This window comes from Pungitius pungitius, chromosome 13, assembly GCF_949316345.1.
Source record: "Pungitius pungitius chromosome 13, fPunPun2.1, whole genome shotgun sequence".
In the NCBI taxonomy this organism is placed as follows: domain Eukaryota; kingdom Metazoa; phylum Chordata; class Actinopteri; order Perciformes; family Gasterosteidae; genus Pungitius; species Pungitius pungitius.
In genome coordinates this window covers 392,804-525,000 of record NC_084912.1, presented here as the reverse complement: position 1 = coordinate 525,000, position 132,197 = coordinate 392,804, and the positions used below count along the sequence as shown (strand labels likewise).

Genomic DNA, 132,197 nt, shown 5'->3' with positions numbered 1-132,197 from the left:
AGTTCATACAGCTGTGTGTACATGAATAGTGTATTTATTTCACTGTACATAATCAACACTATATTCACCAATACATCACATCCATCAAAACATATTATCTGAATATCTTACTCATTAAAACATACTTTTCTTAATGTGTTTTTTAAGGTTTTCGCTGATTGTTCTGAGGTCCCCGAAACATTTGACGCATTTTACTGAAGATGAGGCTCCTCCTCTTCTACTCGTTTCTGTCTTTTCCTCGCCCCCTCCCTCCCTCCGCCCCCCCCCCCCCCTCGTCCATTAGCAGGACGAAGACGAGAAGAGGACAGTCGACCGAGGCAGACGGAGCAGGAAGCAGCACAAAGCATCATGGACGCTCTGAAGAAGGGACTCTACAAGGCGAAGGACGGCGTGGTGTCCGCCGCCGAGAAGACGAAGGCTGGCGTGGGGGAGGCCGCTTCCAAGACCAAGGACGGGGTCTTCTACGTCGGTGAGAGGGTGGATGCATGGATGGATGAAAAGGGAAATACAACATCAAACTGCATTTACGAGATGGAGGGAAGAAAAAAGGGATGAATGAAGGGATGAAGGGAGCGAGTGAGAGAATGAACTAGCAGTTAAATGGGGAGGGATGGATGGGTGGAGGAGTGGTTGGATGGAGGGATGGGTGGAGGAGTGGTTGGATGGAGGGATGGTTGGATGGAGGGATGAATTGGGTTGATGGATGGTTGGGTGGAGGAGTTATTGGGCGGAGGGCGGAATGGGTGAAGCGATGGATGGGTGTAGGAGTGATTGGGTGGAGGACCTACTCATCTGAAGCCCTTCAGAACATAGGCTATGATTACGAGGGTTGAGCGCCACCTTGAGGCCAAACAGGAAGAGACGACATAAACCGCCATTACTGCCACAGTGTATAAATACTCTAATGGAGTAAAATTACTAATAACACAGTGTATAAATACTCTACTGGAGTTAAATTACTAATACCACAGTGTATAAATACTGTAATGGAGTAGAATTACTAATACCACAGTGTATAAATACTCTAATGGAGTAAAATTACTAATACCACAGTGTATAAATACTCTAATGGAGTAAAATTACTAATACCACAGTGTATAAATACTCTAATGGAGTAAAATTACTAATACCACAGTGTATAAATACTCTAATGGAGTAAAATTACTAATACCACAGTGTATAAATACTGTAATGGAGTAGAATTACTAATACCACAGTGTATAAATACTCTAATGGAGTAAAATTACTAATACCACAGTGTATAAATACTCTAATGGAGTAAAATTACTAATACCACAGTGTATAATTACTCTAATGGAGTAAAATTACTAATACCACAGTGTATAAATACTCTAATGGAGTAAAATTACTAATACCACAGTGTATAAATACTCTAATGGAGTAAAATTACTAATACCACAGTGTATAAATACTCTAATGGAGTAAAAGTACTGATACCACAGTGTATAAATACTCTAATGGAGTAAAAGTACTGATACCACAGTGTATAAAGGACAAAACACATAATGAGTAATGTATAATGAGTCACCATTGGTAACATTCCATATTGCAGCCCATTACATCATAATAAATGTGCATTGATCATAACTTCTGATCCACAGTCCATTAGAGGAGATAAAACCTGCAGGCTCATCAAAGATGCTTCATCTGCGCTTCCTGTTACCGAGTGAAGCAGAACATCTGAGTGTTTGTGTGCTTCACTCAGACAAAGAGTCTGTTCAGTGCCATCCGTCACATACCGAGTCCTTCTGACTGAAGTCCACCAGATAATCAGAAAAACAAAGACACGTGTGTCCTGACCGGCACAATAGGACCAGTAGGACCAGTAGGACCAGTAGTATAAAGAAGGACATCATCATAAAGCAGAGTGGCAGCTGGGTGAATTATTCTGGGCTTGGTGGGGGTCTGCAGAGGAAACCAGATCAGATCCAGAGTCTGATTGGCTAAAACTTAACGTCGACCAAAGCTTTTTTAAATGATCTGTTTCTGTGTTTATACAAATAAAAACTATTTACAGTGAATGTGAAGCTGACGTCTGCTGATCATTCCCAGTACAATGATGCACTCTGTGGTCTCCATGATGTGTCCTCAGAACCCATGAGGAGCAAGTGAGCAAATATAGAAAGAGAGTATTGGTGACACCAGACTCCATCTACATCATAAGATCAACGTTCAACATGATCTTCTCTTTCCCAGGAAACAAGACGATGGAGGGAGTGGTGACCGGGGTCAACACAGGTGAGCTAGCGTCTTCACGCTAACTAGCTTCCAGACCAGCAGGGGACATGTGACATGTCTCACTTTCACAGAGGGGAGAGTCCATTCTTCTCTGGAGACCCACCTGAGAGGTGCCACACCGTTTAAATTATGCTTTTGTTTTGTAGGACGACTTTAATTATTTAGTTTAGTAGGAAGATGAACTAAAAGAGACAAAGATCCTTGAAGCAGTAGCTGAATAAGAAGATAATAAATCACCTTCAAAGAAACTGGAAGGTTAGGAACAGGATAAGCTGTTTCACAATAAAAGAATCCTGATGTTAAGGATTTATTTTTTAGGATTAAAAAAGTTAAACAGAAAGTTAGTCTGAGTTACTGCGGATCTAATCACAGTTTAGACCTCTTCTATCAACAATCACTGATCAATAATCAAAACATTTGAACAGGAATCTGTCACGTGACCCCTGGGCAGGGTTTGAACCTCACAGTTCATTTTGGATTTGATTGATAACTTGTTGTTTTCCCGTCATCAGTCGCTCAGAAGTCCAATGAGCAGGTCGACGCTGTTGCCGACACGGCGGTTGCCGGGGCCAACGAGGTCGCCCAGGCCGCGGTGGAAGGGGTGGAGAACGCCGCGGTGTCAAGCGGATTCGTCAGCGCAGTGAGTGATGTCACATCACATGACCCCAAATTAGACTGTGGGAAATGTGGGCTTCTATTTCTGTAAACAAATGATCTATTAATGTTTTTCTATATATTTCAAATGTGGTATAATCCAGAGATCAATACAGATAGAATTAGTCATTTTCTCATAGACCAGAGGAGTCGCCCCCTGGTGGCCACTAGAGGGAAGGCAGCTTTGACACAAACAGTAACAGGAAGTGAAAAAATGCTGACTCATGTCTGGTTCATAGGACTCATTCCTGCAGTTCTACATCTACATTGTATAAGAATCTTACAGTGATTATTATTTCAGATTAGTTTTAATGACTCTCATTTTCTGTCTTTAATGAATCTCTGATTGTTGGCTGAGATCAGGAGGAGGCGGGGCCAGTGGCTAAGGAGGTGCCTGATTGGTTGTGGGGGGCTTGAGGGACTGATGGCATGGCACGATTGGTTCTGCCTTGAATGCTTTTCAGAACTCACTTATAAAAGTTTCTTCATCCAGAGGAAGTGATGTTGTGTGTTATTTAATCGTGTGCAAGAGCTTAGGCAGCGTACGGATGGATTTGTAAGTAGGTGAAGATTGGTGGCGGTCATGTGACCTCCGCTTCGTCTCACCTGCAGGACGCCCTCCCAAAATCAGCAGCAGGTGGAGAACCGACTGAACGGGCTGCACAGTAGGTGAGAAAATATTCAGCCATTTTGGGTGTCTGTCTTTTGTTGCAACCAGTGAACAGGAAGTGACCACATCTGTACTGAGGACGACGAGACGCTGTGTACGTCTCTAGTCAATCCGCGAGTAGCCCCGCCCTATAGCATCCTCTGCTTTACGGTCAATCAGAGACCTGTCAATGACGATGCAATGACGAGTCAAAATGGCCGCTGTGGGAGGAGTCCATACTGGTTAACTTTTCCAGGTTTTTATGTTCCTTCTTCTGCCTCCTTTGATTCTCTTTGTGTTTTCTCCCTCTCAGAATCTCGTTCTCACCAACCTGCTGGCACTTCCTGTTTCTTCCTGTCCAATGAGCAACGAGAGATGAGGAACCCCACCTGCTGCACCACGACCTCTGACCTCTGTCTGCATCCACCAATAGACACATTCCACTTCTGTTGCCCTGGTTACCCCGCCACAGCATCCAACGCATACACTCAAAATCACTAATGGCTTTGTTTGGGCCGCACCGTCGATTGGTTGGTTTACAATGACATCACGCCCCCTGCAGAGGCTCCGCCCCATCCTACTGTAAACGACCAAGCTGAGCCCGCCCCCTTTTGAATGCATGTTGCTTTACTGACTCACACTTAAGATCCTAGAAAAATACAAATGAATCCTTAACACACACACACACACCTGTAGTCTGTTTTTCTGATTCTTTCCTTCACAAAACACAAATGAAATTAAAGCTGCGAGCGGCGTTGGACGGGTCCTCGCTACTCCTTGCACGTCGGGGCACTGGCCGCACGGTTAGAATTTGTAGAGGGCGCCCTAGTGTGGTCTTGTTTTAATTTCTAGAGGGCGCTATAGTGACATTTCTTCATACCCAAACGTGAGACCCAAAAAATATCAAATTTTGTAACAGTCCAGATATCCATGCCAAATTTAACAAGCTTTTGAATATGATAAAGGCCACAAAAAGGCCCACGGTTTGTGAGAATAATAATAATAATTCCTTGAAATACAATAGGTTCCTCTACGACTAGTCGTAGCGAGGACCCTAATAAAGATGTGTTTGAAATCCACCTTTGTGTCTTCATCATTGTTAAAACTAAAATCCATATAATGCACAAACTAAAATAATAATGATTGATACTGGACCACAGTAAAAGTACAATAAATATTACTTAATGATGTTAAGTACAATAAGCAATACCAGTGTAGTGGACCACAGTGAAAGAACACTGGACCCAAACCTATGAGGTCTGGTACTGATGGTTCTGGAGGTCCTGTAGGTTCTGGTAGCTCTGGTGGTTCTGAGTAGTTCTTTCAGTTTCTCATAGTGATGAAATTTGTTTGTAAATAGAATAAAATATAAATGATGTAAAGACGAACCTCCTCCATCAGGTGGAGCACTGAACTAAATATCTAACAACAAAGTCCTCCTATAATATATACACTACTAATACATACTACTACTACAATAGTAGTACTAATATATACTACTAGATAATTATGACTCAAGGTAAAAGCAGGATTGTAAGTTATTATCATTTTATTATAACCATGAATTAATCCAAAGATACATTTTGGTCGAATAATCAATAGATCTTTTGCTTTATAAGAAAAATGAAAATACTTTTCATTGTTAACAAAGTATCACTCATCATATTAGTTACACCTCAATTTTAGTGGGGTTAGTAAGAATAATAATATGACATTATTACTTTTTTCAAACTTTTTCACATGCTTAAATACATTGACTTCATAATAATAATAATAATTATACATTTTATTCATGCAGCGCTGTTTTGGATGTGTTGTAGTTTCAGGATATTCTTGCCAGTGATTTCAATCAAAGCTTACAGTCTTAAAGGCATGGAAAGCTTTTCTGCATCTGACAGGGTCAAAGTGGGACAGAGTTTGGAGATGTTTTTGTGATGTTTAGCTGGAGAAAGGTTGTTGCTCATTCGTCCCGAAGACAAGCGATAGGACATGGCAGCAGAGGGGCTCGGGGAGGTCTTGACGTAGATCTGTATGTCATCGGCATAACAGTGAAACAACATTCCATGTTTGCTGATGACACAGCCATGGGGGGGCATGTAAGTGATGAAGAGGATGGGTCCGATGACCGACCCTTGAGGAACACCACAGGAGACGAGGAGCAGTCTGGACTTACATCTTCCCAGTAAGAAGGGTATATTCTTGTAGTGAAGGAAGGTGCTTGTATTTTTACTGAGCACATATAAATACACACGCAGCACAGCATATTCACATATTTCCACAGATGTTGCAGCGTGTCTGATATGTAATTGTGTGATTGGTTTCGTGTTTTTGGAAGAAGAAACAAACGTGTTTCATGGGAGCAGCTCAACTATTTGGATCATGTTTTTTATTATTATTATTATTGTTGGGCTGCAGGGAGTTTCGTCTGAGTCACTCAGGAATCTCTTTGAAGGGCACTCGACGCCCAACTCCCCTCCCCCCCTCCCCCCTGGGGCCAATGGATCAAACAAGTCACACCTGTCCTTGTCAAGGGAAGGAGTGAAGAAGAGTTCATGAGGAGTTAGGACCAGACGACCTTGGTGTTTAGAGAATCCAGCTGTAGACGATTTACATTCACGTTTTTTTAATTTATTTGTTTAATCTCCCAGCATCCTTTGCTTCAGTCATCCAACCTTCCGTCGCTGATCAGCCTTGTTTTCTATCTCAGTTTGTCCAACCAGTTTGTTTGCACGGGTCACGTGAGCTCAGACACGCCCTCAGGGGGGCGTGGCCTATCAAACACTCAGCACACTGATTTCTTTGATTAAACTGTTTTAGTTAAATGAGAATATAAGCTTTAAATGTTTTCAATAAAATTTGGAAAACAAAATTTGGAAAACATTTTGGATTCCCCACAAATGAATGCAACTATTACTTTAATTATTAATACTATTATTATTAGAATTTCCATTAAAGTTGTGATTAGAATGATCATTTTTGTTATTATTATTACTGAGTAAATACATGACATGTCATTTAGCTGAAGCTTTTATCCAAAGCCACATTGCATTATAACCCATGGCTTACATTCTGCCTGGGGAGCAGGTAGGGGTCAGGTGACTTGCTCAGGGACACTTCGACGTGGCACATGGGGCAGCTGTTATGCAAACATAACGTTTTAAAGCAAAGGCAGTTTCTTTAAATGTGAATAATTAATCAAGAATTAATAATTAAAAAAAGACAGTCAAAAATTAGCAACCACTCTGTACTTATATCTTAACATATGTGGTGATATATACGTATATTTATATATATGAATGAATGTATATAGTATATATAAACATACAACATATAGAGAAAACCACAGAATAAAACGTATTAAATATAGATATTTGTATATATGTTTATAAATACACATACATTAGCCTTCATGAATTCATGCTTAAGTGTGACGTCACTATTTTGGACACGCCTCCTTACGGCAGGTTTTCACCTGTCAGATCATCTCGTAGCTCCGCATCCTTTGTTTTTCTGGAGAGCTGGCGGCTTGTGAAGCTCTAACAGATGAATAACTCAATAATCAATCTGCTTGTCAAACAATGAAGAGGCGATATTTTGTACGAGGTGATGAACATGACTCATGAACAGGTTGAACCTCACTCTTTGTCTCAAGGCCTCTATGTGAACATGAATACAGGTGAGGACAGGAGGACAGTCTCACACCTCTTTAAATTCTTCTTTAGGGAGGTAACGCACACACACCCACACGCACATGAAGAAGCATAAATCCTCTCTCGTACTCGTGAGACCGGTCCCCCCTTCAGCCTCACCTGATTCTTCAACAGGGCGAGTCCAAGAAGGGGCGTCCATCTTCGGGGACGACAGTCTCCACAAGCTCCGCCCACGGCCTTCAGCCCCGCCCACCTCCATGCTTATATACAGTAAACACACAGCTGGGGGAGCAGTAACTATCAGCAGGAACCATGGACAAAATGATCTCTAAGATGGCCGGACAGAAAGTGGGTGAGTGTCACCGTTTCCTCATTATTGATCAAACATGTTGCTTTTTAAATCTGAATTTCCCAAAGACAACAAATAATAATAATTATTATTTTTATAGAAAGTCCGACTGACGTTATGCGGGTTAAGAGAAGCTAAAACACATTGTACAGAATACCTGGATTATTATGAGGAGCAATTATAGATTTCGATAGACAGATGGATCGATGGATAGATAAATGGATGGATCGATAGATATATGGATAGATTAGAATGATTAGAATGATGATTCCAGTGTTTACGTTTAGCTGCGTGAGGTGACTTGGTTGCCATGGAGAAATACTCTCAGCCTCCCTCCAAACTTAAGAAGGCCGAACAAGAAGTTCCGTTGTGTCTTGGTATTGATCAGTTTGTTTCTCCGGTGTTGTATAAAACACAGCATCAGTCAGCTGACTCAGGAGCCCTGGGGGGGTAATTTACTATTTAGTCACCCTCAAATATTTGGTGATCCCCACCCATCTGCTTCAGGCGGTGGAGCCAAAGCTGCAGCTATTGTGTATCTGCAGGAGAACTGAACTGCTGCTTGTGTCCTCAGAGGAGTTGGTGGAGGGCACCATGAGCAAGGCCATGGGTAAAAAGGAAGGGCAGAAGGAGGAGAAGAAAGGAGGGCTGGACCAGGTGATGTCGATGGTCGGAGGAAGTGGAGGAAAGGGAGGAAGCGGCGGAGGCGGCGGAGGCGGCGGAGGCGGCGGAGGCGGCGGAGACGGCTTTGGCCTCGATGACGCCCTCTCGATGGTCAGCGGAGACAACAAGAAGGAAGACAAGAGCAAGGGGGCAGGTGAGTCCTTCAGTCCGCTGGGACCTATTTGTGATCGGGTCTGAGCTCAGTTCTGGTGAAGCCGATCAGTCAATTCCTCTGTTTTCACCTTCCCAGAATGCATTGTGGGAAGACCTGCCCTCTGCTGGAAATATAACGAATGATTTGCATTTGGGAAAATGATTCGTCACGAGGAATTAGGTTCCCCTCACATCCGTCCATGCGTTGATATTATCAAAGGGAATGTAATGACAAAACAGGCGAGACAGGAGGACATCAGGAGGGACAGGGTCCACTGGACTGGTCTCCAGTGACATAAAGACACACAACCATCACTCTCACATTCACACACCTACGGGGGCTTGAACCCATGCTTGAACTAATGTGTATTTCTCCCCTAAAATAAACTATTAAAAAAATGTATTACATATTGAGTATTTATGCATAAATGACACATTGTGTCCAAACTTTTGACTGGTACTGTATTTATTTATCTGTTTATATATATATATATATTTAAATACTTATTTCTATATCTGCACATGTATATACATATATTTTGTCAGTACGAGCGGGTCGTAGGCAAAGAGGGAGGACTCAGATGCAGAGTATTGATGAAAAATAAAAAGACTTTAATAGTCAAAACTCAAAATCAAGATCACTCCAACCAAAAAAGGGCAGGAAGGAGGAGAAAACAAACAAGACAAAAAACCAGGGACCTGGACTGGAAACCACCAACAGAATTACTTGACATGAACCGTCGACATGTAATGACGCCACACAAGACAAAAGACTCACAAGGCTTAAATACACAAGGTGCAGGTGATTGAACACAGGTGGAAACAATCAGGCACGGCAGACAATCACAGGGGAAGACAGGACAGGAAGTGAAGTTAAGTTACCCAGGAACACAAGAGACATGAAACTACAAAATAAAACAAGACCTCAAACCATGACATATTTATATTTTTGTATACAATGTGTAAATCGATAACGTTGTGCTCCATCGTCGTTTAGATGCTTCAGTCTGGATCTTAACACTACGTTGCTCTTCGTGTTTTATTAACATTCTCTTATCTTTCTCCCACTTTGTCCCTCAGGGGCCAATGCGGTGATGGGGGCCCTCGGCGGCTTCTTTAAATAGAGACCCAGACCATCGGACCTTCTCCACCTACACACCGGTGGAGAGTCACTCTCTCAATATTCACTATGATTTGAACATGAAAACATTTAAAGGACAATAAAAACTTTTGGACTACATGTTTCGTACAAGCTGCAGAGCAGACGGAGACGTTTGTGATTTCTTTACTGGTTTTACACCTTGAGAATGTACCAAAATTGACCTGTTGAAACTTTACTAAAGTGTGTTACTGCATGGAGAAAATCACGTCTCTAGTCATCCGGAGACAAGGGGCCCTTTGATTGATTCAATTAAACTAAATGAAACACAGCAGAAGGAAACATTATTAATAGTAGATCAATTTTAAGCTGCCTTTCAGCACAAATTAGTTGTAGCCACCAAATGTTGTGTATCGCTTTTCAGTAGCCAAGAGAGAAGTGTAAATAGTGATAAATAATACACTATAGTTGCTATGCAACAGACAAACAGCATTGGGAACATCATTCTGTGTAGTGACCAGCAGGGGGCGACTCCTCTGCTCCCATAGACGTCTATGAGGAAATGACTCTTCTAACATCATGACGTTTGTTAGAACCAAACATTGATTTGTGCATCGTCTCCTTACTCGACCTCTTTCTCATTATTCACATTGCTCGTTTTATAAAAGTTGCCAAAAAATAACAAAAATGCCCGGTACCTCAGTGTTGGAAGTGTCTTCTCCAGCTGGGATATTAATCCTTTCATTAAGATTTGGTGCCCAGTAGCTTTGAGCGGGTTCTTGTCCACTCGCTGACAAGCCAACGTCACACAGGGTTTGCACCAAGATGTTGCCCAGGACACACCTCGCATTCTGTGGAGATACAACATATTAGTATCATTATTTCTAATGAAGTGACCTTCCTGGAAGAGCCTCTGGATGGTGGCCTGGTGGCAGGCTGTTGTGGATCCTGTGCTCGTGGTTTTCGGACGTGAAGGTCCTGTCCTCCATCAAACTGCAGCACCGACTCCACGATGGATCGCTGATGCGTCCGTTCAGGCCTGCAGCAGGAAGCTGCTCTGCAGTATTCCCTCAGATCTTCTGTGGTGACGGTCTTCAGGTTTAATGGAGGTTTCACCGGCCAACATTTCATCAACCCTGATTTCTTTCTCGTCTATCATGAGTGATCCTCCGTGGTTAACCACTCATCAAAAGTCATTCCCCCAGAACATCAAAGTTTACACAAAACATGCTAACTGAAGCTTCAACTGACAAATAACAGTTGCACAAAATCTCCCTGCTATTTTGAGTGCATTCTGAACACTGATCACTGCGCTATGGTTCCACACAGAGTACCCTCAACCAATCAGAAGGCCTGTTTTCATCTACCCGTATTATAACATATATACATATATATATATATAGGAAATAGTAATTTGAGTTATGAATCATTGGCTGACTTTTAGGATGATGAGTTCTTCATCTCTCCTTTTTCTCAAATCATCTTCCTTGTTTTTCTGTGTTTAAACCCGCTGTGATTGGTTAGCTGGTAAAATAATGAGCTGACATTTCCTTCATCAGCTTTAAATGTTACATCAGGTTAAGATTTGATCAGGTGTGGAATATAAACACATGAAGTCCTGTGAGTAGGAATGCTGTGTTTAAAGTTGTGACAACGCAGCCATCTGATTGGTGACAGGTGTTTTACAGGTGCATTCTGGGATCAGGTGATTGTGTTTAACGTAGATCACTTGGTGTAAACTCTGCGTCACTTATTGGTCTCAATGGTTGTGACTCATGAAGCTATTCTACTAATCATTTCATGTTTTTAAGTTCTAAACTCTTTGTTTGTTTTGTGTTTGAAAGCAAAGGAACTAAAGCTAAAGTCCGATAAATAAAGTGAGGTAGAAAGACTCAATAAAGAATAAATGTACTTACATTCCACTCAGATGACTCACTGAAACATACTCAGATACTTCAGCCAAAGTCAAATAGTACTTTAGATTGAAAATAAAAGTAATGCTACTTGTTATTATGAATCATTGTGTTCGTCACAGCAGAAAATAGAAACAGTGTGTAAACGCCCTTTGTTTGTCTCCTTCATTCTGAAGACACGTGTCCCCGGAGGACGCTTCATTCTGACTCTAGCTCCGGGGAAAGCAGAGCGGGAGGAACCGGCCGGTCCCGTCCGACAACACGTAACCCACGGTGACGAGAGAGGGAGGGACACCTGAGAGGGGCGTCGGCTTCAGTCTCACCTGCACCTACAAGTGGACTCTATGAGGACGCTCATCGACAGAACGACACTCAGAGACAGAGAGACGGACAGAATGGCCTCTACATGGATTGCAGAGAAAATGGGTGAGTAGAGATGTGGGGCCGTGGGGGGGTAAGACATGGTGCGATTCGGATGGGATATTACAAGAGGGAGTTTTAGTGGAACATCTCAGAGATATTGTCCTTTTATGACTCACTTATTAAGGATCCATGACGACACACCTCTTCAGACTAAACCTCCACTAACACACTAACACACTGTAGACCTTAAACTGGACTTATAATGGCTCTTATCTATAACAAGTGATGATGAAGATGATGATAATGATGATGATGATGAAGATGATGATGATGATGATGATGATGCAAACTAGATTAATGGTTAGGGGGGCTCTCTGGATGTTGGGGTTGAAACAGCTGCTTCAAAGAAGCTCGAGTTTTGTCAGTGACATGACCTTCTCATCGGTGATTAGGAGGACACATTCTGGAAAGATGCGTGACCACCAGGGGGCGACTCCTTTGGTCCTGTAGAAGTCTATGAGAAAATGACTCTTCAAACCATCTAGTAAGTGATGGTCCATGTAGGTCAAACAGACCAAGCAGGTTGTCCCTTGGTTGAAGATCAATCTGTCAGTAAAAGTAACTGTAGGCAAACAATCTGGTTTAACTTTACCCAGTTAGGAGAAACCGCTCGATGGAGCTTCAGGTAGTCTCATCCTCTGAGATAAACCCCACCCCTCTGGTGCTCCAGCTGGGATGAATCAAACACTCCTGGTTTGACTCTGACTCTGTGGTGGCGTTTGTCCTGCAGGAGACATGGTAGAGGATGCAGTGAAGAAGGCTCTCGGAAAGGAGGACAAGGACAAGGAAAAAGACAAAGGAGGGATAATCTCCAAGATCTTTAATAGAGACGACGACAAGAAGAAGAAGAAGAGCGAGGACAAAGACAAGAAGGAAGGCTTCTTCTCAAAGATGTTCGACAGAGACGCCGGTGAGGACAAGAAGAAGGAGAGTAAATCTGGGTTCTCTGGTCTCTTCAGTGAGATGGAGGGAGCTACGTCTGCAGGAGGCCACGACGGAGACAACATGGGCGGAGGAATGACACCTCAAACCGTACAAATAAATGATGGAGGTACGTGATGTTCACAGCTGCCTGATCAATAATCAGAGTGTGACAGCTGTTTCATCGAATCTAATGAAATCAATGAAATTGAAAAAAAGAATAGCTTGTTTCATGACTTTTTGTTTTAAAAATCTGACCAGGAAACGTAAACTAATTCCACCAATCATCATCTTCCTGTTTATGTTTCAGATTTGTTAAATGATCTGATGGAAGTGGCCGAAGAAACGTCAAGAGAGAATTGAAGACATCCTGACCTCTGAAAACATATAAACATATAGATACATATATTTCTACATATAGTTATGTATATTTCACATTTATTGCTTATTATTTCTCTTAAAGAACCTCTTCCTGCTTCAGAGTCCGGAGGCAGAGAAACGTAAGATGAAGTTTGTGAATAACGTGAAAGGGACGGTTCAACATGACGCAATCTATTAAATCAGATTTAATGTCACAGAGGATTCAACGGACATTGTGTCTGTGGTTTGGTGTCTCCAGAGGATATCCAGGAATAATAGAGATTAGCCTTAGCTTAGCATAAAAGCAGGTGGAAGTGGCTAGCCTGGGTGTGTTCATGTGTGAAGGTTTCTAGTAAAGAACTAAACTGTTCCTTAAGTTACCAATGCTAGGTGAGCTAACAGCTACACACTGTTAGCATCACTCAGGATATTTATTGATTGGTTAACTTTGTCTTCATGAGACTACGGCTCATGTTGGATCTATTAGCTGGTCAATGTCTTATGATACTGTGAGCATCATATTTTGTTGCATTTTGTGTGTGTGTTTTATGTTAATGAGGCAAAAACATTTGAAATATAACAGTAAAGGATGAATATGTTCTGAGTAATACCTGCGTTTTTAGGAACGTCAGCTTAAGCAGTAAATTGATGGTCTGGGGGTAAATTAACTTAAATGAAATTGTACGTCTTTTTACCTGTGTAGATATAAAATAAAGAATTTATAAAACAATGTCCTTAAAACGGAGTGATTGCACAAGTGCTGGATGAACAGATGTTTCATCTTTTGGATTATGTTCATGTTTATTACTACTGACACATGGATGCAGCAGGAAAAGTTTCATTTATCAGAAGAGAGAATGAAAGTCTTTATTCCTCTTTGAAGAATAGCCACTGATAGAAACAAAATGCATTTTATAAAACACAAACATACATTTGTTTGCAGATGAGCGCCTTTTATATTTATATGACATTTTTCCAATGTTTTTTTATGATGTGTAATCGTTACTTGAAAAAGGTTGTTTATACATCTTTTATTGGGCAGTAAATACAAAAGGAGACAGGAGACAAGGACAAAGCGAGAGGCCTCAAGTGAGGAACGTTCACACGGCTCGCTGGTTTGAGCTAACGTAAGATGGGTGATAACGTCAACTTTTAACCCAACAACCTTCCTCAATCAGCCAATGAAGACGACCTTCACCGCTAGTAAAGCTAGTTAGCTAACGTTAGCTGCTTAGCTTCATCAGTCGGCCGAAGGTCGAGCAGCGTAAACTCCCGACTGAGGGGGACGCTGTTTTCGTCGCACAGGCAGTCGCTCCGGACGGTGAGGACGAAGGTTTTCCTCGGGAGGGAGAGGAGGATCCGGATTCTCTCCGCTGCCACCTGGACGTTCTTCACCTCGGAGCCTGGAGCTGAGATACAAGTAGGAGATACTTTGTGAACTCTATAACCTTTGCTTTACTGACCACTCACAAGCCCCCTGGAAACATCTCGGCAGGAGTCCCACCTGAGATCCTGCTGAGTTTATCGGGCGGGGCCTCCAGGATCTCCTGAAGAGGAACCGGAGGAACCTGAACGCACACCTGGCGGCTGCCCCGGCCACTCACAGTCAACACACCCGGCCTGCAACACACACACATAAAACTATTTTAAGGTCTACTTTAAAAAGGTTGAGCCCCGCCCACTCACAAAGATTGAACTGCTCAAATAATTACTGAAGGTCCTTAAGACAAGTAATTGATGTTTCATCACATTCATGATGATGTCATTTTTAGGGCCCAAGCACCGGTGTAGCCAGGCCGAGAAGACCCTCATAAAAATATGATTCATCATTTTTAATTCAACTTTTAGGGGCTTTATCATTCATCAACTCCCAAAATCTGGCATGCATTTCAGGCTCTTGTAGGAATGAAGAAATGTCTTCATTGCGCTCTTTAGAGTTAATTCTGCATATCTTGACATAACTTTCTTTTTGAAAAACATTTGTTGACATATTATTTTACATTTTTCCAAAATATGTTTTAAACCTACATTTTTTGTATTTGGACTTTTTTTAACAATTTTTGGACCTTACATATTTTTATTATTTTTAAAAACATTCAACGTAAACATTTTTGACATTTTTTTCATCAGAACCTGAGAGTCCGTTATTATTGATATATTGATATATTGGTATTGATAAAGGGGCCGTGCTGTGGGGATGATTTGGTGACTGAGGTGTGTGGAGGTGATTGTGAATGGTTGTTTGTCTCTGTGCAGCCCTGCGATTGGCTGGCAGCTGATCCATGGTGTACCTGTCTCTCGCCCCAAGTTTGACTCCAAATGTCACATAAAAAAAAGAATCCATAAAATCTTTTTAATGCGTTTTTTTTTAGGATTTTAGGCTTTTTTTAATTTGGATTATTCTTCAAAACTTTTTTGACCTACTATTTTTGTATGTTTTGAATTCATGGGTAATAGTTTTCACCTAACGTATAATCATTTTTGACATCTTTTTTTTCCTGCATGAAATTTTTTTGACCTAGCATATTTGTACCTTTTTTCAAAACGCTTTTCAACCACATGTATTTGGACGTTTTAAAAAAAACGTTAGACCTGATATTATTTGAGCTAATATTTTGTTACCTTTTTTATTTAGTTTGTTTTAACATATTTTGACTATATTTTCAAAACTTTTTCTGACATAAAATATTTAAACTTTTTTTCATGACATTTTTAGTCCTAATATTTTAGCAGTAGTACCTGTAGTAGTACCTGAAGTAGCTGTAGAAGTATAGGAGTAGTACCTGAAGTATTAGCAGTAGTATCTGTAGTAGTACCTGAAGTAGCTGTAGAAGTATTGCAGTAGTACGTGAAGTATTAGCAGTAGTACCTGAAGTAGTACCAGAAGTAGCTGTAGAAGTATAGCAGTAGTACTTGTAATAGTACCTGAAGTATTAGCAGTAGTACCTGTAGTAGCGGCGTACAGTGGTGTTGGGCAGGCAGCGGTAACACGGCCTGTAAATACCGTTGGCGTCGGTATCAAGTTCTGTGGAGCAGCGACCGCAGCCGGTGTAGGTGATGTCACCGCTCAGCGCCGCTAGGATACCATCGAGCGGCGTGGAGCTGTCCAGGACCGGCTGAGGTGCATTCTGGGAAGGCGGAGAGTCTTGGAAGTGGAAAGCATAGACCTGGACCCTGAGCTCCGCGTCACCTGATGGGAGGACACCGTAAGAACTTCCTCCCGATGTCATGACTCAGCCTCAATTAACCATAAGGGGTCGGAGAATTAAAGTTTGGTTCTTATACTTTTTAGCATATGTGTGCTCTAACTTTCTTCAGGTGTACCTTCAGGGTACAAATATATGTCCTTTTTAATCTTGATATGTGTGTGGTGATTGTTCATTTTTAATCTCACTGTGCTGCAAATTTTTACTACCTATACTGTTTAATACCATGACATTTTATTCAGGCCTTCTTAATGCCCCATCCTTTTTTTCTAACATCACCAAAGGTTTGATATTTGTGGTTTTATAGAGTAAAAGGCAGAAAGCTTCCGTTTAACGGGTCTCAAAGCTTCAGATTTAAACAAATGGTGAATTCATTACCACATTTTCATCAGCTGTTCAACTCACCGCTGTATTTCTGAGACAGCAGCGTGTCAAGGTCCAGTTCCAGGCTGCCACCGTTTGGGAAGGGTGGCGGTCTGATGAAGTCCAGCACCCGGCGGTCGGTGGGATCCAGAGGCCGGGCCGAGCTCCAGGAGGTGGAATGCAGCTCCGCCAGGTTGGAGGTCGAGCTCTCCCTGACTAAGAGGAACCGAAAGTCCCAGACAGCCGCTGGACCACACCGAGGATTTTATCAGGGGATTTTGGTGAATTAGTGTCTTCACACGTATGCGTTGGTGTTTTTTGTACCTCGGTCTCGGGTGAAGCGAGGCAGCCAGTCCACAGCTGCTCCCCACAGCAGTAGCTCCCCCTGCTGGCCGAGCGGCTGCTCCACGGTCAAAACGGCGTGCAGCTGAACCGCTGACCTGAAGCGAGAATCCGCCTCACTCCTCCAAGCTAACAAGCGTCCAATTCATTAACACCAGTCACCAAAAAGGTCAAAACTTCAGCTTATTCAGGCTAAGTGTATAAAGGTATTTTATCTGTAAAGCCCTTCTCTTTGTTTATAGATCACTCCGACATTTGTGCAGCTCTTATTCTGTCTCGATTTCCTCTGAAGTTTTTCCCATAACAGGTAAAAAGTGTGTTTTCTTCCCGATCTGATAGAATCAAAACAATGTCTGCAGCGTGTCATTAGAAACAGAACACTGCATTACCCATTGTCAAAAGGACATCCCGAGTTTCTCCACAATAGTAGACAGAGGACGTTGTATGCCAATAAAGTTTTTTATTCACATCCTTCCCAAGCCGTAACGTGCAGGTGCTCACAGGTGCAACCGCTCCCACCAGGCGTAGCCCACCAACTCCCGATTACTCCACTAGGTGAGACATTTATACACCTGGGTCCCACCAATTCTAGGGCCCTAATCACATGGGGATAATAATGACCATTAACATGGGATACTTGTGCAGACCCGGTCTTACTAGATTGCCTACCCCATTTCCCTCTGTTAACAGCTCTTATCATAACACCGTACACATCCACCAATAATTCTAACGATGATTATGGAGCAAACCTCACTAACCCCACACAATTTACCCCCTCCTTTGCCACCACACTTGGTTTCTCCCACTACCCACAATGCAACAGCACAGGAATAAAGCACTGAGAAACAACCCTGTCAATCTTTTATTTGAAGTCAAGATGGCCGCCCCATGTCTGCTGACGTCAGGTGAGAAGGGGTAACCAGGGGTCACAGAGAACAGAGGGTGGCTCTGTGACACTTCTTCCTCCTTCTGCAGACGACCACTGTCGTCCCAAGTGTCAACGCTCCACCCCTCCACGAGCTGGGGTCACCAACCCATTTTAGTTATTTTCCTCCTCTGGGATCCGCGACAAAAAATCAGCCACCTTGTTCCTGGCTCCCGGGCAGTATTGCACAGTAAACTGGTAGGGCTGGAGAGAGAGAGACCATCTTGTTATCCGGGCATTAGAGTCTTTCATGCGGTCCAACCACTGTAGAGCCCGATGGTCGGTTTCTAACACAAAGGGTCTTCCCAACAGGTAGTACCGTAGTGAATCCGTGGCCCATTTGATGGCCAAGCACTCCTGTTCCACTGTCGAATAACGGGTTTCCCGAGGGAAGAGTTTACGACTCAGGAATGCCACCGGTCTGCGGTCTCCGTCCACTTCCTGTAGTAACACCGCCCCCAGTCCGACTCCAGAGGCATCCGTCTGCAGAATGAATGGCCTCTGGAAATCTGGGCTAAGCAAAACGGAATCTCCACATACTGCCTCTCGTAAGTCCTGGAAAGCTCGCTCACCCTGCTCCGTCCAGACCACCTTGTTGGGCGCGGTGGCTTTTGTGAGATCTGTAAGCACAGAGGCCCTGCCAGAAAAATTAGGTATAAACCTCCGATACCATCCCAACAAGCCCAGAAAAGATCTCACCTGTTTCTTAGTTGTCGGAGGTTGGTAACTTCGAATGGCCTCTATCTTCTCCTGCTGCGGCCGAATGACTCCTCCTCCAATCACAAATCCCAAGTAGCTGATCTCTCTCTTGGCAATTGTACCCTTCTTTGGGTTGATGGTAAGACCGGCTGCCTTAATTCTTCCCAAGACTTGCCGCAAATGTTGACAGTGTTCTTCCCAGGTCTCACTGAAGATGACCACATCGTCCAGATATGCGGCCGCAAACTCCCTGGTGCCCTGCAGGATCTGGTCCATCAAACGTTGGAAAGTCGCTGGTGCCCCCTGCAGTCCAAATGGCATAACCCTGAATTGAAATAGCCCAAATGGGGTTCTAACCGCTGTCAGTTCCTTGGCTCTGGCAGTTAAAGGGACCTGCCAGTACCCCTTGCATAAGTCTATGGTGGATAGATATTTGGCTCTGCCCAGTCTTTCCACTAATTCATCGATTCTTGGCATTGGATAAGGGTCTACCTTAGACACGCTGTTCAGATGTCTGAAGTCAATGCAAAATCTAAGGGTACCATCCTTTTTGGGGACTAGAACAATGGGGCTACACCACTCACTAAGGGATGGTTCGATCACCCCCATGGAGAGCATAATATCCAGTTCATCCTTCAGCACTGGCACCAGGCGTTCAGGGATCCGATAACTCTTCTGGCGGGCGGGAGTTATCTCCCTAAGGATTACATCATGTAGCACCAAGTTAGTACACCCCGGTTTCTCCTGAAACAGCCTGGGATCCAGCAGTTGCTTTATCTGGCTTCTTTGAGGTGGCTCTAGATGGGATATATCAACAGTTTGTGGGGTGGAGCTGGTGGGGAAGTACTGCTCTGTTGGTTCTTCTTCCTCACCGACCACTCGAACAAACAGTTGTACGGCCCCGGTCTCCTTCCTGGGGTGGAACTCTTTCAACAAATTAATATGGAAGTTTTGAGTTTTCTTACCCCGCTCTGGCATGGAGATTGCGTAGGTCACTCTACCCGTTCTCCGCAGCACCTCATAGGGTCCATGCCATTTAGCTAGCAACTTGTTCTCTGTGGTGGGTAGCAGCAGCAGCACTTTTTGGCCAGGCTCCAACGATCTCTCCTTTGCCCTTTTATCGTACCAAACCTTTTGGGTTTGCTGGGCTTTGTTGAGGTGTTCCTGGGCCAGTGATGTCATCTCTTCCAGCCGCGCCCTCATTTGGACCACGTAGTGGACCACACTGCACTTTCCATCTTTGGGTCCCTCCCACCGCTCTTTAAGCAGGTCCAAAGGTCCTCTCACCTGCCGGCCATATAATAGTTCAAATGGGGAGAAACCCGTGGAAGCTTGCGGCACCTCTCGATAAGCAAACAACAGATACGGTAACCATTGGTCCCAGTCGGACCCTGACTTGGAAACGAACTTGCGCAGCATGCTTTTGAGAGTTTGGTTGAATCGTTCAACCAAACCGTCCGTCTGGGGGTGGTAAGGGGTGGTCCTAATTGCCCTTATTCCCAACAGCTGGTACACCTGTTTTAACAGCACCGACATAAAGTTCGTACCCTGATCTGTTAAGATTTCACGAGGAATTCCCACTCTGGAGAACAGCTGTACCAGACAGTTAGCTACTTGTCTAGCTTTGATGGTTCTAAGGGGAAAGGCTTCTGGGTATTTGGTGGCATAATCACAGATTACTAAAATATACCGATTCCCATTCTTACTTTTCTCCAGGGGCCCTACTATATCCATTCCCAGGCGACTAAAGGGTGTGTCAATGACCGGCAATGGTAACAAATGTGCCGGGGCCACTCTCCTTCCCGATGTCATCTGACACTCTGTACAAGTATGAACAAACTCTGTTATATCCGTATATATTTTGGGCCAACTGAACCGACTTCCAACCCTTGCTAACGTCTTGGCCTTGCCCAAATGTCCTGCCCAAGGCACCGAGTGGCCTAAAGTAATCACGGTATGGCGCATTGCTTCCGGCACTGCCAATGCTTCAACCGCACCTTTCACCTGATAGAGTATGCCTTTTTCCAAAATGTATTTTTCCTCCATCAAAGCCGATCCACCCTCTTTCCTAACCCCATCTACCACAGACACCTTCTGGAACCAGTCCTGCAAAGTCGGATCATTTCTCTGCATTTCACCTATGTCCTCCGGGATTGTCATATTAACAGCGCAGTCGGGCAAAGGCAGTTCCTCACCTCCCGCTTTCATACTACCCTCAAACTTACACTTCCGCCTTTCTTTTTTTGATTTGCGTTTTTTCTCAACTGGCACATCAAAGTCAACATCTGCAAAAGGCATCTCCTGCAGGTCAGCTATCGCCCTCTGGGCTCGGGTTACTGCATAACAGGGCTGAACTTTGGGAACCAAATCACAAAGAATGGGAAGATCTTGCCCTAGTACTACCTCATGTGGTAACTGGGCCGCCACAGCCACCTCCATCAAAAAAGTCTGGCCCTGCACGGTTATGTACATCTCTGCAGTCGGATACTCCCTCACTTCCCCATGCACACAGCAAACTTTAATGGCCTTCTGGGTACTATATTTATGCACAGGAACCAAGCTGTCACGTACTAACGTCTGAGTGCTACCCGTATCCACTAAGGCTTTAGCCGACTGACCATTCACCAGTACTGGTGTCAATATGTCTGTGGTGCCTGTCTGCCTAGCCTCAGGTGATACAGTGTGTGGCTCGTAAGGGCGACGAACATGACAGACAGCCGAGTGCTTAAGGTTCCTGGATGGACAACTGGGCTTTGTATGTCCTATCTCCCCACAATAGTAACATCTAACTTCCTGCTTCTTAGTTCTATCCCCTTGCTTACCAAAAACACTCCCTATACCTTGGGCATGACCCCCTTCCCCCCCAGACTTACTTGACCACCTTTGACTTCGACCTCCAAAGCTGTGCTGGGTCTCCCGGCGGGCAGCCAGGTATGTATCTGCGAGCTTGGCTGCTTCTTCTGCTGTGGCTGGAGCACGCTCCTTAATCCACACTGCCATGTCAGAGTTTATCATTCGCATGAATTGCTCCAAGATAATAATTTCAGACATCTGCTGAATACTACACGTCTCTGGCTTCACCCATTTTGAGAAGAGATCTTTCAATCGTACATAAAGCTCACGGGGGTTCTCGTCTGGCCGAATCTCTACTGAGCGGAACCTTTGCCGGTAAATCTCTGCATTAATCTCATATTTTATAAGTATGGCCTCCTTCACTTTATCATAGTCCTCAGCATCATTCCCATCCATGGCTACATAGGCCCCACGTGCCTTTCCCGTCAGCAGGGGAACCAGTCTTATCGGCCAATTAGCTTGGGGCCACCGGCATGCCGTAGCCATTCTTTCAAAGGTTGTTAAGAACTGCTCAATGTCGTCCTCTCTGGTCAAGGGGTTTAACCTTGGCTCGATAGTTCCAAACGACGTACCTTCTTCTGTTGGCACTGGGCTTGCAGCGGTAGACACGGCCTGACTTGCCCTTTGGTCCCCTCCGGCCTGGATTTCTCCCACTTGGTGCAGGATTTGCTGGAATTGGTGCTGCATATTTTGCCAACGCTGGTCTTGTTTAGCCATTACTTGCTCCATTCGATCGTCACGGGCAACTTGGGACTGTAGGAGGACTTTAACCAGGCCCGCCAGTTCTGAGACAATTCCCTCTGTTGGGCCCACAGCAGGCGGAGTTACGGCGTCACCCCTACCAACAGCAGCTGGTTCTTGTAACTCCGTAGAGCTGGCCGGCTCCTGCTCCATTCCCCCCTGCTCCTCTGTGCCCGCACCTCGGTCTTGCCTGGTCTTGGGTGGCATAATGATCCCACTTCTGACACCATTTGTCAAAAGGACATCCCGAGTTTCTCCACAATAGTAGACAGAGGACGTTGTATGCCAATAAAGTTTTTTATTCACATCCTTCCCAAGCCGTAACGTGCAGGTGCTCACAGGTGCAACCGCTCCCACCAGGCGTAGCCCACCAACTCCCGATTACTCCACTAGGTGAGACATTTATACACCTGGGTCCCACCAATTCTAGGGCCCTAATCACATGGGGATAATAATGACCATTAACATGGGATACTTGTGCAGACCCGGTCTTACTAGATTGCCTACCCCATTTCCCTCTGTTAACAGCTCTTATCATAACACCGTACACATCCACCAATAATTCTAACGATGATTATGGAGCAAACCTCACTAACCCCACACAATTTACCCCCTCCTTTGCCACCACACTTGGTTTCTCCCACTACCCACAATGCAACAGCACAGGAATAAAGCACTGAGAAACAACCCTGTCAATCTTTTATTTGAAGTCAAGATGGCCGCCCCATGTCTGCTGACGTCAGGTGAGAAGGGGTAACCAGGGGTCACAGAGAACAGAGGGTGGCTCTGTGACACCCATAATTCCACTGTGAAATCGACTAGTGTACCTGTGACCCGCTCACCTGTGCCGATTTCTGTGTGCGTGACCCGCAGCAGAGCGTGGACCAGGGTGTTGACCCTCAGTGACCTCAGGCAGGCGTGGGGGAGGCGGCTCAGGTCCTGAGGTGGGCAGAGGTTCAGAGACACCAGCAGGGGGCGCCGCTCCCGAAGAAAAACACACAGTGACCTCAGAGAGTCAGCGTCGACATGCCGAGGAGCTGCAGAGAGAGACAGAGACACAGAGATTGGGGCGGGTGGGGTTGATTGTGGTTGATTGGGTTGGCGTGGGGTTGATTGGGTTCACTCAGGCCTCAGTTGGGGTCCGTTATACCTGTCGGCGAGGCCGAGGCGGTGACCCGTCCCAGGTTGAGCAGTTTGCTGGTGAAGGTGGACTGCAGCACCGTCTCTCCCCTCCACCTGTCTTCATTCACCTGTAGACCTGAAAGGAGACCAGGGGGGAAGGGATGGCTTTGGTCAACTGATGGAGTCAAAGCCGCCTATATGTGGGGCTCTTGAACTTATAGAATGAAGAAACACTTATGTCAAACTGCATGAACACTGATTTTTTACAAATTGTAAACACATCCCTAAACTCCAAAAATAAGGCTAATTTGGTCTTTGCAACAATGACAAAGATTAGGCGAATGTTAAACCTCCCACAGACAGGTCTGACTCTCAGATGGACAGGAGGACGGACGGATGGACTTACAGGAGGACAGACAGGTCTGACTCTCAGATGAACAGGAGGACGGACAGATAGACTTACAGGAGGACAGACAGGTCTGACTCTCAGATGGACAGGAGGACGGACAGATAGACTTACAGGAGGACAGACAGGTCTGACTCTCAGATGGACAGGAGGACGGACAGATGGACTTACAGGAGGACAGACAGGTCTGACTCTCAGATGGACAGGAGGACGGACAGATGGACTTACAGGAGGACAGACAGGTCTGACTCTCAGATGGACAGGAGGACGGACAGATGGACTTACAGGAGGACAGACAGGTCTGACTCTCAGATGGACAGGAGGACGGACAGATGGACTTACAGGAGGACAGACAGGTCTGACTCTCAGATGGACAGGAGGACGGACAGATGGACTTACAGGAGGACAGACAGGTCTGACTCTCAGATGGACAGGAGGACGGACAGATGGACTTACAGGAGGACAGACAGGTCTGACTCTTAGATGGACAGGAGGACGGACAGATGGACTTACAGGAGGACAGACAGGTCTGACTCTTAGATGGACAGGAGGACGGACGGATGGACTTACAGGAGGACGGACAGGTCTGACTCTCAGATGGACAGGAGGACGGACGGATGGACTTACAGGAGGACAGACAGGTCTGACTCTTAGATGGACAGGAGGACGGACAGATGGACTTACAGGAGGACAGACAGGTCTGACTCTTAGATGGACAGGAGGACGGACGGATGGACTTACAGGAGGACGGACAGGTCTGACTCTCAGATGGACAGGAGGACGGACAGATGGACTTACGAGATTCTCAGATGCTTCAGATTAAGACTGAAGACTTCTGTTTGTTGCCTTTAATTGAACTTTTCACGGTTGCCTGCTACCCTCCGTACATCCCCCAGCGACACCGACCAACTCCAGCTTTACCATGTGAAGCTTTGAGACATCATCAACATTTATGTACCTGTGATGAGCAGAACGTCTCCAGGACTGACGGTCAACGCCCAGAACGCCGCCCGGCGCCACAGCACCACTTTCATCTCCACGCCAGATTGGTCCGTCACCACAATGGACGCCAGAGGGACGGAGGTTCCCCTAGCCGCCCCGGACTTCACCTTTAGTCCAACAAATCAAACGTGTTACCTCCAGCGGATGTGGTGCAAATCATTTAGTTAGAAGAACACAAGGAGGCTTTCAAATTTTTACTCCAGTCGAAATTCTAGCCTCTTATTTTAGCATCAAGTTTTAGGCTAGTTGTGTGTTTGCGTTTGTTCTTCCACTGATTAATAACTCAACACCCAGTCTTCCCCAGAACATGAATCCGCCAAAACCCTTTCATCTAGGGCCACCAGCAGGCCAACTTGTGGAATGTCCCCAATACCTGGAGAAGTAAAGACCTTCATCAGCCTTAGCTGGACTTTGAGTTTTCTGCTAAAGATGTTAGCATGCTACTACGTAAAACCAGCTTGTGAACATTACACCTGCTTCACATCAGCATGTTAGCAGCAAGGATTGTGAAGCATAGCAGTTGTTATTGCTCCATAAACTATTTTTACAGGGGACATATCCTAAACCTCCACTTTGATAGGTCGTCTACACATTTCTACCAACCGCCAAAACAACCTGCGCGGTTTTGATTCCTGGTGAATTATTGGGTGAAACAGACTGTTTTCTCAACATGGGCCCATTTAACGGTCAACTTGCACAGATTGGTCGATTCAGACAGAAAGTGAATACAGGGATATTCACACAGACTATAAGAGAAAAATGCTTCATAACATCACAGCATGAGTTTAAGGTGGAAGCCACAAGTACGAGTCCTAAAACAAGCATGATAGGTCTCCTTTAAAGTCTAAGATAAAAATATATCTGATCTCACCTTCACCTCCTTCAGGTGACAGGGGTGAACCACCGCCACCAGAACCGAGAGCCGGAACCCCTGTTTGTCACATCGGACCAGAAGTGTGGTGGGACCTTGGAGCCCCGCAGGGGGGTTGGTGGGCTCTTTGGTCCTGAGGTTTTCTAAGAGTCTCGCCTTCTTGACACCAGGAGGTTTGGGAGGAGAGCCTCGGGGGGTCCTGGACTCCTGCGGCTCGGCCTCTTGGGAGCAGAGCACTCCGTCCGCGGTGGCCTCGACCACCACGCCCCCTTCCTCCGCCCTCGGGAGCGTGGGGCCGGGTTGGCTAAGGAGCCTGGCGGGGGCTTCGGGTGATGGCGTTGCGGGGCCAAAGAGCTCCGGGGTGCCGGAGGAGACGGACGGAGGTGTTTGGGTGTCCTTAGAGGGGGTTTGAGGAGGCAGGGTCTTCTCCGGGCTGGTGGTGGTCGATTGGCTTCCTCTCAGGATTAGTGCCTGACTCAGCGTCCACGTGGTGAGGTACTGGGTGCGGGCGGACAGGGAAGCGGCGCCAGGCAACGGCCGCTGTTTAGAGCCGCATGGAGGTTCTGGTTTTACTGGTTCTGGTTGAGCTGCAGGAAAACAGCTGTCAAGATACCCAAGAACCGAAGCCGAGCACTGGTCTTCCTGTCCGGCGTCTGGTTCTTCTTCTCTCAGGAATCCTTCTGCAGGTCTGAGATCGCCTTCAACAGCGCTAAGCTTTGCCTCCGCGGTCCGTTCTGCGGGCTGGATTAGACACCTCGACGTGCATCGCTCGGTGTCTTTGTTCTCTCGGTTGCTTGGTTCCTCCAGAAGACCATCTCCAGCTTCCTCTGAAGCACATATATTATATGTATTTTATAGTTATCAATGTAGGTCTCATGTTTGCCCCAAGTATTCCAAACAATGTCCTGTTCTGTCCAACCAAAAATAGTCTTAATCCAGACTCCTTATTTGATCCAATGAAAAAAAAGGTTTACATTTTATTTAATTTATTTAATTGTTTTTTTTACTGACTCCATGCATAAAAACCTATTCAATTGCGCAAAGACTTAGGAAATGTGGCACTTGTGACTATTAAAAGAAATCACTGCAAATGGTTATGGAAATTGAAGTAAAGAAAAACACCATAAAATCAGTGTGAATAAAATGCAATTAGCAACACAGAAGAGTACAGACAGTTTAAAATACGAATAACAACACTGTAAGTAAATGGAACATATTTCCCGTTGGCTCCCTGAACCTCTCACCTGCCGCTGGACTCAGACGGCCGTCCCGCCAGGTGAGCTCCAGGTGTCTCCACTCATCAGGGCGACGCTCCTCCCCCTGCCCCCCACCTGCGGACGCTGAGGAGGGAGCCGGAGCCCCCAGGAAGACGTGAACCGTCCTCCGCTCGCACATGCTGAGGAGCACAAGAACCAAAATTCAATAGTGGCTAAATAATGGATTATTGTGTTTTAACAGGCTCTTTAAAAGTGTTTGTATTTTTATTCATTCAGAAAATAGCGCTGTAGTACCATCTTTATTTATTTACGTCTAACTTCCCCAATTATTGATTATATTTATTTAAATTACATTCCATGTCATTTAGGTAACGTTTTTATCCAAAGCGACTTACAATAAGTGCATTTCACTTGTACATGAACGACTACATTAAATATGATTATTTGGAAACCCCCAAAGTACGCGCTTTTATTTTGAATGCTGAAACCGGATATTCAGAGTGTATAAATGACATCTACTTTCTCGTTAGCTTAAACAACCATAAAACTACCGTAAATGTCAAATAAGAAAAAAAGCAAACGCGTCAGAGATGTAACATTCTCTTTCCATATCTGTTGTGTTCAATTCGCTTCACTTCCTGTGTCTCGTAATCGCGAGAAACGCGACTTTAACGGGTTTAAAGTGGCACGTTCCGCTAACGTGACGTCATGACAGTGGAACTAGTTTGAAGAAGTCTCGTCGTGTCGGTTCTCGCTCGGGCTGAACTACGGCGGGAGGGAGGAGCCGCTTCCGCACCGCACGCGCTACAAGTGCTCGTTTTCACCCCCGAGAGCCTCCAGCGGTCCCCGGCACTCACCTCGGTAAACTCCGGTAAAAGCGACTGAAATGTACCGGTACTTCGGAGGGCGGCTCTCCCGGGCAGCGGGCAGCGTCCTGGCTTCGGGTGTCTCCGCCGCCGACTCGGCTCTCCCCGCGTCCGCCTCCCTGCTGCGGCACCGCGGCTACAGCCAGGCCGCGGATCGGGACGACGACCCGAACTTCTTCGCCATGGTGGAGGGCTTCTTCGACCGCGGCGCCGCCATGGTGGAGGACCAGCTGGTGGAGGGCCTGAGGAACCGGGAGAGCCCGGAGCAGAAGAGGAAGCGGGTCCGCGGGATCCTGCGCATCATCAAGCCGTGTAACCACGTCCTGAGCGTCTGCTTCCCCATCAAGAAGGACAACGGCGAGTGGGAGGTGATCGAGGGCTACCGGGCCCAGCACAGCCAGCACCGGACACCCTGCAAGGGAGGTGAGCCCGGTACCGAGGCGCAGGACGCGCAGCGACCATCACACGACATGCCGAGAAATAAAGACAAAATATACGTTTGTAAAATTTAATAAAACGCCCTCAAATGATCAGAAAATACAGATTTTAAAAATAGTGACTTATTCATTGTAAGTAACCGGTAGAATAGTTAAATTAACACATTGTTGGAGATACTTTAATGAGCTACTAATTTATATTTGTACGCCATACTGGAGAGTTTAATGAAATAAATAACAAACTTCACAGGACCTATTAGAACAATGGGCAACAAATCTGTCTATTTGATCAAATATAATGATCTAATCTAGTCCTCCGTTTCAAGGAGGAGGTTCAACAAACTCTGAGTCAAACCCTAAACTCTGAGTTTTGGGTTCAGAACAGCTGTTTAAATTTGGTTCAATCAACTCTGAGTAGTTTGAGATGAGCTGAAGGCAGCATGAATGGAGCCATGAGACAACGGGTTACCATGGCAACCACCACAAACAATACGTCACCCCTGTTGAGGTGTAAATATTAATGCCAGTGTACGGAGTTTGAACCGTGATCAGAACCAAAGCAACACGCTGCTGCAGCAAAAGACAGAAACAAGGCTTAATATTTAATGTACCTTCTCATCATAAAACACACATGTGACTGATTCACTGTTAGAACACACTACACACAGGCTGAAAACACACACCATGCTCATATTTAACCACTAGAACACTAACCGGTCCAATGGTACTGGACCTATGATGTGTTTTATTCCTCTTTAATGGTTCTCACTGGTTTGTGTCCAGGGAACAAAGACGTTTCCTCACAGCTCTGCAAACAGCAGCTTTACTGATATTCTCCATCATGTTGTAAAGGAAACGTGATACGACACAAAGAATGTGCTGTGATGTGAGAGCACGTCCACGATGGGGGACGTTAGTCATGTGAGGACACGGAGGTTTGGACATATTTGATGGACTGAAGAAAAACGATACCGTTCAAAGTATTTATCTGGAAATGATAATAAATCTGATCAGGGCTCAATATTCTCTCCAACGTTTAACACCCTGTGAAGTAAAACCTCATCAACAGGATCGTCCAGAAAAGGACGTCCATGTTCCAGAAGACACTTTAGTCTTTAACGTAACAGGATCTTATTTTGTTCATATGTGGAAACTGATGATGAATGAATGAGGAAATGAAAGTGCGCTGTGTCATTGGCTGGCTGCTCTCAGGGGGAGGAGCCTGTGAACCCCACCTGCTCCCGAGCAGGTGGGGTTCACAGGCTCCGTTACCATAGCGACTGACCCTGAGCTTCCTGGAAGAGACAAGCAGTTTCCCTCGTCTCAGGGTGAACAAACTGAGTTTACACTAAACGGACTCCTGATCCCAAACTTCAGGCCACGCCCCCTTCTACATCTCCAATGAAAAGAACGCACTAAACCAGTGTCTCAGGTGCTCTGAACCTGTTGAAACGTCATCATGAGGCTCATTGAGCTCCTCCACGTGAGGAGAACATGATCCATTCAGTACAGGTTTAAAGTCCAGGGAAAACTAGATCTTAAGTTAATTGAAAGAACATTATTTATATTTGCAGTCACATATGTTCTTAGTTACGGGTCAAGAAATAATTACTCATGTTTAATAGTTTCAGTCATCAGGGAGTTCATGAATCTGTTCATTTAAACGCTGTTATGTTACTTTGTCTGAATTATGTGTTTTAACATTCTCAGACTTTTGTTCAAACATGTTCTGCTGACAGCAAGCTTGTTGACCTCATTTCTCGGTACAGCTTCTGGTCTACGTAGAATAATTCATGTTATATAATGTAATAAAATGGTTAATATGGTACAACGTGGTATCAGTACTAGAAGTAGAAGATCCTCTCTTCTGTCCTCCTGAGGACGGTGGATGCTGTTTCTTCTTTCAGGGAAGAACAACCACAAATATTTAAACTAGTTTGCAAAAATATATTCAGTCTTTGTTCTTGTCCCTTTTTTCTATTCACAGAAATTCAATTTGCTTGATTTAATGATTCTACTTTTTAAGATTAATTAAGAGCCAAACTCACTTTAGATTTTAACTGGTTTAAAAATGAATAGTGGTTGGTATAACCAGGCTGTAAATGTACAGCTAAAGGTTCTGTTTAGTCCCGGTGGAGCAGCTGGACTGGAGGTCCTGGTCTTCAGTTCTGAACCTGTGTTCCAGGGATCCGGTACAGCAGCGACGTGTCTGTGGACGAGGTGAAAGCTTTGGCCTCGCTCATGACCTACAAGTGTGCTGTAGTCGGTGAGTAGACACACAGGACCTCTTTATTTCTACAAAGGTAACAGGTAGCAAGGGAGCACATCTCGAGGAGGGGGGGGGGGGGCTCATTAGCATTTAAAGGAACAAGCGTGTAAAAAGGGTTTTAAATGAAACTTGTGGTATTTTGACCAAAGTACATTACAAGCATTTCATTAAGACCTGAAGGAACCAGATCAACTCATGATGGGTAACAAAGCAGGAATGTCCCATTAAGCAGGCCGGTCCTCCCAAAGGCACATGGATAAGTTGACACACACACACACATTGTATTTAAAGTCAGAACTGGGTCATCAACAAGGTTTTATAGGTCAATGAATGTTACTTTTGATGAATAACGGTAAACATCCAATACAAATAGTCCTAATCCAGACTCAATAATATAAATGTTTAAAAATGAGCTGGTTGCTTTTTTCTTGTATTATTAAAGCTGCTGTTACAATAAAGTGATGTGTTCCAGATGTTCCGTTTGGTGGAGCCAAAGCTGGAGTGAAGATCAACCCGAGGAACTACTCTGTAAGTTTGACAAATGCTGGGAGTCATTGGGAGGAGGGAAAGACCACAGAAGAAGAAGTCACGCTAACATGACACAACGTTTAGTGTTATTTAGATATTTAAATGTGTTTTTAGGACAACGAGCTGGAGAAAATAACCCGGAGGTTCACCATCGAGCTCGCCAAGAAGGGCTTCATCGGTCAGTCCTGATTCATCTTATGAAATGGATTCGTGTTAAAAATAACGGGTCAAACCTCCGATGTTACCGTAGAATAATAAACTTGTGTCCTCAGGACCCGGCATCGACGTTCCTGCTCCCGACATGAGCACCGGGGAGAGGGAGATGTCCTGGATCGCAGACACCTACGCCACCACGCTGGGCCACAACGTGAGTCTCTGGGGACGCCGCTCACACCAGGAGACCAGGAGGACGCTTCTGACCGCGTCGTTTTTCTCCCACTGTCCCTCCAGGATATCAACGCCTACGCCTGCGTCACCGGGAAGCCCATCAGCCAGGGGGGGATCCACGGCCGCATCTCCGCCACCGGCCGGGGGGTTTTCCACGGCATCGAGAACTTCATCAACGAGGCGGCTTACATGAGCCAGCTGGGTCTGAGCCCCGGCTTCCAGGACAAGACCTTCATCATCCAGGTACCAGCCGCCGGACGCCATCAAGCGCTCACCCATCACTTATTGTCTCTATGCCCCCCCCCCCCCCCCCCCTGGTCCGACCCAGAGTCCACCCAGAGTCCACCCCCCCCCCAGGTCCTGGATTGATTCACAATGGGTGAATAGGTTTGTATTATAATCCTCTCGGTTCATTCGGACACAAACCGACAAACATTCATCCGCCACTGAAAATAGTCCCGAACAAAGTCCCTCTTTCTTCTGTTTGAGGAGCCGGACCGGTGGAACCGGTAAGAACCAGTCGGGGCCAGGTTGTTGTTTACTAAAAGGTCTCCTCCTCTGACTGAAGGGCGTTGTGGTTCAGTCAGGGGGGGCGAGGGGGGGGGCGGGGACTCGCGTTAAATGAGTCATTAAGTCAAACAGGATTAGCATTACACATTTAAAAATGACTCATTCTTTTATTGTGCTGGTTTTCAAGTGGTCTTGAGAAAGACGCCTTTTTAAATCTTTAATCCCACCGTTAAAACACCCACAATGCAACAGGAAAATCAAGAGCTGTGTGAGAAGGTGGACCTTAGCGCCCAGGCTGTGTTTGCTAGCAGCTCTGTGAGGCTGTACCTGAGCTAAATGCTAACGTCAGCTGACTTGTACAATGTTCATTGTCCTAGCTTAGCGTGTTAGCATGCTTATGCTAATTATTTTATTCTATTTAATGAGTTAATTCTATTTATGTATTTGGCCACAAACGACTGACAGACTGCAACAATGGAAACAACAGTTTATGGTGCGTTTACGGTGTGAATAGTAATGTTCTGTGTCTGCAGGGTTTGGGTAACGTGGGTCTTCACTCCATGCGCTACCTTCACCGCTCGGGGGCAAAGTGCGTCGGCATCGGGGAGATGGACGGAAACATCTGGAACCCCAACGGCATCGACCCCAAAGAGCTGGAGGACTACAAACTGGTCAGTACTTTGACCAATAAGACTTCAGTAGCACAAAGGAACAGAGCTCCACCTGCTGGTTATTGGTGATACTACAGCAAAGACCCGTTTTACCTTCTGGATGTAATCCGTTATAATATAGATATAATCATTAGTGAGGTCACAATCAGGTTCCTCCTCCAGGAGCACGGGACCATCGTCGGGTTCCCCAACGCAGCTCCGTACGAAGGACGCATCCTGGAGGCGGACTGTGACATCCTGATCCCAGCGGCCAGCGAGAAGCAGCTGACCAAGAGCAACGCCCACCAGATCAAGGCCAAGGTAGCGATCAATAGCCACCACCTGATCACCTGATCAGTCTGATGACAGATGGGATCTTTCTGGGTCCTGTCTTTCTTGTAGAATCAGTTTTCCTGGATTACTCTTTGAAGAATGTTTTTTTTGCTGAACACGTAATCGCTGGTAACCTGGAAGGAAAAGCCCCGTTTTTTCCCATCATGCCTCAGTAACTGACCCAGGGTCTGCGGTGCTTTAGATCATCGCAGAGGGAGCCAACGGCCCGACGACGCCTGAAGCCGACCGCATCTTCCTGGAGAGAAACGTCCTGGTGATCCCGGTCAGTGGCCCACGCCTCCTTCTGGTTCCTCTCCTCGTCTCCTTCTTTCGTCTCCTTGCTCTCTCTCATCTCCTCCCCCCTGGTCTCCTCTCTCAGGACATGTACCTGAATGCGGGCGGGGTGACGGTGTCGTACTTCGAGTGGTTGAAGAATCTGAACCACGTCAGTTACGGCCGGCTCACCTTCAAATACGAGCGAGACTCAAACTACCACCTGCTGAGTGAGTGACCCTGAGGCCTATTGATCGCTGATCGATCCGCTCAGAGAGCGTGACCCTTCCTCCTCTCCTCCTCTCCTCAGTGTCTGTTCAGGAGAGTCTGGAGAGGAAGTTTGGGAAGCATGGCGGCGCCATCCCCATCGTCCCCACCTCCGAGTTCCAGGCGCGGGTCGCTGTGAGTCCTAGTAGTAGTAGTACCACCACGTATACTACTACTACTACTACCACCATGTATACTACTACTATTATTACCACGTCTTCTTCTGTGGTGAATTATGTTTTGTTTTCAGGGAGCTTCTGAGAAAGACATCGTCCACTCTGGGTTAGCTTTCACCATGGAGCGCTCTGCCAGGGTAACACACACACACACACACACACACATGTGTACATACACACACACACACACACACATACATATACACACACATGTGTACATACACACACACACACACACATACATATACACACACACACACATACATACACACACACACGTGTGTGATGTAGAATCTGTTACTTTATATAAGACTGCTTTCATCCCTCCTTCTCTACGTCCTCCCTCTTTGCCTCCTTCGCTCCCTCCTTGCCTCCTTCTCTACATCCTCCCTCCTTCTCTACGTCCTCCCTCCTTGCCTCCTTCTCTACATCCTCCCTCCTTCTCTACGTCCTCCCTCCTTGCCTCCTTCTCTACGTCCTCCCTCCTTGCCTCCTTCTCTACATCCTCCCTCCTTGCCTCCTTCTCTACATCCTCCCATGCAGCAAATCATGAGGACAGCCAACAAGTACAACCTCGGTCTGGACTTGAGGACGGCGGCGTACGTCAACGCCATCGAGAAGGTCTTCAAGGTGTACAACGAGGCCGGCCTCATCTTGACCTAAAGACGCGTCTCTACTCGTCTCCTGAGCCTCTGGAGGACGTCTTCAACACAAAGTCCAGTGTTTACAGCTCTTTGAATGTATCTCTGTCGCCTCCTTCTTCAACCAAAGAACCTTCTGGTTTCACAGCTTTCGTCTTGTTTTTCTGACTCTGGGACCTGAACATAAAGCCATTGTTTGGATTATTGATCTATATAGATATGTAATCAGTGGTGATTGATCAATATCTGATCTCATGTGTCCACTTGGTGAATGTTGTTACTCCTTGTGTTTACGTGGGACTGTTAAAGGGTTATTATGGGATGTTGCCGTGTGTCACTTCAGTTATGATCTTGTATCTTATGTGTAACATAAAGAGAGGAGACGAATAAGCACTGAGCTACAAATGAGGTCACAAGAGCCGCGTTGCCGTGACAACCGGTGTCAGCTTTTTATCATTTTCATAATCTAAAAGATGTGAAATGTGTCTCCTGATCCCTTTGTCTTTTGGGACTAAATCAATTTTTACAACAAACGCGTTAAACAATTTCTTTCTTTTTTTTTTAGGTCAGAAATAAATTATTTTCAAGAAAAAAGTTAAGAAAAAACAAATCTATTTTTGAATATTCTTAAACGAGCTTTAATCCCTGCAGTAACTTCATATTTTGTATTTTTGATTTCACTAACGTTTGCGTTGCCACGGTGACGCTGTGTTTCTCTTCGTCAGCTCTCGTTTGTTAATCTTTTTTTATGCCTCTATTCAAATGTTACAGCAGAAATAAAGCACAAATAAAAGTCACATGGTCAAGTGTTGTTGATAGTTTGTCGCTTATTTTCAGTGAAACTAATCTAAATATGTAAGTAATCATCTTTAATGTTTGTTTCGTGATGTTTTTTATTTGATTGTCAAACCTCTGAACATTTGATGTTTTGAAATGATCAAATGATGCCTTTTGACTTACATCTCATTATATTGAAATAATGACTATATTCTTATTGAGCTTCTATTCAATCTTTATCAATAAATCTTTCAAATAATTTCGACTTTATTTTGAGCTAAAACATCTTTGTAGTTAATATTTCACATAGAACAATATGAATGCAAATTTTAATATCAGTCTTTTTAATGTGGTTAAAGTGGGCGGGGCTCTGCTGCGGCTTCCACCAATCAGCGAGCTGTATTGGTAATACGCTGCCGGAATTCCCCTCGCGCTGCGGGGCTTTCCACTGACTGACAACACCACCGAGGTGCTTCCGGTTAAGAGAGCTGTATTTCAAACTAAAAGCGCAATTTACGCGAAAACCTCAAAAGACAATTGATATTAGACAAAATAACAATCATCCATAATATTAACTTCAATATCGATTGAATACGTTTTTTTTACCTTTTCTTTTAATTATATTGAATATCACTTGTACTCATTTATTACAGCAAGGATTGGAAGGTAAGTTGGTTCAATATTTATTAGGCAAAAAAGACAAACCTCCACAGTATCACTAAATATTGTATCAATATTTAGTGTATAAATACTTCCATGAGTTTAACAAGCATCTACTAATTTAGTTTTGACATTTAAAATTAAAATGCATAAGTAAGAAAATAAGACTTGTAACGTACAGAAATTCTACAAAAGTACAATACGAGAAGACAGTAGCAAAAGTAAATTGAAAATAACAAATATCCGACTAAAATGGAGGGTAAAGGACAAAGGTTTTCTTTTCCAACTACCTTTACCTTGAAGAGCAGCAACCGGAAGTGGCCCTGGCTGCGCTGCTGCTGACTTGACTTTTACTCTTCAGAAGTTCGGTACTTTTGGGGAAAACGGACGTCGGAGCTGCTGAAGGTAAATCTCACCTTTATGCTCTCTTTCTAATCTACCGATCGATACCCGATCGATAACTCATCGATAACCGATTCCCGATCCATAACACGAGCACGTTGACACCAAACATCAAACCGTCCGACGGGAAACGACAACAAACCGGAGGAGAAGAAGTGCGACTACGCGTCACTTTATTTAATATTCATCAGAATGTGTATTTAATGTCACGTCACGTGTTTGTTGTCTTAACGATTTTGACATCTTCATCTTTATTGTTGTTTATTCTGATGGGAACAGCTGCATTAACATAGAAAATAATAATAATAAGACCTGCTGCAGGAGATTTAACAGACTTTATTTACTTTAGTTATTGTTTGTTATAGATGAGGTAAATAAACAGTGCACATTGTGTAACTGAGAATTACTGAAACATTTATTAAGTCATTTGTTTACATAACTTTAGTTGTTTTTAATGTTTTGTAATGTTTCGTAATGTTTCATCACTACATTCTACACCAAAATGATGAAGAGCAAAAGTCTTTAGTTGAACTTTAGATTGAAAAAAAGATTGACTTCTTTTTTTCAAAGAATTCCTTGAAAGAAAATCCAGGTTTAAATGTATTGATCAGGCTAACAGGATCCTGATCCTAGTTTAAGTTATCCTGAAGTTCAATTCAATCCAAGAAACAGCTTAAGAGGATTTCTTCTTTGATTTTGGAGGTTTTTAAATGTAAATATATATAAAAAAGAAGATTGTCTTTAAAATACTAAATTAAATCTGTCTTAAAATCCAGATCAAATGAACACACCGGTTTTATTCTTATATAATTATTTTATATGTTGTTTATTCATGTCAAAACAAATTGTATCGACTTGCTGTGATGAAGCACCAAGTTCCACCAATAATATCGTATCTTTGCCACAATCTGAGCCCGCCCACTTTAAGCCGTCCAATCGAATATGATGTTTCGGTTTGAATCTCTGGTGCTTTAACTTCACTTCACTTTTCTAAAAATAAGATATTAAAGGAGCTTAATTCATTTCCAGCTGGTGTGGATGAATATTTAATATATAAGTCAATAAAATAAAACGACTCTGGCAGCGTTTGGTTTGGTTTCACTTTCCCTCCCTGGTAGCTAGCTATCAATAGCGATCAGCTAAAAGTAGCTATCAATAGCTACTGGTAGCTATACAAGCTATGACATTTGTTATTGGTTTGAACTTTTTTACGAGTTGTTGTGCTCAGCAAGGTTCAAAGGTCATCCTGCTTTTAGTCTGTGCTAAGCTATGCTAACGTTTTTGCCATGCTAAGTCTTTATGCTAAGCTACCGTTTCCCCCATGCTGGAGAGGGGAAATGTCGGACTGTTTGTTGTTTCCAAATAGAGGACAACGAGTGGAACTTCCCACTGATGTGTTACTATATGACTTCATCACACACACACACACACACACACACACACACACACACACACACGCAGACACACTAAACGGTGCTTAAATCCTATTTTGTACCTGCAGAAACAGGAGGAACTGATCGTCCTCCTGCAAAGAGCTGAGACTCCGTCCTCTCCTCCATCACCTCCATCATCCTCTCCTCCATCCTCTCCTCCATCACCTCCTTCGTCAGCGTGCTCAGTCATGGCGGGAGCTCTCAGGTACGCGTCCTTACTATCAATCAATCAAACATGTCAGAAGGTCATGTGATGTGTCGCGACCCTGACCCTGTATGAAAGATGGCTGGCTTCTTACTTTCTCTTTTTCTACTTTACATGATTATTCTGAATATTATGTAAACAATAGTCAAAGAGGAAAATGTAATAAATGAATAATAAATTGAAGATATTACAGTTAAAATGATAAAATGTTAGACTATAATAATATGAAATAGAAATATATATATTAAAAAGCAGATTTATTTATTATTTAAGTTATCCGATGAAGGTAGAAAGACAAATAAAACACTACAAATATCAGACTAAACTAATAAAGTACAAGTTTTGATAAATGTTGGATCCGGATTAGTTTAACTGTTTTAACATCTAAAGACACTAAAACTGTCACATAAATGGAAATCTCAGAGTAAATAAAATGTACGTGTTGTATAATAAATGTAAAGATTAGAGGTCAAACTCCTCGGCCTGAATCCACCTGCCTGGGTTTTATGTAAATGAGTCCATGCTCTGTCCTGATTGGTCGCTGTGCCCCAGGGGGCCGTCCCACCTGCCTGGAGGCCTCAGAAGTTGTTCAGATGCCCTCAGAGTCCCACGCGAGGCATCTCTTCCTCTTCCTCTTCCTCTTCCTCTTGCTCCAACAGGAAGTCAGGTCATGCAGAGAGTAGCCTTCAGATCCATGTCTCTCTATATTTGACTCTTTGTGCTTTTAGTGCATTTTGATCATCAATAAGTGTTTGAGTTCCCTCTCTACAGGCTTGGGTTGGTTTTACTGTGGGAAAGCAGCTTGTGGGAGGAGCTACATGCAACTCATCTCTTTTTGAGTTCTATTTAACACATACACACAGATACTATCACAACATAGATCTATAGATCTATTTTCACTAGTATGAGGTAAACAGAAGTTCTCATGTGGGTTCAAAGGTGAGCGAGACGCACTTTTGTCTCTTTTATTCATAACAAAAGAGTCAAAACTTATTTTCTTCCTTCTCTTCTAAGCGAATTATCAACAGCAGCAGAGTGACATCATCACCAGTAGCCACGCCCCCGCAGATCTGGAATTCTGGGGGTTTTCCTCAGCTCAACCACTTCCAGGAAGTGACTGAAAACAGGCTGAGGGGGGAGGGGGGGGAGGCACAGAGAGAGAGAGAGAGAGAGGAACTGCAGCTCGTTCACTCTCTTGTGGTCGAGTGTTTTTCTGATTTAAGATGATTTATTGATCATGTACTTTTACTCTTTAGACGAGCAGTGTTTCCTGTTTGAACCCTTTCACATTAAAAGCACTGTTTGTCCCGCAGGATGAGTGAAGCTCCGTTCAACGTGTACGACAACGACGTGAGTCTCTTCTGCTTCATGTGAATTATCAAAAGATCTTTTTATCAACTATATTATAATAATAATATTTATTTGTTATTTATGAAACGTTGTTACAGAAGATTTAAATCAATGACAACGTAATAACTACAAAGCCTCAATTCTGAATGAAGTTCATTCATGTTGTTCCACAACCTGAGTTTCCATAGAAACCATAACATTCCAGATATTTATTGAGTATTGATTAATTCTTCAACTTTCTGTGAGAATGTTTGTTTATAAGAAGTTTTTGTTCCTCAGCTGCAGATGAATTTGATGCAATACGACTACATTCCTCCAGTGGACATCAAGACTGAGCCCTACATGCCTGAGACAGGTGATACTCACGCCCCCCCACCCCCCCCTCAATAAGACCTCATGGGAGCTTTGTCCAGCCTGCAGGTCTTTGTAGAACTTCCTCTTGTGTAATTTAGTCTATCGCAGACAGTGGGGACATTAGAGATGCAGCAAAGACATGAACCAGGGACAGTTCTTCTCTCCACGGAGTTCCCCGACACCTGCAGCCTTGTAACTGACTTCATGTCTCATTCATACCTGGAGACGGAGACATTTCCACCAGTAGCTTGTGAACCAGACTGTAGACTCTGCTTTCTGGGTGGTGACGTTGGGGAAAGTCCCCGTTTACCCGTCAGTCAGTAACCAAACTTCTTGTGTTGCAGCTCATGGTCCTTACATCCAGATCATCGAGGAGCCCAAACAGGTGAGAAGAACCTGTGACTCGCTGTCTGGGTCCTTTAATAAAATCACATCCGTACTTTTTACTATGAACATCAGCTTCTTTCATGAAGGTGTCCCACAGGGATGGAACATTAGTGATGATAGCGAGTCTCCTGATGAGCATCAGACCTCCTTCATGGAGGGAAACGTCTCAGAGAACCACAATGTCTGCATTTCATGAGGGAGAAGATGAAACTTGATTGATGGCTCAGGGGGAATTCCCACAATGCAGCACCAGAGAAACGAGTAAAGTGCTCCGTGGATCGAAAGATTTGAACATGAACAATACGGAAAGAAGAAAACTGTAGATTATTCAAATTAAACAGTTTAGAGACAAATATTTTAACCATGAAGTATATTTTACAGAAGTATGTAGGTAAGACTAGAAATATAGAATAAAGGACAATTATATTTAATGTACACACTTTCTACATATAATAATAATAATGTAGCTGATACCGTGATATCAGAAGTAGTTTAATACAATGTAAATATTTAAATGTGTCGTTTAAGGATTCAGTTCAACATACAGTAAAAAGTAAAATAATAGTTATTGGCTAGTTGAGACACACTAAGATCAATAAGACATTTCCCAGAAGAATATTGTTATTTAAGATCAGAGCAACAGTGGAATATTTTCAGAAGATTCAAAGATCCTGAATTTGTGTGTTTGTGTTCCCAGAGAGGCTTTCGTTTCCGCTATGAGTGCGAAGGTCCGTCCCACGGGGGCCTCCCAGGGGCCTCCAGCGAGAAGAACAGGAGAACATACCCCACCGTGAAGGTGGGAACCATAACAACACGACCACAACACGACAACAACACAACAATAACACGACAACAACAACATGACGACAACACAACATGACAACACTCTGACAACCGCACGACAACAACACGACAGCACAACATGACAACAACAACATGACGACAACACAACATGACAACACTGACATCCGCACGACAACAACACGACAACAACACGACAACAACATGACAACAACATGACAACAACCGCACGACGACGACAACACGACAACAACACGACAACAACATGACAACAACACGACAACAACACAACAACAACATGGCAACAACATGACGACAACACAACAACATGACAACAACACTCTGACAACCGCACAACAACAACACGACAACAACAACATGACAACAACACTGTATGAGTGAAACTCATAATAATAACATATTATAGTATTTAGTTTTCCATGTCAGGAAAACAAACTGAACACTAGTCGGCGCTGTCCGAGGGTAACGTGAGAGAGAAGAAGACAGCAGAGCGTCAGGTGGACGTGACGAGGGTTGCTATGACAACTGAAGTGTTGAGGTTAGGAGGAGTGAATTACACCAACACTCAGTGTCCCGTCTCAGATCAATAACTACGTGGGACATGCCCGGGTGGAGGTCCAGCTGGTGTCCCACACGGACCCTCCTAGTGTCCACGCTCACAGTCTGGTGGGACGTCACTGCACTGAGAACGGGACGTGCACGCTGGACATCGGGCCCAACGACCTCGCCGCCTCGTGAGTATCCAATCAGCTGCCTGCATTGATCCGGCTTCAGAGGCCAGAATCCTCCACTTCTTCAGTTCTCTCTTCAACCAACTGACATCAAACATTTAGTTAACCTTTCTTTTGAAATTCTTAATATGAAATATGGAAGTTTCTTCAACTCTTTTTTGAAATATTGTTAGATTGATTTTTTTTCTGGTGTTGGTGATGTCACTTCCTGTAGATTCAGTAACCTGGGGATCCTCCATGTGACCAAGAAAGGTGTGGTGGAGGTTCTGACCCGGAGACTGAGGGAAGAGAGGAAGAGACAGAAAGGACCTCACTGTCACCTCACAGGTACTCACACACACACAGGTACACACACACACACACACACACACACACACACACACACACACAGGTACACACACACACACACACACACACACACACACGCTTTGCTTCCTCCAGGATGAAGTCACATGTGAAACATGCTGCTGTGCTTCAGATTCAGAGGAGAACGGCCTCCTGAAGGAGGCCAAGGAGCTGGGCAAGGTGATGGACCTGAACATTGTCAGGCTGAAGTTCACCGCCTACCTGCAGGACAGCAACGGAGGCTTCACCAGAGGCCTGAAGCCTGTGGTCTCCAACCCCATCTACGACAGCAGTGAGTCCATCTGACCTCTGACCCCGAGAGTCGCCGCGTCTCCTTTCAGTGACGATTCTAACGAGTCACGCTTTATGCGCAGAGTCGCCCAACGCCTCCAACCTGAAGATCTCCCGCATGGACAAGACGTGCGGCACGGTGCTCGGAGGAGACGAGATCTTCCTGCTGTGTGACAAGGTCCAGAAAGGTGAGAACAGTGGTCTGGAGGAGCTGGTGATCGGTGGGTATTGATCGCAGGTTCACCTCATCGTGACTCTCTCCCGCACCGCGCAGACGACATCGAGATCCGCTTCTACGAGGAGGACGAGGAGGGAGGCTGGGAGGCCTTCGGCGACTTCTCCCCTACAGACGTCCACAAGCAGGTACAGAGTCTCTGTGTGAGGGACACGGTCCAGCTGCAGGTCAACCAAACAGACCCCAATAGGACAGATGAGGACACCAATCTGAACTTGAAGAACCCTCCTTGAATCTGTATCAGCATACTGTTGCTGAACCAGGTCTGTGTCCTCCCTCTGTGTCCTCCCTCTGTGTCCTCCCCCTGTGTCCTCCCCCCTGTCCTCCCTCTGTGTCCTCAGTACGCAATCGTGTTCAAAACGCCGCCCTATCACAGCACGGAGATCGAGAGGCCCGTCACCGTCTTCCTGCAGCTGAAGAGGAAAAAGGCCGGTGACAGCAGCGACCCCAAACAGTTCACCTACACCCCCCAGGTCCAAGGTCAGTCCACCTACACCTCCCAAGACTCCAGGTCTGTTCAGTCCACCCCCACCCCCCAGGTCCAAAGTCGTTCTCAATGCGTCTGTCTTCTAACCTCTTTCAGACAAAGAGGAGGTGCTGAGGAAGAAGCAGAAGCCACTGCCTCACTATGAACCCTGGAGAGGAGGAGGAAGGGGGGGAGGTGCTGGGGGGTTCGGAGGAGGAGCTGGAGGAGGAGGTAGAGATATCATTTGAAACACAATCTTATTAGTGAAGGAACCACTTGTCCACAGCTCTTGAGATGTCTTCTTTTAGTCCATAACGTTTCCAAACCTGGTGGACTGGAAGCTCACTGCGGACTTCTGTCTCCCTTCTGCAGGGTTCCAGTTCAACCAGCAGATGAATGGAGGAGGAGGAGGAGGAGTATTCTTCACCGAAGGCTTCACAGGCTTCGGGGGAGGGGCTCAGATGTCGGGGTCTAACCCTCAGACAGGGGTCACCCAGCAGCAGCTGATCCGGCTCGGTGAGCTCCGGCGTCCTGATGGTGACTCGCTGAAGACGTGAAGGAAGTCAAATTAATACTTTGTCCTCTTCGTAGCTGCTGTCCTCCACAGCCGAGCCTCTGACAGCGCCAGACAGACGGCTGCTGCCCTGCTGCAGTACTGCAGCACCGGGGACGCCCGCGTCCTCCTGGCCATCCAGAGACACCTCTGTGGCGTCCAGGACGGAAACGGAGACACGTAAGATCTTTGCCTAGTTTTTCGCCTTCATGTCCTGATGATGAGACACATGTTTAAAACTTCAAGGTCATTTCAAGGTTAGATGAAGCTTTTGTTCTCCCATAGGCCTTTGCATCTGGCCATCATCCATCAGCAGACAGGTGTGACGCAGCAACTGATCCACACTCTGCTCAGTAGCCAGCAGCAGAACATCCTCAACACGGCCAACCACCTCCAGCAGGTAGCATTACTAATGCTAACACCTAGCACCCCACTAACTAACCCTAATAACTCACCTCAGTAAAGCTAACCACCTCCAGCAGGTAGCATTACTAATGCTAACACCTAGCACCCCACTAACTAACCCTAATAACTCATCTCAGTAAAGCTAACCACCTCCAGCAGGTAGCATTACTAATGCTAACACCTAGCACCCCACTAACTAACCCTAATAACTCATCTCAGTAAAGCTAACCACCTCCAGCAGGTAGCATTACTAATGCTAACACCTAGCACCCCACTAACTAACCCTAATAACTCATCTCAGTAAAGCTAACCACCTCCAGCAGGTAGCATTACTAATGCTAACACCTAGCACCCCACTAACTAACCCTAATAACTCATCTCAGTAAAGCTAACCACCTCCAGCAGGTAGCATTACTAATGCTAACACCTAGCACCCCACTAACTAACCCTAATAACTCATCTCAGTAAAGCTAACCACCTCCAGCAGGTAGCATTACTAATGCTAACACCTAGCACCCCACTAACTAACCCTAATAACTCATCTCAGTAAAGCTAACCACCTCCAGCAGGTAGCATTACTAATGCTAACACCTAGCACCCCACTAACTAACCCTAATAACTCATCTCAGTAAAGCTAACCACCTCCAGCAGGTAGCTAACTTTTAACAGGTGGTTCTCTCCTATCTGTTGTCCACCTAGTAATGAATTAATCCAAATGGCTTCCACTGTATCCCGCCAACCTCAGTCCCAGGTAACAAGTAGAACCATCATCTCACCTGCCCACTAACTCCTCCCCTTGCCGTGTTTGCAGACTCCTCTCCACTTAGCCGTGATCACCCGGCAGGTGAAGGTGTTGGAGGTGCTGCTAAGGGCGGGGGCCGACCCCAGCCTGCTGGACAAAGATGGTCGCAATCCCCTGCATCTTGCATCGCTAGCAGGAGACACCACCACGCTGCGCCTCCTGCTGGCTCACCTGGGAGAACGCCACGCCCACCTGGTCAACACCCCCGACTATCACGGTTAGAGAGCAATCAGGAGGATGCTCAGTGATAACAACTTTGAAATATGTACTATTTATTGATCTCTGTGACCTCTCTCGTCTCAGGTCTCCATCCTCTCCACCTTTCTGTGAGGAGGGACGGCGAGCGCTGCCTCCGCCTCCTGGTTGAGGGCGGAGCCAAAATAAACGCACCTGAGCAAAAGAGTGGAAACACCGCCCTCCACCTGGCCGTGAGGGAAAACCTGTTCAAGGTGGCATGTACTCTCATCACAGAGGTACGACACACACACACAGACACACACAGACACACACACACTCACACGGTGACATTGTGGTTTTACTCTGCGTTTGTGTACAGTTGAAGGCGGACGTTAACGCCACCACGTTTGGGGGGAACACGCCTCTGCACCTGGCGGCTGGTCTGGGCTCACCGACCCTCTGCTCCATGCTCATCGCTGCAGGTGAGTCACATAAAACACTAAAAGAACTCAGAAACACTGATACCACGTGGTAGAAAATATTCCAATGTTCCACCAGAAAAGTACATCAGTAAAAGCAGTTCAATCAAGTACAATGACATCATTAACATGAATACTAACACATATTTCTATCATAATCATCTGTTTCTTCAGGCGCCGATAAAAACATGGAGAACGACGAGCCGCTCTTCTTCCCCTCTTCAGACGAGGAGGAAGACGAAGACGAACCAATCAGAGAGCAGGAGGCCTGCTCTCAGCCAATCAACCCCCTCAAGAGACCCGCACGAGGACACACCCCCTCGGACCTCACCAGGTGTCGCAAGGTACTTCCTTTCAAAGTAAATGCACAGACCGCATTAACACAACGATGACACCCATTTCCTCACCTCACTGCCTCCTTTCTTCTTCCCTCGCTTCCTTGTCCCCCCCCCCCCCCCCCAGGTGAGGAACCTGTTGAACTCTGGACTGAGTCCTAAGTCCAGTCTTCACAGCAGCAAGAAGATGAAGTCCAGCAGCAGTGAAGGTTCGTTACTTGTAAAAACTCAACCTCAATCTGTACCAAGGAAATCCCCTTTGGTGACATCATCATGTGATGTATTTTAGGGGGGGCGGCGTCGGGGGTGGACGAGGACACGCTGTCCCGCCTGGTGGAGCTGCTGAGTGTGGGAGACGTCCCCTGGAGGAAACTGGCAGAGAAGCTGGGGATGATGACGTTGACTCACCTTTACCTGGACAGCCCGACACCCTGCCACCAGCTGCTGCAGCACTACCAGGTAGCATGCACCTGAGCTCTCTCACCTGTCCCTGATGTCTCACCTGTCCCTGATGTCTCACCTGTCTCTGATGTGTCCAGCTGGGTGGAGGTCCAGTCGAAGGTCTGGTTGAAGCTTTGCAGTCTCTCGGTCTGACAGAAGGAGTCAGACTGCTGAGAAGCAGCGAGCTACGAGATGACAAACACAGCACAGGTAGCTCCGCCCCCGTCTACCTGCATGGAGAATAGTAACCTCCTAAATGAGATCCCGTGTGAAGCGGTTTGTCTCTGCATGCTGTGTGAGTCACGTGACTCAGGTGGAACTGTTTATTTTCTGTCCAATCAGACGCCACGGTCGACAGCGGCTTCGGCAGCCAGCCAATAGACGAAGAGGAGGAGCCGCCTGTGGCCAATCAGTGACGAGCTGGAAATTAAATCCCATCTCGAGCAGCACTCTCATCTCCTCATCACCTCCCTGCCAGGACTGAGGCTCCAAAGGGGACCTGTTTGGGGGCCCAGGAATCTCAGGGGACTGGGATTGGGAACGGGACCAGGACTCCAAGGGGACTAGGACTATAAGTGGACTAGGACTCCAAGGGGACCAGGACTCTAAGTGGACTAGGACTCCAAGGGACTAGGACTCTACGGGGACAAGGACTCCAAGGGGACTAGGACTCTACGGGGAGGACTGCTGCCTTCCAGATGAACTCAGACAACCAAAAACCTTTGACTTAGAAATAAGAAATAAGATTTTAATTTGGATGTTTTAGTGGAAAAAGACAACTTTCAAAGTTTCTTTGTCCCTTGTTATTTTTCATATTAACTTATATTTTGTTTTTCCTGCTTCTGTTTTAAATAAACAAAGTTTGTCCTTTGCTTCACCTCGAGTAGCCTGAATTCCAATTCATCTGTGTGAACATGAAGGCAGCACAGCTGTCAGCTTCTCTTAAACAAATACTATTTCATGTTTTCATAGAACAATAAACAATAACAATAACTGTGGAAAAATGTTTCAGTCAATTAACAAAAAGACCAAACATTGTTTGTACTTTTTATGTGGAATTAAATTATAACGATATTTAATATTAATAATAATAAATAATTAGTAAATAAGTTGAAATGCTCCTATTTTAAATTCAGAAGTCAACATAAATGTAATAATAAAGCAGTTTGTTCAATATTCAAAAGTATTGAGGTACATTTTACTATTTCGGCCATTTTCTTCATCACTTTCAGTAAAAGTTACCACGAAGTCATTTAAATAAATTGTAGATTCTTAAATTGTAAATTATTTTTTTGAGGTATATTTTAAATGATGAAATTTAGTCACAGATCTATGAAATACGGTTTTCCCAATTTTCAGTTTTATCTGATGATTCAAACGTTTCTTCATAATTGTCCTTTTCTCTCCGTTGTTGTGTTTCTTTAACGCTTAAATAATCTCAGCCGGGGGTAATAATAATAATAATAATAAAGACTCCGGACCTTTGTGTTTTCAAACCCTTTTATTATTATTTCTTCCTCTATGTTTGTGTTTCACTACGACAAAAACAGACACGAAGTGGACGGCGTGTTCGTCTAAAACCTCCAGAGGAAGAAGAGGAATAAATAGAGACCGAAGATGATATGGCTTCTCAGCGTGGACGTTTATACACACACACACACACACACACACACACACACACACACACACACACGTGTGTATTGGTAAAGTAGGGTGAAGCATTGATTGATAATTATGGGATGGATTCATCTTCAGCCTTTAAATAGTTTTCATACAACACAGTACTACTCCTGCCACGCACAGTCACACACACACACACACACACTATAACAATGTTTGCTTGTTAACTTGACTGTTGCAGCAACAGTGTGCTGTCCATCGTATCTCGTTGCCATGGAAACCCCTCTGCTTGCTGCAGGAGGCCAGCGTGCGTCGCTGTGCGATCAAAAGTACCGATAAACCGCGTGTGAGTCTCTGCTGCTCGCTCTCCTTTCATTTAACAAAATAAAGGTCCCTGACAGGAACACAAGCTCTTACTCTGAAATGCCGATGTTTGGGTGAGAAATAAAAAACAGGTTTCCTCGCCAATGAGCGCTTCCTCCCCGTCGACCTTCGACCTCTCAGCCGGGCTCTGAGGAGCCAATCAGAACAGAAAAGGTTCCCATGATGCATCACACCGACCCTCTAACCCTCCTCCGGTCTGCTGCTCTTCTTCTTCTTGCTTCCCTCTTTAGTGCCGCCGCCGGCCTTGGAGGACGAAGACGACGTGACCTTGAGGCTCTTGGAGGTCACGGCCCCGCGGCTCTTCTCCCTGTGGGGGTCGTCCACAGGCAGCGTGGGGCTGGAGTGCGCCCTCTGCAGGCCGCCGTCGTCAAACAGCCGTGACTCGAAGGCCGCCAGGTCCTCGTCTCCGCTGGACAGCTTGGCCCGGAGCAGCATGGCGTACGTCCCGTACCGGGTCTTCTGCAGGGGGGGGGGGGTGAAAGCTTTATTGACAAGGACAGTTAAATACATCCCATAATACAACAAAGTCTACTAAGCCGTTTCTGATAGAAAGTATCTATGGAGTCCTGGAGGAGGAGGAGCTGAATGTCTACCACAGGCCGCAATAGCTTGTCCTGTTACCATGGTTACGGTGATGTAGGAGACATACCTCAAACTCCAGGTACTCCTGCCGCAGCTTCTGCTCCTCCAGCTCGCGACCTTTGACCTTCCGGTCCGGCGTGGAGGCCGTGAGGTCAGCCAGCTCAGAGGACACCGCCCTGAACCGGCTCTCGTGACATTTGACCTGCTCTTCCTGTGGAGGGGGTTGGGGGGGGGGGGGGCAGAGGGAGAGTCAGCTGATGGAGGAGGGGTCTGAGGGGCGTCGGGCGGAGCTTCGTACCTGGGACAGCTTGGTGTTGGATCCCGGCAGAAGAGGACGGCTGAATCTCTTCTGGGAGCCGATCGCCGCCGGGAAGGGGGGCGCAGAAAACATGGCCGCCACGACGTTGATGCGCGTGATCCACGACTGCATCTGTTCTGCGTTGCTGTGGGGACACAACAAGGGTCAGGGGTCAAAGACTTAAGGAGCAGAGTACAGACAGACAGACGGGTTCTCACGGCGCCTGCAGCAGGAAGACCCGCCAGTCAGCCGTCCTCAGGTAGAAGACGTTGGGTCTCTTGCTGTAATCGGCCGCTCTCAGGGCCAGAGAGTGATGGATGGAGACGGCGTTCTTCACGTCCTCCTCCGTCAGCTCGCGCTCTGCATGGAACTCTTCCTGTCAGCCAATCACAGAGCAGTTCAATACTCAATGAATAAATAAAGACTAAATATGTGTAAAAGGAGCGTCTGTTGCTGTTTAAATCACATCAAGCTACTTCACAAAAAACAGGTACAAATAAGTCCTCTTTGCATATTTATTCAATCTGGGAGAAAAGCAGCTCAGATGTTTACCTTCTGCAAGTAGAGCACCAGACCCTTCAGCACGGCGTAGAAAGACTTCCAGCCCCTCTTGCCCCGAGCAGCTGGGAGAAACAAAGCATCATGGGATATCACACATTACAAGTGGCTTCCAACGTGTTCATCTAAGCTTTACCACAAAGTAGAGACCTAATAGATCCACCACAGCGTCATCATTATTCAATAGAGGCACATCAATGATATCCATATATATTATATGTACATTATCACTGTGTTTGGGCTTCTCCTGACTCATGAGTCAAATACATCGTAATCAATAGAGACCAAATTCTAAAGACCAAACACATTCACGTCAGAAAGCGACCAATAACATCTTTGAAGGTGCTGCTAACGCATTGCTAACATTAGCATCAGGCATGATGTTAATATTAACAACATGCTGATTGAAGAAGGAGAGGAGGAGGAGCCACCAGGACCTACTTCTCCTCCCATCGGGGTCGGCGTGGACTTTTCGGATCAGGAAGCCGCTCTTGTAGAGCTCGCCGTCGGCCTGCTGGGCGACGCCCACCAGCGGGTTCCCTCCCCCTCCGAGGCGCTTCATGGTGTGGGAGGCGGAGTCCGTCCGGACGTCAGCCAGCTCCGACGTGGACTTCCTCAGCTCCTCCTCGTCTCTGATCAGAACCAGCATGCAGCCATTACCATGGTAACAAGGCATGGAGATAGATCACATATATATATAGACAAAGCAGGGAGGGGTTGCTGTGGCAACAGAGGCTTAAATAAGAGAGGTTGGGCAACACACACACACACACACACACACACACACACACACACACACACACACACACACACACACACACACACACACACACTTCAGATGTCTGGAGTAAAAGCAGTCGAGGGTCCACTCACATGGTCCATTGGAGCTTCTCGTTCTTGATGGAGCTGTAGAGCGTCTGCAGAGACACAACACAGTCAGTGTGTGTGTGTGTGTGTGTGTGTGTGTGTGTGTGTGTGTGTGTGTGTGTGTGTGTGTGTGTGATGAACTCAGACCACAGCAGCATGCAGGGCTTTTAATGTGAAACAGAGCAAACAAGTAAGTTTTGAATTATGATCAAAAGTCAACCAATCAATATATTTAGAGGGAAAATCCTTAGCCGATCAATTGGTGAAATATACCAACAGAAAAGTGACTGGAATTCCATCATTCATTCACAATCTGTGAGGATGAATTTGGAATGAGCCTCACAACAAACCACGAAGGCACAAACATTTCATCTTGTGTTTTGGGCTTCATGGTGTCTTCATCTGACCACGAGAGAGAAGACCCACCGACACCGTTCTCCCCCCCTGTGCTTTTATTGTGAAGGTTTTTGCTGGTAAGAGAATCTTGACATGTGATCCCCTTTTAGTGCCTTTTTGTTTAGCTTTTATTTTGACGCCGAGTTTAAAGTTCTCGTGTTTCCTCACTTCAGAATTCTGGAACCTTTACTCTGAAGAGCGCTGGGACCACTTCCTGTAAACAACAGCTCTACCTTCTTCTGGCGGTTCTGCCGGTGCCGGAGCCCGTCCTGGGTCTTCCCCAGCAGGTCGGGGAAGTCCAGCGGTTTGAGGGAGCGGGAGCGGGGGGTTCTGGGATACCGGAACGGGTCGGTGTCCCTGGAGTCCCGCCCGCTCCGCACCGAGCACAGCGAGCGCCCCGACGAGTGGATGCTGTTGACGCCGATCATGGCGGCGAGGTCAAAGGTCACAGGAGGGTCTCACAACAAAGGTCTTTAAAACCAGAACCAGTCTGCGGAGAAGGAGATACGAGGCTGGACGTGGAAACGTTTCAGCTCGTCCTGGAGGTTCATGCAGGAACCACGAAGCCTCAGAGAGCGTTTACATCATCAGAAAGAAAGCAAAACAAGACGCTGTGACCACCACGATCAGTTATTTCATGTGATGATGAGTGTGTGTGTGTGTGTGTGAGTGACAGAGTGTGTGTGTGTGTGACAGAGTGTGTGTGTGTGTGTGTGTGTGAGAGTGACAGAGTGTGTGTGTGTGTGTGACAGAGTGTGTGTGTGTGTGAGAGAGTGACAGAGTGTGTGTGTGTGTGACAGAGTGTGTGTGTGTGTGACAGAGTGACAGAGTGTGTGTGTGTGTGTGTGACAGAGTGTGTGTGTGTGTGAGAGAGTGACAGAGTGTGTGTGTGTGTGACAGAGTGTGTGTGTGTGTGTGTGTGTGACAGAGTGTGTGTGTGTGTGTGTGACAGAGTGTGTGTGTGTGTGTGTGTGTGAGTGTGTGACAGAGTGTGTGTGTGTGTGCGTGTGTGTTTAATCCCTCTCTAACGGTGTGGAAGCAGTGATGCGTGTTCCATCGGCTCAAAGTCAATCAGGAAAAAAAACCATCATCAAAAATGTCCACAGCTGCTCGTCCTCCTGCTTCGTCTCCTGCGTCTCTTCCACAGAGGCTTCAGAGGGCCGGCGGGGGGGAGAAACCCTGGACTGCAATTAGCTGCATGACGGAGGAAAGAGACGAAACAGGACGGAGGGGGGGGGGGCCCCCGCAGAGAGACAGAGACCCCAAAATGTTCCTCTGGAGACGTCTGATGGAGGGATGAAGAAGAGAGAGGTGAGCTGATGGGGAAAAGAGTTCCTCCTGTTGCACTCTGGGTAAAAAAGGAGAGCAAATCCTTCCTTCCTCCTCCTCAGTTGTGAATCTCTTTGTCCTCCAACTTCACTCCCACTCTTTCTCCCCCCTTTCTTGTCGTCGTCTTCATCCTGCAGGAGAATCCCTCCGTCAGGTGAGCTCACTCCTCCTCTTCCTCCTCCTCTCTGCTGAGACTGTGATGCTCTCCCTCCTCCCTCCCCCGTCTCTCTCTCTCTCTCTCTTTTTTTCCCTTGCTCTCTCAATGCGTATTTTCTCTCTACAGCAGCAGCCAATGAGAGCGCAGAAACCGGAGCTCAGGCCCGCCCCCACAGCGCTCCCCTGAGCTGTCAATCACAGAGGACTCAGAGAGACGCTTAGCAGGAGATAAATCCTTCTTAATTAGAATAAAGTTACATTTTTCTAATTTTTAAAATAATGCTATATATACATATTTATAGCATTATATTTTAATATAAATTTTAATATAATGCTATATAGCATTATATTAAAATTTTGGAAAATGTAATTATATATATATATATATAATGTGTTGTATACAGGTGTGTGTGTGTGTGTGTCCATGTGTTGTATACAGGTGTGTGTGTGTGTGTCCATGTGTTGTATACAGGTGTGTGTGTGTGTGTTGTATACAGGTGTGTGTGTGTGTGTGTCCGTGTGTTGTATACAGGTGTGTGTGTGTGTGTGTTGTATACAGGTGTGTGTGTGTGTGTGTGTCCATGTGTTGTATACAGGTGTGTGTGTGTGTGTCCATGTGTTGTATACAGGTGTGTGTGTTGTATACAGGTGTGTGTGTGTGTGTGTCCGTGTGTTGTATACAGGTGTGTGTGTGTGTGTGTTGTATACAGGTGTGTGTGTGTGTGTGTGTGTTGTATACAGGTGTGTGTGTGTGTGTGTGTTGTATACAGGTGTGTGTGTGTGTGTGTTGTATACAGGTGTGTGTGTGTGCTCTTGTTCTTCTATGCCGGTGGGGACCTATACCTGATTGCACACAGACCGGTGGGGACTTGTGTCCCCGTGGGGACCTAAAGTGAGGTCCCCACGGGCAAACCCCTCCCACAAGCTCCAAAATGGTGTCTAGATACACCCCCAATGATTTTTTCTGAGGTCCCCTGGAACATCAATTTCATGACAAAACTGTGTGAGTGTGTTTCTGAATGCGCCCCTAGTGGATGCACACGGGTACTGCAGTCCCCATGAGGTTGGCTGTTCTTGAAGTGTGCGTCGCTGTTTTTCCACTCACTACCGCCCCCTATCGGTTCAAAAGTGGTATTTTCGCAACATACACTTTCAATGCTGTCTGTTTGATGGTGGTAAAACAGACCACAAATAAAATGCTTTATTTCATAAAAAGTATACAAATAAATAAACCAAAAAATTCATACATACATAATATTAATACTGATATTGATCAAATTATTCAATTAAATAAAAATCAATTTCATTAAAACAATTATAAGGTTTATTTCAAATGTATAAAATGTTAGACTAGCCTTTATGTAAACTCTTGCCTGTTTATTTTATACTATTTTAAGGATATGTTGTTATTAGTATGTCATCATTGATATTATTGACAATCGTAATAATAGTCTATATTTGATTTCATTCATCATATGAATAGTGTAACATGAATTATTGCAGAGATCAATAAGGTCTTTTATTTTCAGATAACTTGTCTTAATAAACAGTGCCCACTGTTCAATCACAACGCTATGGATGATAATAGACAAGCAAGTATAGAGTTGTATCCATAGACAAAATAGGAGTACAAAAGACATTTTACTTTAAATCAATATAGCAAGATGCTTTGATGGATGACCATTTAATGTGTACACTTTCTATATCAAATTAATTAGGTTAATATTTGCGTGAACTATAAATGACAAGTTGTTGACTTGCTGAGGGATTGCATAGAGCAGGGGTAGGCATTGTATGGCTCGCGGGCCACATCCGGCCCTTTGGCTGTCCGTGACCGGCCCGTGAGAGGTTGATTGGAAATTACAAAGTAAATATTTTTGTCTAATTTTACCTCATGCATGGACTAAAGCTGCAGTGCTTTTATTCTTCTCCTTGGCTTTGGACGAGAGCTAACTGAGGAGCTGGCAGCACTGCGCTCAATGAAAGTGATAACGACAGGGAGCGATTTATTCACGGAGGTAGATGCATGCACAAACATGCTGGGTCTGAAATGGGACCAATTTGCAGGTGTCACAACAGAGGCCTGTCCAAGTCCTGTCAATATTTTTGCATTTTATAAATGTGGTGACCCCTGCTGTGGAGGCAGCAGCTTTGCAGTGGGATTTTGTGGGCTGAGTTTGGTGATTGAAGGCACCTGGGCCCGGTTCCCTGAGATTAAAAGACCCAGTGTTTATTCTCTCTTCTCTCTCCAGCAGACGTCCGGTGGTGTGGTCGTGTACCTTTTTTTTGTTGGCTTATGTTAAATAAAGAAGATGTTAAAACTCTTTAAAACAGTACAACTCCAATCTTGTCATGGCCCAAAGAGCCAGGTTGTGACATAATACATCAGCCTGTGTTGCAAGTCAAAAATTAACCATGTCATTGATGTTGTCACTAAAATATTTAACTTCATCAGGGCACAACCATTGAATCACAGACAGTTTGCTACACTTTTGGAGGAGCATGAGAATGAACATTGTGACATAGGCTACGACACAGCACAGTCATGATTTGATTGTTATATATGTAAACTATTTAAAATCTATAACACCCCAATAATGCAACTAAAACATCAAAAATGGTTAGGGTGGTGTTCTTGTATATTTACCCAAGTGCTTTCCTGTGTTATTTTTAGGCTATAGTATCAATATAAAACATATTTTACTGTAGGATGCCTTAGCCTGGAATCAACCAAGGCCTGCAGTGTGAGCTATTTTGCATCTGAATTACATGAGGGCAAAGGGAAAAATTGCCCATAAGAAATATCATTTTGCCTCAAATATCACTACGAAAGGGGCCAAAAATGCCATTGAATGTTTTTGAGTCTCGCCTTGACTGTTGTTCCGTGTGCGTGAAGGATCAAACGTTCTTAAAAAGAAAAAAGGAGCACTTCTTGATCAGACCTGTGAGTTCGCAGAGAGCAAATCCAGTCTCCGTCACCATCTCAGGTCCAAAAGAAAAAGGCCCTCAAATTTAGCAACAACCAATGTCGTTGTCTACCGGGGAATTCTTCTGCTGACTTTATCAAGTGGAGCAAAAACAACAAGAAATACGTGTCCTTTCGTCACCAGGCAACCGAGCAACATAGTGGGTGATAACCAGTTGTTTCAAAAGTATTCACATTCATTACTCAAGTAGAAGTATAGATACTTCTGTTGAAGTATCAACTCAAGCTTTTAACTTAAGTAAAAATACTGATTGTGTAGGTGTAAGGGGAAATAATTCCATCAAGTACAAAGTCTTAATGTGTAATCTCGCTCACAGAACATGTCAGTCCATTACAATAGACAATAATAATTCAGATCATGTGAACCTGCCGTTCGGATGATATAAACATGGTGATGTTCAGAGAGGCAATGCTAAAACATAGGGACACATGCTCAAACAAATAAAACGCCCCTGGATACTTCCGGTTAAGTTAACCATCATGTGTTGATGATGTCACAGAGGTGCGCGGTTTTGTGAAATAATAAAGATGGACGGATACAGCGCCAATGACTAATATTAGTACTACGTGTTTTACTTGGACAATTAAATGTCAGTGGACACTCACAAATACTACAGCCCCCATCACGATTACAATTGTTCACTCCTCAGTGCGCGGTTTCGCCCACCAGCGGAACCCCTCCGCCCCTAAACCCGGCCGGTCCGCCCGCAACTTTCAACGTGCTTATTAACTGACGGACCTTCTTGCGGTCCGCGAAAAAGGTTATTAATAGTATATAATATATAATAATATAAGTTGACGCTTTGTTGCGTAAAATAAAGACCAAACGAAAAGAATAAAATGATCTTCTGTCATTCACGTAAGAAAATAAACTCACGTGTCTGCAGCTCAATAACAACACCGAAGGAACAACGTCTCGACCCCGGTTTAAGTCTCCAGCAGACGAGGAGTAGCCTCGTTAGCAGTTTAGCTAGCTAGCATTTATCGCTCTCCCATGTTTGAAATATCTAACCGTCCTGCCTCCACATACGGTTATGTCCCAGGTGTGGTCTTGAAAAGCGAGTTCCATTTTTATGTATGCATCAATGCATTCCAACTAATGAGGCTTGCTAGCTACCCTTAGTTAACGGTTCACAGACTGCTGTCAGTGAGAAATATTTCCACTCTCCTATAGGGTTGGGTACCGAGAACCGGTACTAATATAGCACCGGTTCCTACGCGGTACCTACCGTACTGAAATGCAACGCAGATTTCGGTGCTTAGTTTCGGTTCCTGAGCCGATTGAAAAAATTTATTTACACACTCTGATGACACCGTCCTCTCAGCAGCAAACGATAGCCTACCGTGTGGCAAGCTAGCCATCACCCTTCTATTCTATTTATTTAAGTCAGTATTTCCCTCCCTCTTTCAGCACGCGGCACTATCGCCCAGACGGATGCAGGCACACTATTGCGCGCACACACAGACACGTGCGCATACACAGGAGAGCTGCGCTCTCCAGCGGACACAGAGCGTGAGTCCGCAACTACCGCACCCCTCCCGTCGGACAGCCCCCCACTGAAGTATTAAACAGAGGGTGTAACGACGTTCCTTCGGTGCTGTTCGCCATTAAGCCAAGTGCGTAACAATGCATTCTTTAGGAAATATTGAGAAAATACCAATCTAACCCCCCCAATATACATGGTTACGCCCTTGAATGGGGCCTAAATATTATGTGAATTTCCTACCCTGCTATGGCATGACATATTATGCAGCACGATAAAGTGTCATTAATGTCTACATTGAATCAACGGTGCTAGAATATTTGGTGTTTGGTTGTCCTCCCCCAAAGCCCATATATATGGATAACTTGCCAACGATATAAACTATTTGACAAAAGTATATAGATAACACTGCAATAAGTAAGACAAATCTTTCGATATGAGACAGGCTGTCTCAGTTGAGTTGGGGTCTGATAGGCGCAGATACGAAGACAATTGGTTGAAGTTGTCAACATCAAAGGGGGCTGACTTTGGCAGTCTAGAAAGCTTTTGGAATACACCCTGAAACCAGAGATGGGGATGGTGAGAAGAAATTCAGTCTGAAGAAGAGTAAATGGGATTGGGTCAAGGGTGTATGTGGTGAGGCAGTTAGAGTACATACTGAAACCTCTTGTGAAGCAACATAAGGCCTCCTGATGGTATCAGCCCCAGGGTGCTGAAGACCTGCGCCATCCAGCTGTCTAAAGCCCACCAACATCTCCTTATTCTGAACCTAAAGCAGCAGGCAGTCCCGATGCTGTAGGAGACACCGTGGCCTCAATGACCACTGACTAGTTGCCCTCACATCCCATGTGATGAAGGTGCTGGAGAGGCTGCTCTTGACCCACCTTCAAGCCCAGATAAAATCATCACCGGGCCCTCTGCAATTTGCATTGCCTTATGTGGGAGTGGATGACGCCATCATCTACCTGCTGCCACGAGCCCAGTCGCACCTGGATGGTGGCTCTATCCCTTTCTTTGACTTCTCCAATCAGTGATTCTGGCGCTTCACAGTTCTGTGTACCTTGTACACAACTCACTTCAGTTAGGGCAGCTCCGACCGCTGGGCGCTACATGACTTGTAAAAATAAATGCTGCAGCCTGCCGAAGAGCAACGTCAGTTTTTACGGCATAATGCCGGTATGAACAGTGCGTGAGTTACCGTAAAACCTTGATTAAAGACCACATAGAAGACTGTAAAAATTGTCAGCCCCTCCCCACTCTTTATTCTTAAACCGGAAATATGATCATTAGCGCCTAAAACGTTTTGTGTATTCTTGTGTGAGTACTACACTTTTAAATGCTATTTCCCATTCTAAATTCATAATTTATGTCTGCACATAAATACTTGTTCTGAATACAAGGGCTTGTAAATGTGGTAGTTGTAGTTTTTATTCTTAAAATATCAATGTTTGTCTACATTTTTAATTGTTCAAAAATGCTTCCAGTTTTATTAGAAATTAAATAAAATACATATTAAAATGTATACTTAATTCTAGTTGAGTAATAACGTCTCAACTTCACCAGGTATTTTATGTAATCCTTCGGTTTTAGTAATTACTATTACCCTTCTACGTTATTAACAAGGCCCAGCAGAACAGGCTGAGCCCCAATGCTCCCTCAAGCTAATGGTGACTGAAGGAGTGGGGGGATGGGCGAGGGTACGGTGGGGACAGTCAATGTCAGGTTTTGTGTTAAGAACCTTAAGTTTCGTTTTTTTACACAAAACCGAACTGTTACCATCCACGCGGGGTCCTCGGTCTGGCCACGCCCCCACCAAGCACCTGCTACCGTCCATTTCCCTCAGACTGCCAAGCAGCAGACAACGTGACAGTGCTGGCTGCAGAAGCTGGATAGAAATGGTGAGTTTTTAATTATTGGACTAGCTTCTAATGTAAAACAGTGCTTTTTACGTTTACTTTGATACTATTAATATATGTACTGCCATATAAAATGAGCTGTTGCAATGTGCTAAACTCAACTTAGATGGGAAGCTAATGTTAGCTAACAATAAGCAAGCATGTGCAACTAGCACCACAAATAGTGCTGTTAAGTTTACTTTGATACTATTTTCATATGTACTGCCATATAAAATGAGCTGTTGCAATGTGTTAAACTCAACTTAAATGGACAGCTAATGTTAGCTAACAATAAGCAAGCATGTGCAAGCAGCAGCATGTGCACGCGTTGTGAAATAGAATGCTGGACAGCTAATTAGTTATTTATTATATACTATATAAATATATTCATGTTTTATCAATATCTTTTCACACAGAATGTGAATATTATGCTCAACAAAGGGAGTGTAATACTTAATCTGCGTTAAGACCTGGATTATAACTAATTTCCCTTTAACCATTTTAAGTATCCTTACGGTGGCTTTTGGGCCTATAACACTTAATAAGCAGTTTTCCATTTGCCCAAAGAGTGATTGTAATATCTACCCATGTATAAATAGGCATTTTAATTCAGATTGTCATAGGTATTGAGATAGATAATATAATGTTTGTCGTTAAGAACAGAAGTAGATGTTACTATAATGCATTCCATAACAGATAAACTTAATGCATTTCAGTAAAAATAAAAAAAAAGAGTACTGTAATGAGTTGGATGTATAGCTTTGGCTGAATGTGTCCCTTGTGCTTTTAGGAGGATGGAGCATGTTTGCCATCCAGTAGTGACAGCTCGAAGTGCACAGGTGAGAGAGGGGAGACACAAGGAGATGATTGTACATTGGTGTTTGTAGAAAGTCAAAGGAATATTACACTAAACTAGGGTTCTATAGATCTTTTTTTTAATCCCAAATTGATCATGATGTTAAGGTTTAGGTCATATAACAAGTATATGGGGATTTCAAATGCAAAATACATACATTCTTTTTTAATGTCTCATTTTGAAGGTATTTGTTCATCATACACCATAATAACATTTCCATCCGCTTACATATTTGCAGATGCTGATGTCGGAGAAATGAAGGAGCCTTTGACCGTGAACATACTAACCAGGTAGGCTATGTCATCTTAAGGTTCTTAAATGGCTGTTAACCTGCTTGACTGTGCACATAGAAAAGAAATGTCACAATGAATACAATGCTAGAGTAATTAATTTCTACAGGTAGTTTATAACATATATTTGACTTCAATTTTACCATAGTGTTTCCCACCAATTTAGATTCTATTAAATACAATATTCACTGGGTTGATAGCAGATCAAGCATTAATAGACGAGTTAGGTACTTAATATTTAAGCAATAAGGTACGAAACACTAAGAAAGTACTGCCTCAAGTACCTTATTGCCTTTATAACGCGGTTACCAGCGAAATTGTAAATGGTAAGTAAATAGCTGCCTTTCAGCACTAAATAGTGGTAGCCACCAAACGTTGTGTATCTCATTTCATGAGTCTCGAGCACACGTGTCCAACTCGAGGCCTGCAACGTCAGTTTATGTGGCCCATGAGTGCCCAATTCACATATGTTAAACTCGCGGTCCAAATCTGGCCTGTCGTGGCGCCCGACTGCCCGTCCGGCGTGGCCTGCCGCCGGAGTGTGCTCAGCCCGCCGAGTAACAACCGCGCTGTCACTGAACAGTCGGCCGTATCGGCCCTCCCCCTCCCGTGCGCAGTGATATGTAACGCTTGGGTCAATGTGAACAGCAACTGTAAATTATCACTTATTATAATACGGATATATCATAGCGGCTTTCCTTGTGTTCTCTGCATCGCAAAACTGTTAAACAATGTACAGTATGAGCAACAGTGTGAGACCGTCAACGCTCGGCTGCGGCGTGATGTGTCCACCATTTGCGGATCTCGAAGGTCTTCCTGTAGATTAATGATTGCTTGTCGGCAGCATCGATAACGCTCGTACAGGAAGTGATGTCATAACAGATCTTTGATTTCGGAGAACTCTCCCTGTAAAATGTAAATCTAAATAATATCGCTCTTTCATTAATGAGGAAGACAGCTTCCTTTTTTCCAGAGCAGTGGCGAGCTTGTGTTGCTATGGTTATTTTGCCAAAGGTTGGTATTTAGCATGAAACAAAGATGAAAGAAAGTACTGCAGGACAAGAATCATAAATACATTTAAAAAAATGATGAGTTAAAGGCTATCCCCAATGTCCAAAGATGTGTGTAATTTGACTTTTTATTTAATCAGGTAAAATTAGTTAAGAATCAATTATCATTTACAATGAGGACCTGGCCCAGAGACATTAGGAATGGTGCCTACGGTGTACTATGGGTAAATGTAACCCATTGATTGAATTGTATTAAATTAAAATATGAGGTATAAGAGATGCCTTTTGTTTACAGACAGCTGGTTGGTGAAAAAGATATTCACTGCTGCCACATGAAGCCAAATGTAATAGTTTAAGTAAATGTGAGGATTATAGAAATTTCTAAAATAGTAATACAATATTTATCTTTTAAAGAAAACACACAGTTCAGTGACAAGTGACTAATTTTCATGCATTTTACCTTGCCTGTACGTTTATTTACAATCACATTCCCTAATTGAGTTTTTTAAAAATATCAGGTGTGTTCATTCTGTGGGCGCCAAAACTATTTCATTGCATTAATGAATACATTTAAAGTCTCTTATTCTAAATTTTGCTTGTTTTAAGGTAGTTCCGATGAAAAGATGCTGCTGGCTGGAGAGGTCTGGTGAATCTCACACAAAAAAGGTAATCTCTTTTTCCAGGTTTTCACCTAACATATCTATTAGGGCTGTCAACAAATATTCTATATTAAAAAATATATACGAATAGTTGTTAAAAACAGATATTCAAATGTGAAAATGAATAATACAGCAGCGGCACAATTGTCTGCTTTGCGGGTTGCACGCTACTGTACTGACTTCATATTGCATTTAATAAAATAGACTAGAAGTTACAACAGCTTCATGCACTGGGCCCTGTTCCTCGTACGTGGTTAGCTGGATAATTTTCAGGATGAGATGACGTAGATCAGGCTTTGCGGTTCCCCGAAGCAGGTTTGGATAAATCACCATAGCAACACATCAAAAATCCTGCACTTAACGTTAACTGCCATAAGTACATGGTCCATTTAATTTTGTATAGCACAGTATCGCAAATATGCCTCAGAGGGCTTGACAGTCTACACGTGTGGCATCCTCTTTCCAGAAAGCCTCACATCGGCACAGGAAAAACCCCACAAACAATGAAAAATCTGAAAAAAAGACACCTTTAGAGATGGAGGAGGCTTCTCCCCCGGGATAAACATCCTGCGATGACGTATAGAATGAACAACGTAAAAGATGTGCATTATGTTCAATTCATCCAACAGAAATGATGGAAATACACATTATCTCCTCGTATGCGTTCATCATCATCTCCTGCTCGTGAGCGGAGAAAAAAGACGCACCTCTTTTAAGTTTATTTGTTGTTGTACTGTTAAAAATCCTTGTTTTGGCCTTTCGCTTTCTTACGTATGACGCGCACATGCGATTATCCTGATGTCTGACATTTGGTTCAAACTAACGAGACAGTTTGAGCGCGGATCCACCTTTGGGGAACCGAGTCCCTGATGATTGACTTAGTTGAATCACGTACGAGTAAAAATGGCCCTAGTTTGATCATTTGCCATTTCATGCCAAGGAAATGTTCCATGTTAACACAGCACAGCTCGCTCGGAGCATTCAATGTTTGTAACTAGCAACTTCAAGCGAATATTAGAACATCATTTTTGAGAATATATATGCTAGTTCTATTTCTTGTCTTACTGGAATCTTTACTACAAATACTTCACTTTACTGCAACTATAGGTTGTCATACTGTGTGTAGTGGTACAGTCAAGACCTATTGTCATTATAGCCTCAGTAGTTGCTGTTTAACAGCATTACATTTTTGTCTCATTTTATTCAGGGTCACCACAAACAAAGAAGAAGTGGACCAAAGAGGAAATCGAAGCTGTTGAAAGGACCTTAATGGACTACATCAATGGTGGTCAGTGGTCAGAAATGCATCACAACATCGTCACTGGCCGATCAAGGGATGAGTTGTCAAAATATATATTAAAAACTGAATTTAAAAGAATTAAAAAAAAGGTAAGCCGCATTTTCATCAGATGGAAGATTAAATTCCTGGTGGACTGCCAGCACGTTTACAGACATTGTTTACAGTAGTCTTATTGCTCTCTGTTATTGTTATATTTATATAATATTTGAAAGTTGAAATGTTGTGCACTGCAGTTGTGTATATATATATATATATATATATATATATATATATATATATACACACATTCCCCTCCATGATGCTTTAAACTGCATAGTTTAAAAAAATAAAGATGCAATATATCAAACAATATTATAGAGTGGGGTTTAATATTCATAGATAATGAGTCATTATACAATGATAATGAGTCATTATACAATTATAACATTCAATGGTGTATATATTCAGCATGAATTGACAAAATATGTATTAAGTGCCTTAGAGTTTCTAAAAAGTACCCTTTATTGAGTACCTTACCTTGTTTGAGACACATTTTGAACACTGCCCCCTGGTGTGATTTTGTATTATGACATAATTGGACGGTCCCCACCGGAATAGAGAAACCAGAAAAATATTCAACTCTATAAATTTGAGAAATTTTGAGATTTAAGATGATATTGGGGTTTGAAAAAAATTAAGGAAAATGATTTGATTGAAAGTATGCCATTATTCTGTTAAAAAAAATGAGGTCCCCACGCTTCACCTCTGTGCATAAGTCCCCACCGGCATAGAAGAACCCGTCTGTGTGTGTGTCCATGTGTTGTATACAGGTGTGTGTGTGTGTGTGTCCATGTGTTGTATACAGGTGTGTGTGTGTGTGTGTGTGTGTGTGTGTGTGTTGTATACAGGTGTGTGTGTGTGTGTGTGTGTCCATGTGTTGTATACAGGTGTGTGTGTGTGTGTGTGTTGTATACAGGTGTGTGTGTGTGTGTCCATGTGTTGTATACAGGTGTGTGTGTCCTACCTTCAGCAGATCTTTGGGGAAGTCTCTTCCATCGTTGAGGCCCTCCAGGTTTGTGATGAACTGACTGCAGGACATCCTCTTCCCCACGTTCTACACACACACAAACACACACATCAAAAGTCTTTATTAACCCATGAAGACTACATTTCCCATAACCCCATGCGTCCTGTCTGAGGTCAGCCCTTCTGGAACCATGTCCACCAGCAGGAGAGTACTGGGACATTTTAGCTGTTAGCAACATGTGCTAATGTTAGCACAAGGAGCAGGAGGAGCCGCCTCCTGGTGCTTCTTGTACTTTATGCTGCAGGACTCGACTCATCATCACATGTTTTATGATGAAGACGTGATGAATTAACGTCTCATTATGTGAAAACACTCGACTCAGCTGTTATCCAACAGCTTGTTGCCACGGCAACGACTCATCACTTCCTCAAACCATTCGGCAGACGTTTTCCCGCCACCTCAAATTCACACTGATGCAACTCGAGATTAACTATCGCTGATCGCCATGGCAACCGAATCAACTCCATCTGCTGAGAGTTTGGTAGAGAGCGCTGGAGAAGGTTCTGAATGTTGATGTTAAATCCATTTAGAAAGGAATCACTACTTTTAGACATTCATGTTCTCTGGATATGATCAATATAATAATATCTATGGGTATCAATACAGTGCAATACGGATCTATTAATTACATTACATGTCATTGACACTTTGCATTTGAACCCATGGTTTTACATTTTGAACCCGGGTTTGAACCAGCAACCAGGCGCACGTCTCTACGCCATCGGCCCTTAATGCGCTGTCTGTCCTTCTTGTGACTATTCAAGTAAGAGCTGAAAGGACCTTATAAGGAGTTCCTGCTCCTCCTTCCTGCTGCTGACTCACCGCACAATAAACAGGCTCCATAACAAAGACACACTCACGTTTCCATGGAGATCAGAGTTCAGCAACATGACGGCACACGTCAGGGTGTGGACGCTGTCTGAGAGACAGGGGAGACGTGTTAGAGACAAAGGAAGAGAGACACAAGGAGACGTGTTAGAGACAAAGGAAAAGAGACAAGGAGACGTGTTAGAGACAAAGGAAGAGAGAGACAAGGAGACGTGTTAGAGACAAAGGAAAAGAGACAAGGAGACGTGTTAGAGACAAAGGAAGAGAGAGACAAGGAGACGTGTTAGAGACAAAGGAAGAGAGACACAAGGAGACGTGTTAGAGACAAGGAGACGTGTTAGAGACAAAGGAAGAGAGAGACAAGGAGACGTGTTAGAGACAAAGTGAGAGAGACAAGGAGACGTGTTAGAGACAAAGTGAGAGAGACACAAGGAGACGTGTTAGAGACAAAGTGAGACAGGTTAGAGACAGGGAGACTGCGGGGGACGGGTTGGGGGACAGACAGTACCTTCTGAGGGGACACTCTGCGGGTTACACTGCCTGTACCTCCTGGAGAACTGAGCCAGGACTCTCTCTCTCTCCTGAGTTTCTCCCATCAGAGCAAACTGATTGAGGAACATCCTGCACACACACAGCTTTATTCGCACTTCACATGTCAACGTGGCAGTGAAATGCATCCTGGGAATCGTAGTTGGCTTCTTTCAGCGCTTTTTAAAAATCAGAGAAGCAGATATTTTCTAACATGTTCTGGTGATGTAATACGTTGTTGTTTTTGTTGTCATGGCTACAACAATTGAGACAATGAAAACCCATTGTTATTTTATTAATGTGCTATGACCGGAAAATCCAAAGAATAACCAATAATGAATGTTCAATGGTTTATATTTGAATCTATTTATCGTGTAGTTGTTCAAGCGGATGGATCTCTGATCTGTTTAAGGATTTAAATGATGTAATAAAGCCAACAACATTAATGAGGACTGACCTGAGAGCCTGATCGATGGTGAGACCTCTGAAGGAGAAGTTACTGAGATATTCCTCCGCCACCATCTGGCTGAACTCATTACTGAGGACAGAAACAGGACGTCATCGAGGTAACCAGTGAGCGAGGCGATGAGAGGACCATATATACATATATATATATAGGCCTATATAGGCCTAGATGTCTTCCGGCGGAGTATAGAACGTCTGCACATGGCGGCCATCTTGGTACAGTCCGCTCGCCCACCCATAACATGTTGGTAGAGGTACATACACTTGAATAATAATAACTTGCTTCATAGTATGGAAGCAGAGTCATAACTCAGGGTGAGCGAGCTGACTGTACCAAGATGGCCGCCACGCGAGGACGTTCGACTCCATTGGCCGATGTATAGATGAATATATAGAGTTTGTGAGGGAACCAGGGGGAGCCAGGACTCACTTCTTGCCGAGGTGTCGAGCCACGTCGGACTTCCGGAAGCCGTCTAGGCCGTAGAGGCGCTTGGCGAGGCGCCTGGCGGCCTGCAGGTCGGCCTTGCTGCCGTTCAGCAGAACGTCGTCACCGCCAAGCGGCAGCTGCTCTGCCACGTCGGCCTGAGGGTACGGCGGCTCGGGGGGGCGGTTCACCGGACGCTCCCTGACAATAAAAATAAATAAACAGGTGTTCTCAGTGTTCCTTCAGGTCCCGTTTTGTTCTGCTGAAGAACCAAAATGACAAAGTTCACTGGTTCCTTCTTAATAAAGAGCCTCTGTTATCAATAATAAAATAACCCTGACTAAAGCAATTCAAGCACACAAGACATAATCCGAAGTATATTGAATAAGATGAATACATTATATACTCCGACTATAAGCATTTATTAATCATTCCTGACTGTATGAATGTGATAAACTTCATTGGTCTTCGATCAATAACCTTCTTGTGAAGTTGTCACTTCAGGCTCTAAATGACCAAACTGACTTTAGATAAATGTCAAGTTCAGAGCATTGTCATCCGTTTCCACGGTTACCGCCATCCGTCTCCACGGCAACGGTAAAAAACAGGAACTGCTGGCGGCAAAATGCAGCAAGACCTGTTTTCATGTTGCAGATGTAGAACGATAACAAATTGATCAAAACACGGAGGTACACGCCTCACACAAATACACATGTTAGCATTGTGAGCATGTTAGCATTGTGAGCATGTTAGCATTGAGCACAAAGCACCTCGGTGCTGCATTGATACATCAAAGGATCATGAAAAGAGGTACTGGGCGGAGCGATACACTGTTGGTACGCAGTAGTGGAAATGGTAGGTTTCATTCTTTATGCTAAGCTAGGCTAACCACATCCTGACACCAGAATAAAAGTCTCAAAGTATTTAGAACAGTATTCATGGGTCGCAAGTAATAACTCCCTAACACAATGCATGATGGGGGATGTGGTGGTGAAAACATGACATTTTGTGTTACTGATCATCCAAATACGGAGAGAGCGACCCCATTGGATGGAAGGTTTCTGTCCTGATACACTGACCGCGCGACCTTTGACACCTGTGTTGAATAAACGGCATGTGACCCTCTGCTAATAACCAAGCTAATGATCAATACAGCCCCACCAGCCCAAGCACGCACCCGTCACCTGCTGCTGAAGACGGGCCGTCCTCCAACTGCTCCACCAGCTCCATCAACACCACCTGCTCCTCATCACAGCTACGACCGGAGTCTACCGGCGGCTACACCGAGGCAACCAACATGAGGAAGTGATGTCATAGCTGTGAGTGACAGTGGGAAGTGGATGAAACTCAAAGTCCACTTCCCTAAAAAAAAGAGAGTACTACTGTACGAGTACTCTGTTACAAGTTAACGTTTACTCTAGTGAAGCTCAGAAGTACTCACTACAGTCTTTAGCAGAAGAAAATCTCTATTATATTCCTCTCTAATAATTAGTGATGCATTCATGCAGCTCAGAGGCTCCGGCACCGAAAGCTGCAGATCGATTGATGGCAGGATATTATCTTGTTTTACTTCAATTGTAATGTTGATACAATAGTAGGAATAAATTGATTATTGGTTTCTGTTGCCTTCACTAAATATAGAAACAAATGATCCAGAAGGTTTTCCTGGTGTGTGAGTCCAGATGTTTCTGCTTCCTCCAGCAACACGACGCATTCCATCAGGACAGAAACGGTAAATGGTCTGAACTCTTTTCTAGTCTCAGCAGCTTAAAGTGCTTTAACACTACATGACATCATTCACCCATTCACCCACTGATGACAGCAGCCACCTGGCCATCAGTAACTCACATTCACACTGTGGTCACAGCTACAGGAGTCCAAGGACACATCGACATGCAGGTCAGCCTGGGATCGAACCAACAACCCTCTGATTGGAGGAGGACCTTCTCCCCCACAGTCACCCACAGAAATAACCTCCCCACACAGCGGGAAGACGCTCTGCGTTTACCCAGAAGCCACCTGTGATCCCGCCGGTTTCATCACACTGGGACTGTGGTGATGATGTCACTGATTCAACAAGCCTGACCATCCTTCAAACTCTGACTTAATGAGAGAGACCAGGCAGAAGACAGGAAGTAGGAACAAACCAGAACAAATATAGAAGAGAGTGAGACAGGGTGTGTCAGTCAGCTTTCATTCAGTCTGAAACCACAACAACTAAAACAACAACTCTGAGCCACTTCCTGTCTGTGGCCCTCGGCCCCGAGTCACAGAAGAAGTGAGTCTAAAAACACAAAGTTCATTGTGGAAGTTTACAACCAGACATAATGGTAAGTGACCAGACTATGAATCCTAGTGAGTTATTGTGGCAGAAGAACGTGTATGAGAAAATAAACTGATTAAATAAACGTCTGGTAAATTACTGACTGTGAGCATTATGAACTGATGTCTGAGGAGACATCATTTTACTTAAATAGAAAGAACAAACGGTCCATTTATCATCAGTTCCAGAGCCTTTCAACCATCACCTGTGGTCTTCATAAGCGGTTGTATTGCCGAATTTGCAGGTATCATCAAAAAGCAAAATTATTAGTTTGCTATTAAAACTGCTGGTATTTAAAGAAGCTTTGTTTTCAACACAAACTGCATAATAAGTGAATGTTGCCATGGCGACGTCTACCGTTGGTTAGTGGACGGAGGCAGTGAGTTCGGCTTTAATGCAGTCGCCATCTTGAAGGCGCTGGAGAGTCAGCTAATGTTAGTAGTACCTGATGCATACCAGATGCTCACTGGAAAAACTCTGCAATCCGACATTAATTATCCACAGGTCTCATTGTGGATTCAGCTGTAGCATCAGTAGCCGCTATAGCAGCAGCAAGTAGCTCCAGTAGCACCAGCATCACAAGTAGCACCAGTAGCACCAGCATCACAAGTAGCACCAGTAGCACCAGCATGACAAGTGGCACCAGCATCACAAGTAGCGCCAGTAGCACAAGTGGCACCAGCATCACAAATGGCACCAGCATCACAAGTGGCACCAGCATCACAAGTGGCACCAGCAGCACAAGTAGCGCCAGTAGCACCAGCATCACAAGTAGCACCAGTAGCACCAGCATCACAAGTAGCACCAGTAGCACCAGCAGCACAAGTAGCGCCAGCATCACAAGTGGCACCAGCAGCACAAGTGGCACCAGCATCACAAGTAGCACCAGCATCACAAGTGGCACCAGCATCACAAGTGGCACCAGCAGCACAAGTAGCGCCAGTAGCACCAGCATCACAAGTAGCACCAGTTAGACCAGTAGTGCCGGTAGCATCAGCAGCACAGGTAGCACCAGTAGCGTCACTAGCGTCCCTTATTTTTCTGTATTTAAAAGATGGCAAACCTACCACTAACACCAGTAGCATGAGTAGCACCAGTAAGCTTCTGTAGCTGTAAAGCATCTGTAGCATCAAGAGCAGGTGTAGTGTATGCAACACATGCAAGGTTTGTAGCAAATATAGCACAGTATTACAGACCAGTAGCACTAGTAGCGCCAGTAAGACCAGTAGAACTAGTAGCATAAGTAGCACCACAAGTGTCAGTAGGACAAGTAGTAAACTAGTATAACCAGTAAAACAAGTAGCACCAGTTACACCAGTAGTGCTGGTAGCATCAGCAGCGCAAGTAGCACCAGTAAAACCAGTAGCGCCAGTAGCACAGGCACCATATGTAACACCAGTAAGACCAGGGGCACCAGCAGCATGCAGCACCATTAGCACCAATAGCCTCAATGCTGTCAGGTAACCTTGATGTTCTGAAGCATCAGACTCACCTGTACACGGCCGGGTAGGGCGGGGCGTACATGTACCTGTCCTCCAGAGCCCCGCCCCCCCAACACAGTAGGTAGCTGGCCATGTCGGCGAGGCCCCGCCCTCTTTAGCGCTGTCACCCTGTGACGTCACAGAGGAAGAGAGCAGCAGCCAACCCACCGACGTCCACCACATCGGGGGAGAGAAAGGGAGGCGTCACCGAGGCAACCGGAGCAACGTCATCCGACCGTTAATCCAATGATGTCATGGAGACGTTGTGGTGATTTTCCAGTGAGTTTTTCTCCTCCTTTAATCCGTCTGTTCACAGTCCTCTTGCGTCTGCGTCAGCTTTCCTCCTCACTGCTCACTCACCTCCTTCCTCCCTCCCTCTCCTCCTTTTCACTTTTTAAATCTCAACGCTGGCTTTTTATTCTCAACTACTTGGCTGATAAATCGTCTCGCTCTCTCTCCTCCGTCCATCAGCTGGGGATTTCCTCCACTGAGGGGGAGGAGGTATGTGATCCTCCCCCGTTTGACCCGGGACACTCCTCTTCCTCCCTCCGTCCTCTCCTTCCTCTCTTTGTCTCCTCTTACCTTCCTTTCACTCCAAGGACCAGCTTGAAAGTTTCAAATACGATTCTTTTGTCGGACACTACGAGAACTTACACTTACTTAACACATGTAAATAATTAATTAATTTTAGAAAAGTTTCTGAAAGTAAATTTGTATTTAATAAACAATATTTACAAAACCCTTCCACACTATATTTATAAATATAGCTAAATAAATAAACATTTTATATATATACATATATATAAATATATACATATATATAAAATGTAGTTTTCCACTTATTTAGTGATGTCATCATCATCAATAGCAGCAGCTGTATGAATCAAAGCATTCAGACACAAAAGAATCTCCTATTGCTTTAAATCCTGAACCAGCAGTTTCACCAGCATCCGAGTGAAAGCAGTCAGAGGTCAGAGGTCACAGCACCCAGACAACAGATGGAAAAGATCCACACGGGGGGAGGAGGGCGGCTCAGGGAAGGTTTTGGCTCTACAGAGTGGGAGGTCTTTTCTCTATTTCCAGTCTTTGAAACGCTGCCTGAGTGAACACAACTGGAATTTCCGTCTGTGGGCCGACACGTGTGTGTGTGTGTGTGTGTGTGTGTGTGTGCGCACACCCAGATGATCCAGTGGAAGGAGGCCCCATGAAACCACTGAACTCCTCCAGACTGGAACACTGAGAGTCACAGCGGCTCCCTCATGTTTGAGGAATGAAGCTCCATAAAGACTGCATGAGGTCATGTGATCATTTTAAAGGAGGACCATGGACCGGGTCCACATCGGTGATGGGTCGATTCCTCGTGGTCACTTCACACGGACACATCAAGAACTTCCTGAAGAAGACTTGGGACCTGCATGAAGGTCCTGACCGGGAGCTGTTTGAGGAAATCTCCTCCAGCTACATGGTTAGCACGTTAGCACGTTAGCACACGCTAACGGTTGTGAACCCAAAGGCCTTTTCTGTGCGCGCTGGTCTCATTGAGAGGAACCAATGTCTGTTTATCCCATCGTTAGCGCACGGTAGCTACGCTAAAGTAGCTTATTTATGTTGAATTGACTGATTTGGTTTTTTCCCTCAGATGTATTTATTATTAAATATTAATACGTTAAGGATGTTCAGTGAGATTAAAACCAGTCAATGAACAACAGATACATAAATAAATGATTAAATTAATGAATAAAGCAGAGAGAAATGTTGGAATACAAAAGGTATAACACGAGGATGTGGAACCAGAACTGACCACAAACCCAGACCAGATCCACAAGACCAGCAGGAACCGAGAGGACTCGAGTACTCCACTTCAGCAGGAAGGTCAGGTACTTGTACTCCTATGTAGTACTTTATATTTCACTGCATGGATCTGACAGATTTAGTTCATTTTAGTAAATAATGTTGATAATGTTAATAGCTACGTAATAATCTGAATGTATATATGTATAAGTGTGTGTGTGTTTCTGTGTGTGTGTGTTTCTGTGTGTGTATGTGTGTGTCTCTGTGTGTGTTTCTGTGTGTGTATGTGTGTGTTCAGCTACTCCTCAACTCTCTATAATTAAACTTGTGTGTTCCAGTCATGCACATAAACACACTTGGGTTCTTCCATCCTTGTGAGGACATTCTTCCTCTCCAGGATGCAGAGACCTAAAAGGACCAAACTCAGTCCCCACGTCTCTAAATGTCCTCCTCCTGCTGCTGTCCTCACAATTATGGAGCAGTGACCACTTCCTGTCACGCTGGTGCTCTTGTGTGTTCTTCTGTTACTGCAGAAGTCAGATTTCATATTATATATAAAAATCCATTATATCCATTATAAAACGTCTGGACTTTCAGTCTTAAGATGTTTCAGGTGTAATATGTAAGTTTTCTAAAAACAATATTTCAGACACTGTTCTACACTGTTCTGTAATTGTAACCATGGTAACAGTGCGTTTCATTTGGTGTCCCGTCAGCGACATCAACAAGCTAACGTTAGCATCAATCTCTTCACCATCAGAACCGCGACTGTTTAAACCAGAGATAAAAACCTCCTTAACCATCGTCTATAAAGAATGCAGACTACAACTCCCATGATGCCCTGCTGCTCCACCCAAGCACCCGTCCACTGAGACCTCTAGTGGTAGAAAGGTACATATTACTGAGAGGAAGGAAGAGGAGACTCCACCACCATGAGTCTGTGATACTTATTATAATCATTAATAAGTGTTCAACATATCCTTTTATTTGTTGAGGAATATGCACCATGTCAGCTTCATATTAAGTGTGTTCACGTAGTATTACCACCGGGGAGTGAAAGTGTACTACACCTGGTGAAGGAGAAGTACTACCACACCACTCAGGAGAACAGAAAACACCTAACACAACTGCTCTTCTGACCTGAACACTTCCAGACCGGAGGACAGGAGGTGAGTCTCACCTGGGGACAGGAGGTGAGTCTCACCTGGGGACGGGAAGTGAGGCTCACCTGGGGACAGGAAGTGAGGCTCACCTGGGGACAGGAAGTGAGGCTCACCTGGGGACAGTAGGTGAGGCTCACCTGGGGACAGGAAGTGAGGCTCACCTGGGGACAGGAGGTGAGTCTAACCTGGGGACAGGAGGTGAGGCTCACCTGGGGACAGTAGGTGAGGCTCACCTGGGGACAGGAAGTGAGGCTCACCTGGGGACAGGAGGTGAGTCTCACCTGGGGACAGGAGGTGAGGCTCACCTGGGGACAGTAGGTAAGTCTCACCTGGGGACGGGAAGTGAGGCTCACCTGGGGACAGGAAGTGAGGCTCACCTGGGGACAGTAGGTGAGGCTCACCTGGGGACAGGAAGTGAGGCTCACCTGGGGACAGGAGGTGAGTCTCACCTGGGGACAGGAGGTGAGGCTCACCTGGGGACAGTAGGTGAGGCTCACCTGGGGACAGGAAGTGAGGCTCACCTGGGGACAGGAGGTGAGTCTCACCTGGGGACAGGAGGTGAGGCTCACCTGGGGACAGTAGGTGAGGCTCACCTGGGGACAGGAAGTGAGGCTCACCTGGGGACAGGAAGTGAGGCTCACCTGGGGCTGCCGTGGAGCGACGGCGTGGAGCTGGCCTTGCGGATGCCGTCCCTGAGGAGATGGCGACGGCCCGACTCCTTCTCCGACCTGGAGCGGACCGGAGGGCCGGGCTCGTTGTCTTTGGTGCCGCCTCGCAGCCCCTCCCCCGAGGCGGCGGGCGCCCCGTTGGAGCAGGACGTCTCGGCGGGGGGGGCGTGCGGGTCCGGTTGGGCCAGAGGGGCAAAGCTCAGCTCGATGATCTGCTTGGCGCTCTCGCAGATCTGACTCTGAACACACACACAGACACACGTCACCTGGGGCCACACAGGGCGAGTGGAGGCAGGCCACTCCCCCTCAGCCCCGTACCCCCCCTACCTGGATCTCAGGCGTGAGGGTAGGCAGGTCGAAGGTGAACACTGAGGTGGACCCGGAGGTAAGGAGGTCCACACTGTCCAGGCTGCTGTAGGAGGTGCCTTTGGCCCGGTGGGACTCCATGATGCTCTCGAAGTGGCGGCTGAAGGAGTCCATGTTGCTCTCGGAGGGGCGGCGGGGGCCGCCGATGGAGATCGGGGACTTGAGGCCGTCGCGGGAGTCGGAGGGCGCCAGCGACCTGTGTGAGGTAGAAGAAACCCTTCAGCCTCACCTTCAGGACCTCAGAGAAGCCACCACAGCTCGGCAGTGGGTCATATCCACGTGTACACTCACCCCTTCAGCAGGAGACTGAAGACATCGTCTTCTTCGTTGGTGGTCCTTTGTCTCTGTTGATCTCCGAGCATCCGGACAGTGGCCCAGCTCACCACTCCCTCCTCCTGTTCTTCTTCCTCCTGCTGCTCCTCCTCCTCTTTTCCATCCTCCTTGTCTCCACCCGTCCGGGGTTTAGGGGAGGCGTCGGCTGGGCTGCAGCTGGAGTTTTCCAGGATGCTGCGGTTGCTCCAAAAGGCCGAGTCCACCTCCTCGTCGGCCGCCTCGGCCTCCGCCCGCATCACCTGCACCACAAAGACGACCCTCGTCAGCAAGAAGATGAGGTCGCAGTGGAAGAAGCGGGTCACGTGACCTCGGCCCACCTCGTCCAGGTCCGTCTCCCTGTAGCACCGCAGCGGCACGGCGTCCAAGTCAGTCTCCGAGTACTGGAGGGTGTGGCGGATGATGCCCGTCCTGGGGGTGGAGCCTTGGCTGTCAGGGGTCACTGGCTCCACCACGATCCGCCGCACCTGGCGATGCGACGGCCCTGGATCCTCACTGCCCCACCCCCTCCTCTGATTGGCTGGTTTCAGGTGGAGGGAGGAGGGAGGGGTGGGGTTCGGCGAACTGCTCACAGACGGAGCTTCTGCAGGAGGAGAGTTTTAAGACAAAGAATAAACATTCTATTCCGTATATACATACAGATCTATTCCATTTAAATTGTTAAGCTACATTCATCTCAAATTATACATACACATATAGATGGAGACGTCTGCTCTTAAGACATTTACAGAACAACATTGTGTAAAATGAATCATTTGAATTGAGATGTTCATCTGCTAATCAGAGAGTTTATGAACTACTAAAGGTTAAAGTAATCGAATGGTGCGGTTAGCTGTGTGTAGTACCTTAGATTCACAGAAAGTATGAATCAAGACATTTAAACAGGAGGCTGGTACCAAACAGGAAGTGTAGTAGTAGTAACACTTGCACACTGAGGCCTGTTGAGCTGTATTAAGCTTCAGCTAATTGGCTTAGAAGAAGACTGGAAGGTACCGAAGCTGCTTGTTTACTGGGAGGAGACGGCGTGTCACAGCGGGGTATGCAGATACTAATCAATACTAAGAAGTACTGCTCTCAGACCAGGACATCTACTGATATTGATAAAAAGTACAACCTCTCCCCCCGAACAGGAAGTCCCACTTGGCTTTGGCGATCTTCTGCGAGCGCGACGAGGAGCAGTCGTGTGGCTGGAGGGGGGAGAGAGAAACCCCATCAACAACTATGCTGTTGATCCACCTGTGCCCCCCCCCCCCCCCCGGGAAATTATTTATTATATGTATTTCCACACACTATATGTTGCGAATACGTCTGTGTGTCAGAGAGCACCAGAGTGACTTACACCCCCCCGCCAGCTGACCCCCCCCATGAAGTTAGGGAAAACACTGCAAAGTGTGTAAACCAAATCAATACTTCTTCAGAGGGCTATTTTTAAAGGGAATACAACCTCATGTGAGTTCATTTTTGAAACTCTGTTTTGTTAAAATGGAATCATATTTGGGGCCTGAGGCTCATGGGAAATGTTGTATCGATGAGGTCGATCACCATGACAACAGAAACTCACCGGTGGGGAAGAATCTGATTTTCTGATACGTGTTTATTGTCATTGAGGTAAATGTGTCAATGACGCTGCACAAAACACACAAACCTACACACCAATCCCCCCCCCGGCCCCCCCGACCTGCTTCCCCGAGCCCCTGTCTGCAGTGTTGTGGTTGGACTGGATCGAGGTTTCGAGGGATCGGTTCCCGTTTCTTGCGGCCGTGCTGCCGGTGACGCCGCTGGAGCTCCGAGAGGCGGAGCCAGCGGGGTCGCTGTGGTCCTGAAGCTCCTCCCTCTCCCCGTCGCCTCTTCCGACCTCCGGGTGGCGCTCTTCTTTGCGTGGAGCACACCCTCCGGGGGTCAACCGCCCAAATCCCTCCCCGTCCTGGACCGGTCTGCCGTCCGCCCCCCTCCGGCTGGAGGGTTCTGGGGGCTCCTCGGGTCTGGGCCACAGGCGATGGTGCTGCTCCGGCGATGAAGAGGTCGGGAGAACCGCCGGTGAAGACGGGCCTTTCCAGGTCAGGGGAGGCGAGGCGCGTCCCGGCCCAGAACGAGGCGTTTTCCATCTGAGGGCCGGGTCATCGGAGTCTCTCAGGAAGGAGACATTGCTGGTCTCTGACCTCGGTGACCCGGCCTGGGAGGAGGCCGGAAAGGGCGTCCGCCTCTCGGCGTACGTGGAGGACAACTTGGTCGCGTCCACCGTTAACTTACAAGCCACTTCAGGACTTCTGGTTGGGGAGATGCTGCTCCTGCCGTAGGTGGGGCTGACCGCGTCGCTGGCTCTGCAGCGGGGGGGCAAGCGGGGGGGCCTGCTGCACACGGCACCACAGCTACTGCAGGACACGCTTTGTGTGGCATCGTGGGTGGTGTCGGGGGTACTGGTACAGTCGCTGGCTAGACTGGAATAGTTGCTGGAGCAGAACCGGCCGGTCGGGACCTCGTGCTGGATGTTTGTGGGCCTCCCCGTCGGTAATGCTGGGTGAAGCTTTCTGGATATGCTGGGGCTGTGCCCCCCCCCCCGGGAGCCCCGAGAGCAGAGAGACGAGGTCCAAGGTAACGAGTTGGAGTGGCAGCCGGTCTGAGAGCACAGGCGGTCCGAGGCGGGGCTTCTGGGTAATTGAACCGCTGGATCGCGGCGGTCCGGCTGGGCCTTGGCCGGCAGGGTGAAGGCGCTGCGGGGCAGGACGGGCGACCCCCCCCAGGACCGGCAGCGGGGGGGGGAGTGCTGGTAGTGCTGCGGCAGGGTCGGGCTGTAGTTCCTCGGGTCGACAAATCTGCGCCCGAGTTCCGGGGATCCGAATTCCTCCAGCGCCCTGCAGGTGGCGTCTCTGGCCGGCGGGTCGGGGCTCGCCCTCTGCAGGCAAGGCGAGCCTCGTGGGGAGCGGCTTCTCCACGAGTCAGGGCGGTAGGGGTCCCCCTGACCCGGCATCGCACCGTACCACACCGGGTCACTCGACCTCTTTGGGAGCCGCCGGCCCTCCTCCATCCAGTGGAGCGGATTGGCCGGCTCCCTTTGGTCGCCCCCCCCGCCGCGGACGTTCGCCTTCTCGATGTAGCCAAAGGTGACCAAGGACGTCCTCCCCTCCTCGCTCGTGACGCCTGTGTCCCCGAAGGACCGGCGGTGTCCGGAGGGCGTGGAGGGTACAGACGACATAGAAGACGGGGAGGTGAGCGTCTTTCCGCGGCAGGGTTCCACCTCGGAGGGGCGGTTGCGGGCGAGGTGCGACCCACTCTGACCCGGGACGGTTGCTCTGGGTCCAAGGACCTGGAGCAACTGGCTCAAACCCTCGTGGGACAGATCTTGCCGGTGGAACTGGGTGGGAGACCCCGTGGCGTCTGGGCTCTGGAGCTGGAAGCTGACAGAGTGCCTAGAAGAGGACTTTGAGGGGGACGAGGAACCCGGGGGCGGAGCCTGGCGGCGGTCGGGGCTGTGGGACTCAGGGATGACGTCGGAGCAGTGGAGCATCCGGTGGGCGGCGCCGTCATCGCTCCCTCCGGGCCCCTGATGTTCCTCCTCGGAGACGGAGCGCACCTCAACGTACAGGTGGAGAACATTACCTGCCTGGGACATCGCGGCCCCTCAGACACCCAAACGTCCTGTAACCCAGTGACCGTGTGATGAAGGTCATCAGTGTCCCCTCCACCTGCAACGCGAAGCAGAGGTTATTCTACACAGTTCAAAACGTGCAGACTGAACATCTGAATCACAGCAGATGATTCTGGATTTGACTCTTTTCAGATCTATCATCTTATTAGTTGGTAATCAATCAACTTTTGTCTGAACTTAATGTTGAACTCTGAAATCAGTTTGAAGATTGCGTGCATGTCACTAAATTATTACACATGAATATAAACCTCAGAGGTACGAAACAGTGAAAACTGAGTGTGACTGATAAGCACACAGTTATCCCTACTTTTCCTGGACTCAGCTAATAGGATTCCCCCCCGTCCCCTTTCCCCACCCAGCATGCACTGCTCTGCACACACACACACACACACCTGTGTGTCCCGGTGTCCTCGCCGATGACGCCTCTGCAGCAACGTCCCCTGTGTTGCCGTGGAAACTTCCTTTCTGTGCCTCCCCCTTGGTTACCGAGGAAGCCGGGGCTCTCCTCCCTCTCTGAACACTTGTTGTCTGCAGTAGAGCCGGCTCATCGTGGATTTACAGGCTCCACTCGGCTTGTCCTCCTCTTTTGACTCCTCCTCTTCCTCTTCTTCTTCTTCCGATCTCCTTCAATCAGCTGATGTACCCTCCCCTTCTTCTGGGCAAGCTGCCAGCCAATCAGGTCCTCCAGAGCCTGCAGACCTTTCTTCTGTCGGCCAATGGTGAGCATCTCTGACAGATGGCTCAGGTTATTACAGTGTGTGTGAGGGTTTAAAAAAGGACAATTTAAAGTATTACAGGAAGACACAGACTGCTGTGTAGCCCCACCCCACCACACAGTGATGTGATGTCAGAATCCACCCACTACAGTACAGTCTAGTTTAGTGTCTGTGGTGAATTCAGGTGTTTGTAATGACAGTAGTAAAGTCTAGTGTCTGGTGAGTTCAGGTGTATGTAATGACAGTAGTAGAGTTTAGTGTCTGTGGTGAGTTCAGGTGTCTGTAATGACAGTAGTAGAGTTTAGTGTATGTGGTGAGTTCAGGTGTCTGTAATGACAGTAGTAGAGTTTAGTGTCTGTGGTGAGTTCAGGTGTCTGTAATGACAGTAGTAAAGTCTAGTGTCTGGTGAGTTCAGGTGTCTGTAATGACAGTAGTAAAGTCTAGTGTCTGGTGAGTTCAGGTGTCTGAACTGACAGAGGTACAAATCTAGTGTCTGGTGAGTTCAGGTGTCTAATGACAGTAGTAAAGTCTAGTGTCTGGTGAGTTCAGGTGTCTGAACTGACAGAGGTACAAATCTAGTGTCTGGTGAGTTCAGGTGTCTGTAATGACAGAAGTAGAGTTTAGTGTATTTGGTGAGTTCAGGTGTATGTAATGACAGTAGTAGAGTTTAGTGTCTGTGGTGAGTTCAGGTGTCTGTAATGACAGTAGTAGAGTTTAGTGTATGTGGTGAGTTCAGGTGTCTGTAATGACAGTAGTAGAGTTTAGTGTCTGTGGTGAGTTCAGGTGTCTGTAATGACAGTAGTAAAGTCTAGTGTCTGGTGAGTTCAGGTGTCTGTAATGACAGTAGTAAAGTCTAGTGTCTGGTGAGTTCAGGTGTCTGAACTGACAGAGGTACAAATCTAGTGTCTGGTGAGTTCAGGTGTCTAATGACAGTAGTAAAGTCTAGTGTCTGGTGAGTTCAGGTGTCTGAACTGACAGAGGTACAAATCTAGTGTCTGGTGAGTTCAGGTGTCTGTAATGACAGAAGTAGAGTTTAGTGTATTTGGTGAGTTCAGGTGTATGTAATGACAGTAGTAGAGTTTAGTGTCTGTGGTGAGTTCAGGTGTCTGTAATGACAGTAGTAGAGTTTAGTGTATGTGGTGAGTTCAGGTGTCTGTAATGACAGTAGTAGAGTTTAGTGTCTGTGGTGAGTTCAGGTGTCTGTAATGACAGTAGTAAAGTCTAGTGTCTGGTGAGTTCAGGTGTCTGTAATGACAGTAGTAAAGTCTAGTGTCTGGTGAGTTCAGGTGTCTGAACTGACAGAGGTACAAATCTAGTGTCTGGTGAGTTCAGGTGTCTAATGACAGTAGTAAAGTCTAGTGTCTGGTGAGTTCAGGTGTCTAATGACAGTAGTAAAATCAAGTGTCTGGTGAGTTCAGGTGTCTGTAATGACAGTAGTAGTTTAGTGTATGTGGTGAGTTCAGGTGTCTGTAATAACAGTAGTACAAACTAGTGTCTGGTGAGTTCAGGTGTCTAATGACAGTAGTAAAATCAAGTGTCTGGTGAGTTCAGGTGTCTGTAATGACAGTAGTAGTTTAGTGTATGTGGTGAGTTCAGGTGTCTGTAATGACAGTAGTAGAGTTTAGTGTCTGTGGTGAGTTCAGGTGTCTGTAATGACAGTAGTAAAGTCTAGTGTCTGGTGAGTTCAGGTGTCTGTAATGACAGTAGTAGTTTAGTGTATGTGGTGAGTTCAGGTGTCTGTAATGACAGTAGTAGAGTTTAGTGTCTGTGGTGAGTTCAGGTGTCTGTAATGACAGTAGTAAAGTCTAGTGTCTGGTGAGTTCAGGTGTCTGTAATGACAGTAGTAAAGTCTAGTGTCTGGTGAGTTCAGGTGTCTGAACTGACAGAGGTACAAATCTAGTGTCTGGTGAGTTCAGGTGTCTAATGACAGTAGTAAAGTCTAGTGTCTGGTGAGTTCAGGTGTCTGAACTGACAGAGGTACAAATCTAGTGTCTGGTGAGTTCAGGTGTCTGTAATGACAGAAGTAGAGTTTAGTGTATTTGGTGAGTTCAGGTGTATGTAATGACAGTAGTAGAGTTTAGTGTCTGTGGTGAGTTCAGGTGTCTGTAATGACAGTAGTAGAGTTTAGTGTATGTGGTGAGTTCAGGTGTCTGTAATGACAGTAGTAGAGTTTAGTGTCTGTGGTGAGTTCAGGTGTCTGTAATGACAGTAGTAAAGTCTAGTGTCTGGTGAGTTCAGGTGTCTGTAATGACAGTAGTAAAGTCTAGTGTCTGGTGAGTTCAGGTGTCTGAACTGACAGAGGTACAAATCTAGTGTCTGGTGAGTTCAGGTGTCTAATGACAGTAGTAAAGTCTAGTGTCTGGTGAGTTCAGGTGTCTGAACTGACAGAGGTACAAATCTAGTGTCTGGTGAGTTCAGGTGTCTGTAATGACAGAAGTAGAGTTTAGTGTATTTGGTGAGTTCAGGTGTATGTAATGACAGTAGTAGAGTTTAGTGTCTGTGGTGAGTTCAGGTGTCTGTAATGACAGTAGTAGAGTTTAGTGTATGTGGTGAGTTCAGGTGTCTGTAATGACAGTAGTAGAGTTTAGTGTCTGTGGTGAGTTCAGGTGTCTGTAATGACAGTAGTAAAGTCTAGTGTCTGGTGAGTTCAGGTGTCTGTAATGACAGTAGTAAAGTCTAGTGTCTGGTGAGTTCAGGTGTCTGAACTGACAGAGGTACAAATCTAGTGTCTGGTGAGTTCAGGTGTCTAATGACAGTAGTAAAGTCTAGTGTCTGGTGAGTTCAGGTGTCTAATGACAGTAGTAAAATCAAGTGTCTGGTGAGTTCAGGTGTCTGTAATGACAGTAGTAGTTTAGTGTATGTGGTGAGTTCAGGTGTCTGTAATAACAGTAGTACAAACTAGTGTCTGGTGAGTTCAGGTGTCTAATGACAGTAGTAAAATCAAGTGTCTGGTGAGTTCAGGTGTCTGTAATGACAGTAGTAGTTAAGTGTATGTGGTGAGTTCAGGTGTCTGTAATGACAGTAGTAGAGTTTAGTGTCTGTGGTGAGTTCAGGTGTCTGTAATGACAGTAGTAAAGTCTAGTGTCTGGTGAGTTCAGGTGTCTGTAATGACAGTAGTAAAGTCTAGTGTCTGGTGAGTTCAGGTGTCTGAACTGACAGAGGTACAAATCTAGTGTCTGGTGAGTTCAGGTGTCTAATGACAGTAGTAAAGTCTAGTGTCTGGTGAGTTCAGGTGTCTGAACTGACAGAGGTACAAATCTAGTGTCTGGTGAGTTCAGGTGTCTGTAATGACAGAAGTAGAGTTTAGTGTATTTGGTGAGTTCAGGTGTATGTAATGACAGTAGTAGAGTTTAGTGTCTGTGGTGAGTTCAGGTGTCTGTAATGACAGTAGTAGAGTTTAGTGTATGTGGTGAGTTCAGGTGTCTGTAATGACAGTAGTAGAGTTTAGTGTCTGTGGTGAGTTCAGGTGTCTGTAATGACAGTAGTAAAGTCTAGTGTCTGGTGAGTTCAGGTGTCTGTAATGACAGTAGTAAAGTCTAGTGTCTGGTGAGTTCAGGTGTCTGAACTGACAGAGGTACAAATCTAGTGTCTGGTGAGTTCAGGTGTCTAATGACAGTAGTAAAGTCTAGTGTCTGGTGAGTTCAGGTGTCTGAACTGACAGAGGTACAAATCTAGTGTCTGGTGAGTTCAGGTGTCTGTAATGACAGAAGTAGAGTTTAGTGTATTTGGTGAGTTCAGGTGTATGTAATGACAGTAGTAGAGTTTAGTGTCTGTGGTGAGTTCAGGTGTCTGTAATGACAGTAGTAGAGTTTAGTGTATGTGGTGAGTTCAGGTGTCTGTAATGACAGTAGTAGAGTTTAGTGTCTGTGGTGAGTTCAGGTGTCTGTAATGACAGTAGTAAAGTCTAGTGTCTGGTGAGTTCAGGTGTCTGTAATGACAGTAGTAAAGTCTAGTGTCTGGTGAGTTCAGGTGTCTGAACTGACAGAGGTACAAATCTAGTGTCTGGTGAGTTCAGGTGTCTAATGACAGTAGTAAAGTCTAGTGTCTGGTGAGTTCAGGTGTCTAATGACAGTAGTAAAATCAAGTGTCTGGTGAGTTCAGGTGTCTGTAATGACAGTAGTAGTTTAGTGTATGTGGTGAGTTCAGGTGTCTGTAATAACAGTAGTACAAACTAGTGTCTGGTGAGTTCAGGTGTCTAATGACAGTAGTAAAATCAAGTGTCTGGTGAGTTCAGGTGTCTGTAATGACAGTAGTAGTTTAGTGTATGTGGTGAGTTCAGGTGTCTGAAAAAACAGTAGTACAAACTAGTGTCTGGTGAGTTCAGGTGTCTGAAAAAACAGTAGTAAAGTCTAGTGTCTGGTGAGTTCAGGTGTCTAATAGCAGAGGTAAAATCTAGTGTCTGGTGAGTTCAGGTGTCTAATGACAGTAGTAGAGTTTAGTGTCTGGTGAGTTCAGGTGTCTAATGACAGTAGTAAAGTCTAGTGTTAGAGTTCAGGTTTCTGGAGGATCCGGGTCGGTCCACGGTGGACTGGTCCCTGCTGGAGGCCTGGTGGTCTGAGCTGAAGGAGGTTCTGGTGAACCCGGACTAGACCTTCTCTGATGTCTCAGGTTTTAGAGACGTTAAAATGATGTTACTGTTCCTTTAAGGGACTAAACAACATTTATCCTCACAACCACCATTCCACCAAAGTCACCACTCTGAGGAAACTTAACATCACAACCTCAATCTTAATTCTCGTTTTCATTTAAAATCATGTAAAATAATCACGCTGGGATTTTAAAGACATACCAAACAAATACGGTCTTATAAGTGTAATATATTCTTATTGTTTGTGTGGATATTCAGTGAAAGTTTTGCTTTTATAAAAACACATATTACCTGTAATTGCTATTCACGGGCCAACGATCTCCTTGTTTTATTTTGATAACGTTAAATATTTGATAAGAATCATGAGCACAGCCTGACAAGCACATATTTGTACATTTACTCACTAATTAATTCTAGACTTGTTTCATGCAAAAAGGTTAAAAATATTATCAAAACATGTGAAAAATAGGAATGAATGAAAAAAGAATATTAAAAAGAGGGAAAAATAACTTAAAGCTACATCGTATAAATACTGACAAGGACACCAAATGTTGATTATTATTAAGAGTGAATTACTGATCATGTGTGATTTTAAAGATCAGTAGGAACCAATGAGCTTAGAGTTGAGACAGGAAGTCGGACCCAGTTGAGGGACGGACCGACACACTGCTGGTTTTATATGGTCCTTAAAAAAAAGTATTATTGTTTGTTCCTTTTTTTTCTAAACAAAAAAAAACGTTATTGAAAAAAAAAAAATTGAAAAAACTGATATTATTTTGAAGGATGTCATGTATTGTGGCTTCTGATTCCATAATATAAAATATCAAATTGTTTTGCAAACAATTAATTTAATTTTTAAGTAATATTAAAATCTATGTTGGAAATTCTCTTCTTCTTCTCTGGTTTTCTTTTACTCAGAAAAAAAACATTCTTTAAAACAATCTAAAATAACATTAATAAAATGTTTAACTGAGCATCTGACTTGTTGCAATTAAATGAAATAGAACTGTAAAAATAGCTATGCAGGGGTCAACGTATATTAAAGACCAACTGATGAAATATTGATGAGCGATATCATAAATAGGTCATCAATAATTCATTCATTCTAACAAAATAAACATGTGATCAACAAAAGAACACGAGCTATTTTAGTCAAAAGCGTTCTGTTTCTAGGAGCGTCTTGTTTCCAATAATCAGTATCGATCCGACACGTCGCTCATCTTCACACGGTCTGCAGTTTGAACCCTGGAACGCAAGATGTAAAGCTTGCTCAGGGGCACTGCTGCAGGAACACGGGCTTGAGGCGCTGCTCTGAGCAGACTGAAACGCTTCTCATGCGGAACCCTCCGTTAGGGGCCTCGGCGCCTCTGTGAGCCCCGCGGAGGCGCTCCGCCGTGCGGCGTGCTTGTGACCGCGGGCGGGGAGGCGCTCGGTGCTCCGCACACGGCTCGGCAGTGGGCACGTTGCTAAAGGAAACTGCTGTTTTATGGAGTTCTACGTACGCCGAAGGGAGTAGGAGATGCCAATCAATCGATAGAGGTGTTAAAGTATAGAGAGACATTTATATAAACTAGCTAATATCCCCAAAGGTTTACAACGGCGGCTTTAATCAAAGGAGTTCCGCACTTACCCAGAAGAGAGCGCGCGACGCAACGTTAGCTGGTCGCTTCCGACCGACCCGCCAAACCACGGGAGCACCGACTCAGTCACCCGGGGGGGTCCATTCACCGGCAACGGGTTCGGTACTGGCCGAACCGACAGCCTCACCGGAGGCAAATGTTACGGTTCAACTGACCCGAGAGTAACGGCGAGGTTACGTTACATGCCGGGAAGCATCCGCCAAAACGAAGCTTCACTCCGTAAATAACGTTACTTCTCCTCCTCCTCCTCCTTCTCCTTCTCCTTGTTCTCCTCCCTCCTCTTCTCCTCTCTCTCCGGCGGCTCTTCTCGGTGTTGTTTTTCGGCGGGTGGTTGACATTAGTTTACGTTCTCCACGGTGACTTCGACTTCCGCATCGCTGCGGTGACGTAACGGCAACGTCAGGAGACGTCAGAGAGGACCGACTCATTCAATAATGATTGAATTATTGAATGAGTCGGTCCTCTCGGTTCAATGAAGAAATACAAATTGTACGTATAAACAAATATACACCAGAGAGAAGATTTATGTTTAAAGTATTTCTACACTGTGGTATTACTGCAGTAAAATATCAGAGTACACTGCTCACACACATCCGGCCCGAGATGAAGATGATGAAGAGTTTCATGTACGGTGCATTGTACTTTTACTGCAGTAGAGGATGTCGATTCCTTCTCTGGGGTTAAATGAACATTAACAGCGGATTGTTTAATCCAAAGTGACTTACAATAAGTGCTTCCATCCCAGAGGGAGCAGAACCAGAACAAGAATCAAGTCAAGTACAATTTCTTGAAGAGAAGCAAACTACAAAGTGCCAATGAAGTGCTTCCTAGTCCAGGTAGAGTCGTTAGAGGAGTGCTTTTAGTGTGAGGCGAAGTAAGAAGTACAACAACGAAGAATCTGGAAAAAAATATTTAAGATCACGTGGGGGGAAGACGCATCTCAAAAGCAGGTGCGTCCTCTAAGCCCCGCCCCCAGCTAATAGGCTTTATAATTAGTCCGGTGAGGGAAGCTCGAGGACAGACGGACAGACAGGAGACGCGGACCGGAGGCTTCGACCCCACACAGGGATCAGACATAACGCATCAATAACCATGTTGGAGGAGAACGGCACGCAGCTGCGGCTCCGCGAGTACAGCTTCGAGCGGCGCTTCGACGAGAGAGGCGCCATCGAGTGGATGCAGGCGAACTGGTGAGCGAACAGTCTGTTCATGTTTGTATGCAGGCGAACTGGTGAGCGAACAATGTGTCCAGGTTTCACTCTTTGATTCAGTAGTTTCTTGGAGTAAATTCCTCACACAGAAGCCTCACCGCAGGCGCGGGATTCGGTCACTTTTCGAATCCCATAAAATAACCGTCACTTTAAATGAAACCGTCATTAAACGTGCGTGAATGCGGGTTCGTGACGATTCGGGTCCGACACCGAAACTACCCGTTTAACAAACACAGGTGAGGCTCTGATCAGTGGGGGCGGGCCTCAGCATTGGAGAGCTCTGATTAGTCCGCTCATTGGATGATACAGGCGTACTGCAGGTGAGGCAGTGACGTCATCCTGTTGCATGGGCAGTAAGAAACATTCATTTACATCCGGTTATTCCAGTTAAAAGTCCTCCACGGTCACACCTAGGTGGTGAAATATTAAAGTATGTACCAGACTCTCATTCGATCTGAAATAACATGACTTCAAATATAATCGACCTCATGAGACAGAAGTTTTTGATTATGACAAATTATTAATTATAATGTCTTGTGTAACTGGTAAACAAAATATTTGTACTTTGTTTCATTTGAATGAATGATTTTAATAAACAAGTCTTGCATCAGTGTGGAGAGGTAATCTGAAGGTGACTCAGTGGGTGGAGCCTCAGGTGAATTCACCATTCTTTGGTTTATGGTTGCTAGGCAACCTAGGTGTGACGTTTGCATTAAGGTGTCTATGAAAGCCGGACAATGGAGACTCAAAACTTAAATGTTTCTGCTACAAAACTTTGTTGGTGTTGAAGTCTTAAACTGTTTCCTTTAATATTTAGTTGTTGAAGTCTAAACGTTGTTTCTCCTGCAGGAGTAAATCCTTCCTGTTCAGCGCCATCTATGTCGCCCTGGTGTTCGGAGGCCGGCACTACATGAAGCATCGACCCAAGATGAACCTGCGGCGGCCGCTCGTCCTCTGGTCGCTCAGCCTCGCCCTCTTCAGGTAACACCGCGGTGTCCCCCTACCATTATACCCCCTGAAGAACTGCAATTCCGCTCTGACTATTGAGCAGATATGTCCGTGTACGGGCGCATGTGGCGCTCGCGCCAGCAGGCAGCAGGTCAGTCTTCAGGGTCGTTCTTTGCTCTTCAGTCAATGAATAAATCTCCAGTTCTGAAAGAACTGATGCTATTGCGTTATCTCCGCTAACCGGTTCAGGACCAGCCATTTTTGGCAGGAGCTCATGGCAAACAAGGCCCTGCCCCCATTGGGCCATTGGCTCCTCCCTGTGCTCTGATTGGTCAGGACCCTCTTGTTCTGGGTGACAAGGTCAATGTTCACCTGGCGGGTCAACGTGTTTGATCTGAGATTAAACCCCCTCCCTCCCCCCAGTATCATCGGAGCGATGCGGACCGGCTCCTACATGGTCCACGTCCTGAGCGGCAGCGGCTTCAGACAGTCCATCTGCGACCAGAGCTTCTACAACGGGCCCGTCAGCAAGTTCTGGGCCTACGCCTTCGTCCTCAGCAAGGCGCCGGAGCTCGGTGAGTTCTGAGTGAGGTCATGTGATTTGCGGGTGGCCTTGAGAATGCGCCGCCTCCTGATATGTCAGGTTTAACCTCCGCCCCCTTCCGTCACCCCCAGGCGACACGGCGTTCGTGGTGCTGAGGAAGCAGAAGCTGCTGTTCCTGCACTGGTACCACCACATCACCGTGCTGCTCTACTCCTGGTACTCCTACAAGGACATGGTGGCCGGCGGCGGCTGGTTCATGACCATGAACTACGGCGTGCACGCGCTCATGTACAGCTACTACGCGGCGCGCGCCGCTGGGCTGCGAGTGCCGCGGCCGCTGGCGGCGCTCATCACCAGCGCTCAGATCGGGCAGATGGCCATGGGGCTGGCAGTGAGCGGCCTGGTCTACAGGTGGATGCAGCATGGCGACTGCCCGTCGCACCTCGACAACATCGCCTGGGCGGCGCTCATGTACCTCAGCTACCTGCTGCTCTTCTCCAACTTCTTCTACCAGACGTACCTGCGCCAGAAGACTACCAAGGCCGAGTAGGGGCGCGCCGCAGTGCATTATGGGGGATGGAATCGGCTTCTCTGAATTGAATCTGGATGATTCTCGTTAATTAATTTATTCGTCTTCTGACTGACTGAGTGTTGGGATCGTAAATCACCTGCTTGTGATGTGGCGGCGCGTCGCCTCTGACTCCACGGATTGGACCAGCAGCAGAGGGGGCGGGGCTAGGCCGTCGGAGGCGATGCGGCGCTGGTTGGACTGGTCTGAGCTGCAGCAGAAACGTTTTTAACTCGACAAGGATCAGTTATAAGATTTCTTCTATTGGGATTTCGATGAGTTTTGACTCCTTTAAAGCAGCGACAACTTGTTCTTAATTTTTTTTAAATGAATTCATCGTTTAGTGTTGAGTCTTCTACGAAACTTCAGATTCAGTTTATGCAGACGAAAGAACAGTTGGTTTCCTTTGACTTCTTGCTGGATGAAAGAAGCAAATCTGTTTGTTTAATATAATTGTCTCTAAACACTCATTGTTCCACTAAATGTTACTTTGTTAATGTCACATGGTGAATAATTTGTACTTAATGTTTTGCACCCGTTTGTATTTTACTAAATACTGAGACTTCTTAATCACAAACAGGTTTAATCTTTCATTTGTAATGTTATTTGTATTGTGTGATCGTGGAAGCTGATGATGAAGCTGATGATGAAGCTGATGATGATGCTGATGATGATGCTGATGATGATGCTGATGAAGCTGATGATGATGATGAAGCTGACTTTCTGCATGAACACTTGGTTTTTATGTGTCTGTCCTTCAGGGTTCAGATGTTTGTTTAATTTGACTTTACATAATAAAGAAGCGGTTTATAAATATGGAGTCTTTTCTCTTTTAAGCAGAAGCTTATGAATATTGAATTGGCACAAAGTTAAATTCTTCACATGTGATGCTAAAGACCGTAGATGATCAATGATTTATTTTATTTAACACGTCATTGGCAGTGACTCCTGACTTCAACCTGTGATGTTCTGAACATCAGAACCTGGCTGACCAGTGACTTCCTGCCGCTAAACTCTGCTTCATAGTCCGCTGATGTAGTTTCTCTGGATGGAATTGCACTCGTATCCAGCTGCACAGAATATTTTCAAGCTCAAAGTGATGCAGAACAGTTAGTCCATGTGTTTGTTACTTCTAGACCAACGTTATAAGGCTCCTTAAGCCTCTCCAGTTGATTCCGAATGCTTCAGCACGTGAATTAACAATATAATGCATGTATAAATGTACACATGGAAATCATTCAGAAAACAATTAAAAATACCTTTAAGTGTGTTTCAATTCATAAAGCTTCAGAGGCTTCCTGTGAGGTTTGACCTCAGCAACTCCTGACAGGAAGTGACATCACACAAAATGTCCCTGCAGCTTTAAGAAGACTGAAGAACCCAATGTGACAGATTGCTGATCTGTGGTCGCCGCCTCACAGGAAGTCCACACAGACACATTCAGAGTGCATGATGGGACTGAAGACGCTGCTGCTCATCGCCCTGCTCGCCGTTCTGGGTAAATGACTTCCTGTTTCCCTCGCTTTGTAAGACAAACTATTGTGATGTGATGATGAGTTGAGAGCAGATTTGGTCTATAAAGTGGAGTGAAGAGAATTAAAGTCCAGTATTGATCCTGAAGTCAGGCTCACTTAAGCTCAACAGGAAGTCACTCAAGGACCAACAACCAGGAAGCAGCACGCTCTTCATGAAGGAATCAATGTTGAACCAGGTCTCTTTAACAATCCACAAATATCAAGAAGTTGGGAAAGTGAGTGTTTCAGTGAAAGGTTGTTTGATGGAAGTGAATGAAAGCTGTGGACAGGAAACCCAACTCCGATCTCCATGGGCACCATGCGACTGACTTCAGTCCACAGCCGTACATGAACACTGACTTTAGCACACAGTCACACATGAACACTGACTAGCACACAGCCGTACATGAACACTGACTTTAGCACACAGCCGTACATGAACACTGACTTTAGCACACAGTCACACATGAACACTGACTTTAGCACACAGTCACACATGAACACTGACTTTAGCACACAGTCACACATGAACACTGACTTTAGCACACAGTCACACATGAACACTGACTTTAGCACACAGTCACACATGAACACTGACTTTAGCACACAGTCACACATGAACACTGACTTTAGCACACAGTCACACATGAACACTGACTTTAGCACACAGTCACACATGAACACTGACTTTAGCACACAGTCACACATGAACACTGACTTTAGCACACAGTCACACATGAACACTGACTTTAGCACACAGCCGTACATGAACACTGACTTTAGCACACAGTCACACATGAACACTGACTTTAGCACACAGCCGTACATGAACACTGACTTTAGCACACAGTCACACATGAACACTGACTTTAGCACACAGTCACACATGAACACTGACGTACCGGTGTGTGTTTCCCTCACAGAGCGGATGCTGGCGGCGGGCAGCCATCGGGGGGGCTTCGTACCCGGTTCCCCGGTCAACATCAGCAGGGAGGACCGCGGCCTTCGGCGCGTCGTCCTGGCCAGCGCCCAGTTCTTCAACAACCAATCAAATGACGCCTTCCTCTTCAAACCCTCGGCCATCCTCAAGGCACAGCGGCAGGTAGGCAACGATCTGTAAAGACATTTCACTGTACTACAACATTAACTGCAGTACACACTGATGTTCTTGTACTGTGCTGGACTGTAGATCGTCAAGGGGATTCGGTACCTGGTAGATCTGGAGATCTCCAGAACCGTCTGCCGTAAACGAGACAACAACAACAATCTGTCCAGCTGTGACCTTCAGCCTGCAGGTCGGCTGCAGCAGGTGAGTCTCCAGGAGATGTGAAGGTTCCTTGTTTGAGACCAGAGAAGAAGATTCATCCGTTCTATTCAGAGTTGTTCATATTTATATTCAACATCTCTTCTTTACTCCAGTTTGACTCATGGTGACCAAAACAAGTTAGAGGCATTTAGATGGAACTTCCTGTTCTTGCAGACGTTCCAGTGCCACACAGAGGTCTGGGTGATCCCCTGGCAGAACGCGACCAGAACCCAGGTGTTCCACTGCAGAGCCTGAAGCCACCTTCATCAGCAGCCCCTCATCATCATCATCTTCAGCTGTGATGGCCTTCATCGTGTTGGTGGTGCCCTCCACCTGCCCCCCTTCCACACAGAATAAAGTCTGTATTCACTGAGAGCTGTGAAGGAGACACGTGTCTTTTTAATATTATATGTATATATATATATACATATTTATGTATATGAATATACCTTTGGTGCCGATGACGCCACCTGCTGCTCAGAAGGAAAACAGCATCTATATTTGTCTTTTTATCAGTTTATTTTTAGAAGGCTGTAAATCAGCATGTAAAGTCTAAAATAATCCCAGCAGGAATTTGTTTGACTTTAAAATGTTACCACCTCCACAAACATTGTACATATAGTTTATTTTAAGGTGAGGCTGGTGCTGCAGGCCCTGCAGTGAGAGACCGACTCTCCTCGAAGTGATGTCTTTTACTTCCTGGAGGTCCCAATCAGAGTAACTGGTCCCAGCTCCTCCCAGCAGGAAGCTCCTGGCAGAGCGGAGTCACTCCAGCTGAGTGGGAGTCGTCACCAAAATGCCATTCATTTAAAGATGACACCACAGACATGTTTCTGATGCATAAAAGTGTTTAATCGCATTTTCAAACAAATAATCAATGTATTTAAATTAGGGCTGTCAAAAATAGCGCGTTAACGGCGTTAATTAGCTGTTTGTTGTTAATTACGTCAATTTTTTTGACGCATTTCACGCATGTGCAGTGTGACAAATTATTCAGGTCCGGAAAGAACCTCTTCTTCTAGGGAATGCACTTCATCCTATACAACACATTACTGCCACCTGCAGGCATACGTCAGGCCGTCAGGTTCAGCAAGTCGTTTGCGCCAGAGACCCTAACCCCCCCCCCCTCCCCCTCCCCCCGGTTCTCGCGCAGCGGAACAGAGAAGAAGAAAAGCTCCGCCCAGCAGAGCTTTGCTAAGAAAAATAAATAAAGAGCAGCGCCGAGATAGAGGAAAGACCATCGGAGAGACCCGTAATACTGTTCTGAAACATGCGAAGGAAGAGAAGCCAATGCGATCTAAATCCTCCCAGGTATGGGGATATTTCACACTGAAATGTGGGTGGTAGCGGATTTCTTTGCAGCGCCAGTCGTTCTAATCGCCGCGCTCGACTTCAAGGTGTAACCTTTATTATTGTTCGGTCTGAAACGGCGCGCCCAGTGACGGGTGGTGCAGCAATATTGTTGTTCGGGTGGAAATCGGGAGAAAGGTCGGTCCGGGAGATTTTCGGGAGGGGCTTTGAAACATCGGGAGGGTTGACATGTCTGGTCATGTCTGGTCATCGCAGGAGCACAAACTCACAGCAGAGTGGGATAAACTGCAGAGGCTCGAGACCCTTCTAGAGCCATGCAGGGAAATCAGTCTGTAACTTATCAAATAACATTGATTTGATTATTTTCTGGAATGAATTAAAAAATCAAATATCAATAACATGTATTTATGTAAAAAATAATAATTATGATAATAATAATGATAATTATGTATCTGTGTCCTGTTATTTATCTTTATTATGCATTTCAGAAAGAAAAAATTGTTAGGATTCAGGTGATTAATCATGATTAATCCACTGAAAATTCTGATTAATTTGATTAAAATTTTTAATCATTTGACAGCCCTAATTTAAATGAATGGTTTTCATCAAAAATACAGATTTTACTCAGTTTCTTTCTAAAGGAAGCTGAAGAGGAACCCAACACAGAGACACCTGACTGGTTCTATCCCAGCAGCTTTCAGAGGAGAACCGCTTAGTGCAAAAAGAGACCGGGACGACGTCCTCCGAAACAAGCAGCAGCTGGTCGGCTCGCTTCCTCAGAGCAGGAAGTGAGCAGAACCTGCTGGTGTCCAGAAGTACAGATGGCCGCATGCTAAATATTACTAGTGTCTACTTTATAACATGCTAACCGGTACAATTCATGACAGAACCACGTTTCAAATCCATATCCAAGACGTGATTACGACTCCTGAACCAATTTATCTGAATTACACAGAAGTCTAAAAACCAAAAAACATGGACGTCAACCAAATTGAACGGCTTCCTTCTAATGACAAATAATTACTTACGTTACACTCGTCCTCTCATTTCCAAAGCTTTATAGGTTCAAGTGAGAAATGGCAGCTCATAGCAGTGATAGCGTTAACAATGCTAACCCAGATGAGTCAAAGTTAGGTCTGGAGGTAGCGAGAAATGACCTGCTGTTTGTGTTTATTTCTATAATTAGAAATTAAATTGAATCATGTCAAAGTATTTACGTATAATTAAATGGCATTTTCGTTGCATGAATAATTTCTGCCAATTGTATTTACCCATTAACCCATTAAGTCATGTAGTGTAACTATACTGATTTAGCAGCAGCTTGTTAGCGCTACGATGAGCAAGCTAACGATGAGCAAGCTAACTATGAGCAAGCTAACTATGAGCAAGCTAACGATGAGCAAGCTAACGATGAGCAAGCTAACTATGAGCAAGCTAACTATGAGCAAGCTAACGATGAAGCCAAATTGAGGTCAAAAGTTTTGATTATTTGAAAAACAAATGTGAACCTGAAAGTTTGTATTAAAAAAAAATAAGTGAATGAAAAGTACTTTTGGGTTATATAATATAGTTTTGACTGAGTTCTATAACTTCTTTACAATCTTCACCTATATATATATATATTGTTTGATATATAATATTTGAACAATCTGAGACATCTAAAATAACTGCTACAGAAAAATACAATACAACAAATATCAAAAAATATAGAAGTGAAGATTGAAAAAATATGTTTTATTCAAATAAATGATAGAACTGAGTCTAAATTATATTGTACCTAAAAATACCTTTCGTCCACTTATTTTTATTTTTAATACATTTTTCAATGTTCAAAACCATAACGTTCAGGTTCACATTTGTTTTTGAAATGATCCAACCTCTGCCCTGGATGAGGTTCCATAGCTAACCGAATGAATGAATGAATGAATGAGCCAAATAGCTTCATTAGCTTCAGCTAGCAAGAAAGCATTTTTTGTATTCACTTGGTCGAAAAGATTTTAGTGCTGTGTCTCAGATCTGAGTTTCAGTACCAATATCAAAGCAAAACTTTATCTACAAAACTACTTTTTCAATGAACAGAAGAAGTCAAACAAGAACTGTGTCTGAATGAATGAACTGTAGAAATTAGAATGTAAATCTCGACCCCTCTGAGGGATCAGAGCAGGTTTCCATGTAGACACTGAGCTACAAAACCATTTCAGATGCTCCAAAGGTTTTTCAAATGTGAACTCACAACGTCCCCAAAACAAAACAGATCGACAAACATGAACACAAAGGCAGATTTTTAACAGCCAGGCTCTGCTGTTGGCAGCCTGGGGGTTCACCCTCTGGGGACCACGAATGTTGGAAATTAATTACGGGTTAAGAACCCGTCTAAATATGCCGATCAATGACAGACCCCCTGTAACCTTTTCACCCCCCCGAGCATCGTGACAGACCGCTTGTCACAGACGTCCCACAGAGTCACCAGAGTCCGCCAGCGTGTCGGTTTCATCTAGACCTTGCTCAGGTCCAGTTTGGCGATGTAGGGCGAACGGAAGGAGCCCAGATACAGGCTCCCTTCGTGCTCGTGGACTTCGCTGACGTAGGCCGCCACCAGGCCGTTGGGGTCGTGGAAGCTCCGAGTGCAGATGCCGCCGTCATGGAGCTCCGCCACCAGGCTGTACCGAGGGACAAACTTCATCAGCACCTCCTGGCTGAAGAGCTGGAGAGGAGGGAGCAGAGGGCAGGGTTAGGAGGGCATGAAGGAGTGAGGAACTTTCTATGAGCTTCTGTTTTGTTCAATATTTTCCTGTTTTGTAAAATCCTGGTAAAAGTTCTATGACATTCTAGGAAACCGTCCAGTACGTTTGCAGGTCAGAGTCTGCAGACAGATCTCTGTCAAGGGTTAAAATGCTCCTGGTCAGCAACAACAACACTGAGACATTCACACAAGTGTTGTTTCCTGGTACGAGAATCATCAAGAACACCTGGTCTGCAGTAGGAATCCTCTCTGTACCTTGAAGATGAATTTCTTGATCCAGGGCCTCTGGGACAGGAAGTCTAACATGGAGAAGCCGGGGTTCGGCCGCACCGACGACATGGCCACCCAGTAACCCCCGGTTGAGCTCGGACGAATGTTGTCGGGGAAACCGGGCAGATTGTCAATGAAGGTGTCCATGCCGCCTTTGTTCAGACCAGCAACATGAACTCTGACGTGGAAACACAAAGAGCTGTTCAGACCTGATCTTCTCCCACATCATGGATCAAGGCCACATATAGGACCATGTCTCTATAAGTGGACTGGGATCAAGGCCACATATAGGACCATGTCTCTATAAGTGGACTGGGATCAAGGCCACATATAGGACCATGTCTCCAAGTAGTCCATGGTACAAGGGGTCAGGTGAGCTTACCTGCGTATCCGGGCCATGGTGGTCTCTGCCACCAGCACCGATTCCTCGTCAGGGAGCAGCTGGATGCCGTTTGGGAAGCGAAGGTTCTCCATCAGCACCGTCAGCTCTCGGCTCTCTGTGTCGTACTCCAGCACTCTGACGGGAGACACAGGCTCTTATTGTGAAACATTGACAGGAAGTCAGACCTTCTTTACCGGGCAGATTTAGAACGTAAAAAGACCCAGAATCTAAAAAAAATAAACAACACTGGATGTATTTAATCCACTGACCATTAATAGCACTTTAAAATAACTATTCTCTTGACTAACAGACCTTTCACACAACTTCCCGGTTTGTTACTGGGATTACGCAATCGTTGTGGTGATCTTCTTCCTGTCTGCTCAGGCCACCTCTAGCGTACCGGGCTCTTCTTGTTATTGTTCTTGTTGATGTTTGACCAACATGGATTCAGGCTATGCAGCATGAAGGACCAACCGTTAGCATTAAAACGGGGAGCGCTGTCTGCAGCAGACCACTACGTTTTAGGGATCTGTTTGCTGCATGAAACCAGAGGCCTTTCTCCTGGAACCATCTCCCCCCTGAAGGTGTTTGAGCCAAAGACGCCAGATGTTGACGTCTGCATTCAGCTAACATTATTGTCGCTACACACAAGACGTTCACTTGGACAAATTGATACCATAATGCTTGATTAAAAGCAGACTACAATGCTTTAGTGAGGTATTCTATATGCTCTGTACTCTACCTACATTCTGTCTAAGTGGACACGCTAATGCTATGTCCTTCTAGCTAACAGTTCAGTAGCTAACAGTTAGCCTGATCGCTCTCACTTAAGTAAATTTGATACTGATGGACAAATTTCTCATGGAAAAATGTGTACCTTTTATTTTTTTAGTATTTAATTTTTTCCTCCACCAGTCTGTTAGTAAATGTAATTGTAGGTAAATCTGTTGTGAAGCTGTGAAGACTCTCTCAGAGAGATGTGTTGACAGGAAGTCCACTTCTTTTGAGAAAAGGTCTATTGGTTAATAATCTTTAATTTCCCCATGTGAATAACCTCTGACCTCTTAATCTGAATGGTCTCCTACCGTCCGTCGGCCGTGGCCTCCATGATGAGGTGCATGTAGTCCCTGCGCTGCCATCTGCTGCTGGAGTCCGTGAAGTAGATCTTCTTCCCGTCTTGAGTCACCGCCACGTCGTTGATGAACGACAGCTTCCTGCCGGCGACCACCTGACCCCCCGACACCAACTGGGTCGCCTCACCTGAGACAGAGACACACAGCAGGGTCCCGGTCTCCATGGTTACACACAAATGGTTATGATGCGGTTATTAGGGGGTGTTGATGGAGATGGTCTCATCCTCACATCGGTTTCTCTTCTGTGGACGTTGAGTCACACGATGCTTCATGTCTGTCATTAGTCTTATTTATTCCACTTGAGTTCATTAATTCAACCATTTCTACACCTCAGACAGTTTTCAGATTTTTAAGACTTTATTATATCTGTGATATTTTTGACAGGGTTAGCGTAACCCGCTGGGTTCTCAGCTTCTTCCTTTCCAGAGATAGTATTTATCACAACTAAAACTAAGCGTATTTTACATTATTAGTATCTATTAAAAATAAATGTTTGACCAGCAGTCTGATATAATATATCCCCCTCAGCCGTGATACTGTGGTTTTAAATGCACCAGCTGACAGGACTCACGTCACAAAGGACATGATGGAAGCACAGGCAGGAGAAGGAGATTTGATTCTTTGGAAACCTCTTATTGATCTAGAACATGTCACTATCATCAAGCCCAAATCAATAACCAAATAAAACAACGCATCCAACATGAAGGATCAGCGCTCCCCCCCAACGGCCCAAAGGTCCGGCTGAAAGTGTTGTCCTCTTAGCGGAGCATTTAGGACCAAAGACAAACAAAATGTTCACTGAACAAACAGATGTGAAAGAGTTTCACTTCGGCTTAGGATCAAGGTGCACTCTGTACCTATTAGTGCACCCCCCCACTTTGCAATGAGCAGTTCATACAAAGACCCCCGTCTGCTTTCAGAGGAACCCGCCCACCTCGACTCCTAATTAAAGAGCAAGTTGAGGTAGACAGCTTTTATTCCCAGGTCGATGTAGCCCTGTAAAATCTAACGTCTGGTTGTAAGAGGAACAGCTGCTTGTCGATCAGTCCATGCCCCCCCCCCCCCCATCAACAGACAGGTAAAGAGCTGCAGCCCGGATGCAGTCGACAAACAGTTGGCGTGTGGTTGTCCTCTCGGTGCTCTCAGAGCAGTGAGTCTGTGCCATGGAGTCCAGGTGACTGGCTACCAGAACCCTCCCCACACGACAACCACCCCCCCTCCCCCCTCAAGGTCTTAGCTTGAAAGCCCTCGGTGCCGAAAAAGCCTTCAGTCACACCTCCCCCCCCCCCGACTCCAGTCCCCCAGGCAGGTTCCCTCCACCACCGATACGTCATTGGCATCATCACATCATCACATCACATGTCATTTAGCTCACGTTTTTATCCAAAGCGACTTACAATAAGTGCATTTCCACATCGAGGGCTTCTCGCTATAGGGACAGTCCCCCCTCGTGTCCCAGCCTACATGGTGGAGCTGGTGTCTCCCTAATTTCCTCGGACGGACACCTCCAGGGGTCCGAGTCAGGGAGTCCAGCAGCTCAGAGACTGGACACGCCACAATTTGGGATCTTTACACCCCAAACCTGCTGTTTTTAACCTGCGCTGGCTAGCAACACCCCCCCCCCGTCCAAAGATCAGGAACATTCAAATCTACCACCCCTCACACCCACCAGAACCAGAAAGAGGAGAAGAAGAAGAACAGTAAGAATGAGAATGTCCTGCAGAGGCAGCAGCTCTCTTACCTGTGGTGGGGTTCACGTGGAACAGCCCCAGGTAGGCGTCGGCCACAAACAGAGTCCCGTTGGGTCCGACTCGGATCCCCAAAGGCCTCCCACAGCTGGACTCCTCCTCTCTGGAGCCTGCAGGAGACGCAGCAGTCAAAATACAGAATCTTCACACATTCGTTCTACTTAAGGATGTGGGGATCAAACGAGGAGGAGGACCTTCTGTGGTTCAGAGGAGCCGCAGGAGGCTCACAAGACCACCTGTTTGTCCTGGTTCTCTCTGATTGGCTGGAACCTCATGAGTCACAGAGAGATGTGTCATCTGGGAGTTTACCGTTTGAAGACCTGACACAATAAGGTGTTCTCTCTAAAATAAAATCTTCTTTCTTGAACTCACTCACAAATAACACTTAAAGAGGATCACAAACCAAAAGAGATTTTTTTAAGTGTTATTTTGCAACTACACACTCTTGTGATCAGAGTGTGTAGTTGTGTTTCCTATCGCTGACGTCACGTGTTGCCTGAACTCGTTTGTGTTGAAATCAGGAAGATGAACAGGAAGAAGAAGTCCGAGCAGGTCTCAACGCGTCAAACGGAACGTTAGAGCAGCTTCCCCCTCAGTGCCTTTGAGCAAGGCACACTGGCTTTTTACCACAGACAACCAAATAAAATGAAGTAAACTCAACTCATCAACTCAACTAAACAAAAGGGATTCAACTAGAAATAAAAACTTAACTTCCAAATAAAATCATACCTTCAGTACTTTTTGGCTAGCTGCTAGCCGCGAGCCGCTATTGAATTGCTCCCATTCCTGCAGCTGTATTTACAATGAATCTCAACCTGATCGAGTGTTTCTCTCACCGCAGGGAAGCTTTCCGAGTCTCGTCACCGTGTGAATCCTTCGACCAATCAGCTTCACTATCTTCCCATCAGCTGTTCCGGCGTAAAAAACATCTGCAGACAGAAGAGATGAACATCTGTCAGCTCCCAGTCTTCTTCACGTCTTCATCATCCAGTTTTACACTGAATGAAACCTTTAGCCTGGATGAGTGTGGGGCCGTAAAGGCGAGAAAAGCTGAGTGACCTCCGACCTTCAGCATCTGGAAACCGATTCATGTGAAGAAACCATCAGCAGTTCACCATGTCAGACGCAGCAGAGCCAGAGGTCTGTGTTTCTTCTCAAGTCCCCACCTCAACTAGAGCTGAATGTACAATGAGCTAAAAAGCGAATAACTCCACCCGTCCGTTTGCTTTGGCCCCCCTGTCGGTAGTTAAAGTAAACCAGACTAAAGCAGACCAAAGCAGACTAAAGCAGACTAATGCAGACTAGTGCAGACCTCCTATGTTGACGATGGACTCCGGTCCAGTGATCTGGTCCTCAAACAGCCTCTCAGCCTCTCGGAGCTTCAGGTTTGGTTCCCAGCAGCCCTTCATCAGCGGAGGCTCCTTCAGGCTGCAGAACACAAACCCACCAGCAGGAGACACGGCGGGGGTCACAGTATTAGTACTTTAAAAACAGGAGGAATACTACCACAAGTCAATCCATTCTCCAGATAGTACACCTACTGCTGTGCAGTAACTCACCTGAAGACCTCTGGGTGGATGGGTGACTCTATGATGAGGATGATGACCAGGAGAGGAAGAAGCAGGAATCCGCCCAGAGAGAGCAGAGTGACCTGGAAAACCTTCCCGCTGTAGGTGCTGAGAGAGGAACCGCCGCGTTAAACCCTCAAGTCCACTCACAAAGGAGTCAAAAGTGATCTGGAGCCACGTGGAACACCAGTGTGCCTTTGCTCTTTCAATTAGCCTGAGAGCGTCAATGCTAATCACTAGCATACACAAGGCTAGCACCGATGCTAATCACTAGCATACACAATCTTCTTTTATTGAGGAAAACTTGCTTGAAAGGAAGTGGTTAATAAACTCATGGTTAATAAAGTAGAAGTAGAGTCATTTTCTCATAGACTTCTATCGGACCAGAGGAGTCGCCCCCTGCTGGTCAGAACCAGATGTTCCGCCCTGACTGCAGCTGGAGCTTATTTTCAATGACAATATGATACAATAACAATAACACACACAATCTGAATCTGTATCCACAGCTGTCAGATAAATGTGAAACAGTAAAAACAACAATACTTCCTTCTTAAATGTAAACGAGTATTCTAGTACCTCTAGTTCAGTATAGTAGTAAATATACATGTACATCAGTATCATTTCTTCAGCAGTTCTCCAGCATGACGCTCGATGACGTAAATATCTGATAACATAATAATGATCCGCGATCGATGGCTCGGCGGCTCACGAAGGTGACGTCACGATGACGTTCCTCCCGGTGTCTCTGTTTTTGAGTCCACACCGGGATGCGGATCACGGAGTGGTGCCGGTTTCCTTTACTTACCCAGATCCCTTGTTCCGGTGCTCGGGCAGCTCGTCGGTGATGACCTGCGGTCGGTGCACCCTTCGGAACCGGAGCCCCTCCGTCTCGTTCATGCTGCACTGAGGACTCGGACGGTTGACCCGGTTCGGTTCGGCTCAGATCGGGTGTTGGCACAGAGTGGCTCGATGTAGTGAGGTTTAACCCGGGTACAGACGGACTAAACACGCAGAGAACCGAACGACCGTCATACCAAAGCTGTTGACACGGGCGGGTGAGAGCTTCCGGTTTGTGACTTCAAAATAAAAGAAAACCCGTCTTCGTTTTTTTATGGACGAATAAACGAAAACGAATAAATTCATTACTTTAACTAATTAAAATGTTATGTTTAATAAATGATAAGAAATCTATATATATATATATATATATATATATATATATAGAAATACAAACTGAAGTTAAAATGAATATATTTTTAAGAACTGAAGCACTTTCCAAAAAAAAGAAATAATTTTATTTTCAAGCTTAAAATGTAAAACAAAAAACCTTGTTAAATATAAGTGCAATCAATGGTTTTCCAACAAATTAAGTTTAAAAAGTACCATGAATATTAAAATGTAGCACACATAAAAATATTGAATTCAAGTCAATTCATTTTATTTTGACATCATAGAAGGAATTCAATTAAACATTCTTATAACAGCCCATAACCCTTCAGAGAAGTCTATGAGAAATGGATTTCTTCTTGATTTATTCCCTCAGTAAACATTGTAAACATGAGTTTATGGTCTCTAGTTTCAAGTCTTCTTCACTACAGCATGATGTTCATCTAGTACATTATGGTCCATTGAAAGTACACAGTGATTGACAGGTCATTTAAGAGACTCCGCCCACCCCCCCTCGGGGATCGGCTATGTGGCTTCACTTGGTGGAAGCACATTTGTGCTCTCTTAGGCTCCTGGAGGAGGCGAAGCTCCTGCTGCAGGAGGAGCAGCTGAAGGGTTTGAGTCCTGAGTGAACCAGCAGGTGAGACTTCAGGTTGTTGTTCTGACTGAATTTCTTCCCGCAGACGCCGCACTCGTAGGGTTTTTCTCCGCTGTGGACGCGCGCGTGTCTGACCAGGTTCTGCGACACGCTGAAACTCCGCCCACAGACCTCGCAGACGTACGGCTTCTCTCCGCTGTGCGTACGCTCGTGCAGCTTTGCGCTGGCTCGTGCGGAGAAGGTCTTTGGGCACTGTGAGCAGCCGAAGGGCTTCCCCTCCGAGTGGCTGCGGCGGTGCGTCCTCAGGTAGCCTGGCGAACTGTAGCCGCGGCCGCACACGTCGCAGGAGAACGCTGCGCCGCTGGCGTGCAGTCGCAGGTGGGTCTTCAGGATCTGGGCGCTCGTGAAGCTCTTCCCACACTCGTCGCAGGTGTGAACCTTCTGCCCGCCATGCGCCAGCTGGTGGCGTCTCAGCGAGGCGGCCGAGGAGAAGCTCTTCCCGCACTCGCCGCAGCCGTGCGGTTTGGTGCCAGAGTGGCCGCGTTCGTGCGCCAGCAGTGCGCTCCGCTGCCCGAAGCCTTTGCCGCAGGCGTTGCAGATGAACGCCCAATCGCCGCTGTGCGCCGCGCGGTGCGCCTTCAGATGCGCCGCCTGCGTGAAGCCGCGGCCGCACACGTCGCAGCTGAAGTGGCGGCGGCCCAAGTGGACGAGCCGGTGGCGCCGCAGATTGGCCGCCACGCTGAAGCTCTTCCCACAAGTGTCGCAGCCGAAGGCCTTCTCCCCCGTGTGGACGCGGTGGTGCACCGACAGGCCGCTCCTGCTGGAAAAACTGTTCCCACACTGCTGGCAGGTGTAGGGCCGCTCCCCCGTGTGCGTCCTCAGGTGCGCGGCAAGGCCTCCCCGCTGGCTAAAGGTCTTCCTGCAGACGACGCATGTGAACGGCCTCAGTCCCTTGTGGACGGTCAGCTGGTGGACGCGGGAGCTGCGGCGCGTGGTGAACCCTTTCTCGCAGGTGGGACATCTGAAGGGTTTCTCCTTGAGGTGGACCCTCCGGTGGGCGGACAGGTAGCTGCGCTTTGAGAAGTCCTTCCCGCATTCAGCACACCTGAACCCGCCGGCCGTCACCCGGCAGGTGAGCCTGTGCTGACGTAGGCGGCACCACGCCACCAGCGTCTCGCCGCAGGCCGGGCAGGCGAGCGGCCGGCCGGGGGCCAGGTGCGCCCTGAGGTGGCTGCGGGTGACAAATGGCTTCCCGCAGTGGCAGCACCTAAAGGGACGACGCTCGCCGTGCACCGTCAGCTGGTGCTCTCTGATGCTGCTGCGGGTGGAGAAGCACTTCCCGCAGGTGGAGCAGGTGAAGGGCCGCGCTCGGCTGTGGACCCGCAGGTGGGGGCTGAAGTTGGTCCGTTTGGAGAAGCTGCTGCTTTCCCCTGTCAGAGCATCTGATTGGTGGATCACCTCCACCAGGGCATCTCCTTCAGCTGCAGGGGACGTGGAGTCATGGAGCCTCCTCTTATCACATGATGCTAGTTTAACTTTCAGCTCGTGGTTCTCCTCCTTAAGCTCCTTCTGCTCCGGGTTCTCCCCCTGAAGCTTCCTCGGTTCCTGGTTCTCTTCAATAAGATCCTTCTGTTCCTGGTTCATCTGCTGAAGCTCCTTCTGCTTTGGGTTCTCCTCCTGAAGCTCCTGCTGTTCCTGCTTCTCCTTCAGCAGCCTCATCAGATCCTGCAGCAGAGCCTCACAGCACCTCCTCATCACATCCAGCAGCTCCTCCTGCAACACAAACATCAAAACCTTCATGTATCTCTGAGATGTCGTACAGTATCAAGTACTATGTGTACCTCTGAGATGTCGTACAGTATCAAGTACTATGTGTACCTCTGATGTGTAGTACTGTATGAAGTACTATGTACCTCTGAGATGTTGTACAGTATCAAGTACTATGTGTACCTCTGATGTGTAGTACTGTATGAAGTACTATGTGTACCTCTGAGGTGTAGTACAATATGGAGGAGAAGTCAAATTTCCCCAGTCCAAGTACTTCAGACGTGTACTACATTACAGTAGTACAGAGTACTTGTACATGAATCAGACTGACCTCCGTCCTGGAGTCTTCTTCTTCTCTGTCTTTAAGTCGCTGACAGACTTCCGTCACTGACGTCACCATGAAGCGCTCCACAAGCTGCTGCACCGAGAGCCACATCTGATCCATCACTCATCGGTCCGTTCGGTCCGTTCGGTCCGTCGTCCGATCCTCCTCCAGCGGGCGGCCATTGCTGCGGCTCCACTTACGGCAGGCTTTACGACAGCAGCAGTGCGCCCCCTGCCGGCCGAAGGTGGAAGTGCTACAATACAAACACTCCAAACGGAGTCGTGTTATATCTACAACATGATGTATGTTAAAATAACTTTAAGACTTTGGACAAATAACGGAGCACTGTGAGAAATTCTATCAGTAAAATAAAAAATAAATCTTTATTTCTTCACATCAAGGAATCAAAATGTTTCAAATAATTTCAGCTGCAAACTATAAAAGTATTTCTATGTTCACAAACATGAATTAGTAAAATAAAACATCTAAAGAAAAAAAGAACTGATTAAAGAACTGGTTCATATATTTTAAGTGCAAGCTCTTAAAGTTTTATCATTAAATACATCTGTATCATCTATTTCAAAAAGAGCAGAAACATAGTATTTTATTTCTAAGACTCATATTTTAATGTTAAAATTCAGATTTTCATTTATAAAAAAAGCTTTTAGTCTAAAAAAAAAAACCCATAGAATTTCTTTCATATAAAAAGGTTTACAGTGGATTTGACATTTGAAATAAAAACAAGTTCGTATTAGTATTAAATGTTGAACACACAAAGGTCATGTGAGAGGTCAAGGTCACAAATTTAGTAAAATCCAGCGCCTATGCTAAGCTAAGCTAAGCTAAGCTAACTGCCTCCTGTTCCTTTAAGTCGACGTATATCTTAGAATCAGAAGACACAAAGATTGGGCCACTGCTGCTGTGCAGAACGATGATGTCGCCCGTACCTGAGGACCTGCTTGGTCCCGTCTAATGCCCCCCCCCCCCCTCCCTGTGTCATTTAAACAGGCGGCGACAGGAAGTACTTCTTCTTATCCCCCCCCCTATGCTTCCTATACTGCTTGTGAGCCTCGATGATCTCCATGACAACGGACGGGTCGTCCAGGGTCGACACATCGCCGAGGTCACCTGTGGTCTCCATGGCAACCTTCCTGAGGATCCGCCTCATGATCTTCCCGGAGCGAGTCTTCGGTAGCCGCTTCACCACCTGAGGGACGGCAGGAGATACTGACAGGTGTAAGGAACAGCTGGAATCACCTGTGTATCCAGGTGTGTATCCAGGTGTTCCAGCTGAGCCTCACCAGGAAGTGCTCCGGAACGGCGTATCTGGCGATCTTTGTGGAGACGAGATCTCTGAGCTGCTGGAGGACGAGGGGGGGGTCAACTCCAAAGTCCTCCTTCAAAACCACGAAGGCAAACGGTACTGAGGACACACACACACACACACACAGTGAAACACACACACACACACACATTAAAACACTATGATAGTTAAATAAATGATATATAAATGATATATATATTATCGCACCAGCAGGGGGCAGCAGAACCTCACAGTTCAGCTTTGACTTCTTCTATTTTTTATTGAAATACAACGTGTATTGAAGAACATAATTGATTATCAATCATTATACATATAATAATATACGTATAATATTCAATGATTAAAGGAGTTTAACTCTTCTAAACAGATCTCCGCGCTCCGTTCATGTCTTCAAACCTTTTATATTATTTTCTGTTTTATGATTCAATCTAAAAATGCTATGCTTTGATTCATGTTTTAATATTCATGTGTGTTTTCTTAAAAGCTTATGTTTTAATGTCCATTGCTTTCAAATATTCTCTACAGTTAACGTAAAAACCACGAGGCAGGTAGAGGGAGGGAGGGGGTTGAGAAGCAGAGGATCATGGGAGTCTCACCCTCTCCTTTCATCTCATGAGGAAAACCAATCACAGCTGCTTCTGGAACAGCTGGATGCTCATCCTGCACAACAACACCACACAAACAAATCAGATACACACATGTTATGTCATGTTATTTGAATCGAATTTGATTCAACAATTTATTTGTGTTTTGAGCTCGTGATAAACGCGGTTTCTCTCCATTTGTTTGTTTTATTTGTTTCAGATTTGTTTGTTTGGGGAACAGATGGAATCTAAATGTTTAATAGTCATACTCTTAGTGCGTGTTAACTGTGCGCGTCTCACCAGCGCGTCCTCGATCTCCGCCGTGCCGAGCCGGTGGCCGCTGACGTTGATGACGTCATCCATCCGCCCGGTTATCTGGTAGTAACCGTCTTCCGAACGCAGCGCCCCGTCACCGGTGAAATAATAACCTGACGGAACCGAAGCAGCGGCTCAGAGGCGGAGACCTGGAAACGAGAATGTGAAACGCAAAGAACTCACCTGGAAACGGCTTGAAGTAGGCCTCCAGGAACCGCTGCTGGTCGCCATGGATACCGCGGGCCATGCCGGGCCACGACTGGCTGATGCACAGGGCCCCGCCCACTCCGTTACCCAACAGAAGCTCCCCCTGGAGACACCCAGATACACACTAAAGACACAAGAATACTAGATACACACACCCGGACAATACTCAGAGTACACACTAAAGACCCAAGAATACTAGATACACACCAAGACAATACTCAGAGTACACACTAAAGACCCAAGAATACTAGATACACACCAAGACAATACTCAGAGTACACACTAAAGACCCAAGAATACTAGATACACACCCGGACAATACTCAGAGTACACACTAAAGACCCAAGAATACTAGATACACACCCGGACAATACTCAGAGTACACACTAAAGACCCAAGAATACTAGATATACACCAAGACAATACTCAGAGTACACACTAAAGACCCAAGAATACTAGATACACACCAAGACAATACTCAGAGTACACACTAAAGACCCAAGAATACTAGATACACACCAAGACAATACTCAGAGTACACACTAAAGACCCAAGAATACTAGATACACACCCGGACAATACTCAGAGTACACACTAAAGACCCAAGAATACTAGATACACACCCGGACAATACTCAGAGTACACACTAAAGACCCAAGAATACTAGATATACACCAAGACAATACTCAGAGTACACACTAAAGACCCAAGAATACTAGATATACACCAAGACAATACTCAGAGTACACACTAAAGACCCAAGAATACTAGATACACATGAATACAAAATAATAATAACAACAATGAAAATATATTTTGTTTCTGTCATTCTTCTGCATGATGCTAGAAATGTGTTCTGGTCCCAGATGTTCTTTGTCTCTATGAAACCCACAAGGACGTGGTCTTTGGGCTGTGGATTGCAGAGCGAGTGACCTCGTCCTCCGCTGAGGATGACGAGTGAAAGTGAAGGAGACCTAATCTAATCTAATCTGATCCACTCTCAGTAACCGGGGACGATGATGAGAAACCCTCGATCCTTCAACGGATGATGACTTCTGAAAGTCTGTTGATCAAAGCAAACAGATGTTGCTGCTTCTGTCCTCTGGGGACAGATTAGGGAGACACAGGGTGTCACGTCTTACACCCACAAGGTCAGGAGGGCTCAGCCAAACGCCGGGACCCCCAACAGACCCCAACCACTTCAAACACGCCTTCACTTAGCTCTGGAGATGCTGTGTTGTATCATTTTATCGTTGTTTTGTTGCATTGTTGTGTTGTTGCATTGTTGTGATGTTTTATTTTTGTGTTGTTGCATTGTTGCGATGTTGCATTGTCGTGTTGTTGCATTGTCATGTTGTATTGTTGTGATGGTTTATTTTTGTGTTGCATTGTTTTATTGTTGTGTTGTTGCATTGTTGTTTTTGTGATGTCGCATTGTTGCGTTGTTGCATAATTGCGTTGTCATGCTGTCGTATTGTTGCGATGTTGCATAGGTGTGTTTTTGTGTTTTTGTATTGTTGCATTTTCGTGTTACATTGTCATGTTGTTGCATTGTTGCGTTGTTTTATTGTTGCATAGTTGGATTGTGTTTTTGTATTGTTGCATTGTTGTGATGTTGCATTGTTGTTGTTTTGTTGTGATGTTGCATAGTTGCATTGTCATGTTGTTGCATTGTCGTATTGTTGCATAGTTGCATTTTTGTGTTGTTGCATTGTTGTATTGTTGTGTTGTTGCATTGTCACGTTGTTGCATTGTTGTGTTGTTGCATTGTCGTGTTGTGTCACCTTCTCTCCCAGGAGACTCGGCTGGATCCCAAAGAAGGGCCTCATGGCCATAGCTGGAACAATGGCGGCTCCTTCCTCTGCAGGCCTCGGGGCGATGCAGACCCCCCCGGTCTCTGTGTGTGTGGGGGGAGGGGGGGTGTTACTGTAGTGTTGTGTAGTTTATTAAATAAACTGCACATCCTCTCTCTGCCACCAGGGGGCCTCGTGCAACATCTCTTTAATTTCCTCTAATTTCTTAATTTATTGGGGTTTTCTTCGGTTAAGAGAAAGCAGCAGCTGGCACGGAGTTTAAAGTCTGATTTAAAAACAACACACTCTGACTGTGTGGCGATTGTCGAGGAATTAGGTCACTCACACACACACACAAACATACACACTATCAGTGATCCTCTCTGGTCCTGAGGGGGGGGGGGGGGTGTAAGTGTGTTGAGGATTCATTTTGTGCAGAGCTGCAGATGTTCTGCTGCTAATCGCTGAAATTAGGCTGAAAGGTTCAGAGGGATCGGACACAGAGGAAGATCTCTTCATCTTCATCAGCCTCTCACACAAACCAGCTCTTCTTCACCATCTCACCAGGTGTCAGAATCCATTGGGTCTCTTCTGCTTCAAATCCACCTCTAGGTGGCGCTGTGACATGTTGATTATTGGACAAGTCACATCGTCATCGGAGCTGACTGCATCAACAGGTCTGACTTTAGATCTTCCTCTTCAGTTCTTCCTCAGCTCTTCCTCTGTTCTTCTTCCTCTTCAGAGTCTTCCTCGGTTCTTCCTTTTCAGTTCTTCCTCAGGTCTTCCTCGGGTTCCACAGGTATAATTTTAATAGTATATTATGATATATATAATATAATAAATATATATACATGTATATGTAGACAGGAATCTGTCCCAATCAACTGTATTAATCAGATCATTCTTGGGACACATTTATTATATTTAATCACTTTCATTAGTCTCACCTGTCTGCCACCAGGTGTCCACTACAGGACACCGTCCCTCTCCAACCACACTGTGGAACCAGTGCCAGGCCTCGTGGTTAATTGGCTCCCCCACTGCACACAGACACACAAACACACACACAGTGGGTTAATATCTTCTTAGTCTGCTTATCAATAGACTGGGTATTGGTCTTCGTTGCTAGAACTGATGAAGCTGATGAAGTCCTCTTCCGGGTCCGGAGTACCTGATCCCAGCGTCCTCAGAGACGAGCGGTCGTACTTCTTCACAAAGCTCTCATCGTACTTCAGCAGGAGACGAAGAGCCGTCGGAGCTCCATAGAACTGAGAGATCTTCAGGCGCTGGACGGTCTCCCAGTACCGACCTGAAGGACACGGTGGGACAGACAGGCGGAGACACAGGGGGAGCGAGAGAGACAAAGAGATTTTTTTACCTTTAATTCCTCAAAACAACAACAAAAAAACACTGGTCTCTTCACAGTGTCCACATACATCCCATTGGTCTTCAATGTTGCATCGTTACTCAGTGAAAACCTACATGTGGTTCGTACTTAGATGTCCAATCAACAATGGACCACGTTCAGGTTGCATCGCAACACTGTACCGACATGGACAGTATGAAAGACAGTGTGAAACAGTGTGTGAGACAGCATGAGAGACACTGTGTCTCAGCGTGCGGTGTCCATCACGTAAGGTTACGGCTCTGGAAGGTCTTGGATGGTGCTCGTACAGGAAATGATGTCATAACGGGTCTTTGTGACGTCTGAAAGCTCTCTCCAATGGAACGAGGAAGTGAGCTGCCTTCTTTTCTGCAGGTGAGGTGAACTAATCCAGCAGCTCAAATCAACCTGAGCCGTCAAATACTCCAGAACATTTGACCAATCAGGCGCCGGTTCTCAAGTTATCATTTTATAATTACTCCAATCAGAACCTGTGGATCAACCAACTACATGCAGGTCAAAATCAGGACCACACTGCAAGGACTAAAGGTCTCATACGGCCTGAGGAGCCTCCCAACAATAAAACCAGAGATAAGGAGGAAACAGTAACTTCATTAATCAGTATCCAGGAGACTCTGATTCCATCTCATCTCAAAGGTTCCTCCATGGTCATAAAGCAGATAAGTAGAAGGATCCACCATAAAAAGATTGATCACATGATAGACATTTGATATGTTGATTGATCTATCTTTCTCATCTGTCGATTGATCTATAGTTTTAGCTATAGTTTAATCTATTCTTTGATCTGTTGTTTGATCCATTCTTTGATCCTTTCTTTGATCCGTTGTTTGATCTTTTGTTTGATTTGTCTTTGTAGATCTTTGCTCGATCATCATCATCGTCATGAACACACCGGTTTGGTCTTCTGGTCTGGACCTTACCTGCGTCGGGGTAAACAGGTGTGCTCTCAAACAGGACAGTGGTGGCTCCATTGCACAGCGGGCCGTAGACCACGTAACTGTGCCCCGTTATCCAGCCCACGTCCGCCACACAGCCGAACACGTCGCCGTCCTGATGGTCAAACACGTACTGAGGAGACATCACACAAGGGGTCACTTCTCTCTCTGTTCTGCTGAACCACATTACCCAGAAGCCCCGGCCTCTGTGAAACATATTTCATTGTAGTTCAGTTCTCTTGTTCTTGCTTGGTGTTTTAAGGAAATAAAGGAGAAAAAAATCTCTCCCTCGTCCTGGCGTGGACCCAGCTGTCCTTGTCTTTTTCAAATAAAGCAGCTTTTGTTCTCTTGATTCATCCAAACAAACAACGAGCCAGAAAGAAAAACCCTGAGCTGCTAAGCTGCTTTAGAAATTAGCACCAGCAAATATTTTGGCAGTTATGTTGATGGGGTGGTGGAAGGGGGGAGGCGGGGGGGGGGGGGGGGATATTATGTTTTATGTTTTTATTCAATTATCATCATAAAAATCATGTTAATCCCGGAAAAAACACACACACGCTAATTTGTCTCCAATGTTCACTCAAATAATACTGCGACAATAAAGGACTTAGGTAAGCGCAGAGGTGGGAGGAAAGGAAAGGGAGGTGGGGACAAGTACCTGGTGAGTGAGTGAGGTGTACAACAGGTAACCCGCCTGTGTGTGGATGATGCCTTTAGGTTTCCCTGTACTTCCTGACGTGTAGAGAAGAAACAAAAGATCTTCACTGTCCAAAGGCTCCGCAGGACAGACGGGAGACTGAGAGGACATCGCCTGTAAGATAGGACAGGTGAGTGTACACATACCACTACTCCTACCACCCTCACCACTGTTACTACAACTAATACTACCACTAGTGATGATACTTCTACTACGAATACTACAACTACAGGACATACAGGAGACTGAGAAGACATCACCTGTAAGACAGGACAGACAACTAATTTCCACCGGTTTTCAAAGAGTTGGTCATCATGAAAGTGTGTTCATCGGGTGTATTGATCAGGTGTCTAACCTCCTCCAGGGGGACGTCCAGCCGTCCCATCACAGCAGGTTTTTCTGTCCTCTGAGCTACAAACACGTGTTGGACGGTTGGACAGTTTTTCACCGCTGAGTCCACCGTAGCCTTCAGGTCAATGAGCCGTCCTCCCCTCACACCTTGGTTAAAGGTGACCACCGCTTTACACTGGGCTGTGAACACAACACACGCTGGGTAGTTCCACTGGGCTGTGAACACAACGAACGCTGGGTAGATCCACTGGGCTGTGAACACAACACACACTGGGTAGTTCCACTGGGCTGTGAACACAACACACGCAGGGTAGATCCACTGGGCTGTGAACACAACACACACTGGGTAGTTCCACTGGGCTGTGAACACAACACACGCAGGGTAGTTCCACTGGGCTGTGAACACAACACACGCTGTGTAGTTCCACTGGGCTGTGAACACAACACACACAGGGTAGATCCACTGGGCTGTGAACACAACACACACTGGGTAGTTCCACTGGGCTGTGAACACAACACACGCAGGGTAGTTCCACTGGGCTGTGAACACAACACACGCTGTGTAGTTCCACTGGGCTGTGAACACAACACACGCTGGGTAGATTCACTGGGCCGTGAACACAACACACGCTGGGTAGATTCACTGGGCCGTGAACAAGATGAGTAATCGCTGTGTTGTTCCGGGTGACGGCGCAACAAACAGCCTCCATTCCAATGGCTTCCTGCACTCCCATTCAGCTGATCTCCCAGCATGCTTTGCTTCTCCTGTTGCTCAGCCAGCCGTGGAAATGTCTTGTTTCCAAAACACACAAGTCCTTGGTCAGCGTCTCTGACCTCCAGAGACCTGCAGCTTTGTTTTTAACTGAAAAGACTCTGGGCTCGGTGCGAATGAACTGAATGAAGCCTCCCCCCCCCCCTCTCAGTCAGTGCTGATTCTACTCATTAATCTTCAGAACAGAACCTGAGGTTATGAAAACACTGAGGTCAAAGGTAAAATGCCCCCCCCCTCCCCTTGATATTACATTACATCACATGTCATTTAGCTGACGCTTTTATCCAAAGCGACTTAAGTGCATTTCCACATAGAGATACAAACTCAGAAGGACAAGTAACAAGAAAGTACAATTTTCATCAAATAAGCAGTTTCAAAACATGTTATAGAAAAGTGCCATTATAAGTACAATTTAAGTGCTACCATTTGTTACCCAAACCGAGGGTGAATCCTGGTTAAACACGAGGGGGTCTCACCGTCCTGGATCCTCCCCGCTAGGGCCTCGGAGCTGAAGCCAGCGAACACCACGGTGTGGACCGCCCCGATGCGGGCGCACGCCAACATGGACGCCACCGCCAGCGGGGACACCGGCATGTAGACGGCAACCCTGTCCCCCTTTTGGATGCCGTGGCTCTTGAGGGTGTTGGCGAGACGGCAGGTTGTCTCCAGCAGCTCTCTGGGGGACAGACAATAGGTCGATGGAGACGGTTGAGACGGTTGAGACGGTTGAGACGGTTGAGACTCACAGCAGCTTCTTATCAGTCGATCTCTTTCACGTAAAAGAGCAGCAACTTCTGCAATTTGAGTTACACTCTATTTATTAGTAGATCTCAACATCACAAATAATAAATGTCACTCATACGACGTCCTCCTATCCCCAAAAAATAATTTCCCATGTAGTGTAAAACCAAAGCACGTTTCCTGCTCCTCTGTTATCCTGGTTGTTCATTACCCTTAAAACATTCCTTCATGTTTATGGTCGGAGATAAACTTCAGGTCCACATAGAGATGAGACCAGACGTTTCTTTCCTCAAGCTGTCCCGCTGTCCTTGTTTCTTAGGCTAGGTGGACAGGGGACAGGGTGGGTGGGGGGGGTTCATCCATACCTGTAGGTCACCTTCACCTCGGTGCCAGGCTCGTCCCGCTCCCAGATCAGAGCCACTCGGTCTGGATGCGTCTCCACGTGGACGTCCAGGCAGTTCACTGCAGCACAGAGGGACCAGACTCAGGGGATCAGGGGGGGCTTTATGGGTTTCTGAACAAAGTCCACATTTTACACATGAATTCTCTCTCTCTCTGTATATATATGTATATATATATATATATATATATATAATGTATAATAAGAGGAAACTGATTGAAGATTAATCCTGAAATGAGCTTAAAGCTGAAGATTTGTTTTTTGTTTTTTGACAGGAAACAGCTTCACAAACATCCTTTATGTAACTCACAAATCACCCCCCCCCCTTATACCCCCCCTCACACCCACCATGTCTATCGCAAGGTAAAGGGATTACTACCAGGATCAGAAAAACAACTGGGGGGAATCTCTATTTACTGTTATTTAACAGATTAGTACTTATTCTTTTTTCATTGTGGTACTACTACTTTGTAATAGAGTATCTGTTCAGTGTGGTACTAGTACTTTGTAATAGAGTATCTGTTCAGTGTGGTACTGGTACTTTGTAATAGAGTATCTGTTCTGTGTGGTACTGTTACTTCGTAATAGAGTATCTGTTCAGTGTGGTACTGGTACTTTGTAATAGAGTATCTGTTCAGTGTGGTACTGGTACTTTGTAATAGAGTATCTGTTCTGTGTGGTACTGTTACTTCGTAATAGAGTATCTGTTCAGTGTGGTACTGGTACTTTGTAATAGAGTATCTGTTCAGTGTGGTACTGGTACTAGGTAATAGAGTATCTGTTCAGTGTGGTACTGGTACTTTGTAATAGAGTATCTGTTCAGTGTGGTACTGGTAGGCTGTGGTTGGGTCCCTGGTCCTGATAACCTGCCTGTCCATGTGTCCTTGGGCAAGGCACCTAACCCCCGCATTGAGACTACAGAGCGTTAGATACTGATGGGCAGGTGTCGGTGTGTGTGAAAGGGTGAATGATGACATGGTGGGATTAGTACATTCACTTTTAACAGTATTTCTACCCTGTGGTATTAGTACTAGTATTAGTAACTAGTAACAGTAGTGCTTCCTTCTGGTCGTTTTCCTCTCCTTTCAGCTAACTCAGATTTCCCAGAAAGCTTTGAGGCAATAACGGAGACGATCGGTGAAACTCTCACATATTGATTATTGATAACCGATCGCACCGTTTCTCACCGGACACGTTGATCTTGCCGCCCAGGAACCAGGCGATCCTCCCGGTGCTGAGGTCGCAGTCCCGGACCCGGTGGAACGGTTCGGACCAGCGCAGTCTGTCGGCGGCGGCGGATCCCCAGAACTGATCCGGATCCGTGATCGACAGCCGGTACAGATCCCGGTGGGACATCCGCGACAGCCGGGTGCTCCAGGTGCCCGGTGCAGGGAGAGCGGGCACGGAGGACGCACACCTGTGCTGTCCCGGCCCGGCCCGGGTCGGAACCAGTACCGAGGTTCTGCAGTGTCCCAGCAGGGTCCAGGAGAGCCTGGCGCTGCCGCGGCTGTGAGCCGCCATGTTGATCAGCTGCCCAGAAGACGGAGAAAGACCCCGTTCCTCTCAGGTGAGCTCAGGTGTGTCTGCGGCGGTACGCGGTCACGTGAGCGTTTGAGCCAATGACAGGCTGCTGACAGATGAAGATGAAGGACTCACGAGTTTTCCTCTCAAGCAGCTGCTGACGGTTAAAAATGAATCATTCGTTAATAATAATAATAATAGTACTAGTACTAGTAGTCCTAGCCGTAATAATTTATAACTACTTATACTACTTTACTACCAGTACTATCAATACAAATTCAACCAATCATACTTATAGTCCTCCTACTACAACTCCTACTACTGATACTACTACCACTCATACATCCATACAGAATAAGGACTCTTACTTCCTCTACTTATGCTAATACTTATACCACTAATAATACTACCAGCACTACTTCGTTCTCCAGAGTAAAGGTTAAACGAGCATAAAGTCGTGGAACAAAGTCGGTTCTTCCATCGTATGATTAATCAACACAAGAAAGATGAACAATGTTACTTAAAGTAGACTGAAACATCTAGCAGCTTTGGTTACAATACTTCTATAATATAGTCATCATAATGTTCATTTATTAATGTAGTGTGTTCAGTATCTCACCAGGTTAAATGGAATACTTCTAAAAACAACTATTTAATGAGGGATGTTGACTCTAAACGCACAATAAACGCACACAGACTCTGCAGTTTATTGTATGTAAATATGATCATGAGGCTTGAAGTCATAACAACATGTAACCGCTGTGGTCAGATGTTTGTTGTGCTGCTGCTGCTCAGTGACCTCTGACCTCAGATCTGCCGTGTCTCCATCACATTCTTTAATCTGAGGGAGCTGCATCATAATCGCTCGTAATTCCCACTTTACTGCCATCACATGATAATTGATGCTAGTCTGTGTAATCCATCTGACCGGAGGTCAGATTAAAGGACGTGTACGCCTTTGTGTTTGTACCATAGATTTAATCATCTTTGGGACTTTAATGATTCTGATGGCTCATTGTTGATAGGAGACAACAACATCACCGTATGCTGTTCCCCCTGAACGGGGCCGTACAGCAGATCCACCCGCTGCGTGGCGCTCTCCGGCGGGGTCAGAGGTCGCAGGCGGCCGTCTGCATGTGCTTCAGGTGAGATTTGGTCCGCAGGTGAGCTTTGAGGAAGGTGAGCAGGCGGAAGTGCTTCCTGCAGAGGCTACAGCTGTAGGGTGTCTCCCCGGTGTGGGTGTACCTGTGCTCCCTTAGCTGTTGCTTCATGCCGTAACTCGCTTCCCGCAGACGTCCCAGTGGAAGGGTTTCTCCCTGTGTGGCTCCTGAACTGCAGCGCCGCACACCAGCGGTCCGTCAGAAACAGCATTACGCACTGAGAACACGGACTTTCTGCCCAGCGGGGGCCTTAATGCGCTGCTTAAAGTCCTTTGTTATCTCGTATGACATTGTGAACAAACAATGTGGAGCATCTTAAATCAGGACATTTCTACATGGAGTTTTGTGTCAATAATGAAACACGACAGTTAGCGGAGAGCCACAGACAGACAGACGTGTACCTTACTCATCCCCAGGAGGAAATATGCATGTAGCAGCAGGTAAGGTTACATGTGGTATAGTGTTCTGTATATTATAAAACATGCACAATATATGCACCGTATAATAAAATAATAGCGTGGAACATGTTAACTTTAAGCATATTGAGTGAAATATAGGTATGTTGAGTGGAGTGGAATAGGTATTAAATTAAATTAAAGGCACTGTGAAGCAGAGGTCCTCGTGAACAACAACCTTGTGGAAGTAGAATGTAACCTTTTAAGGGTCAGGAGATGATGAACAGTGGCGTTTGGGCTGGTACCGTAACGCCCTGAATAGAGGTGCATTTTTACATGGGACACGATGAAGTGCTGCACTTAGCTAGCAGCCGACTAGCCTAGCGAAGAAAGAACGGTGCGGATAGAGGAAGTGACCTACTTGTCTTGCTCAACAGCAAACAGCCCTCCAAATTAAAAGCACTTTGATTTTGATAGTCTGCTGCATGAACCCGTGATTATACCAAAATAAGCAGAGCAGAGTTTTATAACACATGATTAAAATATTTAATATCTTCATAGTTATTTGATTGAATTGTTAAAGTTATTGTGCTGCTCTATGGACTAAACTGCATTATAGTGAACAAATGAATTATTTCATAAATACGACAAAGAAATGTTGTGTAAAAGCTTCCATAATCATGTATGACAATTTTATGTTAATTGTCTAATGAAAAGTCCAGTAAACATTTAGTATCAACATGGCAATAAATATATAATAATCAGTTTGATTAATCACATTTGTAATTCAATGTAAATCCTACAGTGTTTGTGTACTGTTGAATAATCCCAGTGATTCCAAAAATACTTTTTTATTCACCAATCGGCTTCTGTACATGTTAATGATAATAATCCCAATAATGATAGTAATAATAATAATAACCACCATTTAAAATATCACATTTAAATTACATTCACTCACAGAGCTTCAGTCAGTGCTTGACAAACTGTCAATTAAACACAACAGGAAGTAAACAGGAAATAGACTCTTATTTTCCCCAAAACACGGATATAAAACATACTCTCAGTACAATACAATATTCAAACACACAGAGACGTATACGTCTTCCTGAAACAGGTCAAAGGTCAACTCTCAGTCCGATTCCTTGGGGTCGATCTGCCGGCGGCAGAATTGTAATGTTAGCATGCTAATGTGTTGCCGTGCTAACCGAGAGCAGCAGTTCGAGCTATTTCATTTTGCCTCGTTGTCTCTTTAGCCGTCTGTCTGCGAACAGCCAATCAAATCGCTGCATTCACTCCTCCGGCCTTCAGCTGCGGTCGTCCGATTCGCTGCCGCTCTGCCGCGAGGAGGCGGGGCTTATCGAGCTCCTGGGCTCCTGCTGCTGCTTAGAGGAGCTGGATAGGTCGATGGCCACCTCCTCCTCCAACTCCTCCTCCTCCATCACCGGCAGCTCCTCCTGCCGAGCCTCGGCGGCGCCGTGTCGCTGTGGGGCGTCGCAGAACGAGTCGGGTCGAGTCGGGTCCGCCTCCCGAGGGCTGGGACACTTTTTGGTTATTTCTTGAGACTTCTTGTGCATTCCTGTGGGGACGGAGACCGAGAGTCAGAGATACGAATGTGTGTGTGTGTGTGTGTGTATATACACACTCAGTAGTAGCATCCAGCTGATTTTCACTTGATGTATCTGAATATTAATTGATTTGAGTCATGTGATCAAATTCAGAGGACTATTGTAATAAACACACATATTTTTTTAATTAAACGTTATTATTGGCAGATGGAAACACAAGTGTATTAAACTGTGTCTGTGTGCGTGTCTGTGTGTGTGTGCGTGTGTGTGTGTCTGTGTGCGTGCGTGTGTGTGTGTGTGCGTGCGTCTGTCTGTCTGTGTGCGTGTCTGTGTGTGTGTGTGCGTGCGTGTGTGTCTGTGTGTGTGTGTGTGTGTGTCTGTGTGTGTGTGTGTGTGTGTGCGTGTGTGTGTGCGTGTGTGTGTGTGTGTGTGCGTGCGTGTGTGTCTGTGTGCGTGTGTGTGTGTGTGTGTGTGTGTGTGTGTGTGTGTGTGCGTGTGTGTGTGCGTGTGCGTGTGTGTGTGTGTGTGTGTGTGTGTCTGTGTGTGTGTGTGTCTGTGTGTGTGTGTGTGTGTGTGTGTCTGTGTGTGTGTGTGTGTGTGTGTGTGTGTGTGTGCGTGCGTGCTACTGACGTGCATGCGGCTCACCGAGCAGCCATGGAGCGCAGGACCCCATCATGCCGTTCTTGGCGGAGTTGAGGATGGACTCGGGCAGCGGGATGGAGTGCCTCACCATGGCGCCGTACAGGCCGTACTCCGCCATCACGCTGCTGCGGCCCCAGCACTTCTCCCGCTTCCTCCACTTGGCCCGGCGGTTCTGGAACCAGACCTGCACCGCACACACCGTCATTTTATTGATTTATTGATTAGATCAATGTTATTCTTTGTATTATTATTATAAATCACCTTCATATCACTATCAATATGTCTTAGCATTTTTGTATTATTTTTCCAATTGAATTATTATCACTTTTATAGTTCAAATGATTATATTTAATTGATTCTCATTTAATATTATTTACATAATGAACAGACTGATGTGTTTGTACCTGTATCCGGTCCTCGGGGAGCTCGGTCTTCATGGCCAGCATCTCTCGGGCGTAGACGTCGGGGTAGTGGGCCTCGTGGAAGGCCTTCTCCAGCTCCTCCAGCTGGTGGGACGTGAACACCGTCCTGAGGAGAGACAACAACCTGCATGTTTAAAAGAAGAAACCTTCCATCCAAGGTCATAAACTCTACATTTAACTATTAGCACATGTTTTACCTTTAGTTAAATCTACCACCTTACATATTTCTGTGAATTTATCCTAATATATTTATACATAGCGATCTGTATATTTAATCTACATATCAATCAACACACAATAAAACATAAAAAAAACTCACCAAACCAATTAAATATGAATTCGGTAAGAATAAAATATAAGTACTATAATAAATATGTGACTTCCTCACCTGTGTCGCCTCTTCTTCCTCTTCTGAGAGTTGGCGGAGTTTTTGGAGTCGTTGCGGTCAGAGAGACACTCTTCATCTGCGGAGACACCGGAAACACGTCATCAGCGTCAGTGTGAAAACGATCAGTTTACGATTTATCGATTTCGATTCAGTCAAAAAGAAGCAAACGCAATAAAACTTAAACCTCGTATGAATGAAACTTTTCAAAAACAGCGCTGAAACATCTCATTATTTTAGGATCCAACATTCATTTCAAAGAGAAAAATAGCAAAAAAACATATTCATTAATAAGACAAAAAGCTCCTGGAAAAAAATCAAGCCGAGACTATTATTATTATTATTATTGTTAGTAGAAAAATATGAGTATAATAAGAAAGCGATTTTCAGTGGATTTGTTCAAATAGTTCCTGTGGTTTTGCACTTTAATTGAACCAAGGTGAGGAAGCTTTAAAGCTGGAGCTGAACCGAGGGGACGGGGGCCCGCTGTCAGCAGAGCTCCGGGGGTCGGCCCTTACCGGAGTAGGCGTCCCGCTGGGCCTCCAGGTTCTGCAGGTAGTGGCTGTCGGCCCGGGCCTGTAACAGCGGCAGGTGTCCCGGCAGGAAGCAGGGCGCGCCGGCGGGCTGCTGGGCCGCCAGGCTGCACAGGAAGCCGAGGCCGAGCGGCAGCGACCCCCCCGGGAAGGAAAACCCGCCCAGTCCGCCTCCGACCCCGGGCGGGTCCGACCCGGGCCCTGAGCCCGTCATAGAAAGTCCCGAACCTGGGGGCCCGCCGGGCTGCTGCCGCGCCTGGAGGTCCGACTCCAGGCCAAGGAGGTCGGTGATGGCGAAGCCTTTTGACCGGAACCCGGTGCCGTTCAGCCGGGATTTATCGATCCCAAAGCCCGGAGATAGCATCTTGACTTTGGGCTTCTCTTCCAGCTCCTCCCGGGCCGTCATGCTGCTCATCAGGGGGCTGAAGTCCGGTCCTTGTGGGCTGAGATGAGGAGGACGAGGATGGACAGACCGGGACAGTCCGGCTGGCGGGCTCCATTTATCACGGTCTCCGGGATCACTGCGACATCCAATCAGAAGTGAGAGTGGCAGAGGGGGCGTGTCCCTCCGGCCTCGCTCAATCCCAGAGGATTAATTGCCACCAATTTCCCTCCAATCCGATCAGGATTTTCTCCACGAGGACAGAGGAGGGGACTTTTTAATTTATGGTGTTTATCTTTGATCAAAGAGACCAAGAGAGTTCAAACTAATCAATTACTGGATGAGTGAAGAAACAAATCCGTTATATTATGATTTAATGCACAAATCAATTATTTTACGAATGAAAATACTAAATAATGGAGATAGAAAATACAAAGCAAATATATTGAATTATGAATCAAAGAACAAATCAATTATATAATGAAGAAATCCAAGAATCCATTAAATTACATTTTAAAGCGTCTTTGGGTACCCTAGCCCTATAAAAACAAAAGTATTATTATTATTAAATTATGAATTAACGCACAAATCAACTACTTTATGCATCAATACACAAATCAATTATATTGTGACAATAATCTATTCCACTAGGAATTTGTATTATTATGACTATGAAAAAGTCAATGAAATGTAAATATGATTATGCATTAATCACATTTGTCGGGTCAAAATCAATAATTTAGTAAATAAGTAGAAAACAAGAACCTGTCAGTTCATTATAGTTCACAATAATGCACGATGGTGCATGTTTATTTATTAATAAAGTATTATAAGAATGAAATAATTTTTTGAAAGAAAAAAAAAATCAGTCTGATTAATAAACTTTTAACCATCTAGTCGTTATATTTAGTGTGTAAACTGTCTCTATGTGTCACATGTATATAATAATTTAACACAATAAATAAACCCACACAAGAAAAAAACAGATGAAATATGAACACAAAAAACAGATGAAATATGAACACACACTTCATTCATTTGCAGACGGAAAAGAACAATGAAGCAGCTTCAGAGTTTATTCAGATTATACATGTTTTAAATCAGAACATCAGTTGGACTCATGTAATCTGAAAAGAAGGTGCTGAGGTTGGATTAAACTGTGTGTGTGTCTGTGTGTGTGTGTGTGTCTGTGTGTGTGAGAGCGCTCTCCACAGAAACTTATGTTCATTTCTAAAACAATGTGGATTACCTTGATATGAGGAAGGAGATTGATTGATTATGTGCTTCTGAATAATCTCAGATTAACTTTTTTTATTCTTGTTCCTCTGATCTTTTTATCCTCGTCCTCACGTCGCTCTCCGTCCTTCGTCTCTTTATCGTTTTATTTCTGCCTTTTGTAATTAATCTGCAGCTACGAGTCATCACTGATCTGAGATCCGGTTTAGAACTGTTGTTAATAATTCATATGGTTGGATATTGAAAGTCTTGAAATTCAGACTGAAGTACAGTATAGTGAAGTATTGATGAGTCTATGGTTCTGGATGGTGTTGATTTATTCCCAGAGAGGAAAATACAAAAATATATAATATATTAATGTATGTGTAAATACAGCCATGGGTATTTGTTAATAATAAACACTTAATATGACTAATAAACACTGGTTAATATTACTAATAAACACTGGTTTATATTACTAATAAACACTGGTTATTCTTACTAATAAACACTGGTTAATATTACTAATAAACACTGGTTTATATTACTAATAAACACTGGTTATTCTTACTAATAAACACTGGTTAATAATACTAATAAACACTGGTTTATATTACTAATAAACACTGGTTAATATTACTAATAAACACTGGTTTATATTACTAATAAACACTGGTTATTCTTACTAATAAACACTGGTTAATAATACTAATAAACACTCGTTAATATTACTAATAAACACTGGTTATTGTGATTAATAAAAAATGGTTATTCTTACTAATAAATACTAGTTAATATTTACTAATAATAAACAGTAGTTATTGTTAATGATATGACTAGTTATTGTTACTAATAAACACATATATTTATTATTATTATTACTAAACCGACACAGTTTAGATATGAACCACAACTCATATTTTGTTATTATTGTCATAAATAAACACAGATATGAATTACATTACACTGTAAAAAAGATACTACCTTTATGGAAAATAACTACATTTTTACAGTACTTTTTCTGTTTTTTAAGTTTATGTGCCAAACTCTGTAAAAATAAAGATAATATCTGTAAATTAACAGTCCAGCTGTATATTATATTATTTAGTATTATGCTAAAAATGTCTAATTAAATGTTTTTCTCATTTTTTTACGGAAGAAATGCTGTAATTATTCAAGAGTATTTTTCTTAAATTCCATTTGAATGTAAAATAATGGTCAAATGAAAAAACCAAAACCGTAAAATTAAGGTAAAATAACCTAGATAAAGTGCGAGAACCGTCAATTTACAGGAACTTTCCATAACAATTGTACAAAGAAACACATTTATTTTATAGATTTTTCCTATAGTATTACGATGAAACATCTTTAATATAGGGTATTATGTGTATATACAAATATAAATATATATATGTATCTACATACATATATGAAATGTATATACGTCGGCGGCATGGCGGTGTGGTGGTTAGCTGTCTCCTCACAGTAAGAAGGTCCTGGGTACCACATGTTCTCCAGCGTGGGTTCTCTCCAGGCTTCCTCACACAGTCCAAGTAGGTTACATGGTGACTCTAAATTGCCTGTAGGTGTTTGGACGTGAGTGTGAATGGTTGTTTGTGTCTGTGTTAGTCCTGCGATTGGCTGGCAGCTACAGGTCAAATCTGTAAACTAATAGTGTTTAACTGCAACATCTTTGGTGATATCACTTTAGTGAAGGTGTTTGATCATAATAATACACAGAAAATCTATAAAATAACTTTTTTACGTGTTTATTAGTAATATTAACCAGTGTTTATTGGTAATATTTACCAGTGTTTATTGGTAATAATAACCAGTGTTTATTGGTAATATTTACCAGTGTTTATTGGTAATATTTACCAGTGTTTATTGGTAACAGTAACCAGTGTTTATTGGTAATAATAACCAGTGTTTATTGGTAACAGTAACCAGTGTTTATTGGTAATATTTACCAGTGTTTATTGGTAACAGTAACCAGTGTTTATTGGTAATAATAACCAGTGTTTATTGGTAATATTTACCAGTGTTTATTGGTAATAATAACCAGTGTTTATTGGTAACAGTAACCAGTGTTTATTGGTAATAATAACCAGTGTTTATTGGTAATATTTACCAGTGTTTATTGGTAATAATAAACAGTGTTTATTGGTAACAGTAACCAGTGTTTATTGGTAACAGTAACCAGTGTTTATTGGTAACAGTAACCAGTGTTTATTGGTAATAATAACCAGTGTTTATTGGTAACAGTAACCAGTGTTTATTGGTAATAATAACCAGTGTTTATTGGTAACAGTAACCAGTGTTTATTGGTAATAATAACCAGTGTTTATTGGTAACAGTAACCAGTGTTTATTGGTAACAGTAACCAGTGTTTATTGGTAATAATAACCAGTGTTTATTGGTAACAGTAACCAGTGTTTATTGGTAACAGTAACCAGTGTTTATTGGTAACAGTAACCAGTGTTTATTGGTAACAGTAACCAGTGTTTATTGGTAATAATAACCAGTGTTTATTGGTAACAGTAACCAGTGTTTATTGGTAACAGTAACCAGTGTTTATTGGTAACAGTAACCAGTGTTTATTGGTAACAGTAACCAGTGTTTATTGGTAACAGTAACCAGTGTTTATTGGTAACAGTAACCAGTGTTTATTGGTAACAGTAACCAGCTGGCTGCAGCTGATGACACTAATTAGACCTGCTGCCTCAGTAAGCGATAGCAGTAATTCAGAGGTTGCTGCTCCCCGCCGGTTGTTGTTCATTGTTTTCCCTCTCTATTGTTTACCGGCAACGGCAACAATAGTCTGGCCACGCGTCCCCCCCTTTACCCCCCGACCCCCCACCAGACCCCACCTACTGCCCTCTGTGGCCCACTAATTATTCATAAATGCACATTTATGCAAATGACCCGGATAGATTAACCTAATTCAGTGGTGTAAACAACTCGTGTGTCGGGATTACAGTTTTTAAATTAGACTGTCTGGAAGTCTGGACCATATACTCTTATAGCCCCCCCCCCCCCCTCCTCTCATTTACATTTGGTAATCTCAGCCTTAAAGTGCACGAGGCCAGACAAACAGAGAAAGCTACAGTCTGTCTGCATCATTAGCGCTAATGGCTAATGATTAAAAAATGTAATACTGTACGAGCAGCAGGCGGCACGCCGCCGCCAGCGCGTGCCGCTCAGCTACCTGATTAGCATCATGTAGCTCACCTGATTAGCATCACAGGAGCTACATGATGCTAATCAGGCCGATAACTGAGCACGAGCAGAGTCGACTTCCTGAGACATTATTCAACATGTGAATGTGAACTTTCTCACAGTTTCACACACTTTCCTGACCTTTGACCTCGACCCCTAACCCCCCTTCTCTTTCTGACCCTAATCTTTCAGCTGCCGCTCACACTGACGCCATTTTGAGGAAACAAGAGGAATTTGTTGACTTATGTTCCTCCTTTTCTTCCTCGTATTTTGCGCAGCAGTGAAGCAGTTAGCGAGGCTAAAGACACTCTTTCATCTACTCGCCTCTTTTGGAACATTCATTCAATTTGTGGTCTTGTATATATTTTGTTCTTCGTCCCATTTTGGTTATTGTTGACAAATATACTTTTATGTGTTGTACTTTTTAATGCTGTCATATACGGTAGTGTAGTGCACATCTACTGTGGGTTATACGGTAGTTGATGTTATGCCTGTAAAAGGAGACACGCAGTGATCCGTTAAACTAAGAAGCCTCTAATGCATTTATTTAAGAAGGCCACTTTGAATTCATCTCAAAGCACTTGGTTATTGTTTAGCTGTATTTAGATGTGTATACATTTAATTAACTTGCACTACAATGATGGTAATAATGTAATGAATAAGCTTCAAGAGAACGTGTGTGTGTGTCTGTGTGTGTGTGTCTGTAAGTGTTGTGAAGAGAACAAGTTCTGACATTAAAACAAATGCCATTATTTTATAAATTCTCATTATGTTCAAGGAGCAATCGGTACTTTCTGAAGTATTTTCGATACGAGAATTTGTTACCCGTTTATGATGACATTACATGTCATTTAGCTGATGCTTTTATCCAAAGCAACTTACATTGCATTATAACCCATGCATTACATTTTGCCTGGTGAGCAATTAGGGGTCAGGCGTCTTGCTCAGGGACACTTTGACATGGCACATGGGGCAGCCGGGATTTGAACCACCAACCTTGCGGCCCCCAGCGCATCACACTACTCCATGACCACTATCGCCCGGACTGTAACCTCCAGTTCACACGCGAGAAACAACCTGCGTGCTGTTGACCGTATATTTACCTCCTATATTTACATCCTATATTTACCTCCTATATTTACATCCTATTTACATCCTATATATATATATATATAGGATGTAAATATAGGATATATATATATACCTCCTATATATAATAGACTTTATATAAATATCTTATAATAAATGTATCCGTTATTACAATATATTTACTATGTGATATTCATGATATTTATATTGTGTGTTTATAATAACAATATTAATATACTGAATTATTTTGAATGAGATGTCCTTATTTTGTTAAACTACCATTTCTTTGCATTGAATCAAACTGGGAGGTTTACTGAAGCTCTACCAAAAAAACATCCACCAGCTGCCACTGTATTGAGATAAAAGATGTTTGAATATAATGAATTCCATCATATCAAAGATAAAAGCGTTGTATTTTCCTATGTTCTCCCTGAAGTTATTTATTTGCTGTTCATCATGATCAATGATGCACAAAGTCGTTGAAGAGTTTCTGGGTTTAATAAGTAAAACAACCAATGAAAGTTGTGCAGGAGGAAGCAGAGCAGATGGAAGAAGAGGAGGATGTCTGACACGAGCCTGGCGTCATGGCGACTGCCTCCTCCTCCTCCTCCTCCTCCTCCTCCTCAGGACTCTCTCTGGTTCCTCGACTCTCAGTAATCCACCAGTAATCTGCTGTGAACTGCAGGTGCCGCTTTTGACTGAGAATCTGAGCGCAGCAGCAGAATGAGCACGCTGGGTTTTAGTTCGGGGGGGTTAGGTTAAAACCATATGTCTCTGTTTGCTTCAGTTTGTAGAATATTAAATAATCCACCAGCCGAGAAGATTTATTTGTGGAGAATTGCACTTTTCCACTCTTCCTCTCAGCTCACCAGCTGTCATCTTCATCTAACCCAATAAATCACAAGGATAACAACCTCAAAATAAACAACTTTATTACCATTACGCTAATGATAAATATTACATCTAGGAAGCTACTTCTTCTATAAGACCAAATAATAATAAGCATCATTATAGTTCATTTGGAATACTCTTAAGTATTTATTGCAGTGGAAGTATTAGTACACAGTGTTTCTCCTGCATTGAAAACCATTAACACAACACTCATTATCATATTTGATGACCTCATGTAAATTCTTCATCAGAAATGGCCCCAGATCAACCTGGGGGGGCAGGAAGTGATTCATGTGTGCAGGGCCCAGTGCTGCCTTCAGGGTTCGTCCCAGCCGGCTTCTCCCAACCACCAAATGAAGCAAATTGCAAATTGCAGTGCAGCGCCTTCATCTCCTCATGCTGCTGCTTATCTCATTGTAGCCTCCAATCCAAGTTAGCAGGGATTATGTCCCATGGAAAGGGCATTAAGGGGCGGATAACCTCAGCTTGGAGGCAGTTAATCTAGCTGCATGTTAATGAGTCTTGTAGTGGATTGCTTAAATTAAAAGCAAATATCAACAGTCATTTGGCCTCAATAATGTGCATTAAGTGATTTGGGTTTAATCATGTGAGTGAACAACAATAAAATGAACAGGTTAGCGGCAGGTTCTGATCCGTCTGCAGCCTTCAAAGAAAGGAGCACTTAGCAAACATAATAAAGCATTTATAATCTGTTACACAGACAGACAGATACACAGATAGATAGATGGATAGATGGATGGATAGATGGATGGATGATGGATGGATGGATGGATGGATGATGGATGGATGATGGGTGGATGATGGGTGGATAGATGGACTTGCTGAACATGTTTGATGTTGAAGCGATACATGTTTGAAATTCACTTCCTGTTTGCTTCTTATCTTTTATTTCCCACAATCCTTTGCATAACGCGACCTGTGACACACAATGATACAGAAGTTGAGCTTTGATTTGATTAAGATTTTGGTGCAGCTTTGCAGAAAATCTAATCGACGAATATTCAAGGTCAGCAGTAATCTAACAATATGTTTCCTGTGCCTCGGCAGAGCAATGATTAAACTCAAAGGATTCAATTCTTCTCACGCTGTAATAAAATCATAAATAATATCAAATATATAATCAATAACACAAACAAATATCTTAATCTGAAAAAAGAAATATGCAACACGAAACAGATCATCAATAATGTGCATTATGTGACACTGAAACAATAGAAATGACATGGATTACAGAAAATACAGGGTAGATGTTTTGCGTAATGTAAAGTAAGATAATCAAGAACATCTGATGAAATTATGAATGATTAAAATGAACATTTGAATAAATGTTTAAATGTGTTTCATGGTTTTAATAAGCGTGTGTGTATATATGTTTACGACACATCAACGTATAGAGTGCTGCAACCTTATAATCTTATTGCTGTCATGACATCTGGACTGTTTCAAACGTGCAACATCTGCAAACCTCTCATCTCTCAGGGTACAGTTAGCTTAGCATAAACACTGTTAGCATGTTTGATGTTGTCGTCGCTAACATGATAAAACCCCTCCAACCATGTCTCGTGTGTTTCTGTTCACTGATGCTGCGCCGCCTTAAAACAACTCCCAAATGATGAAGAGTCATTAGGAGTCATGAGGAGTCACGAGGAGTGATGATGGGGAGTCATGAGGAGTCATGAGGAGTGATGATGAGGAGTCATGAGGAGTCATGAGGAGTGATGATGAGGAGTCATGAGGAGTCATGAGGAGTGATGATGAGGAGTCATGAGGAGTCATGAGGAGTAATGAGGAATAAAGATGAGTTATAATGAGTAAATGGACTCTATTCAGAGTCTGATAAGAAACAGTAAAAATACTCTCTACTCGTTCTCTACCAGGGTTATACTGGTGCTCTATTCGTGCTCTACTGGTGCTCTACTGGTGCTCTATTCGTGCTCTACTGGTGCTCTACTGGTGCTCTACTGGTGCTCTATGCGTGCTCTACTGGTGCTCTATTCGTGCTCTACTGGTGCTCTACTGGTGCTCTATTCGTGCTCTGCTGGTGCTCTACTGGTAAATCTACTGGTGCTCTACTGGTGCTCTATTCGTGCTCTGCTGGTGCTCTACTGGTAAATCTACTGGTGCTCTACTGGTAAATCTACTGGTGCTCTACTGGTGCTCTATTCGTGCTCTACTGGTGCTCTACTGGTGATCTACTGGTGCTCTACTGGTGCTCTATTCGTGCTCTACTGGTGCTCTACTGGTGATCTACTGGTGCTCTACTGGTGCTCTATTCGTGCTCTGCTGGTGCTCTACTGGTGATCTACTGGTGCTCTACTGGTGCTCTATCAGCGATCCACTGGTGCTCTACTGGTGCTCTACTAGTGCTCTACTGGTGCTCTACTGGTGCTCTATCAGCGATCCACTGGTGCTCTACTGGTGCTCTACTAGTGATCTACCCGTGCTCTGCGTGCAGCATCCACACAAAGAAAGCAGGACCTCCTGCTGCTCCTCTTGTCATCTGGTTGAGCTGCTTTATAACAGCCAATCCAATTTCATCCAGGACTGCTTCCTTGATGAGAGCTGAGGGGATGAGAGGAAAATCACTTTGTTTCATTATGTAATGTTGGAGCGCAGCAGCAAATATAATAATATTAATGGGATAATTTAATGCAATTTTCTTTATTTGATGCACTCTGACTCTGACGGCTAATCTGAAGGCATTGTTTAAAATAGATTGAAAAATGAAAGACAGCTAATCCTCCTCTGAGGTCAGCCGGACGGACTGGAACTCAGTTCATGTTTGATTTTCTTCCTCCACAACATTCATCTGTTGCTGTACTAAGAACACAGTGCTAACTATTCACTGCTCTTAGACCTAACAGCTTCACAGCTGGAGGGTTGAGGGTTCAAATCCCATACGGACAGCTTGAGTTTCAGAGGAGCCTTTCATAAAGCAGTCTCTTATTGTGAAAACCTGAACATGGTCTTGGAAAGTGTTCTAATATGAAGTTCCTATCCGGAGAAACACTAGAGACCTCATGATGTCATCACTGCTGAAGGCCTCTAGTGTTTGTGTCATCGCTTCCTGTAATGGAGGCAAACCACAAACAAGCAGGTGACAGCGCAGTGATTTCATAATATTTGGTAAATCACTTAATGCTCCATAACTGCACTCATGATGGTCATTTGAAGAGCGAAGGTACCGGATCCTATGAAGGCGCTTTTTGGTACCTTGGTCCTGAAGGATCAGAGTCCCCCAGGGAAGCAACCCGGGTCCACTGGTCTTTCATAATGTCTCATATACAGTACACATAACCACATATTTAAACGGGAGAGGAGACACTTCAGTATTTCTTTGTTTGAGGTATTGGGAAGAATCTGTATTCCTGAACTAATCCTGCTTCCTGAAAGTGTCCCGCAGGTTTATTTCTGTCTCTAATGGCTTGTTTTCTGGACTAACCAGCAGAGTTAAGCCCTCAGCACAAGAACACGCCGAATAATAATGAAAATAATGGATGGAAACCCTCTAATCTGCCTCTTAATGTACCCACAGTTGTCTAATCCAGATCTTATTTGTTCTGTTTTCCTGCGGGATGAGATGGTGTTTAATCGACTTTGGGGGAATTAGTCATTCCTTATTACCTTCGTGGTTTTTATGGGACTTTCCTGGAAAATCCCATTCAACACACATTTTAATTTCATTTCAGCAGCTCAATCATGTTGAGGGCAATGTAAATAATCCTATAACAGTAATCATCATTTCTTTTGTTTTTTTGTCCTGGTTGATTTTTTCCTCTGGAAATAAACCGGCGGATTCACTCTCCTTTATTGGTTTAGAAGCTCTGATGGTTTTATGGGATGTCATCACGACCCCAATTACTCTGAATATTTCTTCAGTTAATCTCACAAACACCAAAAGCTTCTGCTTTCATCTATTAAACATTTTCTCTTTGTTTCTTTTTGTCTTGGTTCTCTTTCTATTTTGGATCTTAAAATCCTTCAATTAAGAGTTGGAACAAGACAAAAACAAATGGACCCATCCATCAGAACTTTTATGTATTGATTATTATGCATATCGATGTTTATCATGTATTGTTTATTGTGTCAAACACGTTTCACCGTGACATCACGCGACTTCACGTCTGAGTGACAGCTGTGACAGTGTGTTGTCACATAATCACAGCTGGGGAATAAGTTTAAATAAGGCAGCTCGGTCCAGATGTTCCCCGCCTCGTAATCCACGCGCAAGTCTTACAAGATGAAAGTGGAATCTTCCATCAATTATGATCCAAACATACTGAATTATATCCTGCAGCAATCCCTCCAATGATTCCCTCGTAATCCTGCTGATGGGATCACATGACCCAGATACATGGTCACATGACCCAGATACACAGGTCACATGACCTTGTGTGCTGCACCTTAACAGTGATGTAGTTTCATAGTTCCATTGAGACTTTGATTCATAAATCTGGAATCATCATTTAACATTCCAATATGACAATATGTTGATTGATCATTAATATTTATCATATTAATAAATATATATGACATATATACATATAAATATCTCTACTATTTAATTAATGAAATGTGAAATGAAATAATAAAATTATAATTATGATTCCTTCAATTTAAATTCTTATTCTTTCTGTGCCGATTAATAACGCAATCTGACATAATTGTCTCTAAATGTCATTTGTATGTGAATCTGTGAGCTTAAAGTCACTCATCACAGATTACTGAACCATTAACCTCCATTAGAGGGAGGAGGAGCAGAGAAGAGGAGGAGGAGGAGGAGGAGGAGGAGGAGGAGGAGGAGGAGGAGGAGGAGGCGTGCATAAACTCATGGGGTTCATCCTCTGCACATTTCACAATCACTGAATTATTAGATTTCTGACCTATTTTTATTCTTCTGGAAAATTAACAATAAAAGCTTAAAAGATGGTCAACAGCACATTGGTACTAATGTGTTGTTCAATTCAAGTCATCATATGTTGTAAAGCCCAAAATCACAAATAAGCCTCAGAGAGCTTTACACTCAGTAAAGAAGCAACATCCGCTCTCAAAACACTAAAATACCTTCAGAACAACCTGAAGGACAACAGCAGAGGAGAAGATGTGGACGGAATGAACCACCTAAAGATGTCCGTTCAAGTCCTACAACAGAAATGATTCAAATAATTGAGAATAGTAAGTGAGGTGTACGGCAGGACCACTGCAGGGACAACCTCCATCAGGTAGAACCTCCATCAGATAGAACCTCCATCAGGTAGAACCTCCATCAGGTAGAACCTCCATCAGATAGAACCTCCATCAGGTAGAACCTCCATCAGATAGAACCTTCATCGGATAGAACCACCATCAGATAGAACCTCCATCAGATAGAACCTACATCAGGTAGAACCTCCATCAGATAGAACCTACATCAGGTAGAACCTCCATCAGATAGAACCTTCATCCCTCTGGTCATCATCAGTTGTGATCAAAGTAGCAGCAGCATTGATTTGGCTCTAAGCTTCCTCCATCTTCAGGTCTTAATATGAAGTACATATTGTAGCACCAGCTGTTGGTGACATGCACACTCACACAATCTGAAGTACAACATCTGCACCTGCGAAAGCT

The 132,197-nt window shown here is 45.0% G+C and overlaps 12 protein-coding genes and 1 long non-coding RNA gene across 20 annotated transcripts in view; 7 read left to right on the top strand and 6 right to left on the bottom strand.

Annotated features, from left to right (window-relative positions):
• The window catches only part of sncga (synuclein, gamma a), a 7,855-nt gene extending 3,596 nt beyond the window's left edge, over nucleotides 1–4,259 (top strand). For all 3 annotated transcript variants that reach the window (XM_037465862.2, XM_037465861.2, XM_037465863.2), the window contains exons 2-6: nucleotides 284–469; nucleotides 2,218–2,259; nucleotides 2,772–2,899; nucleotides 3,526–3,582; nucleotides 3,876–4,259. In XM_037465862.2, the coding sequence (XP_037321759.1) occupies nucleotides 349–469; nucleotides 2,218–2,259; nucleotides 2,772–2,899; nucleotides 3,526–3,582 (348 nt within the window). In that variant the 5' untranslated portion in view covers nucleotides 284–348 and the 3' untranslated portion in view covers nucleotides 3,876–4,259. The remainder of the gene's footprint in view (nucleotides 1–283; nucleotides 470–2,217; nucleotides 2,260–2,771; nucleotides 2,900–3,525; nucleotides 3,583–3,875) is intronic.
• Nucleotides 4,260–11,671: 7,412 nt separating this feature from the next.
• Nucleotides 11,672–13,778, top strand: LOC119213934 (nipped-B-like protein B). The gene is made up of 3 exons (XM_037465187.2): nucleotides 11,672–11,815; nucleotides 12,543–12,863; nucleotides 13,044–13,778. Exons 1-3 carry the CDS (start codon nucleotides 11,734–11,736, stop codon nucleotides 13,094–13,096), a joined length of 456 nt encoding a protein of 151 aa, XP_037321084.1. The 5' UTR covers nucleotides 11,672–11,733; the 3' UTR covers nucleotides 13,097–13,778.
• Nucleotides 13,779–13,915: 137 nt separating this feature from the next.
• On the bottom strand, nucleotides 13,916–27,018 carry shld2 (shieldin complex subunit 2). Its single transcript, XM_062566711.1, has 10 exons — nucleotides 26,868–27,018; nucleotides 25,624–26,474; nucleotides 24,709–24,859; nucleotides 23,373–23,480; nucleotides 23,065–23,259; nucleotides 16,987–17,133; nucleotides 16,705–16,908; nucleotides 16,040–16,283; nucleotides 14,598–14,713; nucleotides 13,916–14,502 (listed from the first exon to the last, which is right to left on the bottom strand). The coding sequence occupies exons 1-10, from the start codon at nucleotides 27,016–27,018 to the stop codon at nucleotides 14,303–14,305; spliced, it is 2,367 nt and encodes a 788-aa protein (XP_062422695.1). The 3' UTR covers nucleotides 13,916–14,302.
• A 385-nt stretch (nucleotides 27,019–27,403) lies between these two features.
• LOC119213933 (glutamate dehydrogenase, mitochondrial-like) lies at nucleotides 27,404–34,988 on the top strand. The gene is made up of 13 exons (XM_037465185.2): nucleotides 27,404–28,129; nucleotides 30,329–30,409; nucleotides 30,885–30,940; nucleotides 31,055–31,118; nucleotides 31,213–31,307; nucleotides 31,391–31,570; nucleotides 32,371–32,508; nucleotides 32,671–32,808; nucleotides 33,023–33,103; nucleotides 33,200–33,323; nucleotides 33,404–33,495; nucleotides 33,611–33,673; nucleotides 34,080–34,988. Exons 1-13 carry the CDS (start codon nucleotides 27,727–27,729, stop codon nucleotides 34,197–34,199), a joined length of 1,635 nt encoding a protein of 544 aa, XP_037321082.1. The 5' UTR covers nucleotides 27,404–27,726; the 3' UTR covers nucleotides 34,200–34,988.
• A 953-nt stretch (nucleotides 34,989–35,941) lies between these two features.
• On the top strand, nucleotides 35,942–46,710 carry nfkb2 (nuclear factor of kappa light polypeptide gene enhancer in B-cells 2 (p49/p100)). Its single transcript, XM_037465184.2, has 24 exons — nucleotides 35,942–36,019; nucleotides 37,518–37,654; nucleotides 38,968–39,004; nucleotides 39,284–39,359; nucleotides 39,703–39,743; nucleotides 40,443–40,541; nucleotides 41,150–41,301; nucleotides 41,513–41,625; nucleotides 41,777–41,935; nucleotides 42,018–42,122; nucleotides 42,209–42,297; nucleotides 42,511–42,649; nucleotides 42,753–42,866; nucleotides 43,008–43,151; nucleotides 43,227–43,368; nucleotides 43,474–43,588; nucleotides 44,405–44,612; nucleotides 44,699–44,868; nucleotides 44,952–45,054; nucleotides 45,226–45,395; nucleotides 45,514–45,595; nucleotides 45,676–45,845; nucleotides 45,926–46,037; nucleotides 46,170–46,710. Exons 2-24 carry the CDS (start codon nucleotides 37,638–37,640, stop codon nucleotides 46,241–46,243), a joined length of 2,631 nt encoding a protein of 876 aa, XP_037321081.2. The 5' UTR covers nucleotides 35,942–36,019; nucleotides 37,518–37,637; the 3' UTR covers nucleotides 46,244–46,710.
• A 605-nt stretch (nucleotides 46,711–47,315) lies between these two features.
• On the bottom strand, nucleotides 47,316–85,367 carry psda (pleckstrin and Sec7 domain containing a). Of its 4 annotated transcripts, XM_037464776.2 has the most exons (19): nucleotides 77,969–78,753; nucleotides 75,609–77,613; nucleotides 75,045–75,117; nucleotides 74,251–74,513; nucleotides 73,892–74,172; nucleotides 73,562–73,796; nucleotides 73,208–73,473; nucleotides 65,815–66,009; nucleotides 65,377–65,457; nucleotides 64,900–65,012; nucleotides 64,424–64,482; nucleotides 63,501–63,590; nucleotides 50,143–50,186; nucleotides 49,711–49,901; nucleotides 49,264–49,334; nucleotides 48,930–49,087; nucleotides 48,712–48,856; nucleotides 48,481–48,624; nucleotides 47,316–48,290 (listed from the first exon to the last, which is right to left on the bottom strand). In XM_037464776.2, exons 2-19 carry the CDS (start codon nucleotides 77,538–77,540, stop codon nucleotides 48,012–48,014), a joined length of 4,620 nt encoding a protein of 1,539 aa, XP_037320673.2. In that variant the 5' UTR covers nucleotides 77,541–77,613; nucleotides 77,969–78,753; the 3' UTR covers nucleotides 47,316–48,011. The 4 variants fall into 4 exon arrangements, with proteins under 4 accessions (XP_037320673.2, XP_037320674.2, XP_062422740.1 ...); XM_037464777.2 differs by lacking the exons at nucleotides 75,609–77,613; nucleotides 77,969–78,753 and adding an exon at nucleotides 85,246–85,367; XM_062566756.1 differs by lacking the exons at nucleotides 73,208–73,473; nucleotides 73,562–73,796; nucleotides 73,892–74,172; ... (2 more) ...; nucleotides 75,609–77,613; nucleotides 77,969–78,753 and adding an exon at nucleotides 69,624–70,296.
• On the top strand, nucleotides 58,311–62,727 carry LOC134135362 (uncharacterized). Its single transcript, XR_009957240.1, has 4 exons — nucleotides 58,311–59,221; nucleotides 59,477–59,528; nucleotides 61,145–61,204; nucleotides 62,405–62,727. It is a non-coding gene; the product is annotated as an uncharacterized LOC134135362 (long non-coding RNA).
• A 209-nt stretch (nucleotides 85,368–85,576) lies between the features above and the next one.
• LOC119213739 (elongation of very long chain fatty acids protein 6-like) lies at nucleotides 85,577–88,632 on the top strand. The gene is made up of 4 exons (XM_037464780.2): nucleotides 85,577–85,710; nucleotides 86,581–86,712; nucleotides 87,103–87,254; nucleotides 87,355–88,632. The coding sequence occupies exons 1-4, from the start codon at nucleotides 85,613–85,615 to the stop codon at nucleotides 87,771–87,773; spliced, it is 801 nt and encodes a 266-aa protein (XP_037320677.1). The 5' UTR covers nucleotides 85,577–85,612; the 3' UTR covers nucleotides 87,774–88,632.
• A 570-nt stretch (nucleotides 88,633–89,202) lies between these two features.
• LOC119213740 (cystatin-F) lies at nucleotides 89,203–91,841 on the top strand. Of its 2 annotated transcripts, none has more exons than XM_037464781.2 (4): nucleotides 89,203–89,289; nucleotides 90,229–90,407; nucleotides 90,495–90,614; nucleotides 90,786–91,841. In XM_037464781.2, the coding sequence occupies exons 1-4, from the start codon at nucleotides 89,241–89,243 to the stop codon at nucleotides 90,864–90,866; spliced, it is 429 nt and encodes a 142-aa protein (XP_037320678.1). In that variant the 5' UTR covers nucleotides 89,203–89,240; the 3' UTR covers nucleotides 90,867–91,841. The 2 variants fall into 2 exon arrangements, with proteins under 2 accessions (XP_037320678.1, XP_037320680.1); XM_037464783.2 differs by lacking the exon at nucleotides 89,203–89,289 and adding an exon at nucleotides 89,370–89,541.
• Nucleotides 91,842–92,965: 1,124 nt separating this feature from the next.
• Nucleotides 92,966–100,829, bottom strand: apmap (adipocyte plasma membrane associated protein). The gene is made up of 9 exons (XM_037464779.2): nucleotides 100,572–100,829; nucleotides 99,758–99,874; nucleotides 99,511–99,626; nucleotides 99,035–99,127; nucleotides 98,192–98,308; nucleotides 96,403–96,577; nucleotides 95,318–95,452; nucleotides 94,921–95,113; nucleotides 92,966–94,626 (listed from the first exon to the last, which is right to left on the bottom strand). Exons 1-9 carry the CDS (start codon nucleotides 100,661–100,663, stop codon nucleotides 94,417–94,419), a joined length of 1,248 nt encoding a protein of 415 aa, XP_037320676.1. The 5' UTR covers nucleotides 100,664–100,829; the 3' UTR covers nucleotides 92,966–94,416.
• A 272-nt stretch (nucleotides 100,830–101,101) lies between these two features.
• Nucleotides 101,102–103,857, bottom strand: LOC119214543 (oocyte zinc finger protein XlCOF6-like). The gene is made up of 2 exons (XM_037466364.2): nucleotides 103,630–103,857; nucleotides 101,102–103,304 (listed from the first exon to the last, which is right to left on the bottom strand). The coding sequence occupies exons 1-2, from the start codon at nucleotides 103,741–103,743 to the stop codon at nucleotides 101,469–101,471; spliced, it is 1,950 nt and encodes a 649-aa protein (XP_037322261.2). The 5' UTR covers nucleotides 103,744–103,857; the 3' UTR covers nucleotides 101,102–101,468.
• Nucleotides 103,858–104,102: 245 nt separating this feature from the next.
• Nucleotides 104,103–114,712, bottom strand: acss1 (acyl-CoA synthetase short chain family member 1). The gene is made up of 14 exons (XM_037466362.2): nucleotides 114,335–114,712; nucleotides 113,113–113,209; nucleotides 112,483–112,682; nucleotides 111,239–111,414; nucleotides 110,845–110,997; nucleotides 110,172–110,319; nucleotides 109,018–109,155; nucleotides 108,794–108,886; nucleotides 107,838–107,950; nucleotides 106,030–106,156; nucleotides 105,832–105,959; nucleotides 105,544–105,607; nucleotides 104,925–105,046; nucleotides 104,103–104,830 (listed from the first exon to the last, which is right to left on the bottom strand). The coding sequence occupies exons 1-14, from the start codon at nucleotides 114,666–114,668 to the stop codon at nucleotides 104,624–104,626; spliced, it is 2,100 nt and encodes a 699-aa protein (XP_037322259.2). The 5' UTR covers nucleotides 114,669–114,712; the 3' UTR covers nucleotides 104,103–104,623.
• Nucleotides 114,713–117,058: 2,346 nt separating this feature from the next.
• vsx1 (visual system homeobox 1 homolog, chx10-like) lies at nucleotides 117,059–120,238 on the bottom strand. 2 transcript variants are annotated; one of them, XM_037466365.2, is made up of 5 exons: nucleotides 119,759–120,238; nucleotides 119,244–119,319; nucleotides 118,838–118,961; nucleotides 118,422–118,617; nucleotides 117,059–117,802 (listed from the first exon to the last, which is right to left on the bottom strand). In XM_037466365.2, the coding sequence occupies exons 1-5, from the start codon at nucleotides 120,186–120,188 to the stop codon at nucleotides 117,531–117,533; spliced, it is 1,098 nt and encodes a 365-aa protein (XP_037322262.1). In that variant the 5' UTR covers nucleotides 120,189–120,238; the 3' UTR covers nucleotides 117,059–117,530. The 2 variants fall into 2 exon arrangements, with proteins under 2 accessions (XP_037322262.1, XP_037322263.1); XM_037466366.2 differs by having other exon boundaries at nucleotides 118,437–118,617.
• Between the last annotated feature and the right edge of the window lie 11,959 nt (nucleotides 120,239–132,197).

Bases quoted from the DNA above. Each gene is read 5' to 3' on its own strand.
- shld2 (XM_062566711.1), bottom strand. From the start codon at position 27,018: ATGTGCGAGCGGAGGACGGTTCACGTCTTCCTGGGGGCTCCGGCTCCC. The intron at 16,909-16,986 runs GTACAAAAAACA...GGTGTGGTCCAG, and splicing joins TCGCTTCACCCGAGACCGAG to CGGCTGTCTGGGACTTTCGG. The intron at 14,503-14,597 runs GTGGGACTCCTG...CTTGTATCTCAG, and splicing joins TAAACTCAGCAGGATCTCAG to CTCCAGGCTCCGAGGTGAAG.
- psda (XM_037464776.2), bottom strand. From the start codon at position 77,540: ATGTCCCAGGCAGGTAATGTTCTCCACCTGTACGTTGAGGTGCGCTCC. The intron at 48,625-48,711 runs GTACGAAGCTCC...CCCCCTCCACAG, and splicing joins CCAACACCAAGCTGTCCCAG to GAAGAGCAGGTCAAATGTCA. The intron at 48,291-48,480 runs GTATGTCTCCTA...CCCCCCCTGCAG, and splicing joins AGGAGTACCTGGAGTTTGAG to AAGACCCGGTACGGGACGTA.
- vsx1 (XM_037466365.2), bottom strand. From the start codon at position 120,188: ATGAGCAGCATGACGGCCCGGGAGGAGCTGGAAGAGAAGCCCAAAGTC. The intron at 119,320-119,758 runs GTAAGGGCCGAC...GTGTCTCCGCAG, and splicing joins CCAGCGGGACGCCTACTCCG to ATGAAGAGTGTCTCTCTGAC. The intron at 118,618-118,837 runs GTACAAACACAT...TGTGCGGTGCAG, and splicing joins TCCCCGAGGACCGGATACAG to GTCTGGTTCCAGAACCGCCG.
- nfkb2 (XM_037465184.2), top strand. The intron at 41,302-41,512 runs GTGAGTATCCAA...CACTTCCTGTAG, and splicing joins CCCAACGACCTCGCCGCCTC to ATTCAGTAACCTGGGGATCC. The intron at 43,152-43,226 runs GTGAGCTCCGGC...TCCTCTTCGTAG, and splicing joins GCAGCAGCTGATCCGGCTCG to CTGCTGTCCTCCACAGCCGA.
- apmap (XM_037464779.2), bottom strand. From the start codon at position 100,663: ATGAACGAGACGGAGGGGCTCCGGTTCCGAAGGGTGCACCGACCGCAG. The intron at 96,578-98,191 runs GTAAGAGAGCTG...TCTCTGTCTCAG, and splicing joins CCACGTGAACCCCACCACAG to GTGAGGCGACCCAGTTGGTG. The intron at 95,453-96,402 runs GTAGGAGACCAT...GTCTCCCGTCAG, and splicing joins GAGGCCACGGCCGACGGACG to AGTGCTGGAGTACGACACAG.
- LOC119213739 (XM_037464780.2), top strand. From the start codon at position 85,613: ATGTTGGAGGAGAACGGCACGCAGCTGCGGCTCCGCGAGTACAGCTTC. The intron at 85,711-86,580 runs GTGAGCGAACAG...TTTCTCCTGCAG, and splicing joins GAGTGGATGCAGGCGAACTG to GAGTAAATCCTTCCTGTTCA. The intron at 86,713-87,102 runs GTAACACCGCGG...CCCTCCCCCCAG, and splicing joins CTCAGCCTCGCCCTCTTCAG to TATCATCGGAGCGATGCGGA.
- LOC119213740 (XM_037464781.2), top strand. From the start codon at position 89,241: ATGATGGGACTGAAGACGCTGCTGCTCATCGCCCTGCTCGCCGTTCTG. The intron at 89,290-90,228 runs GTAAATGACTTC...TTTCCCTCACAG, and splicing joins CGCCCTGCTCGCCGTTCTGG to AGCGGATGCTGGCGGCGGGC. The intron at 90,408-90,494 runs GTAGGCAACGAT...GCTGGACTGTAG, and splicing joins TCCTCAAGGCACAGCGGCAG to ATCGTCAAGGGGATTCGGTA.
- acss1 (XM_037466362.2), bottom strand. From the start codon at position 114,668: ATGGCGGCTCACAGCCGCGGCAGCGCCAGGCTCTCCTGGACCCTGCTG. The intron at 110,998-111,238 runs GTTAGACACCTG...CCTATCTTACAG, and splicing joins TGGACGTCCCCCTGGAGGAG to GCGATGTCCTCTCAGTCTCC. The intron at 106,157-107,837 runs GTGACACAACAC...GGGTGTCTCCAG, and splicing joins CGAGTCTCCTGGGAGAGAAG to GGGGAGCTTCTGTTGGGTAA.
- LOC119214543 (XM_037466364.2), bottom strand. From the start codon at position 103,743: ATGGATCAGATGTGGCTCTCGGTGCAGCAGCTTGTGGAGCGCTTCATG. The intron at 103,305-103,629 runs GTCAGTCTGATT...TTTGTGTTGCAG, and splicing joins AAGAAGACTCCAGGACGGAG to GAGGAGCTGCTGGATGTGAT.
- LOC119213933 (XM_037465185.2), top strand. From the start codon at position 27,727: ATGTACCGGTACTTCGGAGGGCGGCTCTCCCGGGCAGCGGGCAGCGTC. The intron at 33,496-33,610 runs GTGAGTCCTAGT...TTTTGTTTTCAG, and splicing joins AGTTCCAGGCGCGGGTCGCT to GGAGCTTCTGAGAAAGACAT. The intron at 33,674-34,079 runs GTAACACACACA...CCTCCCATGCAG, and splicing joins CCATGGAGCGCTCTGCCAGG to CAAATCATGAGGACAGCCAA.
- LOC119213934 (XM_037465187.2), top strand. From the start codon at position 11,734: ATGAGGACGCTCATCGACAGAACGACACTCAGAGACAGAGAGACGGAC. The intron at 11,816-12,542 runs GTGAGTAGAGAT...TTTGTCCTGCAG, and splicing joins ATGGATTGCAGAGAAAATGG to GAGACATGGTAGAGGATGCA. The intron at 12,864-13,043 runs GTACGTGATGTT...TTTATGTTTCAG, and splicing joins CGTACAAATAAATGATGGAG to ATTTGTTAAATGATCTGATG.